The 121,896-nt window shown below is 36.2% G+C and overlaps 1 protein-coding gene across 4 annotated transcripts; it reads left to right on the top strand.

Moving 5' to 3' along the window:
- Positions 1–410: 410 nt before the first annotated feature.
- Positions 411–104,403, top strand: Smc5 (structural maintenance of chromosomes 5). 4 transcript variants are annotated; one of them, XM_046459411.1, is made up of 25 exons: positions 411–704; positions 6,558–6,699; positions 11,760–11,812; positions 42,843–43,005; positions 43,940–44,074; positions 45,513–45,653; positions 47,030–47,191; positions 49,095–49,166; positions 57,978–58,233; positions 60,415–60,569; positions 62,753–62,866; positions 70,642–70,736; positions 71,349–71,481; positions 75,074–75,247; positions 75,351–75,520; positions 77,420–77,543; positions 78,224–78,346; positions 92,402–92,527; positions 94,929–94,973; positions 95,392–95,487; positions 95,926–96,030; positions 96,242–96,361; positions 100,498–100,677; positions 100,759–100,854; positions 102,009–104,403. In XM_046459411.1, exons 1-25 carry the CDS (start codon positions 517–519, stop codon positions 102,150–102,152), a joined length of 3,312 nt encoding a protein of 1,103 aa, XP_046315367.1. In that variant the 5' UTR covers positions 411–516; the 3' UTR covers positions 102,153–104,403. The 4 variants fall into 4 exon arrangements, with proteins under 4 accessions (XP_046315367.1, XP_046315366.1, XP_046315369.1 ...); XM_046459410.2 differs by lacking the exon at positions 102,009–104,403 and adding an exon at positions 101,550–101,955; XM_046459413.1 differs by lacking the exon at positions 94,929–94,973.
- The last annotated feature ends 17,493 nt before the right edge of the window (positions 104,404–121,896 follow it).

Raw genomic sequence — 121,896 nt, 5'->3', positions numbered from 1 at the left:
GGAACTGATTTGAGAAAAAGGAGAAGAAACCCGAAAAGAGAAACCAGACACCGATATGCCCCGCAGCTCTGGGGCGGACTCTAGGGAAAACCCCTAAGAAACGACTCCAGTGGCCTCAGGTGCCACCCACCGCAGACGGGTGGACGGATTGGAAAGCGCTCAAGTAGATTTCAAAGCACTGAATGTACTTGACATCTTTCCCTGAAGTTTAATTAAAAATAAAACAACAACAACAAAAAACCTCAAAAAAAAAAAAAAAAAAAAAAAGCCTACATTTATGGAGAAGACGGTCGGGGGTGAAGTCCCGAGATTCCCGCCCCTCCAAGCCTCTCAGTCCAGGCCTCTGGCTGGGCGGAGCGTGTCCGCTGACGCCGCCGGGGCGGAACTGCGCAGGCGTCGCGCGGGCTCGCGGGAGGTGTCGCGCGGCGGCCAGTTCGCGCGGGAGCCGGGCGCCTAGGCCCCTGGGCTGCAGGTCGCTGGGAACGGAAGCCGCCGCGGGACGCCGAGGAAGCCAGGATGGCGACTCCAAGCAGGAAAACAGCGAATCCGAGCTCCCTGGCTTCCAAGAGGGCTTTCCCGAGGGATCCTTCCTCGGAGGTCCCGAGCAAGAGAAAGAATTTGGCCCCGCCACCGTCGTCGCTGCTGCAGTCGTCCGGGCCTTTTGTGGAGGGCTCTATAGTCCGCATCGCGATGGAGAACTTCCTGTGAGTGGCCCTGAGGCCGCGCCGAGGCAGGGCAGGCCAGGTGGCCCGCAAGCCGGGGGCGCCAGGCGGGGGCGGGGATGGGCGTGTGGGTGTGTACCTGGCCTGAGTGCCCCGGAATTCGAGCCAGGTTCCTCTGGAGGGTTACTCTCCTAGGCCGTGGAGACTGACGTGTGTTGCTGTTGGGATGTGTCTTGTGTGTTGTTTTATTCATTCCGCCAACGTTTTCTCGAAGGCGTCGTATGGCAGTCAGTAGAGAGATTAAGTGACTAGGTCTCTGCCTGCTGGGAGTCGTGATCTAAAGAGGACTTAATCTGCAATTCTCAAAAGTATTGCCCTGGGAATTCAGAGGCAACAATTATATCAGAGTGACAGTGATGTGTGGCAGATTTTTTGAAGTATAGGCATTAGCACGGTGGACAGAGTAGATAAGATGGTAATGGTTGTGCTGGATGGGGGTTTAGAGTGTACCAAAAAATAAAACCTTACCCAGTTGCTGTACTTTCCTATAGACCCTTGACTCCTCCAAATCCAGCTCTCTTCCTTGGATCCTCATCTCTTCTTTTAGACAACTAGTTATCATTTTAGAACCTAAATATGTCGTAACAAAAATATATATCTAGCGCATTACAGTTCATTTTTAAGGCCTTTTTGTTGTTGTTGTTTTTTTTTTTTTTTTAAACAAGCTTACCCATAATGGCATAGAGTCACAGATTGTTGTAACAATACCACCATTTTTTTCCCCAAGCACTTATTTGCCAGGTACAGAACTAGGTGTTCTATTGATTCATTGCTATTTATTTCTCCCTAACTATATCTTAAATCTTATCTGAGTTAAATGCGGAGAGGTTAATTTTGCCCAGGTTTATATACCTAATAAGGAGCTGAATTGCTGTTTGAATCCAGATCAGGAAACATAAATGTAGTCAAGTAGGTAGAATCCATAATAACATGTATCAGGATGCTATGGGGTCACAAAGGATGTAGTGGTTAATTTCATCCTCAACTGTGAGAAAGAGCTTTGTAAAGAAAATATGGAAATCTTTAAATGAAGGAAAGAGCATTACCAGTAGAAGGAACTGCGTGAAAGAAAGTTTGGAATATTTTAGGAAGTGTCAAGTATTTCAGTATGACAAGAATGTGAGTGAATATGTATGTAGATAAAGATAGGCAATCAATGAGTCTCTGTATTTTTACCATGCTAAGAAATTTCTCTTGTAGACAGTCTGGATGTGTTTTAAGCAGGGTATGGTGTAGTTTCTGTTAATCTGGTAGCAATATGAAGCATGATTTATTTAGAAAGGATACAAGATTGGAGGCAACAAGACTTTTTCAATCTAAAGGCAAGAGATAAGAGTTTGAACATAGTAGTAACTGAGCCAAAAGGAAGAGATTGGCAGGGTCTGGCTACACATTGTGAGGAAAAGGAAGGTGGAGAGAGGAGTGCAGTCTTTCCCAAAGTCCCTACCTTGTCTTACTAGTGTGGTGCAATTCAGAAAAGTGAGCAGTGTTCGAACAAATAATACATACCTCTTAGGTCCCGTGACTTAAAGTTTCCTGTGGGATGTCTAAGAGAACTCACAAAATTATGAACAGGTCAAAGATTTGGGAATCATGCATCTAGATAATTGGTTGAGATTACAAAGATTTTTGAGATTGACCAAAACAAAATATAAATTAGAGGAATAGAAGACTTTATATCTACTGGTGAAAGAAGATCTTAGGCTGAAAAGGAACTATTCAGGGAGATAAAGTGAGAACTATGGGAGATTGTTACTCGGAGGAGCTAAGGCAAAAGAATGTTTCATCTGCCACATTGAAGTCACACAACAGGATTGAAAAGAGCCCATTGCACTTAACAATTAGGAAGTCCTTGACAATTTGATGAAGCATTGGAAAAGAAAGCAGAAGAATGAATGAGGAATGAGGAAGTAAAGGTTGGATTCAAAGTGAAAGAAAACTGCTTGTAAGGTACAGAGCTAGGTGAGATTTTGTTTATTTTAATGATGAGAAGGCTTTGAATTTTTGGAGTGAAGTAGGAAGAGGTAAGCTGAGAGAATTAGTAAAGGAGTAGAAGGGATAGACTTAGAGAACTCAAGTGACCTGGAAAGAGTAGAGAGAGGTTCCTATGAGTGAACCAAGACCAATGGAAGTGGGAATAGAAGGAGAGATATCTAGGTTGAAGAAATAGAGTACAAAGTCTTAGAGGAGGAAGCATAGCTTGTCAAACAACTGAAGAATTACATTATAGGTAGAATTTAGAAGTCTTAGTAGAGACTAGAAAAAAGTGGAAAGATGAAGCAAGGACTGAATTACAAAGGGTCCTTTGTTCCTTTAATTTTTTTTTAACAAGTGACATATTTGCATGTCTTCCAACAAGACCTAATGATTGAAGGATTGGGGGGTGGGGACAAGTGTGGGTAGAAGCAAGAAATGAAAGAATGAAAGGTGATGTAACACAGATGCCTAGGTTTTTGTTACAGAAATGAGATAAATGATGAAACTGTTTATAAGTGACCACAAGAGTGGTTTGGGATGGGAAAGATAATGTGTTAAGTTTAAGGTGATTTTTATGGGACATCCAAATTGAGTTACTGAGGAGGAAATTTCATATTTAAGCCATCTGGGCTGACATTCCAAAAGTAAATGCTACCTGAGACCATGAAGAATACTTATATGAGATGCTAACAAAGTCTGTTGAATGAGGAGAGAGTGGGCCTTTGACAATAGGAGGATATTTATTTATTTTTGGTATCAAGGATTGAACCCAGGGGCACTGAACCACATCCCCAGACCTTTTTTTGTATTTTATTTAGAGACAGGGTCTCACTGAGTTGCTAAGTGCCTTGCTAAGTTGCTGAGGCTGGCTTTGAACTCGCAATCCTCCTACTTCAGCCTCTTGAGTTGCTGTGATTAAAGATTTTATTTTGAGACAGGGTCTGACTGTTGCCAGAGTTGGCTGATGATCCTGCCTCAGTCTCTCTAGTAGCTGAGGAGCTGAGATTACAAGCAAGCCTCACTGCACCTGGCTCAGAAGAATGAATTTTAAAAGTGCAGAAGTTTTGTTTTGTTTGTGGCAAGTTACTTACTTGTAATATCTCTCTATTGTAGACTAGAAATTCTCAAGCTTTTCCCTGTTGTTTTTATTGTTAAATATCAGTTGTATCACTATTTTAGTATGATATTTGCACAGAGATTTCACAGCAGGGAATTCAGCTATTAAAAGAATGGGGCTTTTATGTGTTAAGAGAAGTTCTATGTTGAAAATTTCCTGAATGTCTGAAGTTGCCAAACTCTGTTATTTTAATCGTAATAAGGTTTCATCTAAGACCCACTGCTAACAAAGCATCTGAAAAGACAAAGTAGATGCTATACAGAGGTATGGGGTTAGAAAGCATTAAAACAGAAATGTGTTCAATTACGTTACTTATATACTTGACAAATTAGTAGCAAGCTAAGCATTTTTTCTTGGGGAATTAGTTGGAAGCTATATCTGAGAGATAACTGAAATATTGCAGGCAAAAGATATTTATGGGTTCCAATTCAGGTTATTCAAAGACAAGTTAGAAAATGTTGGAGTCAAAGTTTACTTCACATTTTGCCAAAGCTGGCAACTCCTAAGGATTAGATACTACTCCAAGTAGAGACTTTATGACATGAGAGAATATTACAAACATGCTTGGTGGTAAAGCATTCTTGCTTTCTCTCATAGGAATAAAGATTATTCAAACATAGATTCTTTGGTAAATCTTATGGGAGCATGTTTAAAAATAAATGTTATTTTTAAAAATTTGACAAGTCATTGGGTTGATGTATCTTTTTACCTTTTTAATTTAAATAGAAATAATTTGGTTGGGTTTATTTCAAAATTAAAATATAGTAAGTAGCCATTTAAGCATTTTAATTCAAGAGAAATATAAATATAAAATTAGAAAATCCATATCCTCTCATAAAATTTGTGTAAAAGTTATTTGTACAGCTAGGCACCATGGTAGCTTACCAAGGCCTTAAGCAACCTAGGGAAGCAGGCCCTGTCTTAAATTTAAAAAAGGGGGATGAGGTGGGGGGGTTGAAGATGTGGTTCAGTAGTTAAAAGCCCCTGGATTCAATCCCTGGTAGCCCCCCCTCCCCCCAAAAATAATTTCTTTAGTAGCTTTGATATAGTTACCATGAATTGTAGTTATTTTGAAAAGGATGAATTATATTATCCTTTAACTTTTTTGGAAATATTTTGGGAGGTAAGTACCAGGGGATTAAATCCAGAGGTATTCTAACATTGAACTACATCCACAGCCCGCCCTCCCTCCCTCCCTCCCTCCCTCCCTTCCTTCCTTCCGGTGGACATGCTGAATATTGAATTCTGGGGGCACTCAACTACTGAGCCACGTCCCCATCCCTTTCTTGTATATTATTTAGAGACAGGGTCTCACTGAGTTGCTCAGTGCCTCACTTTTGCTGAGGCTGGCTTTACACTTGGGATCCTCTTTCCTCAGCCTCCCGTGCTGCTGGGATTATAGGCATGTGCCACTGCCTGGCCCTTTCTTATTTTTTATTTTGAGCTAGGATCTTAATAAGTTGTGGAGATTGGTATTGAACCTAGCAATCCCTTCCTCCTCAGCTTCCCAAGTCACTGGGATCAATAGGTGTATGCCACCATGCCCAGTGATAATAGGCCTATTTTTGAAAAGACATAAGTAATCTTAGGTTTGCAGAGAAGATCTTATCTTGATATGCATTATCACCTTTTCATTTCTTCTACTGATAGGTTTTTTTTTTTCCCTCTATTAAAAATCCTGTAAGACTGGGGTATCGCTTAGTGGTACGGTATTTAGCTAGCATATGGGAGGCCATGGTTTGATCCCTAACATTCCTCTTAAACAAACAAACAAAAAGCCATATAAATTGCATCAAGTTTGTAAGAATACCTTTTTTTTTTTTTTAGTGAATTTGAGGAAGGTTGTGGGGACAAGTGCATGGAGTACTGCATACGTGACATGTTAAGGGCATCTGAGTGGCAGGCCACTCCCCTTGTGCTAGGCACATGAGCTGTAGTCTGCTTACCTGATAATGAGGCCATGTGTTGCAGTCCCAGTGCTTGCTCCACAGCCCACTCCTCTATTGGTTGCTGCAAGGACAGTTATGAGAAATTGCATTGGTGGCTGCCTGTAATCTGCTTAGCTCCTACCTGATTATATATATATGGTAACTGCGCAATAAAATCAGACCTGCTTCCTGCTTGGTCTCCGGAGGTCTTGATTATCGACTCCGAAGCCACACTCTCCTCTACCCTGTTCTCACTGAATGAGAGAGAACTCACGCAGAAGGTCTTAGATAATGATAATATAAAGCAAGAAAAAAGAGCTTTTGAGCCAGGCATGGTGGTATGTGTACCCTTGTAATCCCAGCTTCTTGGGAGGCTGAGGCAGGAGGATTAGAAGTTCAAGACCAGCCTGGGCAACTTACTAAGACCCTGTCTCAAAATTTAAATGGCTGAGAATGTAGCTCAGTGTAGAGCACTTGTCTAAAGTGTGAAGTTCTGGGTTCAGTCCCCAGTGTCCTGCCTCCCCCGAAGTGCTTTTTTTTCTTTTGGTACTGGGGATTTAACCCAGCAACAATTTACCACTGACCTACATTCCCAGCTCTTTTTTTCTTTTGAGGCGGGGTCTCACTAAGTTGCTTGGGGCTTCAGTAAGTTGCTGAGGACTGGCCTGGAATTTGTGATCTTCCTGCCTTAGCCTCCTGAGTTTGTGGGATTACAGGCATATGCCACCATGTTTGGACCCAAAGTGCTTTTTTAAAGAAAATATTTTTTTCTCCTCTTACCCTGCTTCAAATTTTTACCCTTTTATAATACAGAACATATGATACCTGTGAAGTAACTCCTGGACCTCACTTGAATATGATTATTGGAGCCAATGGAACAGGGAAGTCAAGCATCGTGTGTGCCATTTGCCTTGGATTAGCTGGCAAACCTGCTTTCATGGGACGGGCAGATAAGGTAAGTAACTTTGATTACATTTTTTTTTCTTTCCACTTTCTTATTATTGCATTATAGTTGTATTCCCATATGGTGGGATTTGTTGTTACATTTTTTTTTTACATACATGTAAATTACATTTTAGGAAAATTCAAAGCCATTAGTTATTTTTAGAAACAAATCAATTTCTACTTCTCAGTTTCTTGAATATAGCAAATTTGTAGTGTTTGAATATAATGAATGAATTTGGCAGGTGGAGAAGGTAGGAGATTATCATTTATAGAAGTGTATTATACCATATATTTAGAGAATTCTCCAAGTACCTACTAATTGAAGTCCTAGATATGTAATATGTTATTTTTTTAAATGAATTGCCAGACCAAGGGCAGAAACAAAACATTGTGAATCTGAAGACATAAGCAAGTTCTGGAATAGTTTCTCCAAGGGGCATTTGCCGATACCTTGTACATTAAAGCCTTGTTTTGAATTGTTTTGTACAGGTTTAGGGCATCTTAAAGGTAGAGAAGGACTAGAAGATAAAACCTAGTAGTGCTATGTGTTAAATTTAACAACAATACTATAGAATTGAACAGGGGATTTACTTACTCCTCATTGTTAGATCTAGAGTTGGGGAGAAAAAGGAGGTCTTCCTAAAACTTCATAATCACATGTTTGGGGCCAGAGTTTGTATTACTTATATGACCTAAAGATCATAAATTTTGATAGTTTAAGGTGGTGTGAATTAGTAATATCTATAGGAACCTGGCAGGAACCAATCTAAATCTTTTAAAGAAAAATAACATTTGGGGGTTACTGTTGTAGTTCTGTGGTAGAGCACTTGCCTAGCATGTGTGAGGCACTGGGTTCAAATCTCAGCACCACATATAAATAAATAAAATAAAGGTCTGTTGTTGACAACAACAACAAAAGTAAGAACATTTAATCCAGTTCTTAAAGAATTTTAACAAAGTTACAAGAAATCCATTGATACCTAAAAATTACAAAACCTAGGAGAATATGAGTAAAATAAGTTAAAAAAAAAAAAAAAAACAACCAGACTGTACAACCAGACTTACAAAGCTTGCAGATATATAATATAAACTAAGTGTATTTAATTTGAGAAAATAAAATAAGTTTACAAGTACAACAAATAAGTGACAAAAAGATCAGTTCAGTTTGAAAAATAATCAGATAGAGCTTAAAGAAGTGAAAAGTTTGTTAATGAAGGAGAGGAACTTGGTAGAAAGATAAAGCAGCAAAGAAGACATATTTGAGAAGAGAATTTGTGTACTCAGGTGTTTGAAAAAGTTTCTGAAAATGTAATAGAGAGATAAAAAGAATATATAACCAAGGTTAAGTAGGTAAAGGAAGATAGTCAGGTGTATATCTAATTACAGTTCCAAGGGGAGTTAGTAAACTAAGGAAGAGGTAATATTCAGAGAATGACTAGGAAATTTCCAGAAATGTTGGAAACCTTGAGTCTTCATATTCAAGAAGCCTAATAAATCCTGCACAGAAAAAAATGAAAGAAATCCATAAATGCATATATTATAATGAATTTCAGAATACAGAATTTAAGTAGTACTTTTCCTAGAATGGGAGCAGGAAAAAAATGAACAAAATCTGAGCTCCTCACTAAAGAAAGAAAAATTGAGCTTCCCTAATCCAGAAATCCAAAATCCAAAATATGTAATGCCAAAATGAAGAATTCCTCACTGTTATCTTTGCTGAATGCATGAAATTATGAAAAATATTGTCTTAGCCAGGCATGGTAGTATATGCCTATAATCCCAGCTCCTGGGGATGGAGAGGGATGACAGAAGAGGACCTCGGGTTCAAGGCCTGCCTCTGCAACTTAGTGAGACCCCATCTCAAAATAAAAGATAAAAAATGCTGGGGATGTAGCTTAGTAGAGTACCCCTGGACTCAATCCTCAGTACTTCAAAAAATATGTACACATACCAGTCTAAAATTACTTTTAGACTGTGTGTATTAAGTGTATGTAAAACAATGAATTTTGTGTTTAGACTTGGGTCCCATCCTCACAATATCTTCATTATTTATATGCCAGTACTCTTAAAAATAAAAAGAATAAAAATCTGAAACACTTTTGGTCCCAGATATTTTGGGTAAGGAATACTGAACCTGTAGATAAAATGCATAATATATTATGGCCAAAGTGAATTTCATTTGGGAAAAATGAATATATGTTTTAAAATAGAACTGCATGATCATCTCAGTACAGAGGGAAAAAAGTATTCAATTAAATTCCACAGTAACTTGTGATTAAAACTAATAAGGAATAAAGGGAACTTGCTTAATTTCATAAAAGATTATGAAAATATGTAGCAAGCTCAAGAACAAGTTGAGGTTATCTACTTTGACTACTATTAACATTGTATTGACAGTTATGGGCAGAATAGTAACATAAACAAAAGATAGAGAATTGAAAAAAAAAAAAACAACCCTATCATTCTAAGATTATATGTATGAATGTTTGCCTAAAAATCAAAAAAGATCTCTAGGCAAGACTGAATTAATGTGGAAATTTATCAGGATTGCTAAATATAAGATTAGACCAAAATTAGTTTTGTTTCTGTAGGATAACAATGAACAAAAAATACAATTAAGATACATATCATTTATTAAATACTAGCAATAAGTTGCACAGAAATAAGTTGATTGAAGTCATGTAAGACCTATGTGCAGAGACTAGGGGTATAGCTCAGCAGTAAAATTCTTGTGTAGCATGCACTAGACCCTGGGTTTGATCCCGAGCACTACCAAAAAAAATTTATGTGCAGAAATTATAAAATTTTATTTAAAATCATTGAAGTTTTGAGTAAATGGAGAGATATTTTGTATGTTATTTTTATAAAAATGTCTTCACATTGATCTGTATATTTAATATTATTCCAGTAAAAATCCCAGGATTCTATATAGCAAATTAAAGGTAGGCTTGAATTTGATATAGAGTGATACAAAAGAGTATCACTAATGTAATCTTAAAGAAACAGGAGAAAGTAGGAAAACTTGCCCTACCAGATAGAAAGATTTAATATGAAGTTAGAATAATTAAGACATGTGGGATTGGTATTATAATGTATAACAAAATGTTGATATCCAGACTGTATAATAAGGAAATAATAACTTGGAATATAAATAGGCAGGAAAAAACCAGGCCTGGTGGTACACATCTGTAATTCCAGTGGCTCAGCAGGAGGATTGTAAGTTCAAGGCCTGTCTAAGCAATGAAAGGAGACCCTAAGCAACACCCCATTTCAAAGTAAAAAAAGAAATGGCCTGGGGATGTTTAAAGCACCCTTGGGTTCAATCCCCAGAAATCTTTTGAGAATTTAGTTGTAAAATTTATTTTTAAAGCTTGAAATGTACATGATATTAAAAGTTTTATAGCTAGACTTAATATAGGGTTATGAGATTGAAGAAAATACCCCTTAAGATTATAAATAATCTCATTCAAAATGTTTTCAATATTATATTGAAGGCATTTATGAAGTGGAAAATATATTTTCATTATTAATAATTAGCTTTGTAACCTTGAACAATGGTCTGAATAGTTTTTCTTTAAAGGAGTTGAAGTAGTTAATCCCCAAAGATCAATAGTTAATTGTCCAAGGACCAATTTTTATGAATATTTATGTATAGTTTCTTAGTTACCAGATCATGAGTTAGATTTGTGCCTGTCTCATGGTCTGTTAGACTATATTCCAAGCAGTGTACATTTGGCATGAATTTGTCTATGATAATTTTTATAAATATTCTGTATTTATTTTTGTCATAAAGAAACTACATATCATCCTTGGGTTGGTGGGATTTTTAGTGGAAGTGGTGGATACAGTATTTCCTAGACACACATTTCAGCCCTTGGGATATTTATAGATTTAGTAATTAGGGAATGCTTAAGTTCTTAGCAAAAATATTTTGATATTATATTTTTGTTTAAATTCTAGTATAAAATTTTACACAAGCAATGCTATAATAAAAACTGCTTCCTAATTTTTTCCTTCTCATTTGTACTAAGTATTTTAATTGTTGCAAGCTAATGTAACAATTAGCTACTACAAAGATACCGTTATTTTCCCTGTCTATGAGGAATTTTAAAAAGTTAAATAACCTGGTCAAGATCATAAAACTTGTATGTAGTAGAGTTGGGATTTGAATCTAGATGTGAATGTTAAAGTCAGTACTCTTAATACAAAAATCAATCTGTAACTAAGCAATAAGTACTAAAAGTAATAGAAAATACACCTTGCAAATAATAATCTTTTAACAGTGGTAATAACAGTGATGAGGATTATAACCATAACATTAACATTTACTAAGCCCTTACCATATTCTGCTATGCTAATAAGCACTTACACTTAATTCTTACGAGCCACTCCTTTTACATATGATGGAATTGAGACCCAGAAGGATGAAAAGGCCCAGAGAATACATACAGCTTAATGATTAAGATCCAATCTGAGGTTTTTAGGCCCAGGGTCTTTTTTCATGCTTATGCTCATAGTTGTATGGAAACTAGCTCCACTGTCTCTTTTACTATGTAATTATATTCCTCCTTTTTAAATGATGGCTCAGTGACAATTACCGTAATTAATAACAGCTAATATTAGAGTGACTTAACATTTAATCTGTACAACTCTGCAGAAGTCTTCAGTATCAGGTTTAGTATAGGACTTTGTGGTTGTATTATAGCACCTATTTTATCACCAGCCTTTTAAAATCTTCTGAGAGTGTTTAGTACAGTGGCTAAGGACACAGGCCCTAGAGCTAGGTTACCCAGATTCAGAACCGTTTTCTGACACTTACTGGCTTTGTCACAAGCTATGTAAGAATCTAACTACCTGGCACATAGAAGTTCCATAAATTTTAGCTGTTCTTATTTGTGGGAGGGAATAGAGAGGAACCTAGATTTGAGAAGAATGCCTTTAGAAAGTGGTGGGAATAGACATTCAAGTAATTGTTGAAGTAAATCTTGATTTGACAAATATGATTTTCCAAGTTTCTGTTACCATGGGACTGTCATCATATAACTAATTTTTTTCTTTTTTACACATTAGGTTGGGTTTTTTGTGAAGAGAGGATGTTCGAAAGGCATGGTTGAAATTGAATTGTAAGTGTTACAAGCCCTAAGACCATCTTTTTTCTGTATAATTTCTTAGTTTCTATTTGTGCTTTCCTGATGACTTTGGAAAGAAGAACTGATAGAACATTATGGCATAAATATTGAAAGTAATATTTGAAGAGTACTTGATGTAAACAAAATTTTTTAAATGCAGCTTTTAAAACTTTAATCGTAAGAATTTTATTTTGGAAAAATTCTCAAGGACATTTCTGTATACCACTGCTAAATTTTCATTAAGAAGTTCATGGGCTGGGGTTGTAGCTAAGTGGAGAGCACTTGCCTAGCATGTGTGAGGCTCTGGATTCGATCCTCAGCACCACATAAAAATAAATTAATTAATTAAATAAAGATATTGTGTCCATCTACAACTAAAAATATTTTTTTAAAAAAAGGAGTTGCTGCTATGCCTACCTGTAATCACAGAGACTTGGGCAGCTGAGGCGGGAGGATTTCGAGTTCAAAGCCAGCCTCAGCAGCTGCAAGATGCTAATAAGCAACTTAGTGAGACCCTGTCTATGGCTCAGTGGTTTAGGGCCCTAAGTTTAATCCCCAGTACCAAAAACAAACAAAAAAGAAGTTGCTATATTTCATCTGTTAGCTTTTGCCAATTTTAAAATAGGTAGTTTTTAAAAATGCAAAGTATGTAACATTGAGAATGAAAGCCTTCTTGCTATAATTCTACTGTTGAAATACAATATTATTCTACTATAGTTTGATGAATTTCATATGTAATGAATACTCAACATTTCTGTTATCATTTTTCATCCCCTATCAAGATATTGATAATTTATCACGATATTCTTTTCCTTTGAGCCTGCATATTCTCAATTGTTATCTCCTTCTCGGGAGCTATTTCTGATAGATCAGAATTGTTATTTGTGATTAAATCAAGGGGACAATCCTTTTACATACATTTTGTCTTTTTGATACATTATTTAGATGATTTTTAAGGATGTTTTGGAGTATTTTTGGAAAGTTTTGTAACTTTTGAGCTGAAAAACTTTTAAAGGTACATCTGAAGGCCTTATCATTTTACAGAATATAAGGAAATAATACTTGCCTAAAATTGTTGGAAAATTTTTATTTATTACAGATGAGAAATAGACATAGGAAGTTAAAAAAAAAGTAAAAAAAAAAAATTATACCCACCTTACTAAAAAAAAGACTATTTTATACAAAACCAAGACCTGAATAGAAAAGCAGATTATTGTTCTAGAAACATAAGATTAATGTTATCATTAATATATTAGTTCTCCAAATTATTGAGTATGTTTGATAGAATTCCAGCAAGAGTCTCAACAGGTAAGTTTACAAGTTGCAAGTTAATTGTGAATTTCATCTTGAGAAATAAGTGTGCCAGCAAACCCAAGAATTTGAAAAAGCAGAATTGTGAATAAGACTTTTATGTACTGGATGTTAAAGTATACTGTAATACTGTTGATGTAGAACTATATGGTACTGATATAAAAGTTTAGAGGAACAAATGGAGAAACCAAGAAAAGATGTAAATGTGTATGAGAATTTAACTTATTGTAACTGTAGCTGTTTTAGTGTAAGGTATTATAAGAAATAGGAAAAAATAAATTGTTTTTGATCCTCTCACATTTAATACAACATAACACTCACCTGACAGCACATGTCTTACACCAGATGTATGGGTATTTTTCTCTATACTCTGCAATTCAGTTCAGGTCTGATACTAACTAAAGTTGGTGCAGAGTCCAAAGGTTAAGGGCTCAATTCCTCAAGACTGTACCATCAGAGGCCATTTTCAAATTTCATTTTGTGACCTGCATTTCTGACAACAAGCTATGAATTGGGGTTCCCATGTTTCCTTCCTTGGGTTCAGTTATTTGCTATGTCAGCTCAAAGAATTTAGGTTTACCAATTTATTGTAAAAGATTCTACAGAGGATACAAATGAATGAACAACCAAATAAAGAGAGATAGGACAAGGTCTGGAAGAGTCATGAAAGCTTTTGTCCTCATAGAATTGAAGTGTACCACCCTTTTTGCACACCCTGATGCTTTCTAAACTTCATAACTTGGGGATTCTTTGTTGTTGTTGTTGTTGTTGGAGGATTCATCACTTAGGCATGACTGATTATTAACTCAATCTCAGCCCTCCCTCCCCTTCCCAGAGGGTATGTGTGGGGTGGTACTGAAAGTACTTGTCTTTTAATCATGGTTTGGTCTTTTTGGTGACCAGCCCCTATTCAAGAAGCCACAAGAGTTACCTCCTTAGATCAAAAGGCACTCCTGTTACCCAGGAAATTCCAAGGGATTAGGAGTTCTGTGCCCAGAATGGAGGCAGAGGCCAAATATGTATTTTTTAATATATTACCGTATCACAGGTATAAATCATTCAAATTGAATTGGGAAAGTTGGCTATTAATTTTTTAACTGAATTAAGAACTTTGACTAATATCAGACATGTAGATAAAATCTAGGTATATTAAATGTCAAGTGAAAAATTATCTAATTTAGAAAATAATAGAAATACAGAATATTTTTTAAACATTAGGAATGGGGAAGTCCTTTTTAACCAGAACAAGAATCCCAGTAGTCAATAAAAGTCAAATAGGAAATTTAGGCTGTTTAAAAGCCAGTTAAAAATAGTGATACCTTAGTTAAGCAATAAATGGGTGAAAATATTTTTAGCACAAAAATAGTACAGGTTTTAAAATTACTGAAATATCAATGCCTCACACAAATGAGTAAAAATTTATAAGCAACCTAATGTAAAAATGAGCAAAGAAATTGCACACAAAATTAAAATAAATGGCCCATAAGTATAAAATAGCTTAGGAAAATTTAAAAATAAACCCCAGTAATATAAAAGTATAAGGAAATGGATGCTATCATGCCCTGTTAATGGAAGTATAATTTGTATACTCTTTTTGGCCATATCTTCAGCATTTAGAATACATAGTATTCTAGTATTCTAAATGTGTAGTATTCTAAAAGCAGGTAGTCTTTTACCTGGTTGTTCTGTTGAGCAAATATCTGTTCTAGAGAGTGTTTTCTCATTTGCACAAAATGAGATTTATCCAGTCTTAACAAATTATAAACAACCCAAGTCAGCTGATGATGGCTAAACCTGTACTAAATAAAATTATAGAATTTATAAAGTTTGGAGGAGTTGGTGCTGAGGGTTCAGGAAAAGCCCATTGAGACTGTTTCTGAGCTGAGAAAAGAGTGAGAAAAAAGAGCCAACCATAAGAACATCTGTTGGAGGCAGAAAGAAGTTTCTGCAAAGCATCTAAAGTGAGATTGAGTTTGTTGTTTTTGAGGAACAGAAGAATGGAGTGTGCTGGAGTATAAATGAGGTGTTTGTTATAGGATTTTGGAGAATACCCTTTACTTGGTGTGGGATACTCCCTTCTGTTCCTGATTTGGTATGATTTTAATTATGAATAGCTAGTGAATTTTATCAATATCTGTTGAATTGATCATATTATTTTTGTTGATAAGTTAATTTTCTTCCTTTCACTCAGTTTAGCATGCTTAAAATAATGATTGTAACATTTTGATGCATTGCTAGATTTGGTTTTCTAATTTTTAGGATTTTTGCATCTTTATTTTGCTTGTGAAAGATATTTGTATGAATATTTGGTTAAACTTACCAGTAAAATCATTTGGGCTTTTGGGTCCCCCCCCCCCACCCATTGATTTTTAATTTTTTTCTACTTACTGATTGGTTTATTTAATACTAATGAGATTATTTAGTTTTTCTGTTTTTTCTTGAATCATTGTACTTATTTATAGTTTTTGATGATTTTTCTTTTTTATTATTTAAATTTTTTTTTACCTGAATAATATACTGTGAGTTTATTGTGTGTCTCTTTTCTTTTACATAACATACATAATTTTTTAGTCTTCTGTAGTTGTGTTGACCTCCTTCGTTTATGTGTGTGTTCCATATTTGAAATATCAGTTTATTGATTTTGCTAATCCTCTCCTGTGAACTATTTTTTTGCATTGTTTCTGTCTTATATCATGATTTTTTTTATTCATTAATTTGTATTCTTACCTTTAAACTTTCCTTTAGTTTCTTTAAATTTTGTTTTTAATTTTTTAAAATTTACTGTCAGTTTTTTAATTTATTTTTTTCAATTTCTTGAAACGGACATGTACTGTACTAATATTCAGTTTTTTGTTTTCCCTAATATATAAACAGTTAATATTAAAATTTTTCCTCTTAGTATTACTTTAACTCCATCTCCCAAATTTAGGTATATGGTATTTTCTTATTTTTCAATTCTAAACATTTTTCCATGACTTTGTACTTAATTGTTTCTAATTCTAATGTAGTGATTTTCTTTTTTTTAGTATTGATTTTCACATTATTGATGTGTGGTAAAATGTGAATAGTTTTTATGTTGCTGTGCTTTGAAATTTGGTAACTTTATAGTATTATTCATTGGTTGAAAGAGAATTCTCTTACACCTGAAGTTGTATTTGTTCATAATTCAAATTTGTTAAATTCTATCTTGATTTTAAAACTCAAGACATTATTGTTATTTTACATTAATTGTACTATCAGTGTTTATTTAAAATCCCAGATCTTTGTTTGCCTTGCTTTTAATTCCTTGTTGTATTTCTGATCTTCCCTCTGACATCACCTTCTTCCCGTTAAAAAACACATCCTTTAAAATTCACATTAATTAGAGTTTTCTAGTAGAGTGCCCAATTTTTATTTAAAAATTATGCTATTTTGCTTTAAATCTTAAAAGATGTATTTGCTAGATATAAAATTCTACATTGACAGATTTTATTCTAAGCATGTTCCAAATACAATGCCATCGTTTTCCAATGTGGATCTAATCTGAAGTCTCTTTGTTAGTGATCGCTCTTTTTCTTGAGATGCTTTAAAATACTGTGAGTTTATTGTGTGTCTCTTTTCTTATACATATTTTTGTTGTTTTATAGTTTCACATCATATTTAGGTGTAGGTTTGTTTTTCATGTGTTCTTTGGTATTTGAAGATTTTTTGAGGGGGTACTGAATATTGAACCAAGCAAGGGACACTTTACCACTAAACTATATTCCTAGACCCTTTTATTTATTTATTTATTTTTAAACTTAAGAATGTTTTATTACCTGACTGTAAGTGGTTTATTATATTTTTTCCGTTTCAGGCCGAACCTGTATGTCCCATGGATACTGGGATGCATATGACAAGATGGTTTCTTAGTACATACAAGGGTCTGAGGGAACCTGCTTTTCTTTGTTAACCTCACACAGTGAACTAATGTTAAAAATGATACCTCAGAAGAAGTTGTTCCTGCCTTTGGGGTGTAACTTTAAGAGTTAAAGTTCTTCTCATCCTATGAATCCCTGAAAATTCATTTTAAATCAACAAAGAACTAGTTACCAGGAAGGGCAGTGCAAAAATAAACTTTTCCGCACAGTGCCATCTTCCACAAAGAATTGGCCAGAGCTTTTCCTTGTTTTGGTAGAAACTTGAATATATGCGACAGACAGTTAAGCAACAGCTTAGTTAATACAAAAGGAATAGAGTTTAACAAACACATGCCTTTAAGTAAGTGTGTAAAGGTCGGGCGAGCATCGGAGGAAGAGACCACCAAGAGACTGTCTCATGCAACAGCAAAGGGTTTATTGGGGGTCCAGCATGCTGGGGCTCAGAGCTCACTTGAATAGAGCAGAGAGAGAGAGAGCCCCAGGAACAGCTTAAGCAGAGCTTATATACTTTCCTTGGAGAGGGCAGGGACTTCACATACAGCATAGCCAATCATTGCACGGTTTCTGGGAGGGGTTGTTTTCGTAGAGCAACCAGATGATCAGTGGGCATTTCCGGGAGTTGTTTTCAACTTCTACATGAGTTTCAGGTTCCAGGAAAACAGAACTTAATTCTTACATTCTTAACCTTTTCATTCCCCACTTCTTTTTCTGACTACTTTTAATCTTAAAAGTAAGAAATCATAATTATTGAGGGGTATCACATTCTATTTCTGCCAGTGAAGCATATTGTTGTCTGATTACCATAAGTTTAACTTGTCCAATTTGAGCTTGGAGAAAGGAAACTACACGGTTGAGCAAACAGGGTCCTACAGTTAGCAATAATATGAGGATTATTAATGGACCGGCCAGAGCTGATAAAAGCGTAGTTAACCAGGGGGACTGTGTGAACCAAGACTCAAACCACCCTTTTTGGGCTTCTCTCTCTCGCTGACGCTCTTCAAGGCGTCTTCTTAATTTACTCATAGATTCTTTTACAACTCCGGTATGGTCGGCATAAAAACAACATTCTTCCCTCAATGCAGCACAAAGGCCCCCTTCTCTCATGAAGAGGAGGTCCAACCTCGCCTGTTCTGTAAAACAACTTCAGAGAGAGAGGTTAAAGATTCCTGTAAAGCTGTGATGGAGGTTTCTAATATCTTTAAGTTTTGGTCTATTGCTGCTTCTAATTGGGTCATTTGTTGTGTCCCACGGACCAGGGCAGTGGTTCCTGTGCCCACCCCTGCAGCAACTCCTATTCCTAATAGGATGGCTAAAGTGAGGGATACAGGTTCCCGGCGGAACCGGGTTGTATGCCCCCCTATTTGATCTTCAAACGAACCTGCGTCATGATAGAGCACTCTGGGAAACATCTGCACCATTACACAATAATTTACAGAGCTGTTAAATACCTGGGCTGAAATGCAAGGAGTTAACCCTGAGTCACATGACCACCAGGTTCCATTTTCAGGGGTAAGGAAACCCTGTGTGGTGCTAATTTTTTTTATCTGGGTACATAAGTTTTGTTTACTTTTAGGTGGGGACCCTATACATAAGCCTGCCCCGGTTACTTCTGGGAGGGTTAACTTAGGATTTCCACCCCAATTACAGGAGGAACTCTGCGCTTTTACTGCATAAGTCCCGTCAATTGCTATCCCTTCATAGTAAGGAGGAGCAGCGGAGAGACAGAGCCAACAAGACTGAGTGAGGTCTGGTTGCGTGGAATTCAGTACCGCAAAGGCTCCTTCAGTTAGCCCCCAGGGGGAGGGGTTGACTTCACTCTGGATTGGGAAGTAAACGAAGGTGAAACTTGAGGAGTATGGGAAAGTGAAGGGATCCTAGTAGATTTAGGTTCGGGAGGTCTATGAGGCCCAATTCCTGGCTTGAGGGGATTGGGCCCTATGGCTAAGGGGATTTTTTCAAACCGGATAGTGAACCAAAGGCCAAAATCACATCCTGTGGTGTAAAATTGCATTCCATAGGTTTTTCCTGAAAGCCATGTCCAGATATTTTGGTTTCTTCCTTTGGAGGTGAAGGTTATATTTAGGGGGTTACATAGGCTACTTGTGTCACATGGAGTAGGGTCAGCTAGTCCAGAAGTCCCCACTTGGGGGTCCCATTTAAATGGGAGACATTGTTTGGGACTTAACTTAGTCATAATACTATCTGGGGAGTTTGGGTTCCACCAGGCAGCCCCTGTATGCTCACATCCCCATGACTTACAGAAGAAGTCGGCTTCTCCCCGACACAGCCGTGACTGTTTGCGGCTTCGATAGTCCGCTGGGCAAACATAGTAATCTAGGCTAGCCAACCTGCATCTGGCTCGCGTGTCCCTACATCCATAATGTTTGTTTCCATTATCTATGGTACAGAAGGGATTTAATGGAATTTTAGTGGGATCCTCTTCATCAGGGATATCCCAATAGGAAAGACCTATAGCCAGCTGACAAATGTCGGGGTGGAGAGATGGCCACCAGGTCCCTAAGGGGGCTGTATGCGAGATAGACCATACTTCTTGTCCAGTAGGATTTGTGATCAGCCATCGCTGCTGAACGGGCTGATGAGGGTTAGGACTACTGGTGGTCAAGGGGAGAGTCCATAGCCCTATCCACACGGCGAATACGCAATTTGAGAGGGTTACCAGTCTTTTCCAGTTTCCAGCCAGAGTCTGGACAGGGCGCAGGCTTGAGATGAGAAGCATGGATCCAGGAAGTGATTCCGTCTACCTTTACCGCTGTAGGTGTTATAAGTAGCACCTGGTATGGTCCTTTCCAGCGGGGTTCCAGGGATGACACCTGATGTCGTCTTACGTAGACGAAGTCTCCCACTTGATATCGGTGTGGAGTCCCTTCGTCCCCAGGTTGGTAGGCAGTGGCCAGCTGTTTCCACAGGTATCGCTGGGTTCTTTCAAGAGCTTTAAGTCTGTCAAGCAAGGGGGTGTGAAAGGAATCGTTAGGTCTTAGAGTTGGGGTTAGGTCCCTTACTGGAGGAGGGGCACCATAGAGAATTTCATAGCGGGGGAGGTTACACAAAGAAACAGAGGGAGTAGTTCTTGCACGAAACAGTGCATAAGGCAGGAGCATAGTCCAATCTTTTATGCCGGTTTCTAAGCTTAATTTTGTTAAGGTCTCTTTAATGGTTCTATTCATTCTTTCTACCTGTCCTGAGCTCTGGGGTCTATAAGCACAATGTAACTTCCAGTTAATCCCCAGGGTCCTGGCTAACCCCTGACTTACCTGGGCCACGAACGCCGGTCCATTATCAGACCCTATTACCTTAGGCAGGCCGTATCTTGGAAAAATATCTTCCAGGATCTTCTTGACCACCATTTGCGCCGTTTCTTTTTTGTGGGGAAGGCTTCAATCCATCCTGAAAATGTATCTACAAAGACTAGGAGATATTTGAGTCCATACCTTGCTGGCTTAATTTCAGTAAAGTCCACTTCCCAGAATTGTCCTGGTCTGGTTCCTCGTAGGTGCTTTCCTGCAGGAAGCTTGGAAGGGTAAGCATTAACCAATTGACAGACCCGACAAGCTTTTGTTACCTGTTCAGCTATTTCCTTTCGCTGTGAGTCGGTTAGTGGAAAACTCTGTTCTTGATCCTTCAGGATCAAGTTTCTTTGAAGCAAGGTGAGTGAGTTGATGTACATTTTTAACATAGTGTAGGGCTATCTGAAATTGCAGGCTGGGCTCAGTGAAGTCGAGGAGTTCAGTGTCAGTGTCCTTAGATGTTAAGTTGTCGGGGTGCTCCGACGTAGTTAAATCTCCTGACTTATGTTCCCCCAGTGTGGAAAGTGTTAACATGGTTACTCTGTTTAGGGCTGCCAATTTAGCCTCTTCATCCGCCCTCCTGTTCCCGACCGCTACGGAATCGTTTCCTTTCTGGTGTCCTGGACAGTGCACTATAGCTAGTTCCCTAGGGCTTTGCACTGCTGAGAGGAGGCGGAGGATCTCATTTCTGTTTTTTATTTCTTTTCCTGCCGAGGTTAATAGTCCCCTTTGCTGGTAGTTAGCCCCGTGTATATGAGCGGTAGCGAAGGCATAGCGGCTATCTGTGTATATGGTGGCCTTTTTGCCTGCCGCTAGCTCTAATGCCTTCGTGAGGGCGATCAGCTCTGCCTTTTGAGCCGATGTTCCCTCCGGGAGGCTAGAGGACCAGATGACTTTAGTTCTGCTAACTATCGCTGCCCCAGTCCTGGAGGAAGCTGCTGCCATCAGTGAACCATATGAACTCAGGGTGGGGCAGTGGCTGATCCTTTAAATCCCGTCGTATACTGGTTTCTTCTGCCAGTATATGTTGACAGTCATGAGTGACGGGTCCTGATGATTGTTCAGGTAGTAGTGTAGCCGGGTTAAGCGGGGCGGGGAGTCCCAGCGTTATTCTGTCTTTGTCGAGCAACAGGCTCTGATAGTGTGTTATTCTAGAGTTTGATAGCCATCTGTCTGGTGGCTGGCGGATGATGCTCTCTAGGGCATGGGGGGCTATAATGGTTAGCTTCTACCCCAGTGTTAACTTATCAGCATCCTTGATTAGAAGGGCCACCGCTGCTATAGCTTTTAGGCGATGGGGCCATCCACTAGCCACTGAGTCCAGCTTTTTAGACAAGTAGGTTACAGGCCTTTTCCAGGGCCCTAGAGTCTGAGTGAGCACTCCTCGTGCTATTCCTTTCTTTTCCTCAATGTAGAGAGTAAAGGGTTTTTCTACATCCAGGAGTGCTAAGGCCGGAGCAGATAGCAGCACCCTTTTGATGTTATCAAAAGCTTGCTGGTGCTCAGGGGTCCATTGGAATTGGGCATCTCCCTTTAACAGCGGGTATAAAGGAGCAGCTAAGGACACAAACCCAGGTATCCATAACCTGCAAAAGCCAGCAGTCCCAAGAAACTCTCTGAGTTGCCTCCTGTTAGTTAGATGGGGGTGGTATCTGCACAACGGTTTGTTTTCTGGGCTCAGTGAGCCATCGTTTACCGCCCCTAAGGGAATAGCCCAGGAAGATTACTTCTTGCTGGCAAATTTGGGCCTTTTTGGCAGAAGCTGTATACCTGAGTTGAGCAAGCTCGGATAATAGTGCTTGGGTCCCAGACTCACAGTTTTCCTTGGTGTCGGCTGCCAGTAGCAGGTCATCCACATATTGAAGCAGGGTGACTTCGGGGTGTGTAGTTCTGAAGTTGTTGAGATCTCTGTGGAGGGCTTCATCAAAGAGAGTTGGGGAGTTTTTGAACCCCTGTGGGAGTCTAGTCCAAATTAGTTGACTAGACGTTCCGGTTTCTGGGTCTACCCACTTGAAAGCAAACAGCAACTGACTATCTTTATGCAGAGGCAAGCAAAAGAAAGCATCTTTTAAGTCCAGAACAGTATACCATTTCCGCTCAGGGTTCAGAGTGCTAAGCAGATTGTACGGATTAGGTACCGTGGGGTGAATGTCCTGCACTCTGTTGTTGATCTCTCTTAGGTCTTGAACGGGGCGATAGTCCCCGGTTCCTGGCTTTTTTACTGGTAGCAGGGGAGTGTTCCAGGCAAATTGAGAGGGCCTTAGGACCCCTAAGGCCAGATATTTCTGAATGTGGGGCCTTATCCCATCTTTGGCTTCTTTGCTCAGAGGATATTGTTTGACATTGATTGGGGAGGCTGAGGTTTTTAACTCCACTGTTATTGGAGGTTGTTTCACGGCTAGGCCTAACCAAGCAGTTTCTGCCCAGGCATCTGGGTAATCTGTTATCCATTTCTGGGGTAGCTTGCCTGTTTGATCAGTCTTGGGGGGTGTGAAGAGTTGATGTTCATCTTCTACTGCCATAGTTAAAGCCGTGACTATAGGAGCTTTTACTGAAGGATTTAGAAATTCCACATGGGGGCCTTCAGGGTTAAAAGTTATTCTGGCCCGGACCTTGGTGAGCAGATCTCTGCCCATCAATCCCCGGGCATTCTGGGATTACTAGGAAGGAGTGATGGACTTTTCCTTTCCCCAGTCCATGGTCCTCTTAGTTGTCCAAGCCCGATATTTACTGCCGTTAGCCCCTTGAACTAGAGACCTTTTATTTGATAGAGGGCCCAATGGGGCCTTAAGGGCTGAGTATACTGCCTCTGTATCCACTTCAAAGTTTACTGGGGTCCCCTCCACTTCAAAAGTTACCCTGAGCTCGGGAAGGGGATCCGAGCCCCGACTTTCCTAGTCATCCTCCAGAGTCAGAATGGCTGGCTGGCATGGCTGTCTCTTTCTAGGGCACTCTTTGGCCCAGTGTCCTTTTTCTTTACAGTAGGCACATTGATCTGAGGCCAGGGGTGGTCTCTGGCGTGGGCTCAGGTATCCCTTCCTGTCTCCCTGTTTCTTAATTTCTGGCCTATTTGTTGTTGTGACCAGGACCTTAGTCAATGCCTTAGTCTGTCTTTTGCTTCTCTCATCCTCCCTTTGCTCCCTTTCTTTCTCCCTCCTTTGTTCCTTCTCTTCCTCAGTTTCTCATAGTATACCTTCTCGGCTTCTCTGACTAAATCTCTCAAAGTCATATCTTGTAATCCATCTAAGCGTTGTTAACTTTCTTTTAATATCCAGGGTAGCTTGCCCAATAAAGGCCATCGTGACAGATGCCTTTTGATCCTCTGCCTGAGGATCGAAAGGAGTATATCTCCTATATGCCTCCATAATTCTCTCTAGAAACATACAGGGAGATTCATCAGGCCCTTGAATAATCTCTCTTACCTTGGCCAAATTAGTTGGTTGCCTAGCGGCCACTCGGAGACCCACTATTAGAGCCCGGCGATAAGTGGACAGATGCTCCCTACCTTCAAAGGTGTTGGGGTCCCAGTTGGGTCGGTTCAAGGGGAAGCCGACTTCGATTATGTTGGGAAGTTGTGTCGGTCGCCCATCTGGTCCGAGGATATTTTTTCTAGCTTCCAGGAGGATTCTCTCTCCTTCCTCTGTCATGAAGAGAGTCCCTAGGAGTTGTTGGCAGTCATCCCAAGTAGGCTGGTGTGAAAACATCAATGACTCAACCAGACCCGTGAGCTGGGTGGGGTCCTCGGAAAAAGGGGGATTGTTATTTTTCCAGTTATATAGGTCTGAAGAGGAGAAAGGCCAATACTGGTAGGCTTGCATTTCTCCCCCATGGCCATCGTCAATCATTGGCCCGTAGGGATGGAGGGGGAGCATCACGGGGGCTCCAGGGTTTTCAATCATTCGCTGCCGGCGAGTTCCTATAGCTGGGCCAGCTTCCTCCAGGGGAGGAGGGGCTGTGTGTGCCGGGGGGGAGTCATCTGGAGGGTGCTGGGCCGGCCTAGCTTCCTCCAGGGAAGGAGGGGCTGAGTCAGCAGCAGGGGAGTCACTTAGAGGGCGTTGGGGGTTGGGGGACTAGGGCAGGGGATAAGGAGGGGGAGGAGAGTCCAGTAGAGTCAAATCTTGAGACTCAGGGAGAACAGAGGGTGGAGGAGGAGAAGGAGCAAAGGGTTTGAGAGATAGAATCTTAGGGGAACGAGTAGGAGCGGGGGCAGGGACAAGGAAAGGCTTCACCCATGGAGGAGGAGATTTGCAGTGGTCCTGCCAAGTTAAGATATATGGCTGTTGATCTGGATGGCTATGTGGCCCCGGCTGAAAGACAATATCTCTGACTTTTCGAATTAGTGGGAAGTAGAAAGATCCTTCTGGGGGCCATCCGACTCCAAAGGTGGGCCATTCTGAGGCACAGAGAGTCTGCCAGGTCCAGCGTTTTACTGAAAAAGAAAGATTCTGAGCCCTTAAGCGGACTTCGGTCCAGTGATCAAGGGTCAAGGACAGAGGCATTGAAGTGCTCTGTCCCATAATGAAAGATTCCCAAACAGTGAAAGCAACGACACACGACACAGACAAGACTATTAATAAAGACAGACAATGGACGTCCAACACTGAGACCAGGACTGAGTAGCCGGCAAAACCCCATGGGCTGGCAATACCGAATCCGAAACAAAATATCACTGAGTCGAGGAGACTATTGTTCCTCAATTTCCCCGAGTCCTCTGGGGCGTCCCCCAGGGACGTGGTCACGTCTGTCAGCCACTGTCGGAGAGAGCTCACGCTCTTAACCGACAGCCACTTTGCCAAGCCTTAACCTGAAACCGGAAAGAGGCACATTACTTACCCCGAGAGGAGCCTGTTGGGGTCTTTCGTCCGCCCCTGCTGGATCTAGGTGGAACCTCCAGATGTAAAGGTCGGGTGAGCGTCGGAGGAAGAGACCACCAAGAGACTGTCTCATGCAACAGCAAAGGGTTTATTGGGGGTCCAGCATGCTGGGGCTCAGAGCTCACTTGAATAGAGCAGAGAGAGAGAGAGCCCCAGGAACAGCTTAAGCAGAGCTTATATACTTTCCTTGGAGAGGGCAGGGACTTCACATACAGCATAGCCAATCATTGCACGGTTTCTGGGAGGGGTTGTTTTCGTAGAGCAACCAGATGATCAGTGGGCATTTTTGGGAGTTGTTTTCAACTTCTACATGAGTTTCAGGTTCCAGGAAAACAGAACTTAATTCTTACATTCTTAACCTTTTCAAGTGAATCTAAAAAAAAAAAAAAAAATGACTTTGCTTTCAGGAACTTGGTTGTTTCACGATTGACTGATTGTTTTCTACCTTACACGTCGCCTTATTTGTGTTTTTTTTTTATTATTAGTTGTTGAAAACATTACATAGCTCTTGACATATCATATTTCATACATTTGATTCAAGTGGGTTATGAATTCCCCATTTTTCCCCCATATACGGATTGCAGAATCACATCGTTTACACATCCATATTTTTACATACTAGTGTCTGTTGCATTCTGCTGTCTGTCCTATCCTCTACTATCCCCCCTCCCATCTTCTCTCTCTACCCCATCTACTGTACTTCATTTCTCTCCCTTGTTTTTTTTTTTCCCACTTTCCCTTCAGCTCCTCTTATATGTAATTTTGTATAATGATGAGGGTCTCCTTCCATTTTCATGCAGTTTCCCTTCTCTCTCCTTTTCCCTCCCACCTCTCGTCCCTGTTTAATGTTAATCTTCTTCTCATGCTCTTCCTCCCTGCTCTGTTCTTAGTTGCTCTCCTTATATCAAAGATGACATTTGGCATTTGTTTTTTAGGGATTGGCTAGCTTCACTTAGCATAATCTGCTCTAGTGCCATCCATTTCCCTGCAAATGCCATGATTTTGTCATTTTTTAGTGCTCGGTAGACTCCATTGTATATAAATGCCACATTTTTTTTTATCCATTCATCTATTGAAGGGCATCTAGGTTGGTTCCACAGTCTAGCTATTGTGAATTGTGCTGCTATGAATATCCATGTAGCAGTATCCCTATAGTACGCTCTTTTAAGGTCTTTAGGGAATAGTCCAAGAAGGGGAATAGCTGGGTCAAATGGTGGCTCCATTCCCAGATTTCCAAGGAATCTCCATACTGCTTTCCAAATTGGCCACACCAATTTTCAGTCCCACCAGCAATGTACAAGTGTACCCTTTTCCCCACATCCTCGCCAGCACTTGTTGTTGTTTGACTTCATAATGGCTGCCAATCTTATTGGAGTGAGATGGTATCTTAGGGTGGTTTTGATTTGCATTTCTCTGACTGCTAGAGATGGTGAGCATTTTTTCATGTACTTGTTGATTGGTTGTATGTCCTCCTCTGAGAAGTGTCTGTTCAGGTCCTTGGGTTATTTGTTTTCTTATTGTTTAATTTTTTGATTTCTTTGTATACTCTGGATATTAGGGCTCTATCTGAAGTGTGAGGAGTAAAGATTTGTTCCCGGATGTAGGCTCCCTATTTACCTCTCTTATTGTTTCTCTTGCTGAGAAAAAACTTTTTAATTTGAGTAAGTCCCATTTGTTGATTCTTGTTATTAACTCTTGTGCTATGGGTGTCCTATTAAGGAATTTGGAGCCCGACCCTACAATATGTAGATCGGTGCCAACTTTTTCTTCTATCAGACACAGAGTCTCTGATTTGATATCAAGCTCCTTGATCCATTTTGAGTTAACTTTTGTGCATGGCGAGAGAAAGGGATTCAGTTTCATTTTGTTGCATATGGATTTCCAGTTTTCCCAGCACCATTTGTTGAAGATGCTATCCTTCCTGCATTGCATGCTTTTAGCCCCTTTATCAAATATGAGATAGAAGAAATGCCATTGGGATTTTGATTGGCATTGCATTAAACCTATAGAGAACTTTTGGTAATATCGCCATTTTGATGATGTTAGTTCTGCCTATCCATGAACAAGGTATATTTTTCTATCTTCTAAGATCTTCTATTTATCTATTTAGGGTTCTGCAGTTTTCATTGTATAAATCTTTCACCTCTTTTGTTAGGTTGATTCCCAAGTATTTTATTTTTTTTGTGGATATCGTGAATGGGGTGGTTGTCCTCATTTCCATTTCAGAGGATTTGTCGCTGATATACAGGAATGCCTTTGATTTATGCGTGTTGATTTTATATCCTGCCACTTTGCTGAATTCATTTATTAGCTCTAATAGTTTCTTTGTAGACCCTTTTGGGTCTGCTAGGTATAGAATCATGTGATAATTTAAGTTCTTCTTTTCCTATTTTTATGCCTTTAATTTCTTTCGTCTGTCTAATTGCTCTGGCCAGTATTTAGAGAACTAAATTGAATAGAAGTGATGAGAGAGGGCATCCCTGTCTTGTTCCAGATTTTAGAGGGAATGCCTTCAGTCTTTCTCCATTTAGAATGATGCTAGCCTGAGGCTTATTTAGCATATAGAGCTTTTACAATGTTGAGGTAAGTTCCTGTTATTCCTAGTTTTTCTAGTGTTTTGAACATAAAGCGATGCTGTACTTTGTCGAATGCTTTTTGTGCGTCTATTGAGATGATCATGTGGTTCTTTAAGTCTGTTGATGTGGTGAATAACATTGATTTCTGTATATTGAACCAGCCGTGCATCCCAGGGATAAATCCTACTTGATCATGGTGCACAATTATTTTGATATGCTTTTGTATCCGATTCGCCAGAATTTTATTGAGGATTTTTGCATCTAGGTTCATTAGAGATATTGGTCTGTAGTTTTCTTTCTTTAAAGTGTCTTTGTCTGGTTTCGGAATCAGGGTGATGTTGGCCTCATAGAATGAATTTGGAAGAGCTCCTTCTTTTTCTATTTCCTGAAATAACTTGAAAAGTATTCGTATTAATTCTTCTTTAAAGGTTTTGTAAAACTCCACTGTATACCTATCCGGTCCGGGGCTTTTCTTGGTTGGTAGTCTTTTGATGGCTTCTTCTGTTTCCTCCTTTGTTATTGGTCTGTTTAAATTGTGTGTATCTTCCTGACTGAATCTGGGCAAATCATATGACTTAAGGAATTTATCGATATCTTCACTGTCTTCTATTTTATTGGAATATAGGGTTTCAAAATAATTTCTAATTATCTTCTGTATTTCTGTAGTGTCTGTTGTGATATTGCCTTTTTCATCCTGTATGTTAGTAATTTGAGTTCTCTCTCTTCTTCTCTTTGTTAGCATGGCTAAGGGTTTGTCAATCTTATTTATTTTTTCGAAGAACCAACTTTAAGTTTTATCAATTTTTTCAATGGTTTCTTTTGCTTCAATTTTGTTGATTTCCGCTCTGATTTTAATTATTTCTTGCCTTCTGCTACATTTGCTGTTGTTTTGCTCTTCCTTTTCTAGGGTTTTGAGATGAAGTGTGAGATCATTTATTTGTTGGTTTTTTCTTTTTTTGAGGAATGAAATTCCAGGCAATGAATTTCCCTCTTAAAACTGCTTTCATTGTGTCCCATAGATTCCAATATGTTGTGTCTGTATTTTCATTTATCTCTAAGAATTTTTTGATTTCCTCCTTTATGTCTTCTATAACCCATTGATCATTCAGTAACATATTGTTCATTTTCCAGGTGATGCAGGAATTTTCCTTCCTTCTTTTATCATCATTTCCCGTTTCATTCCATTATGATCAGATAAGATACATGGTATTATCTCCACACGTTTATATTTACTAAGGGTTGCCCTATGGCACAATATATGGTCTATCTTTGAGAAGGATATATGTGCTGCTGAGAAGAACATATATCCACTTGATGATGGTTAATATATTCTTTATATGTCGGTTAAGTCTAGGTTATTGATTGTGTTGTTGAATTCTATAGTTTCTTTATTCAACTTTTCTCTGGAGGATCTGTCCAATGGTGAGAGCGGTGTGTTGAAGTCACCCATAATTATTGTGTTGTCGTCTATTTGATTCTTGAACTTGAGGAGAATTTGTTTTATGAACGTTGCAGCACCATTATTTGGTGCATACATATTGATAATTGTTATGTCTTGTTGGTGAATGGTTCCTTTTAACAGTATATAGTGTCCTTCTTTATCCTTTTTGATTAACTTAGGTTTGAAGTTGATTTTATTCGATATGAGTATGGCCATTCCTGCTTGCTTCCAAGGACCATATGAGTGGTATGATTTTTCCCAACCTTTCACCTTCAGCCTGTGTATGTCTTTTCCTATCATGTGAGTCTCCTGAAGGCAGCATATTGTTGGATCTGTTTTTTTAATCCAAGTTACTAGCCTGTGTCACTTGATTGGTGAGTTTAAGCCATTAACGTTTAGGGTTACTATTAATATATGGTTTGTACTTCCAGTCATGTTTATTTATTTATTTATTTTAATTTAGCTTGTTTTTCCTCTTTGGTTATTTTTCCCCCCTTTACTGAGTTACCTCCCACTGTTAGTTTTGGGTGCTGTTTTTCATTTCCTCTTCTTGTAGTGTTTTGCTCAAAATGCTTTGCAGTGCTGGTTTTCGGGCTGTGAATTCTTTTAACTTTTGTTTATCGTGAAATATTTTAATTTCATTGTCAAACCTGAAGCTTAATTTTGCTGGGTACAGTATTGTTGGTTGGAATCCATTATTTTTCAGCATTTGAAATATGTTGTTCCAGGATCTTCTCGCTTTCAACGTCTGTGATGAAAAATCATATGAAAAATCAGCCGTTAACCTAATTGGTTTACCCCTGAATGTAATCTGCCTCCTTTCTCTTGTCGCTTTTAATATTCTCTCCTTGTTCTGTATGTTGGATATCTTCATAATAATGTGTCTTGGAGTTGGTCTATTACGGTTTTGTATGTTTGGGGTCCTGTAGGCTTCCTGGATTTGGCAATCCATTCCATCTTTCATATCTGGAAAGTTTTCTAAGATTATTTCAACAGATTGTTCAGTCCTTTGGTTTGGACCTCTGTACCCTCTTCTATCCCAATAACTCTTTTTTTTTTTTTTTTGAATTTTATACCAATGACTTTATTTTAAAATAAACCAAAAGTCGCCAAAATCAAACCATTTAATATACACAGGAAAGTGGGTGGCTGTATGGCTGGATTGGGTCCCACTGCCTTTTGAAACCCAAAGTGCCATTTGAGTCAACAATTCTTTTTTTTTTTTTAATTTTTTATTGTTGGTTGTTCAAAACAGTACATAGTTCTTGACATATCATATTTCACACTTTGATTGAAGTGGGTTATGAACTCCCATTTTTAGCCCATATACAGATTGCAGAATCACATCAGTTACACATCCATTGATTTACATATTGCCATACTAGTGTCTGTTGTGTTCTGCTGCCTTTCCTATCCTCTACTATCCCCCCTCCCCTCCCCTCTTCTCTCTCTACCCCCTCTACTGTCATTCATTTCTCCCCCTTGTATTATTTTCCCCTTTCCCCTCACTTCCTCTTGTATGAAATTGTGTATAACCCTGAGGGTCTCCTTCCATTTCCATGGAATTTCCCTTCTCTCTCCCTTTCCCTCCCACCTCTCATCCCTGTTTAATGTTAATCTCCTTCTCCTGCTCTTCATCCCTACTCTGTTCTTAGTTACTCTCCTTATATCAAAGAAGACATTTGGCATTTGTTTTTTAGGGATTGGCTAGCTTCACTTAGCATAATCTGCTCTAATGCCATCCATTTCCCTGCAAATGCCATGATTTTGTCATTTTTTAATGCAGAGTAATACTCCATTGTGTATAAATGCCACATTACTTTTTATCCATTCATCTATTGAAGGGCATCTAGGTTGGTTCCACAGTCTTCCTATTGTGAATTGAGCTGCTATGAACATCCATGTAGCAGTGTCCCTGTAGCATGCTCTTTTTAGGTCTTTAGGGAATAGACCGAGAAGGGGAATAGCTGGGTCAAATGGTGGCACCATTCCCAGCTTTCCAAGAAATCTCCATACTGCTTTCCAAATTGGCCACACCAATTTTCAGTCCCACCAGCAATGTACAAGTGTACCCTTTTCCCCACATCCTCGCCAGCACTTGTTGTTGTTTGACTTCATAATGGCTGCCAATCTTACTGGAGTGAGATGGTATCTTAGGGTGGTTTTGATTTGCATTTCTCTGACTGCTAGAGATGGTGAGCATTTTTTCATTTACTTGTTGATTGACTGTATTTCCTCCTCTGAGAAGTGTCTGTTCAGGTCCTTGGCCCATTTGTTGATTGGGTTGTTTGTTATGTTATTGTCTAATTTTTTGAGTTCTTTGTATACTCTGGATATTAGGGCTCTATCTGAAGTGTGAGGAGTAAAAATTTGTTCCCAGGATGTAGGCTCCCTATTTACCTCTCTTATTGTTTCTCTTGCTGAGAAAAAACTTTTTAGTTTGAGTAAGTCCCATTTGTTGATTCTAGTTATTAACTTTTGTGCTATGGGTGTCCTATTGAGGAATTTGGAGCCCGACCCCACCGTATGTAGATCGGAGCCAACTTTTTCTACTATCAGATGCCGTGTCTCTGATTTGATATCAAGCTCCTTGATCCATTTTGAATTACCTTTTGTGCATGGCGAGAGAAAGGGATTCAGTTTCATTTTGTTGCATATGGATTTCCAGTTTTCCCAGCCCCATTTGTTGAAGATGCTATCCTTCCTGCATTGCATGCTTTTAGCCCCTTTATCAAATATAAGATAGTTGTAGTTTTGTGGATTGGTTTCTGTGTCCTCTATTCTCTACCTTTGGTCCACCCGCCTGTTTTGGTACCAGTACCATGCTGTTTTTGTTACTATTGCTGTGTAGTATAGTTTGAAGTCTGGTATCGCTATACTGCCTGATTCACACTTCCTGCTTAGCATTGTTTTTGCTATTCTGGGTCTTTTATTTTTCCATATAAATTTCATGATTGCTTTCTCTATTTCTACAAGAAATGCCGTTGGGATTTTGATTGGCATTGCATTAAACCTATAGAGAACTTTTCGTAATATCACCATTTTGATGATGTTAGTTCTGCCTATCCATGAATATGGTATATTTTTCCATCTTCTAAGATCTTCTAATTCTCTCTTTAGGGTTCTGTAGTTTTCATTGTATAAGTCTTTCACCTCTTTTGTTAGGTTGATTCCCAAGTATTTTATTTTTTTTGAGGATATTGTGAATGGAGTGGTTGTCCTCATTTCCATTTCAGAGGATTTGTCGCTGATATACAGGAATGCCTTTGATTTATGCGTGTTGATTTTATATCCTGCCACTTTGCTGAATTCATTTATTAGCTCTAATAGTTTCTTTGTAGACCCTTTTGGGTCTGCTAGGTATAGAATCATGTGATAATTTAAGTTCTTCTTTTCCTATTTTTATGCCTTTAATTTCTTTCGTCTGTCTAATTGCTCTGGCCAGTGTTTCGAGAACTATGTTGAACAGAAGTGGAGAGAGAGGGCATCCCTGCCTTGTTCCAGATTTTAGAGGGAATGCCTTCAATTTTTCTCCATTCAGAATGATGCTAGCCTGAGGCTTAGCATAGATAGCTTTTACAATATTGAGGTATGTTCCTGTTATCCCTAGTTTTTCTAGCGTTTTGAACATAAAGGGATGCTATACTTTGTCGAATGCTTTTTCCGCATCTATCGAGATGATCATATGGTTCTTATTTTTAAGTCTATTGATGTGGTGAATAACATTTATTGATTTCCGTATATTGAACCAGCCTTGCATCCCAGGGATGAATCCTACTTGATCATGGTGCACAATTTTTTTTATATGTTTTTGTATCCGAGTGGCCAGAATTTTATTGAGGATTTTTGCATCTAGGTTCATTAGAGATATTGGTCTGTCGTTTTCTTTCTTTGAAGTGTCTTTATCTGGTTTAGGTATCAGGGTGATCTTGGCCTCGTAGAATGAATTTGGAAGTTCTCCCTCTTTTTCTATTTCCTGAAGTAGCTTGAAAAGTATTGGTATTAGTTCCTCTTTAAAGGTTTTGTAAAACTCTGCTGTATACCCATCCGGTCCTGGGCTTTTCTTAGTTGGTAGTCTTTTGATGGTTTCTTCTATTTCCTCAATTGATATTGGTCTGTTTAGGTTGTCTATATCCTCCTGACTCAATCTGGGCAGATCATATGACTTAAGAAATTTATCTATGCCTTCACTATCTCTAATTTATTGTAGTATAAGGATTCAAAATAGTTTTTGATTATCTTCTGTATTTCTGAAGTGTCTGTTGTGATATTGCCTTTTTCATCCCGTATGCTAGTAATTTGAGTTCTCTCTCTTCTTCTCTTCACTAGCATGGCTAAGGGTCTGTCGATTTTGTTTATTTTTTCAAAGAACCAACTTTTAGTTTTGTCAATTTTTTCAATTGTTTCTTTTGTTTCAATTTCATTAATTTCAGGTCTGATTTTAATTATTTCTTGCCTTCTACTTCTTTTGCTGTTGTTTTGCTCTTCTTTTTCAAGGTTTTTGAGATGAAGTATGAGATCATTTATTTGTTGGTTTTTTCTTTTTTTAAGGAATGAACTCCAAGCAATGAATTTTCCTCTTAGAACTGCTTTCAATGTGTCCCATAGATTCCGATATGTTTTGTCTGTGTTTTCATTTATCTCTAAGACTTTTTTAATTTCCTCCTTGATGTCTTCTATAACCCATTGATCATTCAGTAACCTATTGTTCATTCTCCAAGTGATGTATGCTTTTTCCTTCCTTCTTTTATCGTTGATTTTCAGTTTCATTCCATTATGATCAGATAAGATGCATGGTATTATCTCTATTCCTTTATATTGTCTAAGAGTTGCCCTGTGACATAATATATGATCAATTTTTGAGAAGGATCCATGTGCTGCTGAGAAAAAAGTGTAACTGCTTGATGTTGGGCGGTATATTCTATATATGTCAATTTAGTCTAGGTTATTAATTGTGTTATTGAGTTCTGTAGTTTCCTTATTCAACTTTTGTTTGGAAGATCTGTCCAATGGTGAGAGAGGTGTGTTGAAGTCTCCCATGATTATTGTATGGTGGTCTGTTAGACTCTTGAACTTGAGAAGAGTTTGTTTGATGAACATAGTTGCACCATTGTTTGGGGCATATATATTTATGATTCTTATGTCTTGTTGGTGTATGGTTCCCTAAGCAGTATGTAGTGTCCCTCTTTATCCCTTTTGATTAACTTTGGCTTGAAATCTATTTTATTTGATATGAGTATGGACACTCCTGCTTGTTTCCGAAGTCCATATGAGTGATATGATTTTTCCCAACCTTTCACCTTCAGCCTATGTATGTCTTTTCCTATCAAATGCATCTCCTGTAGGCAGCATATTGTTGGGTCTTGTTTTGTGATCCATTCTACTAGCCTGTGTCTCTTAATTGGTGAGTTTAAGCCATTAACATTTAGGGTTATTATTGAGATATGGGTTGTTCTTCCAGCCATATTGGTTTATTTCTGTTACTAAACATGGTTTGTTTTCCTGTTTGATTATTTTCCCCCCTTTACTGTCCTGCCTCCCACTGTTGGTTTTCATTGTTATTTTCCATTTCCTCTTCCTGTAATGTTTTGCCAAGGATGTTTTGAAGAGATGGTTTTCTAGCTTCAAATTCTTTTAGCTTTTGTTTATCGTGGAAGGTTTTAATTTCATCTTCCATCCTGAAGCTTAATTTCGCTGGATACAGAATTCTTGGTTGGAACCCATTTTCTTTCAGTGTTTGAAATATGTTATTCCAGGATCTTCTAGCTTTCAGAGTCTTGTGTTGAAAGATCAGCTGTTATCCTGATTGGCTTACTCCTAAATGTAGTCTGCTTCCTTTCTCTTGTAGCTTTTAAAATTCTCTCCTTATTCTGTATGTTGGGCATCTTCATTATAATGTGTCTAGGTGTGGATCTCTTATGATTTTGCACATTCGGCGTCCTGTAGGCTTCTAGGATTTGGGATTCTGTCTCATTCTTCAAGTCTGGGAAGTTTTCTCGTATTATTTCATTGAATAGATTGCTCATTCCTTTGGTTTGGAGTTCTGTACCTTCCTGTATCCCAATGACTCTTAAGTTTGGTCTCTTAATGTTATCCTATATTTCTTGGATGTTCTGCTCATGGTTTCTTAACAGTCTTGCTGAGCTGTCTATGTTCTTTTCCAGTTGAAATACTTTGTCTTCATTGTCTGATGTTCTATCTTCTAAGTGTTCTACTCTGCTGGTAGTATTCTCCATTGAGTTTTTAAGTTGGTTTATTGCTTCCTGCATTTCTAGGATTTCTGTTTGTTTGTTTTTTATAACCTCTATCTCCCTGTATAGTTGATCTTTTGCTTCCTGGATTTGTTTGTGTAATTCATTGTCGAAGTGATCTTTCATTGTCTGATTTTGCTGTCTAATGTCTTCCTTGAGACTCCAGATCATCTGAAGCATGTATATCCTGAATTCTTTATCTGACATTCCATCTGCTGCAGCTGTTACCTCTTCTAAAGTTGAGTTGACCTGCATTGCTTATGATCCTTTCTTTCCTTGTCTTTTCATACTGCTTGCTTTTCTTTCTGCTTGGTGAAACTGTTGTGTTTTTGAAATGTTTTTTTCTCCTATATATTTATATTGCTCTTGTAGAGTTGAAAAGTCTCCCTTGCAGGGTCAGGCGGCCGTCTGCCTACCTTGCAGGCGCGGGCGGGGGCTCTGCTCTGCCCCTCCTCCAATTGGTGTGAGGTGTCTACCACGCCCGCGGACCCCTGGGCCTGTTCTGCCGGTCGGTCGCAGGTCTGCCTACCTTGCAGGCGCGGGCGGTGGCTCTGCTCTGCCCTTACTCTTATTGGGGTGACGCGCCTACCACGCCGGTGGGTCGCTGGGCTTATTCCGGGCACGGGAGGCGGCTCTGCTCTGCCCTTACTCCAATTGGGGCGTCGTGACTACCACGCTGGCAGGTCACTGGGCCTGTTCCGGGCGCACGTGGCTGCTCTGCTCTGCCCCTACTCCAATTGGGGTGACGAGTGTACCATGCCGGCAGGCCACCGGGCCTGATCCGCCAGTCGGTTGCAGGTCTGCCTACCCTGCAGGCGCGGGCGGCGGCTCTACTCTGCCCCCCCTCCAATTGGTGTGACTTGTCTACCTCACCCACAGACCGCTGGGCCTGTTCCAGGCGCGGGCGAAGGCTCTGCTCTGCTCCTACTCCAATTGGGGTTACGTGCCTACCACCCCGGCCGGCCGCTGGGCCTGTTCCACCGGTCGGTCGCAGGTCTGCCTACCTTGCGGGCACGGGCGGCGGCTCTGCTCTGCCCCTACTCGAAATGGGGTGACGTGTCTGTCACACCGGCAGGCCACTGGGCCTGTCCCGCTGGTCGGTCACAGGTCTGCCCACCTTTCGGGCACGAGTGGCGGCTCTGCTCTGCCCCTACTCCAGTTGGGGTGTCGTGACTACCACACCGGCAGGTCGCTGGGCCTGTTCCTGGCGCGGGCGGCGGCTCTGCTATGCCCCTACTCCAATTGAGGTGACGTGTATACCACGCCGGCAGGCCGCTGAGCCTGATCCGCCGGTCTGTTGCAGGTCTGCCTACCTTGCAGGCGCGGGCGGCGGCTCTGCCCTGCCTCTCCTGCCATGCCCGCGGACCGCTGGGCCTGATCTGCAGGTTGTTCGCATGTCTGCCCTCCCTGCTGGCACGGTTGGTGGTTCCGCTCCGCCCCCACTCCAATTGGGGTCACGTGACCACCACACCGGCGGGGCCTGATCTGGGCGAGGGCGAAGGCTCTGCTCTGCCCCTACTCCAGTTGGGGTGACGTGTGTACCACGCTGGCAGGCCACTGGGCCTGACCCGCCAGTCTGTCGCAGGTCTGTCCACCTTGCGGGCGCGGGTGGCAGCTCCGCTCCGCCCCCTCTCTAATTGGGGTCACACGACCACCACGCCAGCGAGGCGCTGGGCCTGCTCCGGGCGCGGGCGGCAGCCCGGCTCCTCCCCTCTTCTCGAAGACAAAGCGAGAGAGACTCGGGTGTCTGTGATTCACCCTCCCTACCAGGAGACCAACTGTTTCTGTCGCCGCTGGTATTGATGAAGTTCTCTCATCCGCCACTTTCTGATGACATCACATCTCTGCCATGTTGGTATCCTATGCGAATGGCAGCACTTCGTTCCCTTTGCCCGGTGACCAAAGCAACGGGTGAGTCCTGACCGGCCCTCACAGGCCCCGTCTCAGTCCTGTTGCCACTGCCCACGAAGGCTCGGTTGGTATTTACCTCCACAGTACTCAGCAGGACCCGGACCGAGAAGCAGTTTCCGCGGGCTCCTTAGCCCTGGGCCAGAGCAGTTCCGGGAGCCGGAACTCAGCCGCTCCGTGCTCGGTGTATGCTCTGATAAGAGCAGGCTCCAAGAAGCAGTCTCCGCGGGTCATCTAGCACTGAGCCTGAGTAATCTGTTTGCAAGCCGCAGGCGAATGGCAGCCTGGAATTACCTGTTCTATGGCTGAATGAGCTGCGGTCAGTCGAAAACAGGGATGGTGACGTTAGCTCTCCAAGATGGTGGCCGCTGGCCTCCTCTGTGATCTGACCGGTGTTGAGAACCGAATTGGACCGCTTCCTTCCCCCGTCTCGAACCCAGAATTCAGCACTGAGTATGGTGCTTGCACGGCTGGCAGAAACTGCAGCGCTGTATCCCTGGGTCGCTATCTCTTCGTTTCCCAGCGTGCGCTGCAGACTCTAGCCGCGGGGCGATTTGCTGAATAAGCAGTATTACCCTCTGTGCGACAAATCTCTCATGTTTGAGTCCCCGCAGCCGATCCTCGTGCGATGGAAATCCTTCCTCCAGGTTCCGGAGCACCCCACTATTGCTGGAAATTCCTAACAAGATAGCCTTTAGCAGTCCTGACTCGTCATTCTCCCACACAGTGACGCGGCACATGGGGGCAATGCACTCCTCTCGCCGCCATCTTCCGTCTCCCCAATGACTCTTAAGTTTGTTTTTTTTATGACATCCCATATCCACTGGATGTTTTGCTCGTGGTTTCTTACCAGCCTTTCTGCGTTGACTATATTCTTTTCGAGTTGATAAACTTTGTCTACATTATCTGATGTTCTGACTTCTGTTTGATCTAGTCTATTTGTAATATTCTCATTTGAGTTTTTGGTTTGGTTTATGGTTTCCTGCATTTCTAGGATTACTGTTTGATTTTTTTAAAAAAATCTCTATCTCGTGGTAGAGTTCATTTTTTGCTTCTTGAATCTGCTTATGCAATTCATTTTCAAAATATTCTTTCATTGTTTGGACTTGCTGTCTAATGATTTCTTTAAGATTCCATATTATTTGATTCTGGTATGCCTTGAGTTCTTTCTCTGTCCATTTTTCTGATACCTCTAGGTTCTCCTGTAAATTTAAGTTGTCCTGCATTGTTTGTAATCCTTTTTTCCCTTGTTTTTTCATGGTGTTCGTGTTACTTTCCAACTCTGTTTAACTGCTGTGTTTCTGTTTTCTCCTATAAATTTGTTTTGGTTTTGTATATCTCTGTGGTCTCTCCTTTGTGGTGGGAGACTATGCCTAGAGATGTTGGGCTTTATTGTAATTTAAAGCTGATTCTCTCGATTCATAAAAGGCTTACGGATTCTGTAGGCATATAGTGATCTGTTGTTTGGTCTTAGGACTTTATGTTTAGGTTGGGTGCTATGATGGTATGAAGGTTAGTATGTCTTGTCTACTTTGGAAGATTGCTCTACTGAAGGGGGATATTAACAGGCGAATGGATCAGGGTATTTGGTAATAGCTAGGTATTTAGGAGCCCTATAGACAGCCTCGAAACAATCACCTATTTGCATTTAGAAAATTACCCGTAATGGAAGTCGTAATGCTTGGGATGAAAGTTAGGGGGAAGGGGAAGGAAGGAGTCCTTAAAGAGAAAGAGGGAGAGAAAGATAGGTAGAATAGAGGAGAATGGAAAGAACAATAAAAATTGAAAAGGGAAAAGAAAGAAGGACAAAAAAAGATAAATGAAGTCTTAGAGTTCTATTTTCTTCTCTTCCAGTAGGCGGAGCTGTGCCCTCCGAGCCGACCTTCTGCCCTCTATGTGCCAGCAGCAATCCCAATAAGTCGACTCCTCTTCCCCTACTGGTCGTCTCTCTAGTCCTGTTAGTCCAGAGCTGTTTCTCTTCTCCGGCCCCTCCCCCTCTTCCTCCTGCCAGCCAGCCAGGCCCCGCTCACAGGAGGCGATCTCCAAGGATCTGGTTACACTTGCAGCCTCACTGCGTGCCCTATTTCCTGAACTACTTAGCACTCTCTCTGTCATTCATCTAGACCCCAGGGTTGTGGAGGGGTGATCTGGGAACCCACAGTTTAATTTGTCCGGACCCCTTTGGTGGCCATGCCCCTGGGAACTGGCGGCTAAGGCCTTGGGTGTCGCCGCTGGTGGTAGGGGGAGTTGGGGGTCGGAAGTCCCCTCTGCTTCTCTAGGCCCCTACAGTCACACCCACGCCGCTGGCGGTAGGGGTAGTTGGGGTTCGGGAGTCCCCTCTGCTTCCCTAGGCCCCTATAGTCACGCCCATGGAGCTCTGGGGCGAGATTTTTGAGGTTTCCCACCTGTATGTATCTGGTGGGAGTGGGAGTCACACACCCGCTAAAGCCAATTCCGCTGGGAAGGGATCCTATCTGCCGAACTCTGGTGACATCAGCTCTCTGCTATGGCGGGCCCCAGACTCCTTGCCGGGGTGTCCGATGGGAGGGGTGGGTCTGGCCTGTCTCTGGTCTGTCCCAGTCTCAGATTCAGTTCTGGTTTGCTTTTTCATGAAGGCTTGGTTAGCAACCTCTTCATAGGGTCCCTCCACCGCGCAGTGCTGAACTGCCTCCTACTGTGCTGATCGCCAGGCAGCGGAGGCGCGGAGCGGCCCGGACCTCCAAGCTGCCGTGGCTGAAATTCACCCGTCTGGGGCAATCTGTCACCTCCAATAATCCCTAATTCCCCAGCAGATCTCACTTCAGCAGAATTTTGCTGGGAGTTTCTCAGCAGATAGAATCTAAACGTTCTAATGCATCTCTCTGTCCACGTGGTTGAGAAGGTACTGAAAGCGCTGCCTCCCCGCCCGCTGCCATTTTGAGTACTACTTATTTATTTTTGATATCAGGAATTGAACCCAGGGGAGCTTAACCACTGAGCTATAATCCAGCCCTTTTATTTTTTTATTTTGTTGAGGGTCCTGGCTGAAGCTAGTCTGGAACTTAAAATCCTCCTGCCTCAGCCTCCCGAGTTGCTGGCCACAGTCACAGGAAACCAAGGAGCTAAAACTCCAAACCTCAGTTCTTGTGTTCCCACAAAAAAAAATTTAAAGTCAGACACCAAAAGCCATGCAAGAGAACTTTATTATAAGTGACAATAGAATGGAAGTGAAGGTGAAAATAAAGTGAAAGCAAAGTAAGGCTCAAACAGAGAATGACAAAATAGACAATGCTGTCACCAAATTATTACTGTTTGGCGTTTATCAGAACTGGGGACACTTTTGTACTCTTTGCCAATCAGGTGTTCAACATCTCTTTCACATCAGGTGGGTCAACAGCTGGTCAGAAGTTACCTCAGTGCACCTGTGTCCACTAAAGAAACTTCCCACCCCACCATCCCCCCCATCCCGCTTCTGAACTAGTAGGAGACATTTGGCACCATAACTTAGTTTTATCTTGACCCTGTTGAGAGTTAGTCCCTTAAATCCTTCTTTCTTGAGCCCTCCAACCCCCATTGTAGCTCTTTTACTTTTATCTGTTTGTTCTCAAGATTTGTGTACTAATGTTTTTCAGCAGGTTGTGTGCAACAAATTGTTTACTCATCTGTCTTGGCAGTAATTTAATGAAAACTTTAAGAATAACTTAAAGTAAACCTGTGACCTTGACATACATGTTACAGCTCATTGCTAGCTATTACCAAACACTACCACACCTGACAAGTTTCTTAAATCTATGGCTTTGTGTCTTACTTCAGTTTTGGAAAGTTCTTATCTCTTCACATATTGCCACTGACCCATTTTCTTTGCCCATCCTTTTTTAGAAATTTTATCAGATCATTAGATTTTCTTAGTCATCTGTATCTCTTATATATCTTATACATCTTTTATATTTTTCATCTTTATGATTTTGCTTTCTATAATTTATGCTTGTTCTTGGTGCTTTGTTTTCTTGTGTCTGTGTTTCCAGTGAGCTGCTTTGTTTTTAAACCTTTATCTGTGCTAATTCTTTGAGGATGAAGTAAATTCCTACAGAAGGAATTTTTACCAAAGAGCATTGGATGCTTTCAATCCAGGATCATAATATATTGAATTCTCAGCTCAAGAGGTTTTGAACTTTGTAGGTAGATTATGTAACTTAAAGATACAAACACAAACATGTTTGAAGCTAACTTGTGGCTAGTGATTCTCAGGGAGACCTTTTGTTTGTTTCTTGGATCAAGCCATAGATGAGACAGTCAGTTTTGCTTTGCTGTCCCTACTGGTGGTGTTGGTGGGGATGAAGAAGTTGTTTATCCTTCTACTGAGGAAGGGTAGCTTCTTGGGGGTGGTTTTCTATAACACTCTGCACATTGGGTAGCTTTGCACTTTGTCTGCAGTCCCTCTGCCAGGAGATCATGCAAATAAACCCTCAGGGTCACCTAGTTGGGTAGTTGCCCTCAAGGTGAAGACCAATTTCATTTTTTCACTCTGGTTTTCCATTTGCTTTAATATCTTGGCCAGAACTCCTTACTTTCATGCTAACTGATAAATGCATTTATGAAGACAGTTTATTCATTCTTTTAGTTTATAGTAGGAAAATCAGTAAGGGTACTTCATTAGACATTCTGCTGGAAATGAAGATTTAAAACTAGTATTTTTGAAGTTCTACAATTTTAGTGTTTGAAGTATTCTGATTACAATCTAATCTATATAGACAACATCTATAAATTATTATCATTTAGCCATTAGATACCAATAATTTATCTTTTTACCACATGCTGCTGATTCCCAGTGAAGAAGATGGATGAATAGATGGGAGGTGTGGAGCAGTAGTACCTCTAAAAGCAAGAAATAAGTAAATACCCTTCTTTCCGATTCTATGTTGCTTAATGTTCTTTGTAGCCTTGTAATATAATTCCCTCTGAATTCAGAGAAGAGTACATGGTGAAGAAGCCATGAGCTACCTGTATGGGCAGGCTAATTTTGATTTCTGGAAATGCTCATGTAAGAGTCAGTATTCATTTTTAACATTTTCCAACTAGGGAATATTTCAAGGTTTAACTGTTATGCTTTTATATATATTGGCCCATTTTGAAATGCAGTCAATGCATGCGATAAAAGAATAGCATAACTATTTTTAAAGGATAAATAACTCTAGATATGCAACTCCTCTGGTAGTGTTTGTGAATTAATATTGAATTTTAATTTTGTTTTGCTAAAAATTTAAATTGTTGACTAAGTAGTAATTGACACGTGGCCAGTTATGGTTTTACTACTAATAAAATGTCAAGATTTCCTTATTGGGAGGGGTCAAAATATTAGAAGAAATAAAAAAAATCATAATAATCCTTTATGGTACCTTTGGTGAACAAGAGTGTTGGAAATTTTATTTCTTAAATAATGTATTTTGATAATAAATATTTAAAAATTATTCTTTCATCAGGTTCAGGACTTCTGGAAATCTTATAATCACCCGTGAGATTGATGTGGCAAAAAATCAGTCCTTTTGGTTCATCAACAAAAAATCTACAACCCAGAAAGTGGTTGAAGAACAAGTTGCAGCCTTAAATATTCAAGTGGGCAATCTTTGCCAGTTTCTACCTCAGGTATGGTAGAAGTAAATGTAAAAATGGGGAAGTTTTGTTTCTAGTATTTACTGTTTATGCCATATGAGAATAGAAATATTTTCCAAGAGATATTATAATGATTATCATTTACATTGAACACATAGTACTTTTAATACTAATAGTTCTTTGTGAAAGAACTCTTACCACTTATAGTATAATGTTATTAATTTCAGTTAATAAAAAACATCTCAGTTGCTCAGTCACTTTAGTTTAAGTGTATTATTTTTAAGTACAGAGTAGTTTCAGTAGCTTTGTGCTTCATTTGCGGAACCTAAATTTTGTCAGTAAACAGCTTTTTAATCAAGGTGTTTGCATAAATATTGAATATACTAAAACTCTTGTATGTGTACCTTCTAAAATCTTGTTATATATTAAATTTATTTAAGAATTAAAAATCCTGATAATGGATGTTAAATACCTTTTACATTTGTCTTTGAATGCTGTTTAATGACAGCATTATTCATTTTCTTCAGAAACATAATGATTTAATTAAATAAGTCCAACTTAAGTAAAAACTTAAAATCTGAAAGTTTTTTTCATTTATCAGCTCATGTCAGACTATCTCAAAAGTAGATATTTGAAATTGCCTTTTTTTTTTTTTTTTTTTTTTAAACTTGGAACATTCCATCTGATATGTGAATAGTGATCACTTCAGTCCAGGAGACTATTTTCTCTTTTATCCATAATCTGTTTATGATCCATGTAATTTCAACCTATAAATTATTGAGATAGAAATGTTTTAAAAGTTACCAAAAAGATGATCATTTCTGCTGTGTTGTCTTTATTAAAGAATAATATGTAACGTGTTTATGAGACTCATATCTCAAAGTTTTAAGTGTAATCACAGAATAAAACACATTTTAAAGATATTTATAAATTATCAAGTTGCTGATATTTAATGTTTATGCTCTAGGACAAAGTAGGAGAATTTGCAAAACTCAGCAAAATAGAACTGCTTGAAGCTACTGAGAAGTCAATTGGTCCTCCAGAAATGCACAGGTATCACTGTGAACTCAAAAACTTCAGGGAGAAAGAAAAACAGCTGGAGGTATTTATAAATATTCAACTCATATCTGTTGTCCCTTATTGATTTCTATGTTATGAACTGTAAAAGAGTAAGTAATAGTTCTGTTCATTAATTGAATTCATATTTGTGATTTTTTTTAACCCAGGATAATGACATCAGTTAAATGACAAAAAAGGAGAATGGATTTGATATTGTAAAGTTTGACAATTTGAAGACTTGTTTTCATTCAAGCTGTTGTCCAAACATTAATGTGTTCTGAGTATTCACTCTCTGCTGACAAAACACACTTAAATATTAATTTCATAACAGTCTAAGATGTATTTTCATTTAGGAATAAAAGTTTGAAAAATTTAACAGCAGTACTTGTTATTAATTGAGTTTTTAAGAAACCAGTAGCACCATTTTGGATTTTTCCCTCAGGAAATCGTGATATTTTGTCATTGAGTCAGTACCTACTAAATATCTTGTCAGGAACCATGAAAGTTTTTAGGTAATACAGCAAATGTAAATGTTGTATTTAATATAACACCTCTGTCGAACCAGCTTTCTCTGTATTTTTTATCAGCTACATAAAGGTAGACTTTATAAGAGAACTAAACATTTAGTTGCGGTGTTAAGTATTTTCATCTTTAAGAAATTTATAAATAAAAATATCCTTTACGGCATAATATTTGTAAAGGTATTTTATTTAATAGATCTTTAGCCATACCCTTCATCTAAAATAAATAAATACATTTTCATAATGAGAACTCTTATAAACAGACACTTTCTGTTCAAATATAACTGTCTGTACTTGGTAATATGTATTTATTGTAGTAAAATGTTTTTTTTTTTTTGCACAAATTAAGAGGGAATGACCAAAGGAGCTGTTTTGAGCTTTTTATAATTATTTTACCCTACTTGAGATACTCCTTCAATTCTTTTACCTTTTTTCACATCAATCTACTACTCCCACCTGAAATACTCCTCTAACTTACCATCTTTTGAGAGAAAAATGATCATATATTCTACCATGTTCTGAGTGCATCTTTGTATTTGTTAATTCACAGTATAAAGCTGATAGTTTGAGCATCCCTAATCCAAAATTTGAATGCTGCAAATTCAAGGCTTTTTGAGTGTCATATTGGTTCTCAGAAAACTTCAGATTTTGGAGTATTGAATTTTGGGTTTTGGGATTAGCGATGCTTAATTGGTAACATCTATGCAGATATTTCAAAATCTGAAAATTATGAAATCAAACACTTCTGGCTCCAGTCATTTTGTATAAGGAATACTCAAACATGTATTAAGTGAATTGTTTCTACCCCTGAAGTAGATGAGACAGATAGCTCTTACAAAGCGCCTGCAAAATTCTTTATTGTGAAATTTTGCTGGCATTATTTTTCATTGTTAAAAGATTTGACCTGTTGTCATTTTTTTTTTTCATTTAAACTGATTGTTAAACAAATATTTATTTTAGACTTCTTGCAAAGAAAAAACTGAATATCTAGAGAAAATGGTTCAGAGGAATGAAAGATACAAACAAGATGTTGAGAGGTTCTATGAAAGGAAACGACACTTAGATTTAATTGAGATGCTTGAAGCAAAACGGCCATGGGTGGTAAGTCTTAATTATTACAGAGGCAAAATAGGTGAATCTTTAAGTAGTGGAATAGTTATAAAGAATGCATTAATTATGTGTTCAAATTATTTTTTGCTTTATATAGTATACATATTACAATTTATACCTCTCTTACTCTTTATAATATAGATGTGTGCTAGTTGTTTTATAACAAATTGTCAGTTGAGTCAGTATTAATTCTTTCAGATTTTGGTCCATGAAAGCTAGTTCTTTGATATTTTCAAAATGTTAGATCTAAAAAGATTTATGTAGGTCAAAACATTAAATCTTTGAATGTTCTTAGGTCATTAAGAACTTACTTGAGATATGCCACTGATAAAAAATTCAGCTACAAATGTAGCTGAAATGTCTTAACTAAAGTTCTCTACTCATGTTTCATAATTTTCCTGAGGCTACTGTGTTTTTTCTAATCACAGTGGGATATATTTCATACCTAAGTCTACATTATGGGCTAAAGATTAATGTTCCTCCATAGGTGGAACAAAATAAGTAAGGAAAGTTTCCTAGTGTTTTTTCAGAAGTTAGATTGGAAATAATATTAGATTTTTTAAAAAGTGAGCCGCATATGGTGGTGTACACCTGTAATACCAGTGGTTTGGGAGGTTGAAGCAGGAAGATTGCAAGTTCAAAGCCAGTCTCAATAATTTAGTGAGGCCCTAAGCAATTTAGTTAGACCGTTTCAAAATAAAATGTAAATAAAAGATGGAGATGTGGCTTAGTGGTTAAGCACCCTTGGGTTCAATCCCTGGTACACACCCCGCCCCCCAAAAGAAGTGACTTGGATTATAAACAATAATATGATTGTATTTGTGGTATCACTCCCCTGCATTTCATAATTACATTATTCTTAATTTTTTTCCTTTATTTTCCTCTTCTTGACTGCATTTTCCCTGTGTCTATTATTTTTCTTTCTCTGACATTATCTTCTGAAGTCTTAGTTTCCCCAGTCTTTTTAAAAATTTTCTTCTTTTTTTATTTACTCTAATGAATATTTGTGTTCTTCTGTATATACTGTATTAGCACTCCACTTATAAATTTACTCACCAAATATTTATTAATTCTTGTGACATGAAGAGTGTCATTTTTACCCAGCTAGCTAGCAACATGCTTCTTTTCATTTTTCTTTGACCTATTTTCCTTTTGTAATTTTCATTCATTTTTACCTTTCAGAATTGTTTCTTTTGTTTCTTTATATATCGCTAAATCCTTTCTTACCGGAGAGATTAGAGGAAAATCTTATTTTAGTGACAAAATATATTTTTTAGATTTTTTTTTCTGCCTGTACTTTGATTTTAGAATATGTATTGGTTTAAGCTGATTAGTGCATTAACTTTATTTCTTGAATTATTTGCAAGGAATATGAAAATGTTCGTCAGGAATATGAAGAAGTAAAACTAGCCCGTGACCAAATGAAGGAAGAGGTCAGAAAACTTAAAGAAGGACAGATTCCTATGACACGTCGGATTGAGGAAATTGAAAGGCAACGCCATAATTTGGAGGCTCTAATCAAAGAAAAGGTACTTTGCTTATTCAGTTTTGCATTCTCTGAATTTTATTTTAGCAAATATTATTTTCAGCTATTTCAAAGTATTTTCTAATTTACTTGTAAATTTTATTACTTTGTTTCTTTAACTAAGAGTTACTATAGGGCTTTCAAGAGCTTGTTACTGTTGAAGGATTGTTACTTTATAGAAATTCCAAGGTATAAAAAGAGAAAAATAAAATCTGATTGTTTTAATTACAAAATGATTTATAATAGTATTTCTAGAAACATTGAACTCCTTTTGTGAATTTGTTTTCTCTGCTTTGTAATTATACACCCTTTTGGAGGAAAATGATACAGAAAATCTGTTATTTGTTGGAGTAAATAATATAGTCATTACTTGCGTTTTAAAAGTATAACCTTTATGGTCATGACTTTTAACCTTTAAAGGAACTTTGGGGTCAGAGATTATTTTGAGAATGATTTAAATTCCTGCTTTCCAAATGTATTACTCTTCCCTTATCTCAGGGGGTATATGTTCCAAGACTTCACTTTGAATGCCTGAAAGTGCAAATAGTACTGAACCCTATTGATTATTTCAAATTTGAGAGCAAGAAAGGATTATAGATACTTTTATCTAGAAAAATATTCTCACTTCATAGTTAAGGATACTAAATCTCAAAGATAACATGTCTTCTTAAAGAATTTAGAACTAATAAATATCAGTCAGTGTCATGTTCGTGGTGATTGGTTATAGTTAGGGTGTGTGTATTAATCAGCTTTTTGTCACTGTGACCAAAATACATGACACAAAACAACTTGGAGGAGAAAAGATTTATTTTGACCCACAATTTCGGAGATTTCAGTCCATGGTTGGCCTGTTTCTTTGCCTTTGGCCAGAGGTGAGAGAACATCATGGCAGAAGAGGGTATGACTAAGGAAAGCCACTCAACTTTTGACAGCAAGGAACCATAGAGAGAGGTGGAGAGCAAGGAAAGGCCCACAGATAAGCTATGGTCCCAGGGCACATCCCTCAGTGATTTACTTTCAACCATGCCCTACCTGCCTAAGTTTCCACCTCCTCCCAGTAGTTCATTCATAATATTAACCTATCAAATGGATTAATCTACTGATGAAATTATATGGTTCTTATGATCCAACCACTTCCTAAAAGCCCCACTGGACATTACTGTTTTGGGGATCAAGTCTTGAACACATGAGCTTTTGGGAGACATTCCACATCTAAACCATACACTTGGGTTTATAATTGTTTTGGGTTTTTTGTTGTTGTTGTTTGTTTGTTTGTTTGTTTTGGTTCCAGAATTGATGTTTCTACTAAATTTTTTTTATAGTGAAAAAAACGTGGACAGTAAATTCCAAGTCTCTAAAGTATCATATTTAAAACCCTTGTTTCACTTATCTTTTATAACAGAAACCTAGCTATTGAGACATTGTCATTATCTCTTGGCCTAATTTGTTTTTGTAGAAATCTATATAGCCTAATGTTTTAAAATTATTTTCCTGAAGAAGTGCTCTTGGATTCTGAGGTGGCACATTAAATCAGTCTACATTTTTTTCTCACACATGCTAGGCAAGTGCTCTACCACTGAGCTACATTCCCAACCCTTTTATTTGGAGAAAGCTTTGCACTCAATTTTTATCATTCTTCCGCGTCCCAAGTAGCTGGGATTACCAGTGTGTACCACCGTATCTGGCCTGATAAGTATGTATGCATATTCTCTAGCTATTTTTAATATTGTTTGGAATAACCTTTTGTAGATTTCTATACTGTTTATATGTGTTGTGATATTATGAATTTGAAATAAATAAATTGAGAAAGTACTGTTGTGGGTTAACTCATATAACATTATTTGGATGGGTAGAGCCACATGCTGATTTGAGTTTTTAATTACCTTTTCCCCTCCTGGTTCTTACAGGCAACAGACATTAAAGAGACATCTCAAAAATGCAAACAGAAACAAGATGTTATAGAAAGGAAAGATAAACATGTAAGATATCCTGTTGAAATTATTATTTCCTTAATTTGCCCTTACTTTTATGTTCAGATCTAGATAATGAGTCAAACTTTTCCTTGATTTTTTTTTTCTTCCTTTCCTTCCTTCCTCCCTTCTTTCCTTCCTTCCTTCCAGTGGTAGAACTGAGAATTGAATCCAGGAATGCTCTACTACTTAGCTACATCCTTATTTTGAGGCAGGATCTCACTAAATTGCCTAAGCTGGTCACGAGCCTTCTGCCTCAGCTTCTTAAGTCCAGTTGCTGGGATCACAGGTGTGCTCCAGGACTAGAGTCAGATTCTTGTTTGGGAGTTGTCCAGGATCCTCCTCAATCTCTATTTCTTATGTTAATCTGTAAAGGAAATTTAAGATTTCTTATGTTAATCTGAGGAAAACAGATTTGGAAGCATAGTAGTTGAGCGGAAAATAATTGTAAAATTCCTCAGAACTACTCATTTGACTATATCTCACATATACTGATATTTTCTTTTAGTTTTAGATTTTATAATTTTCACATTTTTATTCAGATGAGCTTACTTTGACGTTCTTATTATATTAGTTTCTACAGATAGGGCTTTTTTTGTTTGTTCGGTTTTGTGGTTTTTTGGAGGGCACTGGGGATTAAACCCAGGACCTGACATTTGTTAGCACAGGCTTTACCATTGAGCTACACCCTTAACCCTTCATATAAGGAATTTTAAGCTTTCTTTTTCTTTCTTTTCTTTTTTTTTCCAATTAGAGTTCTAGTTATACTCCTTTATACTCAAGGGTACTCAACCACTGAGCCATATCCCCAGCCCTATTTTGTATTTTATTTAGAGACAGGGTCTCACTGAGTTGCGTAGGGCCTCACTAAGTTGCTGAGGCTGGCTTTGATCCTCCTGTCTGAGCCTCCAGAGCTGCTAGGATTGCAGGCATATGCTGCCATACCTGGCGACTTTAGAATTTTTTGACACATCTTTTGGGCTTTTATTTTATATTTGATTTTTATACATGCTCCAAATATATTTGAGAAGAATTTGCTTTCTATCTTTGGTTGTGGAGATACACGTATATATACACTTATATGAGTAGGCTTTCTACGATATTATTCAAATGGTCTACGTACTTTTTTACTTGATATATCCATTTTTAAAATTAGGGCTTTATAGTCATACATAGTAGTTGGGTTCATCCTGACAGACTCAGACGTGCTTGGAATTTGATTTTAGTTCATGATCCCTCCCTTTTATCTTTACCTTTTTTTTCCAACTTTCCTCTCCTATTCTCCTTTCTCTACTAGACTTTCTTTAACTCAACTATTTATTTATATTCAATTAGTTCTTCCTACCTATGCATAAAGGTGAAGTTCCTTGTGGTATTTTTATGTATGCAGATAACATAATTTTTTAAGAATTCATTTTGCATTGTCCCCCATACCTATTTCTCTCTCTGCCTCTCCGTCTCTTCTTCCTATATTACTGATCTTCCCTTTGTTACCCAATCCCTCCATCTGCCTTTCCTCTATTTTACTCTAGCTTCGGCATATGAGAGAAAACATTAGACCTTTGAGTTTCTGAATTTGGCTTATTTCACTTAGCATGATATTCTCCATTTACTGGCAAATGCCATATTTTGCTCTTTTTTATGGCTGAGTGGAAATCTGTTGTATGTATATAACCAATTTCTTAATCCATTCATTTATTGATGGGCATCTGAGTTGATTCTATATTCAGCTATTGTGAATTGTGCTGCTGTAAACATTGAGATACTTGTATCACTATAGTATGCTGATTGTAGATCTTTGGGGAAAATACCAAGGAGTAGGATAACTGGATTATATGCTAGTTTCATCCCTAGTTTTTTGAGGAATTTCCATACTGCTTTCCAAAGTGGTTGTACCAATAGTCTACAGCCTCACAAGTGTGCCTTTCCCCCCCATGACCTCAACAGCATTTATTGTTGTTTGTGTTCTTGATAATTGCCATTCTGATTGGAATGAGATGAAATCTTAGTGTAGTTTTGTTTGCATTTCCCTGATTGCTAGAAATATTGAGCATTTTTTTCCTATATTTTTGTTGGTCATTTGTGTTTCTTCTTTTGAGAAGTTTCTGTTTAGTTTTTTTGCCCATTTATTGATTGGGTTGTTTCTTTTTAGTGTTTAAGTTTTTTGAGTTCTTTGCATATTCTGGATATTAACCCCCTATCTGGATATTAACCCCCATTCTGTAGGCTGATATATCCTCCTCATAATTATATTAATTGTATTTTGCTACATATATATATATATATATATATATATATATATATATATGTATATATACATACATATATATATAAAATATTACAGCAGTTGTCTTTCATATCAGGTAGAAGGGAAAAAAAGTTACAAACTACAAAATACACTTATACTGTCCTTTTACTTTTACCCATGTAATTACCTTTACTAGTGCTCTTGATTCCTTTGTGCAGGTTATTGTCAGGTAAGGATGCAGCAGAGGAAAGCTGCTCAACTCATGACTGCTGGGAATCAGAGAGCCTGAGAAGCTAGGGACAAAATATAATCCCCAAGGGCACTTCCCCAGTTACCTGTTTCCTCTAGCCACACCCATTTGTCTACAGTTACCATCTAGTAATCCATTGAATAGATTAATCCCTTGATTAGATCACAGCTCATATCTAATCACTTTATCTCTGCATTCTTGCATTACCTCATGAGCTTTTTGAGGACATCTCATATCTGAACCATAATACTCAGGAACTTTTCTGTTGACTTTTTTCCCCAGAATGTAGACCATATTTTTTTCTTTGTTTGTGTTAAAATTTTTTGGTTAAAACTAGTCAGTTTCAATAACAGTGTAGCAACTCTTACAATCATCTCTCCTTCCCAGTCCCAAGCCTTGATATTCTTTATGTTTTAGTGATTTCCTGATTCTTTGAAGTTTGTATTCTTCATTATATGTGACTACCAAAGCCAGTGCTCATTTAACTTAGTGGTTCCCAAGCTGGGCATTGCCCTTACTTGTCATTGAAATCTAGTCATTTTGTTTGAATGAATGTTCCTTAGATTGTTAAATTTTGGCTAATTTTCACTGCTAGTCCCAGCTATGTCCCTGACTTTACTTTCTAATTGCACAGAGCCTCAAGGTGAAACAGGTGAGAGCTTAGGGCCTTCTCAGGTCTTTTAGAGCATGTATAGTTCTACTCATATACATGGCCTTTTGGATTCCCAGAAGCATCCAAAACTTTGATTAGACATCTCATACCCCAGTTTTTCCTTTGAGATTTTTGTTGAGCTTATTGTCTGCTGCAACTGTTATAAATTATCCCTCTTCAGGCAGCTCTGATGATAAATGATTCCTGCTGATTGTTTTTGACAAATGTGTTCAGGGGAAATTTAAGATTGTAGTGAGTGAACTGAGTTGGGTCAATGAAGACAAGCCTTGCCACATCAGTTTTTCTGGGAAACTGCCATATAGAGCAGAAAATGACATTTCTATGAGAATGAAGATTTAAGAGTTCTTAACTTATTCACACCTTTCTATTGTCTTTAATGCTGCTAGTTTTCACTGTGGTTCTAGGCTGTTGGTTTTTAAGACTATCACAGAAATAGGGAGAAGGGTTTGAGAATAGGACATGTGTAAAATTCCACAAAGCTTCCTGTTATGGAGACTCAAACATTTTCTTAAGTAAATACTTCTGGATTGCTACAAGCATTTGGTTAAATTTCAGAATTCTAAAAAAGTTAATGTGACAGTTTTCGTCCTTGTGCATGCATTGCTTTTATGGAGGAGAGGATTTTTTAAAAGTTCACCATTTCTGATGAAATCCAAATCTTTTCTATATCTACAGAAAAATGTTGCTGGACTTTTATTAATTAGGAATTGCATTAAGTAGTTGGAGAATGACCTTGATTTCTTTTGTCAGCATTGTGTAGTTTTCAGCATACAAGTCATCTTGTGTTTTGTTTTTTTAAACCTTAGTCTCTTTTCTCTCTCTCTGGTAAATTTCTTGATTTTCTACATCATGTCGTGTGCAGATATGGATAGCCTTCTTTCTGATTTGTTTCCTTTTCTTGACTTACTGCAAGAGTAGAACTCCTATCACTGTATTGAATAAGAGTGGTGAATGGGGACATCCTTACCTCATTAATTTTTCTTCCCCCACATCCTCATTCTTGATCTTTGAATGAAAGCATTCAGTTTTTCACCATTAAGTACGTTAGTTTTAAGTTTTTAGTTTTTTATAGATGCTTTTTTTGGTCAGATTCAGAAGATCCTTTGTTTGAGAGTTTTCATTTATTTATTTATTTTTGATGGTGGGAATTTGAACCCAGTGCCCCATGCAAACCAGGCAAGCACTTTTACTGCTGAGCCACATCCCCAGCCCCTGTTTGAGAATTTTAATCTTCATTTTTGATAAAAATGCTTTGCTACATATATTGATATGATTGTATAATTTTTTCTTTAACCTATTAATATGATAGATCAGCATTGATTTTGAACATCAAATCAACCTTACATCCCTGAAATACCCCACTTGATTGTGGTATATAAATGTAAGTTCTTTTTACATATAAATATATTGCAAACATTTTGTTAAAGAGTTCTTGCTTCTGTATCTGAGGGATTTTGTTCTGTAGTTTTCTTATGGTGCTTTATCTGCTTTTGATATTAAGGTAATAGCTAGCTTCATAAAATGAATTGGGAAGTAATCCCTCCTCTTGTGTTTTCTGGATGAGATTGTGTAGAATTGTTAATTTTTTTTTTTTTTTTTTTTAACACTTTGTATAATTCTCAAGTGACACTAGCTTGGCCTAGAGATTTCTTTGGGGGAAGTTTTAAGATTTTGAGTTCAGTTTCCTTAGTAGTTTTCGGGTTATCCAGATAATTATTTCATATTAGTTGAGTTATGATAGTTTGTGTTTTATAAGAAATTGGTTTATTTTGTCTCATTTGTCAAATTTGTATGTATAAATTCTCCTATGCTTTTGGTAAGTATAGATAATTGTGATATTTCTATTTCATTCCATGGGAAGTTTGTTTCTTTTGACATTTCCCCCCACCCCTTCTCTCCTTTTTTAGTCATTCTTGCTAGAGGTGTGTTAACTTTATTGATTTTTTTTTTTTTTTAAGAAAACAGTTCTTTTTACATTACTTTCTGTTTTATTATTTTCAAATTTTGTTGTTATCCTTTATTGTTTTCTTTCTTCTGCTTGATATGGGTTTATTTTGGTGTTCTATTCTAGGTTTATAAGATAGAGCTTGGTTTATTTATTTGAGAATTTTACCCTGTACATTGTTTTTGTCTTTCTTTCCTTTTTCTTTTTGTTTGTGTAGACGGTCTCACTATCTTGTCCAGGCTAGACTTGAAACTGAGATCCTTCTGCCTCAGCCTCCCAAGTAGCTTAGATTACTGATGTACACCACCATGCCCAGCTGAGTTATAAACTGTTTATAGCTCTTAGAGCTATAAATTTTTCTCTCATTACTGCTTTAGCTGTGGTGCAATTTTTGATATGCTATATTTTTATTTTTATTCAATGTAGTGTGTTTTGTTTTGTTTTGTTTCGTTTTTCATTTTTCCTTAGATTACAGTTTAACCATTCAACCTTTATATATATTTAAGTGCTTTGGGGGTATTACCAATAAAGTTGCTGTGTATATTCTTGTATATCATTTTGTATGCATGTGCTTTTATTTTTCTTGTGTAATTTCCTGAGAGCACAGTATCATAAATTCCTTTTAATTAAAAAAAAATTACCAAACTGTTTTCCCAGTGATTGTTAATAATTAATTTTAATTATGATTGATAAAAGCTGACTTGCAATGACAGGCTTTTTTTTTTTTTTTTTTTCCCCCCTAAATGGTCTGTCATAAATAATTTGAGAAACACTGGTCTGGAGTTGCCTTGGAGGGGTTAGATTTAGGTAGCTACAGGGACTGTCCTTACATTTTATAAGATAAAACATAGTAAAGTCGAATGTAGGTAAAGTGTAGGTTTGAAAGAAGGAAGAATTCTTGATTTTAATTATTCTATTAATGGAATATGAGATGAGGTCATGAGCTGAGTAGAGGAAGGCAGCAGTAATAGATTGACAGGAGGAAGAGATATGAATTTATATTGGAATGAGGGCACAAATTTATTAGAGAATTTTGTTATTGATAGTTTTGACATCTTGTTTAAATTTTATTATTATAAATTAAAAGACCAGTTTTTGATTTTTTCCAGTAGTTCAGTTGCTTAGATATAGAAAGATAAAACTAATATAATTAGGTTTAATTAATACTAGGTTTTTTCCCTGTCCAGTGTGACATAGGAATGGAGGATTCAGGGGTCTTTGCAGTGGAGTGGTTGTAGTGCTCTTTGAGGAAATAAATGAAGGAGAGTTGTATTGTGAAAAGGTAGTACATCAATAGATTGTAGGATGAATTGGATGGAGGGAAAGGAAATGATTATCAAACAGTGGGATTATGAAAATATGGTCTTCAGAAGTAGTGTGATTTACATGATCTACAATATAAGGGGAAAATGACTGAAGTTGCAGAAGTAAGAGAACAAAGACCAAAAAGTTAGATTGGTTTTCTGTGTTTAGGTTAAAATCACATGACAGGCATAATGATAAATTAAATAGAGGAAGATGGTAAATCAAAGTCATCTGATAAATGAATAATATCAGGGAGTAATATGAAGGGGAGATGGTTAACATAGTAACAAGGATAATGGGTGGCAAAGTCTGATTCCAGGTCTTCAGAGGAACTAAAGTGGGGCTCAGTTAAAGGAGGAAGGAGTGTCATGACAATGAGGACACCTCCATTTCTGAGTCCTGAAGTGTAGTAGGGTTATAGCAAGTCACCACTTAATAGAACTCTAGGGAGAAGTATTTTGGAAATAACAGTTTTCAGTTAGAATAAGATACATTTGGAGAAATTGAAGATATTGATCAGTATGGCAGTAGTGTCCCATTGAAGATGGGTGACCTAAAAGGTTTAGACTTTGCTCAAACTAAACATGGGTAGTCATGGTAGGACTAATGTGATTAGTCATGGTAGTTTCTTGGATGAGGGTGGCAAGTGAGTTAAGAGTTCAAAACTTAGCCCAAAGGTAAGAAAGGTCAAAGTGAAAAACCAACCCAGTGATTTTTTTTTTTTTTTTCAGGAGCTGAGTGGTTTCTGTTGTACTGGAAGTAGAAAGCATGTGTATTTAAATTGTGTGTGTCTTGCTCCTTTTTCATGAACTTAAACTTTTTCATGCCTAGTAATTCTTATTTCTGTACTTGTCTTCTGTGACATGCCCATTTATTCTTCTGAAGGCCTGGAACTTCATGGGTTTCCAGGCTGAACACTGGAGCTTCTTGTCTACTTCCTCCTTTCAGGTTCTTTAAACATTGTTAATTTTCAATGACAGGTGTCTTAATTTTTTTCATGTTTTCTCTCATTCTCTGTTTGGTAAGGGTGAAAGAATTTTAGCACGTGTTTTGTTCATTGTCATAATACTACCAAGATAAATTTTAGAAAGGAAACATTTATATCATTACAAATTTCCAACAATAGGGAATATAATAAAGTGTAGTATGTCCATATAACAGGACATCATGTAGGTGTTCAAATTTTATTTTGCAGGAACATGGGTACTAAGAAACTGCTCTCGGTAAATTTTTATTGGTGCCCTTTAATTTTAAAAATGTGTTTTATGACATTTATAGGTTGTTAATAAAATGTAAAAATTTAAGTTTGATTAGATTTTGAGTGATTTTTATTTGTAAAGTCTCTATTTTTCATATTTTTGTAATGAATATGTTAACTTTTATAATGAAAAGGAGGAAATAAGTGATTTAGAAATAAAGTCAACTAATAATAGATGGTGTAATATATGAACCTTGAATATTTATTAATAGAGAATTCTCCTTATTAAAAAATCAATTAGATATGTAAGTGTACATTTGTTTGTGTGTCTTACAGAAAATGGTAACTCTTTGGTTTAGATAAAAAAAAAATTCCTTTGATGTCAGGTGGCAACCTGTGCGTCTGGCTTTTAAAAAATAATTTACATTATGAACCAAAACTTCAGGTGTAAAGACTGATTAAAAGCCAGGCATGATGGTGCACATCTGTAGACCCAATTATTTTGGAGGATGAGACCCTTTCTCAAAATAAAAAACATCAAGAACTTTGTATACAATTCAGTGGTAGAGTACTTCTAGCATGTGCGAGGCCTTGAGTTCAATCCTCAGTACTACAAAGAAAAAAAAATTTAAATCTCACAGTATTAACTTGAAGTATAGGTAGAAAATAATTTTGTTCAAAAAAAAAAATATTGTGGTTTGAAATTATAATTGACTTATAATCATTTGTATTATTTATTGAAACTTGTATATTATACAGCATAACAATTTTGGTTGTATGATGTATAGTGTATATTCACTTTAACTATTTAGAAATTTAGCTTTTTATTTTGTTTATTCAGCAAAAATAATTTACATTATGTGTAAATTATTATGTGTGTAATTTCATACTAAGTACAATTCTTGGTATTTGGGATATGTTAGTGAACAAATCAAGATAGGTAGTCTGGTAGAACTGGCAATCTGCTAGTCTAATTCTAGTAGGATTCCTTGTAGAGAGAAAAAAAACTCCATGTTCTTAGTTTGGTGTTTTTTGTTTTTTCTTGTGGTGCTAGTGGTGGGACCTGGGGCCTCAGCATGGTGAGCAAGTGCTCTATCACTGAGTCATATCCTCAACCCCATGTAAAACTTCAGTATTAAGAAAGCCTTATAAATCAGGAGAAAAAGCAATCTTAGGTACTGACCTACTTTTGTTTTATTAGATTGAGGAACTTCAGCAGGCTCTAACAGTAAAACAAAATGAAGAACAAGACAGACAGAGGAGAATAAGTAATACCCGCAAAATGATAGAGGATTTGCAAAATGAATTAAAGACCACAGAAAACTGTGAGAATCTTCAGCCTCAGATTGATGCCATTACAAATGATCTGAGACGAGTTCAAGATGAAAAGGCATTATGTGAAGGCGAGATAATTGATAAACGGAGAGAGAGGGAAACTCTAGAGAAAGAGAAAAAGAGTAAGTTTCTTAAAATGGGGATTCATCTCTGACAATGGCCTTTCTTCTTCCCTGATACTCATTTCTTTAAACTGTTCAAGTTTCCTTGCTGAGCAAACTTAGTTCAGTTCTTCCAACTTGTACCCTATTACCTATATTTGTCTTATATGTGATTTGCCTCTGGTTGATCATTATTTTATGTCCAATTACAACAATAGAATTAATTTTCTAAAAATGCTTAACTTTATTTTCTTTACTGAGTAACTTAATATTACTCAGATCAAATTTAAGCTCTTTATCCTACAATTTATAACCATTAGCTTTGGTCGTTCAAACCTGTCCAGTTTCATCTTTGCTTTTCTTTCCTGTAGATCATGTGGATAAATTGGTAGCATTATTTGGATGGAGATCTTATTCTTTCTGTTCACTGTATATGACTAATACCAGTGGTGGGAAATAAAAAACACTTTTATGCTTTTAAAAGTTCTAGATGTGTATAGTTAAAAAGAACTAAAAGAAAAGGGTGATGCAACCCCTTTCCTACCTCCAGACCCACTCTCAAGAGTAAGCACTTTTAACTCTTGCAGTTTTTTGTAATAGACATCTTCATATATTCACCATATTCTTATCTCATTATCACTTGATTAATCAATTTTAGACATCATTTTTTGATAGTTATTTTGTAGATTTTAGCTCATAATACATCCCTAATTATTGTAATTTCTCAGATTATCTTTTTTGGGGGTTGGATACTCGGGTTGAACTCCGAGGCCCTCGACCACTGAGCCACACCCCCAGCTTTATTTTGTATTTTATTTAGAAACAGGGTCTCACTGAGTTGCTTGGCGCCTCGCCATTGCTGATGCTGACTTTGAACTTATGATTGTCCTGCCTGCCAAACAGCTGGGATTATAGGCATATACCACTGCGCCTGGCAATATGCCTGTTTCTGTGGCATTCAACAGTTGTCCATATTGTTTACATACACATTTTGTGATCTAAAATACTAGCTCCTGTCCTTGCTTCTCACATTCAAAATTCTCTCATCTATACTCCCATTTTTATATTTTCAAAGTTTGAAACATCTATTTTATTGAGAACCATAATTAAGTTTTATGTGTTCTATGGGTTAATTCTGGAAGTTTATAATACCAAGTATTGTTTAGTACAATAGTAAAACTTGTTCATAGCCATGCCAAGTAGTATATGATGGCTAAATTTCCTTTAATTCATAACTTTTTATAAGTTTTTAATTTACCTTTATGAATTTTCTTTCTTTCTTTTTTTATTTGGTACTGGATAGTAAACACAGGGGCACTTATTACAGTGCTATGATCTCCAGCCCTTCCTTTTGGGGTTGGGTGGGTGGGTACCAGGGATTGAACTCAGGGACACTCTACCACTGAACTACATCCCCAGCCCTATTTTGTATTTTATTTAGAGACATGGTCTCACTGACTTGTATTTGTAGAGCCTCACTTTTTGCTGAGGCTGTCTTTGAACTCGCATTCCTCCTGCTTCAGCCTCCCAGACGCTGGGATTACAGGTGTGTGCCACTGTGCCCAGCCTATTCTTACTTTTTGTTTTATTTTGACATAATGTCTTAATAAACTGCTGAGGGTTTCACTAAAATGCTGAGTCTGGCCTCAAATTTGTAATTCTTCTGCCTCAGCCTCCTGAGTCCCTTGGGTAACAGGCATGTGCCACTGTGCCCAGCTAATTTACGTTTTTTTATTTTATTTTATTTTTTTAAACAGAAAACATTTTCTTTAGCATTTCCTTAAGTAAAGGGGAGAGTGCTATCTTTTCTTTCCTTGAATTCTGTAACATTTCATCCTGCTTCCACCTAAACTGGTAATTCTCAAAGCCTCCATCAGTATTTTATCATATGGGATTTCTTTCATACCTTTTCTATGTTGACTAAGCCTATTCCTCTATTTTGTGTGTGTGTGTGTGTGTATCTTTTATGCCCTTACTTTGTTAGAGTACATTTGCAGATAACCTCCTAAGAAGAGATTTGGAAATTAATTCCAGACTCTTTGTATTTCTAAGAATATCTTTTAATTCTTTTTATCTCTTTTTCTTCATTTTGTTGTACGTATGATTATTCTATGTTAAAAATCATTTTTCTCTCAGAAATTATTAATAGATTGTTTCATTAATTAAAATTTTCAGAGAATCTACTTTGTTTTTCAATTTTAGATGTGGATGACCATATTCAACGTTTTGATAATCTTATGAATCAAAAGGAAGATAAGCTGAGACAGAGGTACCGGGACACTTATGATGCTGTTTTGTGGCTAAGAAATAACAGAGACAAATTTAAGCAAAGAGTTTGTGAGCCTATAATGCTTACGGTAAGAAAATTATTCATCTCAGTGACATCTTGTAGTTTTATTATTGTAATCATTGTGCATTTTTTGTTAATTTTTTAAAGAATTTTTAGTCCTGTTAACATACTGTTTTTTCTGTTACCAGGCTTCTGGCATCTTTGGTATTGGGCTAAATCCATAAATGAACTTTATAAAAGGCCCCTTGATCTATAACAGTAACAAGTATTACAAAACCTGCAAACTTTTTTCTAGTAAGAGGTGTAAACTAGAAGCTTACAGGCCAAGAATCCTGTATAAACTTAGCTTGGTTAGGCTGGTTATTACATTATAGCTTGTTTTAGATTTAAACCTGCTGAAGAATTGGAAAACTACTGTAAATAAAAACATTAATGAGGAACATGTGACAAGATGAGCAAGAAATTGGCTGTTATTTAAAAGGACATTCTGGGGATTTTGAGAATAAAGCAAGTAGTTTATTGACATATTGTAGCCTTTATTGATTATTGTGGGTCATTAAGAACAGGTAAAGCTATATTTAGTAAATATGTAATAAGTTGTGGCTATGAATTTAATAGAATAATTTCTGAACTGTAAAATGATCAGTCTTATGTAAAAAAATGAGAAAGTGACAAACTATATTCTTTGATAATGACATTTTAGTCATTGACATATAAGCTCAAAACTTATCCCACAATGACTTAAGGATTATTTTGCTAGATAATTTATTTTAAAAAGAATTCACTGTAGGTTTTTTCAGGATTCATGAAAAGTTTGTTTTTTTTTTTCTATAACATATTTGCGTTATACTTTATTAAAAATCTTTTCATACATATATTTCAATCTTTTATAGTAAAAAAATTAATATAGATGATATATTCTCTTCTTGCTCAAGTACGTATTATTAAAATGTTTTTCCAGATCAAGAAGAGAATTTCTATTTTCAATGTAGACATTGTTTTGATTTATCTGATTAGGTTGGAAGGAAAATATGAGAAAAATATTGTCACCCACTGATATCTTATAATGCAAATATAATTGTCAACTGATTTTTATTAAAATGTTGACTTCAAAATAATATTTCAGAACTTAATTAGATTTCTCATTCTCTTGTCATTTGATTTTCTAATCACATCATATTACTAGTTGGCATATACTTATATTTTAAACTATATTTGAATATTTAAAGTTTTTTCTTCCTTTATAGAGTAACCCTTCTCCTTTCATAACATAACACCTCCCTCCATTGAATGTCCCCATACATACTTATTTAAGTCTTCAAGGCCTGCTTGAAATGCTTCTACCTTGATAGGCAAGATAGCAATATACAGACTTAGTCATGTACCTCACCAATTAGCAATCTATTTACATAATTTATTTCTAATAATTCCAATGTAGATTTACAGAAGTGTAGAAGGGTTCATTTACAGATGAGGCAAAAGATGAAAATTTATGAAGATACTGATGGGTGAAAGTAAATTATTTTTTTATAGTGGAATACTATTGAGCCATTAAAAATACTGCTGTAGGTTTCTAATTAATAACATAAGAGGAAATTTATGGCATGATAATTTTAAAACAAGATATAGAATAGAATGTATAGAAAATTTTAGGGCTGGACTCTTCTTGTGATAGTTTGTTTTCTCTGACATATCTTAATATTTTCCATAAAATTGAAATACACATGGCAGAAATGCCTAGTTAATTAATTTTTAAAGATGTTTGTAAGTTTATGCTATGGTGGTGTAAACCTAGGTTTCCAATAGTTTCATAAAGTTTTACTCTTTGGTTCTTTGTGTTTTATTATCTATCAGTTATTGCCATATATAATTTGAAGTTCTCTTGAAGATTAAGAAGAAAAATATTAAAAGCTTGGGAAAAGAGAAATATTTCAACTCTTAAGTCATAATCTAAGACTCTTTCAAATGTTTTCAATGAGTTGACCAGAAAAAAACTAAAGTTATCTCTTTATAGCATCAAAATTAATATGCATTAGGTACTATTTAAATCTTGGCTTCTGTTTAAGTATGTATTGATTGTTTCTTGGTAACAGACTAGATTTTTTAAAAGACTGTTCTGTACCCAGTCATTTTTTCTTGTCTTTCTTTTCTCAAGTATGAATCTGAGGAAATAAAGATATTCAATATAAATGTGTTCTAATAATCAAGGGGTTCCATGAAGATCAGCTTTTTTCTTTTTGTTTTGTTTAGATCAATATGAAAGACAATAAAAATGCCAAATATATTGAAAATCATATTCCATCAAATGACTTGAGAGCCTTTGTGTTTGAAAGTCAAGAAGATATGGAGGTTTTCCTTAGAGAGGTAAGTACTAACCAGTGTAGCACATGTAACATTTGTCTTTCAGTGCTACAATATTTAATTATAGAGCAAAAAGTAGTAGCTACTTTTTTTTGCTAGGAGTTTGTGTAAAATTACTAAGTTTTGCTAATTTCTTTCCCTTTTTTGTCATTATAAGTGATAAGTTTGACTTTTTGTTTTATTGATTTGTTTTTTGTGGTACTGAGGATCAAACCCAGGATCTTACACATGCTAGGCAAATGCTCTACCACACTTGAGTTATACCCCTATCCCAATAAATTTGTTTTTTAAAAGGCAAACAGCACATAATTTCACCTGTAACATATTTTGAAATTAGTTTGAAAAATAATTCTGTCAGATTCAAAGAGAAACATGATGATGGGCCTTAGGTTTTGGTCATCCATTTTTGAGCATGTATTTAGATAAAGTCAGTCTTTCTTTGAAGGTGAAATCAATATTTTTATATTTTATACGCTGTATTATATATTATATAGTTAGGTACATATGATTTTGTTTTACAGCTTATATATTATCAACTATATATTGTTATTATCAGTAAGATTTAATTTCCCTTTTTTATGTACTTTATCTTTTTTAAAAATGCTTGTTAAGCAAATTCTTATCAATAAAAGATACTTTAAAATGTTGTTACATCAAAAAATAAAATAAAGTAAAATGCTCGTAAAGCTTGGTTTAGATTATCTTTTTTGGTCTTGTTTAAACCTTTGTTAATTTAAGTGAGGACAGTACCCTAGATCAGCCCAAGCGGTCCCCTATATCTGTGGTATACAAATGCTTGGAAAGAATCCTTAACTTTCTTTGGCTTTTATCATATTGCCCTACTTCTGGTTCAGTAGTTGGCAGAGAATGAACATAAAGGTAAATGGATTTAAAAATGTGTGTGTGTGTGTGTGTGTGTGTGTGTGTTTATGTTTTATATACATATATAAAATTATAAAATGGCTTCTAAATTATTGAACATCTATGTATGTTAAAACTGTTTCAAGCCTGACTATAGAATTATTGATCTTACATCAGAGTGCACTGAAAGAGCCAGTTATTAGAGTTATATATCTGTAAGACATAATATACTGTAAAGTCATATAATCAGGTTTAATTAGATGACCAACTTAGCTTGCACTGAGTGTCTTGTGTCAAAAGTTTATGTTGCCTGTACACTGAGGATTTGAACTATGTTCTAATACTGTGAGAATACTAGGCATACCCTCTATATCCCCAGCCAGAACTTTTTTTTTTTCTGTTGTGCTTATAACAATTATCTTTCCATAGCTACTTATCAGGTAGGACCAGAACTTTCTCATACATATAATTTTTTGTGAGTATGTTAAATTGTGAAGTTTATCCTGTATAACTTTATCCTGTAATTATATCTACTAGAGTACCATTTCTCATCCCTCTGTAATTTACAAACAGTAGTCACAATTTTTTCCATTTCTCCGTACTATCATGTGCTACCTTCACAAGTTCTACAAAGTCTGGGTCCTGCCTATAATATCAGTTACTGCTTTTCTTTAAGTCACCTGAATATTCGTTATCCAAACAAAGTGTTCTAAAAGAAAGTATATCACTATCAAATTAGAAACCAAATATTTTGTACAACAGTAAGAAAATAAAAACAATGTTAGTAAATTCTAGACCTGTACTGGTGCTTGCTGAAAGCATGTACTATGTTTAAAAAGAGGTAACAGGGAATTAAGGACATGTTGACAACTACAGCTTTCTCGTTGATATAATTAGAAATATTGAAATAGAATTGAAAATAAAATTACTTTCTCACTGTGTTATTCAGTTTTATTTAAAATAACCATTAAAAGAATAGATTTTTCAAAACTTTATGAACTTTATATACTAGCATTAATGATAGATTAACTCACAGCCAGTATTCTTTCATTTTACTTCCACTCCTTTATTGATTTTTAAAATAATTTTTATTTTGATGATTTTAGACTTACAGAAAAGCTATAAGAGTAGTAGATGGAATTTTTGTATTCCCGTTTTCCAGATTGACTATTTATATTTTGCCCTGTTTGTTTTATTGTTTCTCCATTGCAAAGTACAGTCAGTTGTGTTACAATACAAGATATACATTTTTTAAAATCACGGTGTTAGCTGGGTTCAGTGGCATATACCTGTAATCCCAATGGCTTGGGTGCCTGAGGCAGGAGGATTGCAGGTTTGAAACCAGCCTCAACAGTTTAGTAAGGCTCTAAGCCACCTAGTGAAACCTGTCTAAAAAGTCACTTTGCTGTGCAGAATGTGCAGTAAAATCCCACAGGGCTTATGGAAGGGAAAGGGTTAGGATACAGTTTTCAAATTTTTTTATGATGGATTTAAAAAAATGAACCTAGTAAAAATGGTAGCACAGTTTTACATGTTAAATTATTAATATACAAATAACAGAAGTAGGATGCTTCGTTTTGAAAAAGACCTGAGCCTTAGAACTGTGCAACTTGTGAGTTAATATTGACTAAAACAATTTTAAACTGGTTATCTGAAATTGGATGAAAAGTTGTAACTGCAAATATAGGTGGGTGTGGCTTAAAACACATGTTGAACTGAGGTGGCTTGTTGATGTTTGAAGGGGTGTGAATGTGTGTGTTCAGTTATGCAATACAAGATATACGACACTTGGTTCAGTGGGATGCAGTTTTCTGCATTCACTTGCAGATAACCTTTTGTTTCTTTCTGTATGAAATTGCATGTAAGTAAATGTGAATTTCATATAGTACTCAAATTGTCTCCTAATATATCAGTTGCTTAGAACAAATTTGTTACACATTAAATTATTAATATACAAATAAAATTGTGTATTTTATACAATAAGTATAGCAAAACTGATTATTTTTCCTTTTAATTATTTTTCCTTATAATTTTTTTTTTGAGATAATAAATATCTTGTCTCTCATGAAACTGCCTAGTAGGTTTAAGTTCCATTAATAAGGGACTGGAGATTGTTTAGCATGCACAAGGCCCTATGTAAGATTTCCCCCAAACCACAAAAATGATAATAATAGCAGTAATTTGTTTTTAAAAGAACTATTTATGAGTCTAACTCAATCTTTCCTTCAAAGTTTACTAGCTGGCATTCTACTAAAAGAGCTTTTTCTCCATTTATTTATATTTATTTATTTACTATATTGGTATAGACCCAGAGAATTTTATGAATTATCAATTACTGTCTTTTTGTGGGGGTGAGGGTACCAGGGATTGAACTCAGGGGCTCTCAACCACTGAGCCACATCCCCAGCCCTATTTTGCATTTTATTTAGAGACAGGGTCTCACTGAATTGCTTATTTAGCACCTTGCTTTTGCTGAAGCTGGCTTTTGAACTCGAAATTCACCTCTCTCAGCCTCCTGAGCCACTGGGATTACAGGCATGCTCCACTGTGCATGGCCATTACTATATCATTTTAATGCTCAAATTGTCCCAGATTTGGCCAGTGAAAACTTAGATTGACTCCTGTGTCCTATGGATATGTTGTCATCATATTTTCAGCATTTCTTATTTTATTGCCTTATTGAATGGCTCATCTTGAACATATCCTGCATAACTATTCCTTTTCCCAAAGACCCTAGTTGCTTTTAGAAACCAAGACCTAGGAACTAGTTATTTTCATTGTTGCTGGTGTCTCATTGCTTCTAAGTCCTTGCATGCAAACCTGCATATCTACTTATTTCTTTATTTGTCTAGAAAGCTAAATGTACCTTGAGTTCACACTGCTGTTTTCATTTGGCAATGTTGCATTAGTGGGTACTCTCTAATTTTTTTTAATATTTATTATTTCTTTCTGTATTAATGAAAAGCATAGCACCCCATATGTATTTACTCATTTTTCAAACTTAGAATGCTCTGAAAGTAGTTTCAGAATTGCTAATCTGTGCTATTATGAAATATTCTCTGTTCTACTGTCCCACCATGCCTCTCACACATCTTTCAGCATCTTTTGTTAAATATATATTTTAATGTATAAAAGTAAACATTGTTTTTGATTATTGAAAATGGATTTCTGAAATTCATTTTATAATTGTTTATTGCTAGTACACAGACATAAAATTGGTTTTTTATATTAACCTTGTATCCTGTGACACTGTTACATTCACTTACTGAATTCTAATAGTTGCTTTATAAATTGTATCTACTGAGATGATCATATGGCTTTTGTACTTACTCTAATAATATGATAGATTGGATTGGTAGAGTGTTGTGTTATTCTGACATTCCTGGAATTAACTCTGCATGGTCATGTAACCCTATATTGCTGAATTCTGTCTATGAAAAATATTTTTGCATTTGTATTTATGAGTGATAATAATTTATAGTCTTTTTGTCAGGTTTTGCAGTGAGAGTATGGCATAAAAATGATTTTGCAAGCGTGTTTCCTCTTTTTTCTGCCAAGTTTTGGTGTTGACTGTTTTATGGCATTTATCAGTGAAGATATCTGAATCTGGAGCTATCTATTTTAATTAAGATGTTCATGTTTCTGGCATAAACTGTTACATAACGTTATCTTTTTAATATTGCCAGGATCTTTTACCAATAAGCCTGTCAGTGAATTTTTCATTTTAGATACTTCATATTTTAGTTCTAGAATTTCTATTTAATTTTTTTTTATTTCTTTGTCTGCTAAAGGTCTCTGTTCATTCATTATGATGATAGTTTTCTTACATCATACCTGCTTTAAAGTTTTTACCTGCATCAAGAATACAGATAATAGTAATGCTGGTGAGGATGTGGGCATGGGGAGAACATTTATACACTGTTGATAGCATTGTAAATAAGTATAACTGCTATGGAAATTAGTATGGAGGTTCCTTAAAAGTCTAGGAATGGTACCACCATATTACCCAGCTCTACCACCTTCTTGGTATTCAAATGGATTAAAGTCAGCGTGATACAGCAATAAATGCATACCCGTGTTTATAACGGCACAATTCATGATGGCCACAACATGGAATCAACCTAAGCGTCCATCAATAAACAAATAAAGAAAATACTCATAGTGGACTTTGCTATCAAGAATGAAATTATGTCATTTGTAGGAAAATGGGCAGAACTCGAGATCATTATGTTAAGCAAAATAAGCCAGACTCAGAAAGTCAAGGGCCATATGTTTTCTCTCATGTAGATTAGAAGACCAGGGGTTGTGTAGTGGGGAATGAAATTGGCCAAGTTATGTTGTGTGCAAGTGTGAGTATAAAACAGTGAAAAACCCATTATTAATGTACAATTGTAAAGCATCAATAAGAACAAATAAAAAAAGAAAAAACATAATATGAATAATTTTGAAAGTTGTTTAGATTTATATTATGGCCCAGAATATGAATAATTTTGGTAAGCCTGTGTACTTCATATATGCATTTTGATATTTTTAGAATTACACGCGCGCACACACACACACATTCCTATACAGATATATAACCATAAGCACATATTCAAATGTTAGTAATTAAAATCTTCCATAAACTTACTGATAGTTTTCCAGTTTTCCATTTGCTTAATCAACTACTGAGAGAAGTATGTGAAAATCTCCTCTGATGATTTGAACTTTATCTGTGTCGCTTTTAGTTAAGTCACTCTTTGGATGCATTTTGAAGCTATGTTATTAGGTACATGCACATTTAGTGAGAAAACTATAACATTTCCCTCTCATAACATTTCTTCATTTAAGTCTCCTTTGTCTGGTATTTGTAAAACTATATTCGCTTCCATTTTTTAGCATTTATATGATATAATTTTGTCTGTTCTTCTCTTTACCATCTATCATAGCCTACATTACCAATTGTAATTTTTTATCTTTCTCCTTTTCTGCGTATACTGAATCAAAATAGAATTTGATTTTTTTATAATTTACTAAATAAAAATCATTGTCCAATTTTGTCTCTTGAACATTATGTTAAGCTTACCTTTCTTTATTGGTTTTCAGGAATTCAAAAATAGTCCAGTAAAATAGTCCAGTAAACATATCAGGAAGCTTCCTAGAAAACCCTCACTGAAATGTTATTATATTCATTGTGAGTGAATTTTACTAGTTGAACTTATAAGACAATGTTAGGGCTGGGGATGTGGCTCAAGCGGTAGCACGCTCGCCTGACATGCACGGGTCGCTGGGTTCGATCCTCAGCACCACATAAAAATAAAATAAAGATGTTGTGTCCACCGAAAAAATAAAAAATAAATATTAAAAATTCTCTCTCTCTCTCTCTCAAAAAAAAGGGGGGGGGGAGACAATGTTATTTTCTTTATTTCCAAGTTTCTCTCATCAACTGTTAGGATTTTGAAATCAGATTGAAATAAGCATGAATTGAGAATTGAGTGTTCAACTCTGTAGTCAGTAGGAAGAAATTTCCCAGTAATGTAGAATTAGAACAAGAGCATTGCTAGTATCAGAAAAATGAAATCTTAAGATTATGGGAGGAGGCTGGGGATATGGCTCAAGTAGTAGCGCACTCGCCTGGCATGCGTGAGGCACTGGGTTCGATCTTCAGCACCACATAAAAATAAAATAAAGATATTTTGTGTACCTAAAGCTAAAAAATAAATATTTTTTTAAAAAAAGATTATGGGAGGAGAAATAGTTATTTGAATTTATTTCCAGAAAGTTAAATAATCAAGTGAACATATTGTCAAAGAGTAATAAGTACAGGATTATATGTTTGTGTGTTTTATTTTGAAAAATTAAATACTAAATAGTCATATATGTATATATATGTATCTATGTATATATGAAATGAAATCTTAAGATTATGGGAGGAGAAATAGTTATTTGAATTTATATACACACGTAATCTCTTCACTATTTGTTTTCTTGACTATGGTCGCATTTAGTATACAATAAAAAATTACTGCGTAATGTAAAGACTGGATTCATCTGTCTTATTCTAAAGAGATTAACAGACAATTAACGTAGTTGAACTCTAAACTCTATCCCATGCAATGGGCAGCAATTGAAATCTACATGCAGTTTTTTCAGCCTTCCACTTGTTGCTTTATTCCAGCCCCCTGGAATTTTTCATCCCTTTATAGTTTAAGGGTCAATCAAGGATTTAAACAGGAGTTTATATGCAAATTTTGAACCTTCTTTCTTTGCAACACTCTCCTTCTAAGAATTTGTAGCCATTCTAGTTACCCCAAAACTCCATCCTATGATTCCTACAGCAACAAAACTACAGCTTTCTACCTGAATTTTATTCCCATTCCTGTGCTCCAGATTGGGGATTACCCTGAAACCACTTTAGCACAAATTTCAGTACTTTTCTTCTCTTCTGAGTATCAACTTTCCTCCAGCCTCTGTTTTTCCAATGTCTTCATATGATTGGTTTTTGAGGGGGAACTGGGGATTGAACTCAGGGCACTTGACCACTGAGCCACACCCCCAGCCCTATTTTGTATTTTATTTAGAGACAAGCTCTCACTGCTTTGCTTAGTGCCTCACTTTTGCTGAAGCTGGCTTTGAACTCACGATACTCCTGTCTCAGCCTCCTGAGCTGCTGGTATTACAGGTGCCACTGAGCTGGCCATATGATTGTTTTTAAAATCTAGTCCAGAATTTGTAGTAATTATTTGTAGAAAGGTTAGCCCAATACTTTGTAACCTGCCATTAACACAAGCAATACTATTAAGTATCATCAAACATCGAGTGTTCTGCTTTTTTCCTGATTATCCCATGAATGACAGTAGCAATATAGCAACTTGAAAAATCATTTCAATTGAGAATACATGATAATTAAGATAATACTTTCTTTTCCCTATATCCAGGTTCGTGACAATAAAAAGTTAAGAGTAAATGCTGTTATTGCTCCCAAGAGTTCATATGCAGACAAAGCACCTTCAAGGTCTCTGAATGAACTAAAGTAAGTTGTGAAAATATTGTTACAACTAATTTGAATATTGAATAATCTTAAATATATTTTGATTATCTCCTTGTCACATAATATGTTTGATGTAAGCTGTACTATTCTCTTGTAGAATATCTACTGAAGTCTAAAATATGGAAGAAGTTAGGCCCAGGAATATATCATGTGGCATAGTGTGTGATGAAAGTGATAATTTAAATCAGTGGAATAATACTGGACTATTTAATGGAAAATGCTAAATATCTTTTATTAAAGATGCAAGATAAGAGTTGGTTAGGTATTGGGAAAATTAAATGGTAAATCATTTTATAATACAGAAATAATTTCCAGAAGGACTAAATGTAAATATTGCAGTAATGAACAATTATAAGTGAATATCTTAACTCTGGATATAAGTTGACATTCTAAAGGTAAGAACAATAGAAGAAACAACAAAAGAATACTTTGATTGTTTCTAATAAACTTCTCTGACAAGGAAGTAAATAATACTAAGTGGTTTTAAAATGTTTGAAAAAAAAGGAATTCCTCTTCCATTGTTGAAATAATTTGTAGTTTTAACAATCAAAATTTGTAAATGTTCTTTTGAAAAATCAGTACTTTTCCTTTCAGACAATATGGATTTTTCTCCTATTTGCGAGAGTTATTTGATGCACCTGATCCTGTAATGAGTTACCTTTGTTGCCAGTATCATATTCATGAAGTTCCTGTGGGAACTGAAAGAACCAGGGAAAGAATTGAACGGGTAAGAAAAGTATTGAATCGTTACCAAAACATAGTTTCATTGAAACTTCTTAGTTTAAAATAAAGCACGACCAAGCACAGTGGCACATACCTCTAATTCCAGTGACTTGGGAGGCTGAGACAGGGGGATCACAAACTCAAGACTAGCCTTAACAATTTAGCAAGGTCCTAAGTAATTTAATTAGTAAGACCCTGTCTCAAAAGAAAAGAGGCTTGGGGAACAGGTTTTTTTGTACCACCATGTTGCCATATTAATACTGTATATAAACTTCTGGGAACCTAATTGCTATTTATAATACTGAGTTCATTTTATAACAGTATAGAAGTATTCTTCAGATCATTCATGATGGGTAATCATTCATTTGGGGCTCTGTATACTTCACTAATAGAAGATAGAAGTGAGGGATTGAACAGACACTTCACAGAAGAAGAAATATGATACTCAACAAATATATGAAAAAAATGTTCAACATCACTAGCAATTAGAGAAATGCAAATTAAAACTACACTGAGATTTCATCTCACTCCAGTCAGAATGGCAATTATCAAGAATATAAGTAACAGTAAATGTTGGTGAGGATTTTGGGAAAAGGTATACTCATACATTGCTAGGGGGACTGCAAATCAGTGCAACCACTATCACTATGGAAGGCACTGTTGGAGATTCCTCAGAAAACATGGAATGGAATCACCATTTGGCCCAGTTATCTCACTCCTTGGCATATGCCCAAAGGACTTAAAATCAGTATAGTATGGTGAAATGGTCACTTCAGTGTTATAGCAGCTCAGTTCACAATATCTAAACTATGGAACAAACCTAGGTGCCTTTCAGTAGATGAATGGATAAAGAAAATGTGGTACATATACACAATGGAATACTACTTGACCATAAAGAAGAATGGAATTATGGCATTTGCCAGTATATAAATGAAACTGGAGACTATCATGCTAAATGAAATAAGACAGTCCCTAAAAACCAAAAGCCAAATTTCTCTCTGTTATGTGGATGCTGACCCAAAATAGGTGGTGGGGAGGGAGGAGTGGAGGTTCACCAAATTGGGTGGGGGAAATGGGGGGAAAGAAGGGGAGTGGGAAAGGGAAAAACAGTAGAATGAATTTGGACATAACTTACCTTTGTCATATATGAATACATAACTAGTGTAACTTCATATCATGTACAACCCACAAGAATGGGATATTATACTCCTTTTATGTATGACATGTCAAAATACATTTTACTGTCATGTATAACTAAAAAGAACAAATAAATAAAATATATATAAAAAAAGAAGTGAGGGCCCTGGAAAAAAGTTAAAAAGAAAGAAATGAGAATCCTTAGATGGGTGCAGTGATGCATTCCTGTAATACCAGGATTGCTTGTGGGGGGGGGGCAGGTGAGGCAGGCAGATTACAAATTCAAGGCCAGCCTGGGCAATTTAGTGAAACATTGTCTAAAAATAAAATAAAGAACAGGGCTGGGATGTAGCTCAGTGGTAGAGTTATTACCTAGGATGCATAAAGCTCTGAATTCAGTCCTCAGGACCACAAAAACAAAAAGAAGGACAAAAGAAAAGGGCCCTTACCAACTCATTTCGCAAAAAAAAGAGTGCTTGTACCAAATTGCCTATATCTTTGGTTAAAATGACATATATATAGGATCACTTGGGAAATAAAAATTTAGAAATCTCTACATGGGGGTACCTCTCATGTGTCTTAAATCAGTGAGATTTAGAAAAGAGAACAATACCATCTATGTAGATGAAACCAATTTATGCCATAACTCCAAGAATAGGTAGAGCTATCTCTGGAAGTAAGGGTAGAAGTAGTAATTCTTTATTGATGGGGAAAGACAATAGACTTTCATAGCTTTACTTTGCGGCAGAAAGGAGCAATGATTGCATTTGGAAAATCTTTTGAATGATGCTTCAAAAGATTCACCTTTTTTTTTTTTTTTTACATAGTTCCTGGTTTATTCTTTTTGTTGTTGTTCTAATTAGTTATACATGACATTAGAATGCATTTTGACATATTGTATACAAATGGAGCATAAGTTCTTAGTCCTTTGGCTATACATGGTGCTGAGTCACTCCAATAGTATAATCATACATACATGCATATAGGGTAATAATGTCTGTCTTAGTCTACCGTCCTTCCCAGCCCTACCTTTTGTTTAAGTCACAGTATTCAATTCCTGTAACTCACATTAAAATAAAATTATTTCTTCTCTTATCCTTTCTTTTCAGATATTTTTCATTCACCTTAATCTGTTTGGTATTTATATAAGTAATAATATTTTTAAAATCCTTGATTATATTGAATGTTTCTTATACTTGATTGTCTCAATGCCCAGCCTTGTGCTGTGTTGTGTAAAAATAATTTAAATTATGATGAGATAATTTTTAGACATGTATATGTATAATTAATACATGTTAGGAAGTGCTTCAAGCACCTGGTAAAGCTATGGTATTATCTTGGCTATCTTTCACAATATACAAACTTTTATTGAGAAATTTTGTACCTCAGTTCTTCTGTTTGTTTCATGTCTAGAAATGGTTATAATGGCTGTATTTCTTCCTTGAATAAATTTTCTTTTTGTTTCATTTTTAGGTAATGGCAATAATAGCTATATTTCTTCCTTAGAATAAAAATATATTCTTTAGTGTATGTTTTATTGTCAAGTCTTAAATATATTAAGTTCTCTAACAGTGATTATGCACTATTTATGAGATTGTTCTCCCACTAATTTCTAAGATTCACCTCTTTGGTGAATCTTAGAAGTCTACTCACTTTTTTAGCTTGAATATCCTTTTTCTAGGAATGCCCTCCTCTCGTTATCTCGGTCAGTTAAAATCCCAGTTAAAACTCATTTCCATGAAACTTGCAAAGGCTAACCTCACCTGGTCTGTACCTTATTACAAATTTAGAATTTAGGATGACAGTTTATAACCCTGTTGACTAAGTGTACTTAAATGTGTCTTATCTGTTCACTTAAATTATAAATTTTTAGAAGGAAATAAGCTATAATAGCATTGTTATTAACCTTTAAAGATTTGGGTGAAAATCCATCATAGCATATTGATAAATATGTAGAAACAAAGATCTAATAATGTTTTTATGAGCAGAATGGTTATGCTTATGAACCTCCTTGTGTAAGTTCTTGAGAGAAAAGACCTCAAAAAAGGTGAAAATAAAAGATTATATGTCTTTGAACAATACAGCCAAGGGAGGACATAGTAAATTACTTAATCAAAATAACAGTATAATATACTGGGCACCTAATTCCTCTGGTCTATTCTTTAGTGTAATAAAGCTCCAAATGTATAATTGGGAGAGAGTGGAAGTATAGCTGACTTTGCTAGTTCAGTTTTTTCCTCACTCTTCCCTCATTTGGTTTTTCAAAATAATAACCTAAGTTGTATTATTCACCCTTTTAGAGATGTTATTGGATAGGATAAGGGGGAAAAAAAGAAGAAGAAAGTATACCTAGTGTGTTTTGATCTTCCAGAATTTACTTAATATATGGTTTTAATTCTTTAGTCCTTTAAAACATGTCTTTCTATTAGATGCTCATGAATTCTTGTTTAACATTATAGGTAATACAAGAAACTCGATTAAAACAAATTTATACAGCAGAAGAAAAGTATGTGGTGAAAACTTCTTTTTATTCAAACAAAGTTATTTCTAGTAACACATCCCTGAAAGTAGCCCAGTTTCTCACAGTCACAGTGGATCTAGAACAAAGAAGACACTTGGAAGAACAGCTAAAGGTTGGTTAATTGGATTTAATGGTTAGAAAAGAATATTAACTGGTTTTCTAAAGCTTTAACTAGAACTTTTAAAAATATGTTGACAATTTTCAATATTCCCTAGGAAATTAAAAGGAAATTACAAGCTGTGGATTTAGGATTAAATGCCTTACGTGAGACAAACAGGCATCTAGAACACAAAGACAATGAACTGAGACAAAAGAAGAAGGAGCTTCTTGAAAGAAAAACAAAAAAGAGACAACTGGAACAAAAAATTAGTTCCAAACTAGGAAGGTATCTTTTGGCCTTTTCCAGGGAATGATGGGAGTCCCAAGCACTGCATGGGAAACTACTAATTAAACCCTGTGTCCAGGCATGGTAACGCACACCTGTGATCCCAGCTTCTCAAGAGGCTGAGACAAGAGGATCACAACTTCAGTGTGTTCTGGGCAACTTAGGAAAAACCGTATCTCAATATAAAAAAAGTGGGGTTGAGAATGTAGCTCAGTGATAGACTATACTTGGATTCAATCCCCAGTACCACAAACAAACAAAACCCCTGCAACAACACCACATTGCCACAAGCACATTTTATAGTAATTTCTCTCTGAAATTTTTTCTTATTGCTCAAACACAATTTTTGTCCATAGGGGAAAGGGAGGTGAATCTTAAATGCTGTGAATTTTTCTATTCCAGTCCCTAAACCCATTTACATGGTTAAAATTAATGAGTCCCCTGAATAAATTTTATTTATATGGATTACATTATTGATCTTTACTGTATTAGGAATTAAAAACCCAGAATGTTGCTGGGCATGGTGACACACACCTATAATACCAGTAGCCTGGGAGGCTCAGGCAGGAGGATTGTAAGTTCAAAGCCAGCCTCAACAACTTAGTGAAGCCCTAAGCAACTCGGTGAGATCCTGTCTCTAAATAAAATAGAAAAAAGGGCTGGGGATGCGGGCTCAGTGTTTAAGTGCCCCTGGATTCATCATTCCCTGGCACACACAAAAAGGTAATATGCCGTGGTTGTTTGAAGTAAGATACATCTATGTAGTCTAGCTTCTTAGAACATTTTTTCAACTTTAAACCTCTTTTTGTTTTTTAACTTTTAGCTCTTCACTTCTATGTTTGGTCATTTGCAATATACTTAATCTTTACTGTGTGACTACTGTAGTAGATTCATTGTCTGAAACTAAACTTTCTCCTTATAATGTTGGATTTGGGGGGTAGGAGGCAATGAAATGACTTTTTGGGTTCCTACCTTTATTTATTTGGGGATATACAGGGATGACCTGGTTAGTAGTCTCTCCCTGACTAGTCCCCTCTCCATTTAGTTCAGAATACTATTGAAAAAAGAAATAAATAAAACAACCAGAATGTCCATCCCAACATACTCTTAACTTGTACCATTTAAGCCACTCTGCAACACCCACTGAACTTGTTCATTCTTATTTATTACTGCTTCTATCCTTTCTTCTTTTTCTTTGTGGGTAGCATGGTATAATGCAAAGAGCATGAATTTTGATGTTAAATACATCTTACAACTCAATATCTGTGATTTTAGGTAATTTATTTAAATTTCCTGAGCCTTAGTTTCTTCATCTTTAAAAAAGTATGGTTTTAACTTTTCAGATTGTTATTGTCTTTTAATTCTGTTTTTTACCTACTGATCAGTTCTCTCGATGTAAGCTCCTTAAGGGAAAGGACAGTGTTTCATAAATAGTATTAATAACAGCAGTAACAGCTTCTACTCTTTAGTCAGTTATGGGCCAGACACTATATTAAATATGTCGAGTGTTGACCTTTTTTAATCTTCATATTCCTGTAAGGGAAATACTAGTATTATCTGCAATTTACAGATGACAAAACTGAAACTCATAAGAGTAACTTGTCCAGGTTTCCACTCTGCATGGATGAGTGGCACAAATGACATTTGTAGCCACCTGTCTGGCTCCAGATCCTTTACCATACCATTAGTATTATCAGACTGTCCTGGTAAAGAATAATCTCAACAAATACTTTTTGATTTTTGATTTGATTGCATAAAACTATTTAATCTAGGAGCTAGCAGTTTATACTTTTGAATTGGATTGCTAAATATAGCACAGAAAACTGCAGGAGACTTAAGCCTTTGGTTCCTTCCTTTTGTTTAACTTTTGATTTCTACATCATCATATGTGTCATACAGTTTAAAACTGATGGAACAGGATACTTGTAACCTTGAAGAGGAAGAGCGAAAAGCAACTACCAAAATCAGAGAAATAAACATTCAGAAAGCAAAACTTGTTACTGAATTAACAAACCTAGTAAAGGTAAGTCATTTTCTTAATTTTGAATAATTTTTAAAATAAATGATAGAGTTGGGTGTGGTGGCACATGCCTGTAATCCCAGTCATTTGGGAGGTTGGGGTAGAAGGATTGTGAGTTCAAAACCGGCCTCAGCAGCTTTAGTGAGGCCCTAAGCAACTTAATGAGAGCCTGTCTTTAAACAAAATATAAAAAGGGACTAGGGTTGTGTCTCAGTGGTTAAACACCCCTGGTTCAATCCTGGGTGCAAAATAATAATGATAATAACTGGTTTAAAAAAAAAAAAAAAAGGATAGTAAAACTTCAGAGTGCTTTATTGGAGGTAAGGTCTTAAGCAAAAACTTAAGTATTAGTGATTTAACTAAATTAGCTTAATTTAAATTAGATTTTCATCAGCCCTTTTTCTTATTTTTTGAGACAGGGTCCCACTAAGTTTCTTAAGGCCTTGCTAAGTTGCTGAGACTAACTTTGAACTTGAGATCCTTCTGCCTCAGCCTCCAGAGCCAGTGGGATTACAGGTGTGGGCTACCACACATGGCTAAAAAATGTTGTTTTTTGTTTGTTCTTATGATTTATATTTTCATTTTAAAAAATAAAGTTTGGCATTTTCATACTTCTAAAGCATAGATAACGTAAAAACAGTACCCTTAGGAAAAGAACTAAACTCAAGGATTTTTGTCCCTAGATTTGTACTTCTTTGCACATAGAAAAAGTAGACTTAATTCTTCAGAATACTACCGTAATTTCAGAAAAGAACAAATTAGAATCAGATTATATGGCTGCGTCATCACAACTACGCATCACAGAGGTATGTTTTTACCTTTATTTTATATTTTGAGATTCCAGTCTCTGACTAGTTTAAAAACGTGTATCATATGTTATTACTTGCAGTATGATGATATTTATGCTATTTAATTTATAAATTTAATACATCCTGCCAATTGAGAAAGTAATACTTTAAAGACTTAAAGGCTGTATAACCTCATCAATTTAATCTTCTGTTAATATCTGGCTGTGAAATGATAAATACTGAAATAGTGTGCATAGGGAAGAAAATGTGATACAGTATATTAACTTCAACCCAAAGAAGATCTGGCAACAAGATGGTAGTTCTAGTTTATTATTATAATTTCTAAATAAGTTAAATATGATCTTCTGAAGGTCAGAAGATCATATTTTACTTATTTAAAAATTATAATAATAAACTAGAACATTTTCTTTGTAATTGTTCAGGAGTAGGAAAAAGTGAAGTTAAAAGCTACAGATGAATTCTATTTAGGGCAGAGGGATGAGAGGAAAAAGGAGTGGGCAAGGGATTAGCAAGGATGGTGGAGTGTGATAGATATCATTATCCAGAGTACATGTATGAAGACATGAATTGGTGTCAACATACTTTATATACAATCAGAGATATGAAAATTTGTGCTGTATACGTGTAATAAGAATTGTAATGCATTCCATTGTCATTTATTTTTTAAAAAATTTTAAAAGCTACATTCATTGTAAACAGATTTTATTTTATTTTTTTCTCCTTTGGACTGTCTTCCAGTAAAATAAACAAAATTTGAGAGGCAAATTTAGCAGAAGCAAAATGAAACAGTTGTATCTAACTTTGAGTTAGCAGTATAGCATCACAGAAAAATTATTCCAAATCACTTTGAGCATAGCAGTTTGAGTCTAAAGACCTAAAGAAAAAGAAAAAAAATTATTTAAAAAAAAAAGTTTTCAGGGTTTATATATATATAGTTAATAACAGTATTTGGAATGTTATCTTGAAAATGTTATAGGGTAAAGCAAATAAGTATTATGTTAATGTCATTAGAATTTCCAGCATAGAATTTTATATTAGATGTAAAATAAAGAAGATGAAGTAATAAAAACTTGAAAGGTGTTTATTTGAATTGGAAGTATTAAAAAAGGCTATAATGTATTTTTTCTGAAAAAAAGGAAAAATAATTTCTTCACTCTGTTTACTGAAATGACTTAGATTATGACCTCTAAATATTATTTTCTACTAAAATGACTCATTGGAGAAGTGACTGATTCTGATTTCCAGGCCCAGGAAAAATATATATAAGTAACCCTAGATCATCTTGTCGTATGGGAAAGTAAGAAAGTAATCAAAGACAACTTGATTGTTAACAGATCTCAGTAACCTACATGAAGACTCTCCTATTGATCCCTAATGAAGGGATCCTACGTGAAAACACAAATGTCTAAATCCACAAATTCATGATACTGAAAAAATAGTATTGGTCACTTTGTGTGATATTTAGGCAACCAACTTATTATTTTGAAAAATGATAAAGAGAATTTAAGCATTTATCCTACATTTCTTATGTAAACTATTGTTTTGATAAATAAATGAGAGAGGAATTTTGCTTTGCAAAAATATTCTAATTGATGAATGAAAAAGGAATTACAGGATTAGTATATCACCACTTTGCAGCTGCTAATGAATCAGTATGTCACATTAGCTAATACTCAAAAAGCCACATATTTTATATATATTCTGATAAAAGGGTATGCTATCTCCTATAGAGTAATCTTGTGAAATAATCAAATTCCAGTCTTCATAATCCCTGATAGCAGGGTTTCTTAGCCTTAGCACTATTGGCATTTTGAACTGAATAATTCTTTTTGTGAGAGGCTTTCTTATGCATTATAGAATGTTTAGCAGCACTCTGGCTTCTGCCAACTAGGTGATAGTAGTAATACACACATTAGTAGTGATAATCAAAAATGTCTCAAGACATTGCCAGATTTACTCTGGGTAGTAAAATTGCCCCTCAGTAGAGAACCACTGATCTAAAATTCCCAGTTTTCAGGAACTGTAAGAAGCAAGAAATACATTAAAGGACACAATGCAGAATAGCAAAGTCCAGAATATAGAGGACCCGTAGGACAAATGGTTTACTTAAATACTTTTTATTAGGGGCTGAGGCTGTAGCTCAGGTAGAGCGCTTGCCTAGCTCATGCGAGGTGCTGGGTTTGATCCTCAGCACCACATAAAAATAAAGTTAAAAAAAAAAAAACTCCTGAAGCTTAAAAAAACAACAACTTTCTAATAGAAATACAATGTAAGATGTTATGTGTAATTATACTCTTTCTAATGGCCAAATTTTAGAATGTAAAAAGAAATAGATTAAATTAGTTATAAAAGTATATTTGGCTTTATAGGAAATTTATTAATTACCTGTTCTATATCTCCTTGTCATACTAAGTCTTCAAAATAATTGATTTTATGCTTAATACATCTCAAGTCAGATGATAATTTTCATCAAAAATATTTTATCTGAATTTGTATTTGTTAAAACTTAACAATTGCAAAAGTTGGTTTTTACACCCAAGTTGCTCTAAACATGTCTGATAGCTGGAACAAATGTCAGTTGCTAATTTAAATTAAAATTTTTAAATTCAACTCCTCAGTATAATATTAGTTACATTTTAAGTGCTTTTTGATGCCTATTTTATTGAACAGTGCAGTTTCTAAAATAAGTTTCAAGGACAAAAGTAAACTAAGTTTAAGAGGACTTAAAAACCATGTTAACCCAAAGTTAACTAAAAGTAATGTGTGGACCTAATTTTAATCTTGAGTTGAATAGATCAACTATAAAAACAATTCAGAAGAATATGAATACTGACTCAGTGTTTGATGCTAAAATTATTGATGGCGTTTTAAGTTTGATAATGGTATTATGGTTGTGGAGTTTTAAAAAGTTTATCTTCTAGATATACATTGCTGTAATATTTATAGGAGAAATTGGAAGATATATGAGATCACTTAAAACAGTCTAGAGAGGGGTTCATGTAGGAAAGGAGTATTGGTCATGGATTGAGAATTGTAGAAGCTAAATGCTAAGTACATGAAGGTTTATTATACTATTATCTACATTTATATGTTTGAAATTTTTCATAGTAAAAAGATAAAGCTTGGGGCTGGGGTTATGGCTCAGTGGTAGAGTGCTCGCCTAGCACGTATGAGGTCCTGGATTCAATCGTCAGCACCACATAAAAAAAGTATTGACCGCTACAACTAAAAAATAAATATTTTAAAAAAAGATAAAGCTTCCATTCTTGGTCATGCTGAAATAACAGGGAGCATGATATTTACCCTCTCACTATAAGCCACTAAAAAATATGACAAAATATATGAAGCAGTTGTTGGCAGCAAAAGGCATTGATCATGAAAGAAGGGGGGAAAACAAGTTGAGCCCTGTGATTGCTGCAGTTTATGACCTGGAGAGTTTCCAGACCAAAGGGCAGCAAAGGAGAACTTAATGTGAGAGATACATAGCTCTACAGATACTACAGACATTAGTGGATATTAAGAGATATGATCAACAACTTTGTGTCAAAATTTTTGACAAATTAGATTAAAGGACAAATTCCTTAAAAGTCACAAAACTGCTACACTTGTCTCAAGAAGAAATAAATAATTATTGTAGCCCTATATATTACAAGATTGAATTTGTAGTTAAAAACATTCCCACGAAGAAAATGCAGGTCCCAGATTCTTCACTCGTGAATTCTTTCCGTGCATTTAAAGAAAGAATTAATCTTTGTTCTATCTCAAGTCCTACAGAAGGTTAAGAAAAAGGAATACTTCTTGACACATTGTATGAGACCAGCATTATGGGATATAAAAACCAGATAAAAACAATATCTCTCATGAACACAGTTGCATATTTTTTTTTCTTTCTTTCTTAAGCCTTTTTTTCCTAACTGGGTGCAATGGCACATGCCCATAATGCCAGCAGCTGTGGAGCATGAGGCAGGGGGAACCACAGGTTTAATTTCAGCCTCAGCATTTTGTGAGGCTCTTAAGCAACTTAGACCTATCTTAAAAAAAAAAAAATTAATTTTCTGGAGCAGTTTTGAGTTCATAGCAAAACTGAGTGGAAGCTACAGAGATTTTTCATATGCTACTATCCCCATACTTGCACAGCCCCATCAACTGTCACAGTGGTATATTTGTTATAGTTGATGAATTTACATTGACACATCATAATTATCCAGTCTGTAGTTTTGTTAGGGTTCACTTGTTGAACGTATACACTCTGTGGGTTTAGACAAATGTATAGTGGCATATATCTACCATTAATAGCATCACAAAGAATATTTCCACTACCCTAAAAAAATCCTCCATGCTCTACAGATGTAGAAATTTTTAATAAAACGTTAACAAATCAAGTCCAACAGTATAACAAAAGGATAATACATCTTAACTGAGTTTTATCCCAGATATACAAGGTTGCTTTAACATTTGGAAATTCATTGGCGTAAGTCATTGTATTAACAGAAAAAAACAGATTATGTTCTCAATTTATGTAGAAGAAATATTTGATAGAAACCAGTATTCTTTCATGATAAAATCTTTCTGCATCAGGAAAAGAAGAAAAGTTCCTCAGTCTGATAAAGAACATCTACAAAAATCTTAACTCATACTACACTCAATGATAAGAGACTATTTACTTTCCTCTTAGAATTTGGAACAAGGAAAGTATCCATACAAACCACTCTTCTTCCACATTGTACTAGAGGGTCTAACCAATACAGTAAAGTAAAAAAAGAAATAAAAGACATACCAACTGAAAAAAAAGAAACCTAGTGATTTCAGACAGATGTGATCATCTCTGGAAAATTTAAGGAATCTCTAAAAATGCTACTAGAACTAACAGTAAATTTAATTCATCAGGATGAGTTGTGGCTTCGTCTATTAGAAATGAACAGTTGGAAATTGAAATCCCCCTCATCCCTGGTACTAGGTGCCTTATCACTGAGCTATATCTCCAGTTCTTTTTATTTTTTATTTTTTTTTTAATTTTGAGACAGGAGCTTGCTCAGTTGCTTAAGGCCTCAGCCTCTTGAATTGCTAGGATTACAGGTGGGAGCCACCTAGCTTGGGAATTAAAATTTAAAAGTAGTATTGTTATAATAACACCAAAAATACAAAATATTTGAGAATATATTTACAAGGCTCATATACTGAAAGCTACAAAACTTTAATGAGAAGTTTTTCCTAAGAGAAATTAAATACATTGTCTCCTGGATCAGAGATTCAGATTTTGTTAAAAATATCAATTTTTCTTCAAGTCTATAGATTAAATAAAATTCCCAGGAAGTTTTTAGGAGAAATTGACAAATAGTTCCTAATTACAATGAGTTTAGAAAAATGAAAACAGCTCTAAAGAATGGAACAATTTTCATCCTAGCAGCCTGGGAGGCTAAGGCAGGAGGATCACGAGTTCAAAGCCAGCCTCAACAATAGCAAGACACTAAGCAACTCAGTGAGACCCTGTCTCTAAAGAAAATATAATATAGGGCTGGGGATGAAGCTCAGTGGTCAAGTGCCCGAGAGTTCAACCTCTGGTACCCACCCCACCCCCAAGAAAAAGAACAATTTGCGGGATTCACATTTAAGGCTTTTAAAGTTACAGTAATCAAGACAACATTTTTGTAAAAAATATATGTATATATTTTTTTAATGGAACAGAATTAGATTCACATATTCAATTGAAAAAGTAATTCTTTCTGACAAATTGGGCTAGAACAATTGAGTCATATGTGAAAAATGAACCACAATCCTTAGCTCATGCCATATACAAATAGATCACAGACTTAAATGTAAGCTAAAGCTGCAGAATGTCTTGATTTTAATAGAAGAGAAAAAATCCCAGTGACCTTGGAATTTACGAAGATTGCTTAAATAGAGTATAAGGACAAATTATAAAAGAAAAAGAATCATATTTCATCAAAATTAAAACTTTTGCTCTTTTTTAAATTCAAGCCACAAATTGGGAGAATATATTTGCAAAACATACACCTGTCAGAGGACTTGTATCTAGACCAAGGACACTTATACCTTTGGGCCAAATCCAGCTAAAAGTCATATTTTGTTAAATTCCTGTGAGTTAAGAATAGTTTTTACATTTTGCAAAGAATTTTTCCTTTTAAAAAGAAGAATATATGACGGAGACTTTATGAAGCCCTCGAAGCATAAAATATTTTCTTTATTAGTCAAAAAGACCAAAGTGCTGGTGAGAAATTAGAGCAACTAGAACTCCCCTACTGCTGGTAGGAATTTAAAGTGTGTGACCATTTGGAAAATCATTTGGAATAAGAGGTAAAAACTAGAAACAAATGCCCAGAAGATGTTGAATGACTAAACAAATTATATATGCACACAAGGGACTATTTCTCAGCCACAAAAAGAAATGAAGCATTTATATAATACGAAGACGTCAAATATGCTCATTGAAAGAAGCCAGACCAAAAAAACATTATGAACTATATGATTTTGTTTATAAAATTCTGCAAAATACAGAATGCTTAGTTAGCAACAGAAGGCATGGTTGCCTGGGAAGGGGTATAGTGGGATGTATTACAGAGGGGCAGCACTTTTGAGGGTGGTAGATGTGGTATTATCTTGATGGTGGTGGTGGTTTTATTGTTGTATGTATTTGTCAGAACTCATCAAGTTGTACAGTAAACATATGCAGTTTATATGAAGTTCATTAGTCCCAAAAGTCAGTAAAAAAATGAAATTTTTTAAGAAAAAATAGTTTTTGTTATATCAAAGTAAACCATAGTGCTAATTTTTTGTGGAAAGCATATTTAGAATATAGGCTTTAGGAAGTTTTAGACAGAACTGCACAGGGGAATGGAAATATTAAATTAGAATAGATTAATAGCTTCCTTACTGTGAAGCTAGCTTCTTCAAATCCTCTCCTAAAATAGCTTATAGCCAGAAGAAAGGGGGGAAATGTGTGTGTGTGTGTGTGTGTGTGTGTGTGTGTGTGGTGTGTGTGTGGTGCTAGCAGATAAACAAGTAAGAGCATGCAGGTAAAAATATACCTAGTGTGTGTGTGGGGGGGGGGGGTGCTAGCAGATAAACAAGTAAGAGCATGCAGGTAAAAATATACCTAGTCAAACAGAGACAGGGAAGACAGCCTTTCCCACAATGAAAGGAACACAAAAGGAATAATAGTATTTATTCTAAATAAGCAAAATGGATGCAGTAGTTCAGAACCACCTCATTTCTTATGGCCTTGTCGGAAAGGTCATCTGCAGGTCTGTTGTTCTTTTGGTTAATAATTGTAAAGTCCATGCCGAAGGTTACTTCATTGATTGAACCTATGAAGGTAGTTGTTCAATATAGGAAATAATATTTTGAAGAGATTTCATGAAAAACTTGGCCAATTATGTAGATACTGCATGGAGTTCTAAATCCAGTCATTATTCAATATTTGATCCTGGTGCCTGAAGTTTTATTTTTAAATCATTGTTAATGAGACTTAACAGATTTATGTCTGTTTATGGAAATATTGTGAAATCATAATGGCTTTGGAGTAAGCACTCTTCTAAACTTGACATAGTGAAAGCTATTCCAGTAGCCTTAGTTCAGATAAGATTAGGTACAAATTGACAGGAGTATTCTGTTATGATTCATTTTGTTAGTAGTAACAGAAAGTAGTATTGATTGTTGTGTTTCTGGAAATTAGAGAAGTTTCTTGGGAGCTTTTGTTTTCAGTCTTTGAATTGCTAATTAATTTTTTACAAAGACAGCCATGTTATACTGTCTAGAGAAATAACCTCTGATTAGCTGCTTATCCCTTTAGGTTTTGTTACTTGTGAACAATACCCACTCAGTTCTCAAAGCTGTGATGGAAATTGGTTTCATCTATATAGATGGTCTTGGCCTCTTTTCTAAACCTTACTAAGACACAAGAGGTACACCCACATGAAGAGTTCTGGTTTTTATTTTTTTATTTTCCCAAATGATCTCTGTGATTTGATGTCATTATTAACTAAAGACACAGACGACTTGGTATAACCACTCATTTTTGCAAAATGGACTTGTAAGGGCCCTCATTTGGTCATTTCATTCCTTTTTTTTTTTTTTTTTTTTTGTGTGTGTGTGTGTGTGATGCTAGGGATTGAACCCAGGCCTTTTACTTTCAGGCAGGGTTTCTGTAAATTGCCCATCCTGGCCTCGGATTTGCCATTTTCCTGCCTCTTAGCCTCCTGAGTTGCTGGGATTACAGGATTGCATCACCATACCAGCATTTTAAATAATCAAGAATCCCCTCCCACATCTGTGTGGGGCAGTGGGTATGGGGTTCTCCTGGTGCAATGGGCTGGCTGAGAAATAAAAGCTAAGAGAAATAAAACAGCAAAAAAACCCACATAACACAGAAAGTAGTTTCAAAAACAGGGGCAGGATGGACAAGCTGATCAGATGGATGGAGCTTCAGACAGTATATTTTATTTTTATTAGGAAACATCAAAGACCTTCCATTGAATGTTCTTTACCATAATAGGATAAAGGTGGGGTGTTCAGTTCCTAACAGGATATGCCCATCCCCTGTACTACTATGAGGGACCTTCCTAGCAGAGCAGAGGGGAAGATCACGTTCATTGGGCAATCTGTTGCCAGTGGTAGAACCATGGAAAGTTCCCAATGCTAGGCCCATCCCTCCTTACTTCCATGCTGAGAAAAAGTCCTCATGTATTTCACGGATAGCATCCCCAAAGAATGATAAGCAATCTGCGACTGTGGTCCTCTAAACTTCGACTGTGCTGGATACCCTTAACAGTCCACACCCCACCTGATAGAGAACAAGGACTTTGGATTACTTCCCCCAATTTCACCCTCTTCCAGCAGGAAGAGCAGCTTGGAGATGTTGTCGCCCTTTTTTCCTTAGAAATGGAGTGTACTGTACGGTGGGGAAATCTAACAGTGGTCCACTTTGCTCTGAATGTAGCCCTTGCTTCTCTGCCACTGCAGCTTATTTTTAAAATGGACTTGTTTCTTTCTCTTCTCTCTCCCTGCTCCTCCCTAATCTCTTCCAGTCTCAGGAGAAACAGGATTACCTTTCTTCCCCATTTTAGGCAGAGTTATGTGTCCTTGAGTACACACCCACCATAAGAACAAAGTCTCCAAGATTTGGGGGATGGTACTAGAAGATATCAGAAATGACTGTCTCCCAAATTAACAAGTGAATTACAACTCCAACAGAGAACATGAGGAATGTAGCCTTTGAATCAACTCTTTAAAAGCCCACTGTTCCTGCTGATGGGCAGAATCACAGCCTCTGGACAGGAGTCCCCTGTTTCTCTTTTGCTAGCAAATCAGTAAAACTTTTTTCCGTTTTCTCAAAAAGGAAAACAGTATATAAGTGTATTTAAGTAGCTTTGGCTTTCTCTTTTACTTGTTCTTTTTTCTTCTCATGTTTGCTGCCATTTACCTACATGTGCTTTAATCTGTCTTGTCTGTTCATCTTGCTATGCAATTCACTTAAACCAAGGAAAACCCTTTTTTCCCCCTACTTGTCCCTTTGAACACATGACATATCCCTCTGAGGAACCATTACTAACAATTCTGATTTTATCCTTTGCTTTAATAAGGAAATAAATTTGCAAAAGAAAGCTGACATAGTAAGGATGCTGAGGGGAAAGAGAGGTTGTTTGTTAACCCTCATGGGGTTGATACTTATGCAGATTTTGGAAGGCAAATAAGGCAGCAGAGTTCCTGACCAATAGAACATTCCCAGGGAAAGGCCTATAATTGTGAGCCCCTGTTTGATAGTGTCACCACTATCTTGAATACTTATAGGATAGATACTAAGCTAGGATAAGTGTGAATACAAATACAGTGATGGACAGTCGTCTTTTTTTTTTTTTTAACTGTGGGCAGATTTCCTAAAGTCCAAGCTTAATCTTTGTCTATAGCCATACATATAATATCTGACTACTTCAGGGATATGATATTCAGTTCATTTATATATTTATTTAGGTATGCATGACAGTAGAGTGTATTTTGACATATTATACGTACATGGAATATAACTTATTTCCAATAAGGATCCCATTTTTCTGGTTGTATGGATGTAGAGTTACACTGGTTGTGTATTCATGTATGAACATAGGAAAATTATGTCAGATTCATTCTACTGTCTTTCCTGTTCCTATCTCCCTTCCCTTTATTCCCCTTTGTCTAACTCAATGAACTTCTATTTTCTGCCCCCTGTTGTGTGTTAGCATCCATGCATCAGAGAGAACATTTGGCCTTTGGTTTAGGGGATTGTCTTATTTCCTTTGGCCTAATGGTCTCCAGTTTCATCCATTTACCGGCAAATGCCATAATTTTATTTTTCTTTAGGGCTGAGTAATATTCCATTGTGTACATATGCCACATTTTCTTTATCCATTCATCTGTTGAAGTGTACCTAGGCTGTGTGACAAGGTGATTAGTGTGCTGCCTAGCATGAAACTAGTGTTTGTTTAGAAAGTATAGGTTTATATCAGTACTGATATTAAGTTATAAGAATTAGAAATTGAAGCCAGGCACAGTGCCGCACACCTGTAAATCCTAGCAATTCAGGAGGCCGAAGCAGGGGGATCATGAGTTCAGAGCCAGCCTCAGCAACTCGTCAAGGCTCTGAGCAACTCAGTGAAACCCTGCCTCTAAATAAAATATAAAAAATGGCTGGGAATGTGACTTAAGCACACCTAAATTCCATCCCCCCACCCCCAAAAAAGAATTAGAAATTGTTTGTTTATTCCTCTTAATACTAAATGTAGGAATTCTGTGCTATCCGTTTAATCTCTTTTCTGCCTACCTGCAAACCACTTCCCTGCAAAGTAGAACTGAATGCCACATATTTTTTACTTACATGAGATACATATAACTTTGAAGAGTAAATATCAATTGTTTTACAGTTTTGAGTATTTCTAATCTGAAGCATTTGAGATTTCAGGTTTTCACAGTTTGGGAATAATTGCTTATACATACTGAGTTCTCTTGGGGATGAGACCCAAGTTTAAATAAAAAATTCATTTATGTTTCATGAATACTTCATATACATAATATATGTCTAATACACCTGAATTGACTATGACTGATCATAAGAAATGTGGAATTTTCTACCTATGGTGTTAGTTAGCCCTTAAAAAGTTTCAGATTTTAGAAACCAGGCATGGTGGCGCACTCCTGTAATCCCAGAGGCTTGGGAGGCTGAGACAGTTGACTTGCGAGTTCAAAGCAAGCCTCAGCAACTGCGAGGCACTGTGCAACTCTGAGACCCTGTCTCTAAATAAACTACAAAATAGGGCTGGGATGTGGCTCAGTGATCAAATGCCCCTGAGTTCAATCCTTGATACCAAAAAAAAAAAATTCAGATTTTGGAGATAATATCTTAGTAAAACTTCATGCTACCTAGAAATCTAATTTAATTCTGTTTGTACAGAATACAGTTTTTATTTTATTTGCCTTTTATTTTAATGAGTTGCTAAATAGAAATGTTAATAGAATACTCAGCTATTTGAATAAGAAAGTCTGTGAATAATTCTTAATTCTTCCACAAGAGGGCCTTCTTAGAAAAGTTTTTCATTGTTTAATGTTACCATATTTCTATACAATTTCCATAACAACTAAATTTTCTCAAAAAAAAAAAAAACCTTTAAGAATAATGATAATATTTATTCATTTCTTTCAAGATATATACCTACAAAGTAATATTTTCTGAGATGTTAGTGGGGGTAACTTGTAAATTTCGCCCTTTTCTCCTCTTATGTCTTAAATAGATTGAGTATTTTCTATTCTCTATTAACTATTAAAGGCTAAACTCTAAACAGAGATGGGAATAAAGCCATTCCACTAGCCTGACTTTAAAGCATTTTATATAAATGTATAATTCCCTTCTTTCTATCTGCAAAAATTGTGGTTTAAAATAGACAAGTGCTCTCAGGCACGGTGGCGCACACCTGTAATCCCAGCAGCTTGAGAGGCTGAGGCAGGAGGATCATGAGTTCAAAGCCAGCCTCAGCAAAAGTGAAGTGCTAAGCAACTCAGTGAGACCCTGTCTTTAAATAAAATAGGGCTAGGGATGTGGCTTAATGGTCGAGTGCCCCTGAGTTCAATCCCTTGTACAAAAAAAAAAGTAGGTGCTATATGAAGAATTATGTCAAAAACATGTATGTATAGAAAGAACTTTTTTATCTTTTATTGATTTTATTATTTTTTTAAAATACACGACAGCAGTGGAATGCATTACAAATCTTATTACACAATTTTTTTGATCTTGTATATAAAGTATGTTCACGCCAATTTATGCCTTTATACATGAACTTTTTTTGCATTACAATTCTAAATACACATATATACCACAATTTTTCATATCTCTGTATACAGAGTATGTTGACACCTAATTCAAGTCTTCATACATGTATTTTGTATAATGATGTCCATAACATTCCACCATCCTTGCTAATACCCTACCCTCTTCTGCCCCCTCCCATACAGCACTATTAAATGAGTTGTCCTTCTAAGTCGGGAGCTTCCACAACTCAGTGGTGTTTCTTTCTCAAACTTCATTTTAGCAAAATTAGAGGAACGGAACAGGAAGCAGGAATAGAAGTCATTAGGAATATTTAGTTCCTTTCCAATTGCCCCCTGTTGTACATTTGCCTGAGTACAGTGGCCCCTAAAGAGAAGAGTAAGGTTACTGGGAGTCTTTAACATTTTCTTTTATTTCTCTCAGACCAAAAAGACTGAGGAATTTATTCAAGGAAACCATAGTACTAAGTGATTAGTATAAAGGCTTGCTCATATGTTCAGTACAGTAAGGTCCTTTTACTTTTCGCAACTGTATCTTAGTTTAGTTTTTTTTATTTCAAATTCATGAGCATAAAAATCACCTGAAGACCTTATTAATAATATAGATTTCAAGAACTGGGGTTGTGGCTCAGTGCTAGTCATTTGCCTAGCATGTGTGAGCCACTGGGTTAGATTCTGAGCACCACATAAAAATAAATGAATAAAATAAAGGTACATCAACATCTAAAAAATTCTTTTTTAAAAAATAGATATCAAGCCTAATCCTCAAGATACTAAGCAAGTAGATGTGGGGTGGGGCTAGGACATCAACACTTAAGGTGTTTTTTGTGCAATTTGAGTTTATTGCAAAGAGCAAATTGGATCTTTGACTTTCTTAAACACCTGTTCACTGCTCGTTCCATAACCTCGGACATTTTTTTTAATAGCTCTCAGACACATCTAAAAAAAGATAACGTATTTCTCAAGATTGTAATGGGGATCAGATTAATTTACTTACGGGTTATAATAATGCTTCGCCTATAAGAGGCATTCAGTAGATTACTCATCATGCGTGAAACTTTCCCAGTCTGACCCTTGCCCACCTTACCAACTCTGATTGCTGACAAATTCCCCTCCTCTAATCACATTAGATTACTTGTTTCTTAAATAAGCATGTCTTTGAGGTTTTCATGCCTTTACATTCATAATCACCTATCCTTGGAATGCCTTCTGCTATTGCTTCTTTAGTAATTTCTTCTGTTTGGAAACATTTTAGTTGTCATAGAAGCTATGATCTTCGTACATCCCCTTCCCCCATTTATGGGGGAAGAAGCATTGTGAGCTAATGAAAAGAACATTTGTCCTTTAAGCAAATACGGATGTGATTCATGACAACTTACTAAATGTGCACATCGGACATAATCTTGCTGTACAGTGTTGTGAGATATAAAAGGTGTATGTGAAGCACCTAGCCGGGGGCCTAACACATAAGCATTCAGTAAATACTGCCTGTTTCTGATGTGATAATGATTCTATGTATCTTTCTCCATATCCACCTTTCTATGCTTAATGCAAAATATAATACTGGCATTTAATAGGTTCTCAGTAATTATTTGGTAAAGGAATGAATAGGTCCATGAATAACCACAAAAAAGGCACTAGAAAAAGGCTGTTAAATTTCAGATATGTGGTGATTTAATTAAACAGCTCTCTGATTTAACAGTAATGTTCAGATTTTCAAAATGTTTCTTTTTCTCCTAATAGCAACGTTTCATTGAGTTGGATGAAAATAGACAAAGATTATTGCAGAAATGCAAGGAACTTATGAAGAGAGCTAGGCAAGTATGTAATCTTGGTGCAGAGCAGACTGTTCCTCAAGAATATCAGACAGTAAGTATAAAAATTATATAATGCTAATGTTGCCATAACACATTAATTTAAGCTTAAAGTATCTTATGCATTATAATAGGCCATGAAAAATATGATGTGTCATAAGAAATATGGGATTTTTTCCCACTTTAAAATGGAATACACATATAAAGTAATTTCATTCAGCAGATTTTCTCTACTCAAATTTGGCCACCAGTCTTATTACTTAATACTAAAGTTATTAAAATGTAGGAATTACCTTACAGAAGTATTGGTACCATAATAATCATTCTTGCAATAAAAGTGAGCTTTTTTTCTCAAACCACCTTTAAGGAGTGCATTGTATCAGCAATTGGTGTGTAACAAACAGTAAGTAGGATGATTCTTAGAGAAACAAAGGCAAAATGAAAATGTTTTCCTAGAAATTGGAGTGTTTAATTAGGGTTTACAGGGAGCTGAATCTTAAGAACTAACATCTGTCAGAAAAGGAAAAAGGAGCTCTCAGTGTCTTCATTTTATTGACTGACATCACTCAGTAAAATTAGTGAAAGCTTCCCTTTAGTTCACATTTCATTGTTGTATATCCGACCTATGACCCTAGTCTTTATCTGACAAGTGGGGATGACACCTTTCCTGCCTATTGAAAATAATGTCAAAATAAAGTAAGAAAATTAGTTTTTAAATAATTGGTATTTGAATGTCTTTTTTTTTAGTTTTTAATTTGAAATTTATTTTAATAGATAATGAAATGTATACTAAAGATATAAAAAGCAGGAAAAAAGACTAACTTGGATTACATTTGTCAAATCACCAGAGATTTTATTTTGATACCTGATGTAGAAACCTCAGAGAATAGATTTGACTGGGTAAATGTTAGGAATGGAGTAGAAATCTGTAAAACTAATTGAGGAGGTTATTGTTTTTAAAGATAGTACTAGAATTTTTCCTAAATATGTTTTTTCATAAAATACGTGTTTTCATAAAATAAATATTAGTTTAATATCTGCATTAGTTATCTTTCAAAAATAGCATGATTTTCCTTGATAATTTATACTGCTTTTGAAAGAAACAGAATTAGAAGATAATTAACATTCATTAAAAATGTATTAATTACTTGCATTAATCAAGATAGACGTTCTTCTATACTGAAACATTCTAGTCTGCAGGATGGGGCAGACAAAAACACAAAGGCAAATAGATAATGTAAGATAAAGATGTTATAGTTTTGTGGGAGTTTTTTTTTTGGTTGGTTGGTTGGGTTTTTTGTTGTTGTTGTTTTGTTTTTGTTTTGTACTGGAGATTGAAATCAGGGGTGCTTAACCACTTAGCCACATATCCAGCCGTTTTTATATTTTATTTAGAGACAGGGCCTTTTGAATTGCTTAGGGCCTTGCTAAGATGCTGAGGCTGGCTTTGAACTCAGAGTCCTCCTGCCTCAGCCTCCTGAGCTGTTGGAATTACAGGTGTGTGCCTGGCGAAGATACTGTTTTTGATAAGTCCTGAATGAGGAAAGGAAATCACTCAAGTGAAGATGTGAGGGAAAGTATTCCAGGCAGAGAAAGTAGTTCATACAAAGCCCCTTAGATGGAAGTTATTTAGCATATGTCAGGACAGAAGGAATCTCAGTGGGGCTAAAAAATTATAATCCAAGCAGAGAGGAGGGCAGATACCAGATTATGTAGGGTCATTCTTGTACAATACATACAAGAAAGGCAGCAGGAGACCAGACAAGAAATTATAGTAGCATGGATTAGGATGGTAGCACTAGAAAGAGAGGGATTGATAAATTTAGAGAGTCTTTTTAATGACACAGCTAATAGGACTTACTGGTGGATTTGGATGAAGGGGTTAGAGGAAACCCCTCGGTTTTTCACCTGAGCAAATAGTGATGTTATTTACTGGGATGGAAAAGATTGAAGGAGAATTGTGTTTGCTTAAAATAATGGAAAAGGTGGATGAAATGAAGATTCTGTTTAAGATGCCTGTTAGAGTCAGGTGAAGGCAAGTAAGTGTTAGGCATATAAGCTCAAAGCTCCGTGGACAAGTTAGAGAGTCAGCAAATGTACATAAATATGTAAAGGTCTATAGAAGTAGAACTGCATTCTAAAGGATTAAAAAAAGATTAAGATATTAGATTAATATAATTTATCAATCTCTTTTAGGATTTCAAGATTCATATTGTACCTTTTAGTATATGGGCTAGGCAAAACAATGTACTGCTTGTCTCCCCTCATGCTTAGGTATCTATTCTAATTTGTCTCTGTGGCATGGATTCAGAAGAGGGTCCTGTGGTGAAATTCTACTGTCAAAGTAACTGGATTCTTAGGATGCTTTTGTAGTTCTTCATAAGTACAGTATAAAGTTCTAACTTCTTGCTCTCTTTCAATGCCCCACATATTCTGGACCCATTCTACCAATTCAGCAAGTACCCACCATTCCAAATGGACACAACTCCTCACCCCCCATGGTATGCAGTGCTCCTTCTTTTTTCCAAGCTTCTGTTTCCTTTCTGCCTTGTTCTTCCTTAGCCATTTGCTTTAAGGCCCAGAGATGAATTCTAGGCCTTTCAATTCTCTTAACTCTCCTGTAGCATGAACTGGTACTTTTTCAAATTCTATAATCTGTGATATGTACTGCTTATTTTAATACTCAACATCATTACATTGCCTTAAGGTATTACCCACTGTATACATTTTGATTTCTTTTAAAGTGTAAGCTTTTTGAAGGCAAAAGACCTTGTTTATATTTCCTTTGCAACTTTGAATGCTAGCATGTTATCGATTAGATAGTAGATAATTAGTATATTATCTTTCTTTTTAACTATTTGATTGGAACTGTTTTTGCTGTGCTATCTCTAATGATAGGTAATTTTTTTTCTTCTTTAGGCTTTTCAAGATCTTCCAAACACATTGGATGAAATTGATGCTTTATTAACTGAAGAAAGATCAAGAGCTTCCTGCTTCACAGGACTGAATCCTACAGTATGCCTCTTTCTCTGTTCCCATTCTGCAGCCACCACAGTTGCCCCCCTCCACACACACCACACAGTTCCCTTCAGTACTTGCCTCCCACTCTGTACTAGAGCCTTGGTAATAATAAGCTAGACAGCAGGAACAATGTGCTTTAAATGCCAGATTCTGAATCTATTAGAATTTTAAATAGATTCTTCCTAAGGAACACAGTGTTCCGTGCCTTTTCTTTATAAAAAGAATAGTTGGGTTAACTTGAAATACTGTAACGTCTATTTTTTTCAAGGATTTAAAAAATGGCATTTCAGTATGTAATAAGAACATATATTAATTGCATACAAACAGTGCAACACAATTGACGTTTTCAATTAATGGTTTCATTGATGCAAAATTCTACATAATGTTATCCTTTGGTAGATTTATCTTAAAGGAACATTTTTTTTCTGCCAGGTGGTTGAAGAATACACAAAAAGAGAAGAAGAAATTGAACAGTTAACTGAGGAACTAAAGGGAAAGAAAGTTGAACTAGATAAATATAGGGAAAACATTTCACAGGTAATTTTGTAAATATTTATTTATTATCATATGCTTATTATTAATGGTTTGGGCATTTAGAATAATAGAAAATGGAATGATATACCCCTTAAAAAAAGTGTCTTCCCATAACTAGATCGATATTGATATAAAATTTGTTCTATGTAAAGGTATATATCAGAATATAATAATACTTCTTTTAAATTATGTATTTACATTACCTTTTTTGTAGGTAAAAGAAAGGTGGCTTAATCCCTTAAAAGAGCTGGTAGAAAAAATTAATGAAAAATTCAGCAATTTTTTTAGTTCCATGCAGTGTGCTGGTGAAGTTGATCTCCATACAGAAAATGAGGTAAAATAGCTTTTGGAATATATTTCTTGGCAATTAATTTTAATTAAGTGCTAAAAGTACATGTAAAATAATTTACTTTAGAATTATGTCTGAAAATTTGGCTTACTAAAAAATTATCCAAAGGAAAAGACCACCTATGGTATTCCTTTAAGGTCATGTTTTTGCGGGGGTTTTTGTTCTGTTTTTTTTTTTTTTTTAACCCTGCAAGGGTGGGTGGATGTTTGAGATTAGTGACTAATTCCTTACTAGCTCTGTTTGTGTCCAATTTGAGTAAGGGTTATTCAGCCATGTTGAATAACCACTTTCTAAGTTAGAAGAGTCATAAAATTAGAAAACATTACCAAAATACACTGTATGTCAGAAGTTCCTTTTTGATCAGAAATTTACAAGAACAAAAGTATTTGGAAATGTGCTAATTTTTTGAGCCACACACAGTTCATGTTGATGTGTAAAGAGAGCCTGAAGATGTAGCTAAGTGGTAGAGCACGTGCTCAGTATATCAGATGCCCTAGATTCAGTCCCCAGCACCAGAAAAGAAAGAGAGTCAGGTGTGTTGGTGGATACATGTAATCCCAGGAACTTGGGAGGCTGAGAAAGGAGGATTGCAAGTTCCAGGCTATCCTCAGAAACTTAGTTCCTAAGCAACTTGGTGGGCTGAGGATGTAGCTCAATTGTAAAGCACTCCTAGGTTTAATCCTTAGTTACCCCTACCAAAATAAGTAAATAAATAAATAAAAGAAATGTACATAGATGCTTCAAAATAATTGGGAAACAGAAGTGGGTAAGGTTATAAGTGAAACAATATTGGCCATGTATTGATCATAGTTGAGGCTAGTTGCAGGCACATTGAACTTGTTTTAGTGTTCTCTCTAATTTTTGTTAATTGAAGCCAGGCACAGTGGCACACATGTGTAATCCTAGCTACATAAACATAAAATTTTAAAAGGTACTGAGCAGGTGGCTGGGGTTGTGGCTCAGGAATAGAGCACTCACCTAGTAAATGTGAGGTGCTAGGTTTGATTCTCAGCACCACATAAAAATAAATAAAATAAATGTATTTTTTAAAAGGTACTGGGGATGTAGCTTGGTGGTAAATCTCCCCTGGCTCAACCCCCTAGTACCAAAATAATACTAATTATGAATAATCTGTGTATGTTGAAAACTTCTCCACAATAAAATTTTGATGAGAAGATAGTAAAAAATATCACTTCACAAATTTTCCATTTTAGCATGTATGGAATTTTGTGTTATGTTACATATATAATTATAAAACAAGGTAACACTGATTTTTGCCCCCCTGAGGAGTTTAGACCCTTAATTCCTTCATCTGTGTAGTTTGAAGCATAAATATAAAATATTATTTTATTTTTTGAGTACCAGATCTAAGATATTAGGTCCTACTACAGTGATTGTCATCCATACATTCCTTAGGTTTGTTATAATTAAGGGGGATGTATTATAATAACAATAGTAATTTTTAATATGCTTCCTTTGTGTCTAGTACTTTTAAGTTTGTTATCTTATTTAATTCTTTCAACCATCTTGGAAGGCAGATACTTCATCCACTGAATGTAAAATAAACTAAAAACACACATTTACTAAATATCACTTCGCTTTCAAATAACAAGAAATCAAACTATATAGATTTTGACCAGGTAAGGCATAAATATATAATCAAGGAAGCACAGTGAAATATATGGGACTTGACCTGTTGTAGAGATCCCATTCTTTAACTCCTAATGCATGATACCGTAACTTCATCACATGCTTTTTCTTCTGGACAGCTTTTCTCTGTTTTATTTTTATTTTTAAAAATTTTTTTGGTACATTGTAGTTGCACATAATGATGGGATTTATTGTTACATATTCATATACGCACATAATATAACAATATAATTTGGTCAGTATCACTTTCCAGAACTTCCCCCTGCCCCTTTCACCTCTCATATCTTGGTCTCCATGAGATCCACTGCTCTTTTTTACTGTGTTTTAAATGATAAATGCACTTCTGTAGATGATTATTCTGTAGATGATTATTCGGTGCTAGGCTCCTGGATAATGGACGTTCTTACCTCTTCTCAGCCTCTTCCTTTGTCTCCCTTCTGTTCTGACCTCTTTAATCATAGTTCTTTAATTGCCTTCTTTATTCAGGTCTTCAGTGAGATGGAAGAAGCTATAATAGGGCAGAAAGAGTAAAGGATGGATGTTAGAGCCAGAAGCAAAACTATAGTAATCAAAACTGGTAGTCATAAATTATAGAGTTAATAAAATTATTGTGGAAGAAATGCAGCATGACAGTTAAAAACTTGACATTGAGAATTAGAAGTATTACATGTTTATTACATTGTGGTTTATTTATTTTGGTGTGCTTGGCAGAGGGGTGGAGGCGATGGCAAACAGATTAAAAGTGGTATTTCTAAAATTTGACAGTGTAACAGAATCCTTAAGGTTAAAGAGATTTACTATCGTGACCCACATGACATTTACTCAGTTTCCCCAAACTAGGGCAGTGTGTCAGATTAGAAATATTAAAGGTAAGAGAAATTTAAGAAATAGACATAAGTGAAAAGTAGAGGGCATGGTGGGATGGTCCAGCTCTGATGGAGACTGGATCTAACAACCAAATGGAGCCCACCCATTTTATTTAAATAGGTAGGAACACTGGTGGGATTCAGAGTTGAGGAACTTCCTGAGGAAAACAGGAAGAAGATGGCAAAGACAACTTGATTGGGGCTTAGCAGGTTACGCCCTACACCTCCTCTACTTCCAGGCTGCTGCATTTGAACCTAGGGCTGTCTGAGCCAACAGGCGGAGTCAGCATAATCTGAGCAGTCTTGAATCCATGGGAGTTCTCAGGAGAGTAACACCCCTGCCTTAAGATGGCTCAAAGAAATCCATAAATCATTCCCAGCCCCCAACAGTTTTACATTTTTGTAAAAGTTCTGTTAGTCTTACACTCTCTAATGTACTCACCACTCATCTTAAACATGTTGTGATCAATTACATATTGTGATATTTTGGATATAATATAGTATTAAAATTACAACCAGAGAAGTGAAAAATTCTGCTCCATTTGTATACAAGGAATCAAAGAGCATTCTACTGTCATGTATAACTGATTAGACTATTATTAAAATGAATCTTATCTATTTCTTTTTGATTTTTTAAAATATGACCACTAGAAAATTTTTAATTGCCTGTTTCTTTATGTCTTTTGGTCAGCAGTATCTTAGACCATACAAAACTATTTGTTAAATAGTTAAGAGTGTGTGTGTGTGTGTGTGTGTGTGCATGTGTGTGTGTGAGAGAGAGAGAGATACTGGGGATTGAACCCACACATGCTAGGCAAGTGCTCTGTCGCTGAGCTACATCCCTAGTCTTAATAGTTAACTTTTAACTAGTGAGTTATGTTTTAAGGTAAATCTGAACCCAAGTGACCTAGAAATGACAAATAACACTGATAAGAGCAGTAAATAAGCTTTAGAGCAAACTCAGTTTGAGCAAAATGTATAGAACATTGAATGTACCTTGTTATATATCTGGCATTTTGCTAAACACTGTATGTATATATGTGGCATAATATAAAAATTCCTGCCTAATTTTCTTCTTACCTGAGGGGTGGTGAGAACTTTTGGTCCTTTGCAGAGTCATACACAGCTACTTCTCCAGCTGAAAATGGCATGGCACTCCATTGTGTTTTAATTATTTTTACCTATAGTTTAAAAACCCAGCATGCTGAAACTAAAATAGTGCCTTTCCATGACAGGTCTTCTCACTAATTTCTAAAAATTCTTGGGATAGCCTGCTAAAATTAAAACCAATGGTACAGGACAGGAAAAAATTACTTTTAATTTGAATAATATCTTGTCTAATAGAGCCTTCTTAGATGGTAACTGCTTAAAAATTTATTTTTTAAATTAATATCACTAGATTTTAAGTTATTTACTCTTTAAACTGATGTATTCCGTCTATTTTCAAACAATAGAATTAAATTGCCCAGGGCCTGAGAGTATAACCAGTTGATTGGAGTGCTTCCCTAACATGCTCAAGGCCCTGGGTTCAATCCCCAGAACCACCAAAAATAATTAAATTGCCCAGGTAAACTGTCATCTTGCAACTTTTTAAATGTTTTTTAGGAAGACTATGATAAATATGGAATTCGAATTAGAGTCAAATTTCGCAGTAGTACTCAACTGCATGAATTGACTCCTCACCATCAAAGTGGAGGCGAAAGAAGTGTTTCCACCATGTTATACTTGATGGCCCTTCAGGAGCTTAACAGATGTCCATTCAGAGTAGTTGATGAAATCAATCAGGTATAGTGATTATTATTTTATTTGGATCTGATATTTCCTGTAATGAATATAACTATAACCATTGTTATCGTCATGGTTTAGGGAATGGACCCAATCAACGAACGGAGAGTGTTTGAAATGGTTGTAAACACTGCCTGTAAAGAAAACACATCTCAGTACTTCTTTATTACACCAAAGGTAGGTAATAAACAATCTCAAAGTGCGTGTGCATGCAGAAGTCCTCTGTGACTGACTTACTGTGTAGTAGATTTTGGCACAATATGTAAATATGAGCAGGAACACTCCCCTCCCAAAAAAGAAATCAAAAATTTATAATATTTACATTCATATAAGGATCAAGTTCCAGTGACATAACCAGAAATCTCATTATTTGAAAAAGAGGCAAATCTTATGTTTGAGAACTGAGCTTTTCTCCCTGCTGTTGGCACTCATTCCTCTTCTAGAAAAGCTCCTCTTTTGGCATTAAAAGATGACTGAAGAATGCAAACACTAGAACTCCCATCCTTTTCATTTTCCCAGAAAATTCTGTCCTATCACATACTTTCCCCGTCTTTATTTACCACTGTTCCTCCTCTGGCCCAGAGGAAATCAGAAGTATCCCAACATCTTCTACTCACAGATAAACTTTGATAACAATACGGTTATCTTATGACAATTTTCTGTAATCTAGAACTATTGAAATGAGAAATTTTCTTTTGTTACATCTTGTGCTGTAGGAAAATTATAAAAGGGATATACTCAAAGATGTATTTATTAAGGTAATCAGATACTTATTTTTCTTTTTCAACTAAGTAGTCATGAAAAATTTCATTGAAGAGCCCATCCCAAATTCAGATTTTTATTGAGTTTTATCGTCTGCTTTTTTCCTGCAGATACTCTGTGGAATAGGCAGATCTGTTAATACTCTAATTCTTACCAAACACCTTGTCCTACGAATAAAACATTCCTGCACACACTTTTCGGGCTACCAGTACATCATAGTGCTTGACCACAGAAGTTGCATGAGAAGTGTTTGTGGATAAAAGTGAAAGTGTCTATCCTAGGAAAATTATGAAAGACATACTCTTTTCCAGAACCCACCTGGGGAGTTGTATCATCCAGTTGTCCTATGAACTTAAAGGATTCCCTGGTGTTGATTATTTCTTAAGCCGGTATGCTAACTCAGGTAGCAATCACAGTCTGGCAAGGCTGTGATTGAGGTATTTGAGAGCTTCGTTCATGTTTTGTTAATATTAGAGTAAGCTGATATATTTGACGGTGAACATGTAAAGTTGGAAAACTATGCTTCTTGGTGTATAGCATTGTGTGACAGTTTGTCTATTTTAATGCAGCTCCTGCAAAATCTTCCTTATTCTGAAAAGATGACAGTATTATTTGTCTACAATGGTCCTCATATGCTGGAACCAAACAGATGGAATTTAAAGGCTTTCCAAAGGCGGCGGCGCCGTATTACATTCACTCAACCTTCTCAGTAGAAGCAAAGGGAGGGAACTTGGAAGTTTTTCTGTTAGATTCTGTTTATAAATATGGCTCAACTGAATAAAAGTTGGTAGATTTATTAAAACAGAAAGATTGATTATTTTTGGAAACTAGCTTTTAAATATACAAATAGGTTAGTGAAATGTATATCACAATGATTTCTTTCTCTGGAACATCATCTGGTAGTAAAAGTTAAGTCTTCAGTCTTGGTTGATCTTCCTTAGTACTCTGTGAGTAACTGGATTCCCATGCTTAAAGGTATTTACTATTGCATATCTAAGGTACGGTGGAATGGAGGTTATCAACCACAAGTTTTCTTGACACAATAGCCCTGAGCTTTAATTGCAAATTAAATTAATAAGAACTAATTACCTATAAAGTCATCTTAAGATGACTCTAGAATTTAAATTCTAGTTTCTCCCAGTGTTATTTAACTTTTTAAAATTGATATGGAAGTATCTAATGTATAGTAATAATTTATGACAAATCTATTCAGTGCTTTCTATTAAAAAAAGATTACCTTATCTGCACTAGGAAATGGAGTTTTGTGGGCCTTTGAAGTAAGTTTTATGAAACTTGATGCTGTTATGGTTTTTCAAAGGGGAAAAAAAGGCAGTGGGCCTCAAAAATGCTAGCAGAGCTTCTTTGAAATGCCACAAGGTGGCCACTAGATGATGCAAAATGCAGCCAAAAAGATTGACAGAGAATAAAATCAGGTGACAAGGGTTTTTAAAGAATAACCTTGTAAAGTCTGTGGGGGGGTCTTGTTTTGTTTTGTTTTTGTTTAAATTTCTAAAAAAAAAAACAAAACATTTTTATAATTATTTTTAGCAAGATTTTCTTAAAATTTCATATACTGGTTTCTACAATTTGTATTTGAAATTTCTCAGTGCTGGGTAAGAGTGAGGGAAAAACATTGATTTGTTTAAAACCATAATGTTTTTAGAATTTAAGCGTAGAAGTCCTTCTTTACGGTGTTGATCTACGCTTTATCTTAGAAAATCTAGTTTAAACTGTTTTCTTCCAGCTTGAAAGAATTAAATGAGGAAAATCATTTGTTTATCTCTGAGAGTTTTGCTAATTAACAGTGCCAAACAAATCCTATTCTTTTAAAAAAAAAGTAAATCTTGTAAGAAAATGGACTGGTCCAAGAACACGTCTTTGAGTAGTGAATTGGTAAACCTGTTCTGGTAAACCTGACAAAATTTTATTTTATTTTATTTTATTTTATGTTATGTTATTTTGACTTGCTAGGCTGAATAAATTGAAGAATGGCATTCAGTTTGGGTTTTTGTATATTCTTAAATAGCCACTGACATTTATTCTTATTAAGTCAAAAAATAATGAGCTGAGTTTATGTCCTTTTCCTTAGACATTTTCTCTTTTAAAACATATTTTTTCTTTATAAATGTTTTAAAAGAGCCCTCCCCTCCTAAGTAAACTAAACCTAGTGCATGTCATATGAAAATATTTCAAAATGACATTTTTACTAGTATGAACAAGTCATATGAACATTGAAAAACTTGGTAACATATTAGTAAATGGACATTACCAACTGTATTCTGTTGTTACTTTGTTTCCTACTATAATATCTTTATTATATATTCTTGATGTAGTTTGTTTTTTGATAGTTATTACAGTCATCTTGTTTCTACAAAATGAACCTCATTGTGCTTGAAGATTAAGCATATTTGAAAATAAAATTTTAATTTACATATGCTAACAGTTACTTCATACCTTGTTTATAAGAATTATATTTCTCTACTAGACAAAGTAATATTTGGTTTTACATTGAATTTTGAGCTCCGAAGGATAAATTATGTATCATTTTAACACATTAAAGAATAGTAAGTCTAGAGCAATATAGTTTCAACCACTTAAACTGTCATGTTTTCTACAAATGTTGATTTTTAATTAACATTCAAATTGTAAGAACTTAAAGTAAAAGCCTGATTTGATGAAAAAAATGATATTGAAAGCTTTAAGGTGACAAGCATTTTTGATTACTAAATTTTCATTGATTTGCCCATGGAGAGTCTCTGTTAAGATTTTCTATATTGAAAGTAAGAAGAAAGATTTCTTGCTGCTTTCTGATTGTCTTTTGGACGTATGCCTATCTTTGCAATATAAACCTTTAGTATGTGAAAAATGTAATTTTGTCTTGCAATTGTATGTGTACATGTCTGTAATTGATAAAAAACTCCGTTGGAAATGCTAATTTGTTGGTAATAAATACATATTTTCATATTCTTTGGGTGTGTTTTTAAAACAAGAACTTGTTTATTCTTTGAACCTTCTGAGGAGTCACTTGGTTTTCATATTTTCTGAAAAACAAATCTCTTAAGCCCCCACCATTTTTAAAACAGAATTCAGCAGTCTATTCGTGTTCAAAAGGATAAAAATGTAGTCTCTTGTCTGCCTTTAATTACATTACATTCTAATAGAATTAATAAACATGCATGAGAAAAAGTTTCCATCATCTAAAGAAGCCAATCAACAAGGCAAGTATAAAAATATTTTTATGTTGAAATATTAAATTATTAAAAACATGCCCAATAAGCAATTTTGTCATATTCTTATATTAAACTACTATCAAAGTAATGTTTTTAAACATTTTGAGTGAGGTAGACTATCACTTGCAGACAAGTTACTGAACTGTTTCCATGCTGGTGAAATGAGAATGACAGCTAATTCACAGAGTTATTGAGAAGATCAAATGAAATCTGGGAAATATTAAGGAACCTAGTTCATGGTAGGTGCTTTTATAAATGTTTGCTTTTCTCCTGTTTTTGAAAACTGTAATATATTGATTTTTTTATACCTCAAGTTCTGAATTCTAAGTTAATATATAGTTGCTTATTGATAAGTACTGTGAATTGTTCAAAGGATACAGAAACCTACCAGCTTTGAGGAAATCTTGTGTATTCAGATGTAAATATTTTCATATATTTTGTAATCTTCATGAAATATTAATATAAGTTAGATGAGCTATCCTAAAGATACTTATACTAATCCATGTCATTATTCTATAGTCATACCATATATTTTGGAAAATTTATAATTAATTTGATTATTTGGGAAGTTGGACTGTGTTGACAATTTGAGCTTTTTTTATTCCCAGTGGAAAAATTGGGTATGGGGTATTTTTTGTTTGTTTTGGGGATTTAACCCAAGAGCTACATCTCCAACCTTTTTATTTTTTATTTTGAAACAGGGTCTTGCTAAGCTGCCCAGGCTAGCCTTTAATTTGTGATTCTCCTGCCTCAACCAACCTCTTCAGTCACTCTAATTACAGATATGCACCCCACACCCAGCAAGGATTTTATTTTTTTAATGTTGAAATATAACTGCAGTCATATGCCACACAGCAATGTTTCAGTCAATGGTATATAATGTAGTCTCCTAAGACTGTTATTGCCTAGAGACATGGTAGCCATCATACAATTGTGAAATCACCTAACAATGCATTTCTCAGAGTTTCTCCACCATTAAGTGACACATTGCTCATTCCTCAATTAAAAATGGCCTACTGGAAATTGTCTGGAATATAGTTATTTTCAAAAAACCAAAGGGCAGGGGAGGTAGTTCACTGGTTTAACTGGTATGCACAAGGCTCTGGTCTTAAACACCAGCACTGTGATGGGGTGTGGGGTGAAGGGTGGGACCAACCCAGCCTCAAAAAAAAATCCCAAAGATAAGAGTACAGGGTCGGCCACTCCACATAAATTCATTATAAACTGTGCTAAGGGGCGTTGGGGAAGCTGAGAGCTACCTAAAACAGTTCTGGCTCTAACCCTGCCTTTATCAGAGTCTGCAACATGGGTGAGCTATTTCTAGGGAGGTCAGAAACACCTGAAAAGATGTTTTTTCATAATTATTATTACCTGTCTGACTGCCTCTCAGAAAAACACACACTCTTGGCGTTCAATCTGTGCATTCAGAGTGAAGGATGAGAGAAAATAGAGTGCCAAGAGGATCAATTGGCCATTTCTGCCACTTTTTCAATAAGGAGTGGATTGAAAGATAGGATTCCAGTATAAGGAAAAGATATTGTAAATTAGCAACCCTATACTACTGATGCAGAAACAGGAACTTAACAGAAACAGGAACTTAACTTAACAGGCTTTTTCACATTCTTGCTGTTGATAAATGGCAGAAGTAAGACTGAAAAGATAGTTACATTTTTTCTAAAATACCATCCTGGCTTGCTATCATGCTACCTTGTCTTTTTGAGTTTGAAGCTAAACCATAAGCAGTTCCTGGTAATGTAATTAATTTCCTTGTGAGTTAGATGATGCTTCTTCAGTATGCCCCCAACTTGAAGTTAAGGTACAGGTTTCTTCTGCCAGTATAGTAAAGGCCCGAATATAACTGACCAAAGATGTTTATTCTTAGCAGCATAAGCATGATGTTCCAACTTTGCACTCAACTTCTATTTTGTAGTTCTGTCATCCTTGGCCCTTCTTTTGGTCTGGGATTGGTGTTTTAGCTCTTAACTAACATACCGGTATCAAAACCATGGGAAGGACATGACCACTCCTGTTAAGAGCTATGGTCTGCAAGAAGTACATTAATTTTGCTCTTGTCTAGAACTTAATTACATAGTCTGATCTAGCTGCAAGTGAGTCTTGAATGGTTATCTTTAACTATATGGACATGTGCCTGAGTAACTTGCAGTCACTCTACTAAGCTGAGGATGACTGCAATCAGAAATTTATACCACTAACCCAAGAAATAACTGATAACTCTGTGCCCATTGACAATATTTTTAGAGAAAAGACTTGATAAATTTTTAAACATAAAAATCAAGTTCTCAAAACCTTCAAGGATCCTACATATTTCCCCATTCTGGACCCATTCAAAGAAGCACTCATGAGCCCCTACACTATTCTCTTACCCTGTTTCATTTTTCTTCAAAGCACTACAATTTAAATTGTTTGTTGTCCGTGTTCTTTGCTAAGATAAATATATCTAAAACTGATTTATTATTTTAGGTAAGCGCTCTACCACTGAATTACATCCCTATCCCACCATTCATTTAATTCTTATTAACATGTACTATGAACACAGTACTATAGTTCATAGTTTTGAGAAATTAAAAGTATGTGGCTCAGCGGCAGCACACTGGGTTCAGTTCTCAGCACTTTGTATAAAAAACTAAAGGTCTGTTAACAACTTAAAAAAAAAAAAGTGTGGCCTGTACAAGATTCTGCTTTCAAGAGACAGTCTACTCCTGTGCATGGCAGCCACATACCTGTAATCCCAGCTTCTCTGGAAGCCGAGGCAAGGAGGATCATAAGTTCAAGGCTAGTTTTGACAACCTAGTAAGACCCTGGCTTAAAATAAAAAGGGGCTCAGCCAGGCATGGTGACACACGCCTGTAATCCCAGCGGCTTGGGAGGCTGAGACAGGAGGATTGCGAGTTCAAAGCCTTCCTCGGCAAAAGTGAGGCAGTAAGTAAGCAACTCAGTGAGACCCTGTCTCTAAATAAAATACAAAATATGGCTGGGGATGTGGCTCAGTGGTCGAGTGCCCCTGAGTTCAATCTGCAGTACCAAAAACGTGGCGGGGGCTCAGAATGTAGCTCAGTGGTAGAGTGCTTGTGTGGCATGTGTGAGGGGCTGGGCTTAATCCCCAGTACACAAACATAAGAGCAACCTACTAAGTGCAGTAAGTGGACCACAAAGACCAGTGTTTAAGCATAGTGACACATTGACAGTATTGCACCTGAGAGGTGAGGGGTTGAGACTTACCAGGTATCAAAGAAAACAAAGTGGAAAGGCATTCATATGATTAAAAATATATATCCAGCTGATGTAAGACAATTTGGTCATGCATACATCTTGGGGTTTTGTTAGTAAAAGACTAATAGAGGTTAAACCTAAGTGAATGAGTCTTAGCTCTCCCCCTATAACCTTGTTGACAGGTTATTTTAAAAAAATAAGTCTTAGATCAAATTCTTCCACTTGGACATTTTTTAAACATCTATCACATGCAGGCACAAAAGTACATATAACTTGTAAGCATCATGAAGTTCTAGTTCTTCATTTTGAGTGACTTGCCCACACTTTCATATCCAGATGCAATAATATTCCAGAGGCAGGATTTGTTATTTAAGTAAACATAAAACAACCAGAAATCTTTAGACCCATATGTGTCATTGGAGGATTCTTATGGGTTCAAGTCTTACAGTTCTTAGGCCAAGTTCATGAAGTTTAGGGGTCTTATCTGAACATTTCATCGAGTACATGTAATTTCTCAGAACCCATTTCTCCCATTCATTAATCATGCTTATTATAATTATAGCCATCAATTTAATAAAAACCTACTCCTGATATGCCTTGTGCTAATTAATGAAGTTTCAGCATATTAGCAGCTACAGTTGCAATGGCTGCCTCTTTAGTATGGGATTTCTTTTTAGAACATTGAAGTGCAAACTGCCAATCAGAGAGACTGAATACACTAGTACTTTAACCTAGTACATAATATGCACATAATATAGTACATATTATGCTAGTCATGCTGGAGTATTCAAAGGTATTTTAACAGTGGCAAAAGGAAATAATAAAAAATCGCTTAGAGGGCTGGGTATGTAGCACAGTGGTAGAGGACTTGCCTAGCATTCAGAAGGTCCAGGGTTTGATCCCAGAGCCTTAAAAAAAAAAAAAAAAAATCATGGTGGGGCTAGATAATGGAGGATAAAGTATAGAATTTTCTCTCCCCGCCATGTAAGCAAGATGGTAGCAAAACCAGAATTCCAATTCAGGAAGATTCATTTGACGATCAGACTTAGGGGAGGGGGAAGGGTATGTGAGAAAAACACTGAAAGAAAGAACATGAATAATAAAGCCTGGACTGTTGGTATACTAAGAACAGAAGTGGAGGAAAAGTACACAAGTTATTTATGTAGAATATATAAAAATACTAATTTAGGACTATCATTTGTGTAATGGTTGAGTTTTGACATAATGTTCTTTAATTTTCAAAGAAACTATAAAAAGGTCATTCTGTCTAGTAAGGAGAAGGTTCATGAAGAGCAGATTGGCTTGTCTAAACTCAAAAACCTGGCGACCCTAATATCCAGAGTATACAAAGAACTCAAAAAATTAGACAATAAGAGAACAAACAACCCAATCAACAAATGGGCCAAGGACCTGAACAGACACTTCTCAGAGGAGGACATACAGTCAATCAACAAGTACATGAAAAAATGCTCACCATCTCTAGCTGTCAGAGAAATGCAAATCAAAACCACCCTAAGATACCATCTCACTCCAGTAAGATTGGCAGCCATTATGAAGTCAAACAACAACAAGTGCTGGCGAGGATGTGGGGAAAAGGGTACACTTGTACATTGCTGGTGGGACTGACTGCAGATTGGTGCAGCCAATTTGGAAAGCAGTATGGAGATTTCTTGGAAAGTTGGGAATGGAGCCACCATTTGACCCAGCTATTCCCCTTCTTGGTCTATTCCCTAAAGACCTAAAAAGAGCATGCTACAGGGACACTGCTACATCGATGTTCATAGCAGCACAGTTCACAATAGCAAGACTGTGGAATCAACCTAGATGCCCTTCAATAGACGAATGGATAAAAAAAATGTGGCATTTATACACAATGGAGTATTACTCTGCATTAAAAAATGACAAAATCATAGAATTTACAGGGAAATGGATGGCATTAGAGCAGATTATGCTAAGTGAAGCTAGCCAATCCCTAAAAAACAAATGCCAAATGTCTTCTTTGATATAAGGAGAGTAACTAAGAACAGAGTAGGGACGAAGAGCAGGAGAAGAAGATTAACATTTAACAGGGATGAGAGGTGGGAGGGAAAGGGAGAGAGAAGGGAAATTGCATGGTAATGGAAGGAGACCCTCAGGGTTATACAGTGGAGGAGGTAGAGAGAGAGGAGGGGAGGGGAGGGGAGAGGTGGGGAGGGGGGAGGGGGGAGGATGGGAAAGGCAGCGGAGCACAACAGACACTAGTATGGCAATTTGTAAATCAATGGATGTGTAACTGATGTGATTCTGCAATCTGTGTATGGGGTGAAGGTGGGAGTTCATAACCCACTTGAATCAAAGTGTGGAATATGATATGTCAAGAAATTTGTAATGTTTTGAACAACCCACAATAAAAAATTAAAAAAAAAAAAAAAACCTGGCGAATGGGCTAGGCATGGTTGTGCATACCTGTAATCCTAGTGACTCAGAAGGCCTAGGCAGAAGGATTGCAAGTTTGAGGACAGCCTCAGCAATTTAGCAAGATCCTGTCTCAAAAAGGGCTGGGGATGTAGCTCAGTGGTAAAGTGTCCTGGGTTTAATCCTCAGTTCCATAAAACAAAACCTGGTAAATGCAGGAATTGGGACTGAGGCAGGTAGTGTCCTATATTGAAAAGAACACAGGGAATGACAAAAGCTCAAGAAATTGGCCAGCTTATAGTGAAAGATACATGCACAGTGGTAATGATTCTAAAATTGATAACGATGTCTGTTGTGAGCAGTTGAGCAATATATTTAAGTGAGCATCTCCTTTGATCTAGCAAATCCACCTATAGGAATTTATATTTCCTACATGAGTTCTCTCATATGTATTTCTAGGCATATGTGTAACAATACTAAGTTCAGTATTGTTTGAAATAGCAGTAGATTGAGAGCTTGTTTATAAATTATGATGCATGCATTTATTTGATAGAGTACTGGGCAATTGTTGAGAAAATCTCAGATGTTTAGCTGGGAATGGTGTGGTGCATGCTAGCAACTTGGTAAGCTGAGGTATGAAGATTGGAAGTTCAAGGCCAGCCTCAGCAATTTGGTGAGACCCAGTCTCAAAAAATAAAAAGGACTATGAATGTAACTCAGTGGTAAAGCACCCCTGGGTTCAAGCCCCACTACCAAAGATAACCAGATCCCACTGTTATTAGAACAGCAAAGTATAGAACTCTCGTATGTGTGTGTATGTGTGTGTGTCTGTCTGTCTGTGTATGTGTTTTATTTTGTTTGTGGCACTGGGGATTGAACCCACAGGCACTCTACCACTCAGATTACAGGCATGTGCCATCACACCCAGCTCCCTTTCATGATTAAATACACATATAGAGCTGGGTTTTCTATCTCTTTAGGAATGTGAAGAAACTAACAGTGGCAGCCTCTAGGAAAAGGGACTAAGTAACTGAAGAACAGGGAGAGTTATTTTCCAAGATATTCACCTTAGTATCTTTTAAATTATCATCATCATCTTGAAATGAGATTTCATGTTGTCCAGGATGATGTCCAGCTCCTGGACTGAGATCTGCCTGTTTCAGCCTTTTACGTGCCATCACCATTCCTGGCTTAAAATCCCCACCACCACATAGCATTTAAGAATGGAATCCAGGGCCCAATACGTTGTGCAGCATAGGCAAGCATGCTACCATTGAGCCACCCCAAAAATTTAAGAGAAAAAAGCATAGACTTTACACTTGAGAGAATTTGATTTTACTATTTTAGCTTTGTGATCATGAGCCAGGGCTATGTGCGTGCTGAGCACATGCTCCACCACTGAGCCACACCCCTGGTATAGTTTGAATTGAAACATCTTCCAAGAAGTCTTTAAAAAGCAAACCAAAAACCCCTTTCTGATTACAAGTAAGCAATTTAATTTTTAAATGTATTACAGTAGACACAGTTACTGTAAAACTTAGGTGTAATTCCTCCTTGTCTTAAAAAGGCAAACCAAAAACCCCTTTCTGATTACAAAGTAAGCAGTTTAATTTTTAAATGTATTACAGAATTCGTTGGCCTCTGTATAGTGATTTATTGGTGAAAATGTTGAATAACAAGTAGAGAAGTACTTATATATTTGCTTATTGTTCATAAGTACACCGTATTTTCCTGTTCTGGTCCAGAAATCATCTCTTCTTTATTGCAAATGCATCCTTCCTGGCTAATATATCCCATCCTGAGAAAAAAAAGAGGCAACACTGTTACTAATTTAAATGCCATAGCTCTTGGGAATTTGTTTGTATTGAAACATTGTAAGTTATCTTACCTATGCAGTCCCCTAGTACCATTTATTTAGTGCCGGTTATATTATTACTCCTAACAGTGCATCATCCACTGACTTCCAATGGCTCTGTCAAAGATTGTTACTGTGCTTCATTGATGATGAGAATAAATGCAAATCTTACCTGGAGGATGCAGGAAAATATGAATCATAATTCATTTTCTAGTCACATTAAATTTGCCGTTTGGAATTTTATAGCATAAATGAAGAGCAACATATTTTCCAACAGTGTCTTCTCTTAAGCTAACACCACTGCCTTCCATATACTGCCAGGAGAGAGGATAAGCAAACCCATGGGTGAAGCAGCCTTGTTCATTCAAGAAATATCTGTCTTTTGCTGGCATGACTTAAGACTAGCCTGGGACGGAATGATGTGACTACATCAATTGGAGGCAAGACTAAATGTCAACTAAAAGGGCCTATAGACACAGTGAAACAAAAATCTCAGAAGCTCTCAGAGAGTATGCCAGGCCCACCCTCAGGGGACTGCATGATGCAGATCACAGAACCTGTGAAGGACTGGGGAGCTGAGTCACAAGGTCCAGGGCAACATTCTTACATGGAAAACTTTCCAAATTGACCTGGACCATTTATTTATACCAGCAGTATTAAGTAGAAGAGAAATGAATATTTTTGTTTAGTGACTTTATTATTAGTTTCCTGTTATAGTACTGCAGTCTTATTGCGAAAAAAAATATGCTTCCCATATTGGATATTACAAATGTTTAATTTTCATAACTGATAGGCAAAACAATTGGTGAATATGTCAAAATCAGCCCCACAATTATGTAAAACTGTAATACACAAGTAAAAACGTTGATTTTAAAACTTGTCCCTGCATATCTATGGGTTATGTATCTGAGGATTCAAGCAATCAATGATCAAAAACATTTTGCGGGGGAAAAAAAAAAAACTATGCCTGTTCTCAACAGGCACAAGCTTTTTTCGTGTCATTGTTCCCTAAACAATACAATGTAACAACTATTTACATAGCAGATACAGTGTAAGTAATCTAGAGATGATTTAAATTATACAGGAGGAAGTGTGTAGGTTAGAAGCAAACATTATACCATTTTATAAGGGACTTGAATGTCCATGGATTTTGGTTTCTGTGGGGACCTCTGTAGATACCAAGGACAACAGTATTTTATTTTTGCTTTAATTCAAACTTTTTATGATGAAGTTGAGCCTGTATTTGTGTTTCTCCATCATTTGTATTTTTAAAAAATTTCCTTTTCATATTCTATGTGCATTATTTTCTACTTTTTAATGTTGATTTTTAGGTGATCTACATGATATCACCTAAAATATAACACTGTGTAGTAGGCAACAAAGGAGATGTGTATATGTGTAGGTGTGTGTTTGCACACGTGTCATTTACTCATGATAAAAATTGTAAACATCATCCCCATTTTATCTTTTGACTTGGTTTATAGGGTTTTGTGTTTATTTCATTTTGCTTTTCATTGTGTTCTAGACAGATTTTTTTCAATCTTGTGTTTATGTCGCTTTCAGTAAAGTTTTTCCCATTTTCTTTGTGATATGAATAATTTATTCATGTTTTCTTAGGTATTTCTGTAGTTCTGTTCTTACATTTAAATCTTTGTTTCATCTATAACAGATTTTGATGTAAGAATGAGGCAGGGATCAAATTCCTCTCACCCACTCTATCACCACCAACACCTCCACTCCAGCCCATTTAACAAGTAATCTTTTCTCCACTGGCTTGAAATTTCTTCTTTATCATGTACTAAATTTTAATTTGGAATGGGTAACATTGGCCTATTAACATTTTATTATTTATTTAGGACACCAGGGATTTAACTCAGGGGCACTTGACCACTGAGGCATATCCCCAGCCCTATTTTGTATTTTCTTTAGAGAAAGGGTCTCACTGAGTTGCTTAGTGCCTCACTGTTGCTGAGGCTGGCTTTGAACTCGTGATCCTCTTGCCTCAGCCTCCTTTTAGTCACATTTCTTATACTGTACAGAATGTATAGTATTCTTCATGAAAGTACTGTGTGTTTTTTTTTCTTTTCTTTTCTTTTTATTTATTTATTTATTTTGTACCAGGTATTGAACCCAACTACTAAGCTATATCTCTAGCCCTTTTTTTGAGACAGGGTCTTGATAAGTTGCTATGGCCTTGCTAAGTTGCTGAGGCTGGCTTTGAATTTGCAGTCCTCCTGCCTTGTCCTCCAGAGCTACTGCCATTATAGGCATATGCCATCGCACCTGTACTGTGTATTTCTAATAAAGTATGTATCTAGGCATTTGCATCTGTTTTGGTGTTATTGCTTCTCATGTAAAAGATCATTATTTTTTTCTAAATTTTTACATCAATAAGAAAGCACTTGCTTCTCCCTCCCAAATTATTAGTAATTAACTGACTTATTTTATTGAATTCATAATATGAACACTGGAGCATACTATTTAAAAAAATCACCAAACTAACTCACAGGCACTCATTTCCATGCATAAAATCCTACAACTAGCATCATACTCAATGGTAAAAGCTAGACAGTTTTTCCTCAGGACCTAGAACAAGACCCAAAGATGCCCACTCTTAATATTGAAGATTCAAGGCAGTGTTATAGAGAAGAAAAAAGCATCCATGTTGGAAAAGGAAAAAATAAAACGAAAATCTTTTTTTTTTTTTTGTAAATCATGATCCCTTATGTAGGAAATCTGGCTAAATCTCTTAAAACCCCACTAGAACCGAAAATTGAGTTGGTTACAATATACATGAATTAATTCATAACAAAAAATAGGAATTTGTTGTATTTCTACATACTAGAAAATAAAATATATTGTTAGCTATTTGTGATATCTAAAACATAAAATTATTAGGAATAAACCTAATGAACAGTATGAAAAACTTAATACTACAAAACACTGGGAGAAATTAAAGATCTAAGTAAGTGGGTAGATCTACCTTGCTCATATGTCAAAAACTTAACATTATCAATTCTCTCAAATTAACCTCTATATTCAATACAATCCCCATCAAAATCCTAGCAGGCATTTTTATAGAGGTTAAAGGGCTGGTTTTAGAACTCATAAGAAAATTCTAAAGATCTAGAATTCTCAAAATAACTTAAAATATCAGATTTCACGAATAATTGTAAAATTAAGTAGTCAGTGTAAAGAGATCTGTGGAACAGAATCAAGAGTTCAGAAATGGACATACACCTCTGAATAACTAATTTTCAACAAAATTGTCAATATAATTGCATAGCTAAATGAAAGTCTTCTCACCTTGAACAACTGAATATCCATTTGCAAAAAAAGAAAAATTAGCTTTGATCCATATTTTGCAACACATAAAAACTAATTCAAAATGGATCATGGACCAAAATCTAGAAACCAAAATTATAAAATTTCTGGGAAGATATAGGGGAAAGCATTTAATTTGTGACCTTGGGTTAAGCAGACTTGTTAGATCTGACATCAAAAGCATATCTTATTCTTAAATTGTTCACTTGGACCCCATTAAATAAAGACAAACAAAAAACTTCTGTTCATTGAAAGATACTATGTAAGAGAATGAAAAAACAAGCCACAGACTGGGAGAAAATAATTTCAGAACATATATCTAAAGAAGGACTTGTATTCAAAATATATGAAGTACTCTAAAAACTCAATAATTAAAAAGTAGCCTACTTTTTCAACAGAAAATTCACCACACAAGATAAGCAGATGAAAAAAGCAATGCTGGAGGCATCACAATACCTGACTTCAAATTATACTACAGAGCTATAGAAATAAACATTGCATGGTACTGGCATAAAAACAGACATGTAAACAAATGGTTCAGAATAGAAGACACCAAGACAACCCCACACATTTACAGTCACCTGATTCTTGACAGAGTTGTCAAAAACACACTGGAGAATTGACAGCCTTTTTTTAATATTTATTTTTTAGTTTTATGTGGACACAATATATTTTATTTTTATGTGGTGTTGATGATGGAACCCAGCGCCCCACGCATGCCAGGCAAGCGTGCTACCGCTTGAGCCACATCCCCAGCCTTGACAGCCTTTTTAACAAATGATGCTGGGAAAATGGTTATATGTCAAAGAATGAAACTAAACCCTCATCATTCACCCCACACAAAAATCATCTCAAAATGGATCAAAGGCTTGGCATGGTAATGCAGGCCTATAATCCCAGCAATTTGGGAGGCTGAGGCAGGAGGATCACAAGTTCAAAGCCAGCCTCTCCAATTTAGCGAGGCCCTGTCTCAAAAAAAAAAAAAAAAAAAAAAAAAAAAACTGGTGATGTGGCTCAGTGATTAAGCCCCCCTTGGCTTACTCGCCAATACTAAAAGGAAAAAAAAAAAAAGTGGCTGGGGATATAGTTCGGTGATAGGGTGCTCCTAGATTTAATCCTCAATTAAAAAAAAAAAAATCCAAGACCTAGAAATTAGACCAAAAACTAAACAATGCAATTCCTAGAAGAAAATGTACAGTCAACACTCCAGCATGTAGGCATAAGCAATGACTTTCTTAATGGAACCCTGTAGATCAGGAATTAATGCCAAGAGTTAATAAATGGGATGGCATCAAACTAAAAAGCTTCTGCACAGCAAAGGAAAAAATTAGGAATGTGAAGAAAAAATACAGAATGGGGGGAAATGTTTGCTAGCTACTCTTCTGACAGAGGATTAATATCTAGAATACATAAAGATCTCAAAAAACACCAAAAAATTAAATAATCCAGTTAATAAATAAGCAAATTGATTAATTAGACACTTCCCCCAAAAGAAGAAAAACAAATGGCCAACAAATATATGAAAAAAATATTCAACATCATTAGCAATTAGAGAATTACAAATAATATACATTAGATTTCATCTCACACCCCGTCAGAATGACAGCCAAAAAGAATACAAACAATAATAAATGCTAGAGAGGATGTAGAGAAAATGGAGCACTTTTACACTGTTGGTAAAATTGTAAATTAGTACAGCCACTGTGGAAATCAGTATGGAGGTTCCTCAGAAGACCAGACATGGAGCCACCATATGACCCAGCTATACCACTCCTTGGGATTTATCCTAAAGAATTATAGTCATTGTACTACAGTGATACATACATACCCACAATTCACAATTACCAAACTATGGAACCAGCCTAAGTGTCCATCAGTGGATGAATGGGTACAAAACACAATGGACTTTTAGTCAACCATAAATTAAAATGAAATTATGTCATTTGCAGGAAAATGGATGAAACTTGAAAATCAGGTCATGCATTTTATGTGTTCTCTGATATGTGGAAGCTACAGAGGAAAAAGGAAAAGAAAAGTGTGGGGGATGGAGAGCTTATGAAAATCAAAGTGAGATCAGTAGACGAAAGATTCCAAGAGGTAGGAGGAGGAGAGGCAGGGGGAAGTGCTAGGGAGTGATATTGGTCAAATTATATTTTATACTGTGTGCATGTATGAATGTGTAACAGCAAATCCCATCATGTATAAGTGTAATCATAATAAAAGTGAAAAAACTATATAAATAATAAATAATAATGACTTTTTTAAAAAAGATATGCAGGTGACAAATAAGTACATTAAAATCACTCAACATCAGCCAGGCACAGTGGCACATACCTGTAATCCCAGCAACTCAAGGGCCTGAAGCATGATGATTGCAAGTTCAAGGCCAGCCTCAGCAACTTGTTGAGATCCTCAGCAATTAGGCAGACCCTGTCTGAAAATAAAATGGACTAGGGATGTAACTCAGTGCCTGGGTTCATTCCCCAGTGCACACCTACAATCCCAGCTGCTCAGGAGACTGGGGCAGGATTGCAAATTTGAGGCCATCTAGTTAATTTAGTGAGATCCTATCTCAAAAGTTTAAAAAAAGGCTGGGGATGTAGCTCAGAGGCAGAGAACCCCTGGGTTCAATCCATACTATTGTGTGTGTGTGTGCGTGCATGGATGTGCACACACACACACAGAGATGGATGGTACCCAGTACCATGATGTGCAGGAACTGGAACTCTTTTAAGGCTGGTGGGAATATAAAATGGCATAGTCATATTGGAAAACAGTTTGCTAGTTTCTTAAAAAATAAAATATATACCCACCACAAAATAGCTAATCTCCTATTTATCCAAGAGAATTAAAAGTATATTTCTGTGCAAATATTTTTACATGAATGTTAATAGAAACTTTTTTTTTGTAATAACTCCAAACTGGAAAAAACCTAAATACCTGTCAATAGATGCACATGTAAGCAAGATATGTGATGACATGGATAATCTCAAAATAACTGCACTAAGCAAGAGAAGCTGAACCCTTTCTTCCAAAATGGAACATGCTATACATTCCATTGATAGAAAATTCTAGATGATTCAAAGTAATTTATAGAGACAGAAAATGTATTATTGGGTATGCAGCAGAAGGAAAGAGAATAGGCAGGAGCAACTTTAAAGACACATGGGAACTTTGGGGGCTCATGGATATGTTTATGATCTTGATAGTAATGGTTTTATGTCAAAACATCAAATTGTACGTTTTAAATATATGCAATTCATGGTATGTTGATCTGTTTTAAAAAAATCAGTAACTATTATTTGCAGATTAAAAATCAATCTATTGGGAAAATAATAAACTCTAATTCCAGGGCAAATCTTAACATGAAGGTTATTTCCTGCAAAGTTTTTGCTTGTTGGTTATTTTATTGAAGAATGGGATCCTAATTACAATGTTATACGTCGTGTATGTAAAATATGTCACGCATATCTAAAAGGAACAAATAAAAATAAATAAAATCCATATTCTTAGTCTCTCAGTCAAGCCCGGAGAGTCAGAATCTCTAGGACCATAGTCTGGAGTCTAAATTTGTAACAAGCCACACAAGTGTTTTTTAATGCATGAAAGCTTGACAAAACATTGCTCTAATAGAGAGATGGGTTGAATTTCATTGGCAACTTTTGCTCTGTTCTTTCAGTTTTGTTGTGTATTATTTTCTGTTACTATTTCCTAGATGTTATGTAACTGCAGTTGTAGATTCCTAAAGCTTTTGTGATTATTTCCCCCAAAATGGTTGTCTCATTTTGTTTTTCTTGTTTTCTTGTTTTGTTTTACTTAGTTTCAGGTTTACTCTCATTTTTTTAGGCTTGTTTTTATTTTTGTTGTTATTTCTCGTTTTGTTTCATTGTGATTAAAAAAAATGGTTTCTAGAACATCTAGTTTTAGTATTGTGTTGAGGTTTCTTTGTGGCGCTATTGGCTCTGTTGTCTAATTTTGTGGTTGTCACACTGACCAAACATTAGAATCACCTGCAAAACTTAATAACAGATTATGCCCTGACCCCACACTCAGTAATTGTGATTTACTTAACTTCATATGGGGTTCAGATACAGGGTGTAAAAACTAACTTATGCCCGGCACAGTGGTGCACGCCTGGAATCCCAGCGGTTTGGGAGGCTGAGACAGGAGAATCTTGAATTCAAAGCCATCCTCAACAACTGCAAGGTGCTAAGCAACTCAGTGAGACCCTGTCTCTAAATAAAATATAAAATAGGGCTGGGGGTGTGGCTCAGTGGTCAGTGGTCGAGTGCCCCTGAATTCAGTCCCTGGTATTAAAAAAAAAAAACTAACCCATGTGAGTCTAATGTGAAAAAGTACTAAGAATAGTACTTAATCTGGCAAAGAACAAAGACAAAAAGAAGTATGGTAAAGTCTCAAGGAGGGAGTATGGCTTACTGTGTAAAAGTTATTATGGCACATCTTCTGGAGTCACACAGACTTGTGGTTGAATCCCAGTTCTACCACTCACTAGGCCCTCCATATACATCCCTCTTGCATCCAGTTCTCTGGATAACAGTGATAATTAATTCCTAGGGATGCTAGTGAATATCGAGATTATTTGTATAAAACTCTTAGCATGGTACACATCATGTAATAAAGACTCAAGGCTTCGGTTATTGTCTGGATTCTTTTCAGTACTCACATTTTCTAATTCACTCTGACCCTATTCTTCTAGTCTGGAAGATATATGGTCAGTATTTAGTTCTACTGGTGGTCACATTTATAACTTTAAATAACCCAGGAACAAATTTACCTTTCCAGAGATGATTTCAGAACTTGAGCAACTCTGGAGAATCCTCTCCATTTTATTTTTGTTGTTGTTTTGACTCTGGAGCACTCAATCACTGAGCTACGTTCTCAGCCCTTTTTATTTTTTATTTTGAGACAGGGTCTTTCTAAGTTGCTGAGGCTAGCCTCAAACTTGCAAAAAAGGCAGTCCTCCTGCCTGAGCCCCCCATGTCACAGGGATTACAGGCATGCACCACAGCACCTGGCTTTCCGTTTGAAAGGTGGAATTTCCATTAGCTCGCCCTTCCTTCACCTCTTATTTTCTTAGCATATTATTATCTTTACATTATGCAATTGTTCTTTCTTTTGTTTTTATAGGTAAATGGTATGATAGCTGGATATAGATTTCTTGGTTTTGCATTTTTTCCTGTCCACATATATTATTTTTGTTGTTGTTTTGATACTGGGGATTGAACTAAGTGGCGTTCTACATCTAGGCTACATTCCTACCCACCACCACCACCCTTTTCTTTTCCCCCTTTTGGTACTGGGGATTGAACTCTGGGGCACTTGCCCACTGAGCCACATCCCCAGCCCTATTTTAGAATTTTATTTAGAGACAGGGTCTCACTGAGTTGCTTAGTGCCTCACTATTGCTGAGGCTGGCCTTGAACTCTCAATCTTCCTGCCTCAGCCTCCCCAGCTGCTGGGATTATAGGTGTGCACCATCTCACTGGGCCTTTTTTATTTTTTTATTTTGAAACAGGGTCTCTCTGATCACCTGGGATGGCCTTGAACTTGTGATCCTCTTGCCTTGGCCTTCTGAGTCACTGGGATTACAGGCCACCACACCAGCCTTGGTGTCTTATTTCTTAACCTAGATTATGATTGGATTCTTTATTAATAACTTCTCCAAATATTTTTTCTTGATTTTTTTGGCTGTTAAACAGTGAGCTTTTTTTTGAGGGGGGGGGGGGTTGCCAGGGATTGAACTCAGGGGCACTCGATCACTGAGCCACATCCTTAGCCCTATTTTGCATTTTATTTAGAGACAGAGTCTCACTGAGTTGCTTAGCACCTTGGTTTTGCTGAGGCTGGCTTTGAACTCAGTGATCCTCTTGCTTCAGCCTCTTGAGCCAATGGGGATTACAGATGTGTGCCAACTGCACCCAACCAGTGAGCCTTTTAGAGACACTTTTCTTGATTTCAAGGATTATTTCTTGTATCATATCTTTGATTTTTTTTTCTCTTTCATCGATTCTGCTTTTATTCAGGAACATCAGATAATGTATGCATTGATTCCTGTCTTCTATGATTAATATTTTTCTTTGAATAAATTTTATTTTTCCTTTCCCACTGCATGTAATCTTTCCCCTCTTTATTACACTTGGTCTTTCTAAACCACGTTGCAGATTCTTTCTGCTTTGACAGGTCTATATTGTATTATTTCTAATATGGTTTTCACTTCTATAATCTCCCTTCTTTTTTGCTTAAACTTTGTCCATTTTTCTTTAATTTCTATCAACTACTTTTGTCTCATATTCCATTTTTTTCTTAAAATATAGCTAAGTATTTTTTGTCTGAAATGTTCAACAGTGATTTTTCTTTTAAAAATACTGTTTCCTTCTGATACTTAATGGTATCTTTCCTTTT

The sequence above is a fragment of the Marmota monax genome, unplaced genomic scaffold (genome assembly GCF_021218885.2).
Source record: "Marmota monax isolate L192 unplaced genomic scaffold, Marmota_monax_Labrador192_F-V1.1 WCK01_AAM20220418_F8-fsc00059, whole genome shotgun sequence".
Taxonomy (NCBI): domain Eukaryota; kingdom Metazoa; phylum Chordata; class Mammalia; order Rodentia; family Sciuridae; genus Marmota; species Marmota monax.
The sequence above is the reverse complement of the archived record's forward strand: the minus strand, read 5'-3'. Positions and strand labels throughout refer to the sequence as shown.

Excerpts from the sequence above, each read along its gene's own strand:
- Smc5 (XM_046459410.2), top strand. The coding sequence starts at position 517 with ATGGCGACTCCAAGCAGGAAAACAGCGAATCCGAGCTCCCTGGCTTCC. Across the intron at positions 705-6,557 it reads ATCGCGATGGAGAACTTCCT|AACATATGATACCTGTGAAG; the intron begins GTGAGTGGCCCT and ends TTTATAATACAG. Across the intron at positions 75,248-75,350 it reads ACTTGGAAGAACAGCTAAAG|GAAATTAAAAGGAAATTACA; the intron begins GTTGGTTAATTG and ends AATATTCCCTAG.